We start from the raw sequence: 144,179 nt of genomic DNA, 5'->3' as shown, positions 1-144,179 counted from the left end.
AAATCACATTGTCTGTTTTTTTTACATTTTATTTGCATATTATGGTGGAAAATAAGTATTTGGTCAGAAACAAAATTTCATCTCAATACTTTGTAATATATCCTTTGTTGGCAATGACAGAGGTCAAACGTTTTCTGTAAGTCTTCACAAGGTTGCCACACACTGTTGTTGGTATGTTGGCCCATTCCTCCATGCAGATCTCCTCTAGAGCAGTGATGTTTTTGGCTTTTCGCTTGGCAACACAGACTTTCAACTCCCTCCAAAGGTTTTCTATAGGGTTGAGATCTGGAGACTGGCTAGGCCACTCCAGGACCTTGAAATGCTTCTTACGAAGCCACTCCTTCGTTGCCCTAGCGGTGTGCTTTGGATCATTGTCATGTTCAAAGACCCAGCCACGTTTCATCTTCAATGCCCTTGCTGATGGAAGGAGGTTTGCACTCAAAATCTCACGATACATGGCCCCATTCATTCTTTCATGTACCCGGATCAGTCGTCCTGGCCCCTTTGCAGAGAAACAGCCCCAAAGTATGATGTTTCCACCACCATGCTTTACAGTAGGTATGGTGTTTGATGGATGCAACTCAGTATTCTTTTTCCTCCAAACACGACAAGTTGTGTTTCTACCAAACAGTTCCAGTTTGATTTCATCAGACCATATGACATTCTCCCAAAACTCCTCTGGATCATCCAAATGCTCTCTAGCAAACTTCAGACGGGCCCGGACATGTACTGGCTTAAGCATTGGGACACGTCTGGCACTGCAGGATCTGAGTCCATGGTGGCGTAGTATGTTACTTATGGTAGGCCTTGTTACATTGGTCCCAGCTCTCTGCAGTTCATTCACTAGGTCCCCCCGCGTGGTTTTGGGATTTTTGCTCACCGTTCTTGTGATCATTCTGACCCCACGGGGTGGGATTTTGCGTGGAGCCCCAGATCGAGGGAGATTATCAGTGGTCTTGTATGTCTTCCATTTTCTAATTATTGCTCCCACTGTTGATTTCTTCACTCCAAGCTGGTTGGCTATTGCAGATTCAGTCTTCCCAGCCTGGTGCAGGGCTACAATTTTGTTTCTGGTGTCCTTTGACAGCTCTTTGGTCTTCACCATAGTGGAGTTTGGAGTCAGACTGTTTGAGGGTGTGCACAGGTGTCTTTTTATACTGATAACAAGTTTAAACAGGTGCCATTACTACAGGTAATGAGTGGAGGAAAGAGGAGCCTCTTAAAGAAGAAGTTACAGGTCTGTGAGAGCCAGAAATCTTGATTGTTTGCTTCTGACCAAATACTTATTTTCCACCATAATATGCAAATAAATTGTTAAAAAAACAGACAATGTGATTTTCTGGATTTTGTTTTCTCAGTTTGTCTCCCATAGTTGAGGTCTACCTATGATGTAAATTACAGACGCCTCTCATCTTTTTAAGTGGTGGAACTTGCACTATTGCTGACTGACTAAATACTTTTTTGCCCCACTGTATATAGCACAGGCTACATACTATATTGCACAGTGACGTAGTATATAGCAGAGCCACGTAGTATATAACATAGCCACGTAGTATATTGTAGAGGCACATAGTATATTGCATAGCTACGTAGTATATTGCACAGCCACGTAGTATATAACAGAGCCACGTAGTATATTGCACAGTCGACTTAGTATATAACAGAACCAACACAGCCACATAGTATATTGCACAGCTACGTAGTATATAACAGAGCACGTAGTATATTGCACAGCCACGTAGTATATTGGACAGTCACAGGCACGTTGTATATTGCCCAGCTACATAGTATATAGCACAGAGATGTAGTATATAACAGAGCCCACGCAGTATGTAACACAGCCCACGTAGTGTATAGCAATGTGGGCACTATATGCGTGTTTAAAAAAGACTTAGAATAAAAAATAAACATATACTCACCTTCCGAAGGCCCCTTGCCGGTGCACGCGGCAGCTTCCGGTCCCAGGGTTGGTATGAGCGCAGGACCTGTGATGACGTCGCGGTCACATGACCGTGACATCATGGCAGGTCCTTCTCGCATAGCATCCTTGGCATCGGAACCTGCCGCTTGCACTGCCGAGGACAGCGCGCCACGTCGGAAGGTGAGAATAACCTTTTTTTTATTATTATTTGTAACAGATCTTTTTACTATTGATGCTACATACGCAGGGTTAATAGCTGCGTTAACGGAGTGCGTTACACCGTGTTCCGTTAACGCTGGCATTAACCCTGTGTGAGCGCTCAGCGCTGACTGCAGGGCAGGAAAGCAGCGGCTATTTCGCTGTCAGACTTTGGCCGTCGCTGATTGGTCGTGGCAATGGTCGTGGGCGTTTTGCCACGACCAATCAGCGATTTGGATTTCCATGACAGAGAGGGGTGGCGACCAATGAATATCCGTGACAGACAGACAGACGGAAGTGACCCGTAGACAATTATATAGTAGATTAACCATTGGGTTACGTATTTGTCTTCTGCTTCAGTGGATTCTTCTCCAATATTTCAATTTTTTCAGTCCAATGCTGATCCACCAAGTTCACTAGTGGTGCACACCTTTACACCACTTTACCTGTGACTTCAGAACTTACAGAACACGAGGTCACATCTCATATAGGAAACTACTGACACAACTCAATAACACCATTTATAAATGATTTATTTACTGGCAAGAACTTTCTCATTCACATCACATACATGTTTATTCATTATTTTAGGTGACCACTTCATTCACTTTTTAATATAATTAATGTGTGTGAATGTTTTTTTCATGAACCATAATTATTTTTATTTGACGGACTTTCTCATGAACTCTGACATATCGTGCTCTGGCTTTTTTTCCCAAAAAGACTGCATATAAAACATTCCAAGCTTGACATGTTCATCCGCTATCAGGTTTGTCCTGAGGAAGAGGTCCTGCGTGACTTTGAAAAGCGTTGACTTTACAAACCTATTTGAATAAACGTTTTTAAGGAAATCTCCATATCTGATAGTCTTCATCAGCAGTGCAGGTACAGACACGTTATACCTGGATCAGCTATTCTGCTCGGTCTTTGGCCCCGTGTCCTGCAGCAGCTGATTTATGTATTGAACATGTTGCTGAGGTGCCACTCTATCAGGTGAGTGTAATACTCTATTTTCATTATATCTTGTTAGGCTAGGTTCACATTGCGTTAGGGCAATCCGTTAAGCGCATAGCGCTAGCGGATTGCGCAAACGCAATGTTTCTTTAGGGTCGGCGTTCGCCGTTCCCGCTAGCGCAGATCCCCGATCTGCGCTAGCGAGGAACGGGCCTCGGACGCACCTCGGACGCTGCAAGCAGAGTCCAAGGTCCGTCACAAAAGAACGGCACATCGCTAGCGCATGCCGAAAATGGCAAGCGCTAGCAATGCGCTACAGGCACAAATCACATTGCTGTCAATGGGTGCGCTAACGGACCCGTTGACCGGCGTTAATTGCGACATTTTCGCCGTGCAACGCAGTCCGTTAGCGTTAACCCATTAACGCAATGTGAACCTAGCCATATCAGATAAGACCCTATATTTCGCTTGTTTGTTCCTCAGTATCTCGACTACAAGAAATCTCTGTAACGCTTTCAGGTTACTTGGTTAGAAGCCATCAAGGACTGCTTGGACCTTAACGGGGTCCATCTGAAAGCCCAATGCAGAAGACAAATGTCCTGAGAACTGGACCTGCTGTACCACAAATTGCTATTTCTCCAGGTTAGCAAATAAATAGTTCTCACGTAGAACCTGGAGAACCTGTCTGACATGCTCACCATGCTCATCCAGAGTACGTGAGTAACTCAATATATCACCCAGGAAAATTACCACAAATCTACCAATCAGTGAGAAAAAATATAATTAATGACATTTTCAAAGACTGGCGGAGCATCGGTGAACCCGAATGGCAGCATCATATGTTCAATCTGCCCCTCAGGTGTAATGTGTGCGATCTTCCATCCGTCACCATGGCGATACGTATAAGGTTATATGCCCCTCTCACATTAAGTTTGTAAAACCATTTATCTCCAGGTAATTGGCTAAACAGGTCAGGTGTAAGGCTAAGTTCACATTGCGTCAAGTACATGGCGTTAAACGGATCCGTTAAACGCATGTACAGAAAAGGAGCCAATTTGTCTTAAAAATCGGCGTCACGTTAACGCATGTGACCACGTTTTTCTCATTTGGATGTCCGTTAGCGAAGTATCCGTTTGTTTGCGTTTGTCACTGTCAATAAAGTTGTTCGTTTTTTTTTTTTTTCCTTTTGTCAGCGTCGGGTGTGGGTGCATACACATTCTCCATTTTGAAAGCATTGAATGAACTTCTGCTAGCAAGATGTTTGTGTCTGAGCTCGTTAGATTTCGCTTGATGCGGTTGAGACTTCGGCAGAGAAAGCGTAGTTCGCAAAGGAGATATTGGATCCACGAAGTGAATTTCTTGCGGAATACATATGGTGCCTTTCACACCCTGTATGTTCAGCTTTGGGATCATCCCTTCAAATTCCAACGCTATCTACGGATGTCCATTGAGACCTTTGATGTTCTGCTCTCACATGTGAAGGATGAGATACATCATCATCGCAGCACTTTCCGTGCAGGCATCTGTGCGGAGCAACATTTAGTAGTGACTGCGAGGCAATTATACATTTTTTTTATCATTCTATTGACAAAGACTAGATCTCGGTATTGTGGGGCATAATGTTCATTTAGCAATTGTATATTCTATTGTAACTAGCCTTTTAGTTGACCTTTAAAATTCTAAACAAATATATATATTTTTTTCTTTTTGAATGCCGACAGGTATCTGGCTACCGGAGAATCTTTTGCGTCACTGCATTATCAATTTAGACTTGGGAAGTCAACAATTTGCCAACTGGTTCGGGAAACATGTGATGCCATTTGGAACAACTTGCAACCACTTGTGCTACCAACGCCGACATCAGAAATGTGGCTAGCAATTTCCCAACAGTTCGAGGATGTGGCTAATTTCCCCAATTGTATTGGTGCCGTGGACGGCAAGCACATTCGGATTCAGAAACCAGCGCATAGTGGGTCACTATACTACAACTATAAAAAATACTTTTCTATTGTTTTGATGGCTATTGCGGATGCAAGGTACCGCTTTGCTGCTGTGGATATTGGTGCTTATGACCGGACTAACGATTCCAGAGTCTTCAGAGACTCCAACATGGGGCGATGTTTGTACAGCAACAATTTTAACATACCCTCATCACGACCTCTACCGGGGACCGAAGACCCAAGTTTGCCCTTTGTTTTAGTTGGTGATGAGGCATTCCAACTCGGACAAAATCTCCTCAAGCCGTGGTCTAAACTCCACCAGGCGCATTTTTAATTATCGCTTGAGCCGGGCAAGACGTTATGTGGAGTGTGCCTTTGAGATTTTGACATTAAAATGGCGGATTTTACTAACTTGCATGCAACTGCAACCTGAAAATGTGGACCGTGTAGTGAAGGCATGCATCTGTCTGCACAATTTTGTTGCCAGACATGAACCCCAGGTGGTTGACCTCGATGAATGTGAGTCGAACCTCATTAGCATTGAATCGACTGCTGTTCGGTCTACAGCTCAAATAATGAGGATTCGTGATCAATTTGCACATTATTTCACGCATGAAGGCCATGTTCCATGGCAAGACAGAAATGTGTGAAAATAATTTTAAAGGCCCCTTCACATTTAGCGACGCTGCAGCGATACCGACAACGATCCGGATCGCTGCAGCGTCGCTGTTTGGTCGCTGGAGAGCTGTCACACAGACCGCTCTCCAGCGACCAACGATCCCGAAGTCCCCGGGTAACCAGGGTAAACATCGGGTAACTAAGCGCAGGGCCGCGCTTAGTAACCCGATGTTTACCCTGGTTACCAGCGTAAAAGTAAAAAAAAACAAACACTACATACTTACCTACCGCTGTCTGTCCTCGGCGCTCTGCTTCTCTGGTCTGGCTGTGAGCACAGCGGCCGGAAAGCAGAGCGGTGACGTCACCGCTCTGCTTTCCGGCTGACCGACGCTCACAGCCAGTACAGGAGGAGTGCAGAGCACAGTGCCGGGGACAGACAGCGGTAGGTAAGTATGTAATGTTTGTTTTTTTTTACTTTTACGCTGGTAACCAGGGTAAACATCGGGTTACTAAGCGCGGCCCTGCGCTTAGTTAACCGATGTTTACCCTGGTTACCAGTGAAGACATCGCTGGATCGGTGTCACACACGCCGATCCAGCGATGTCCACGGGAGATCCAGCGACGAAATAAAGTTCTGGACTTTGTTCAGCGACCAACGATCTCCCAGCAGGGGCCTGATCGTTGGTCGCTGTCACACATAACGATTTCCTTAACGATATCGTTGCTACGTCACAAAAAGCAACGATATCGTTAACGATATCGTTATGTGTGAAGGTACCTTAAGTCTGAAGTTGTATCATGATGTTTTGCTGTAATGTGTGGGGCTTTTTTTGTTAGTTTTATGTTGTGTAAAAAGTTACCTTCATGTTATTATGTTGTGTTAAAAGTTAAAGTCATACAAGAATCTTAAATTTTAAACAGTTTACTAAATGTTTAGGAATTTTTTCCAACAAACTGTTGCTAGACATGTTTAACATATGATATCACATAGGGATGTAAAAAAAAAAAATTAACCAACAAAACTTGAAACGCAGTAATTGCACCTGGCTGGGGACAGTGAACAGAACTATAGACTTTGGTACTGCGCGGGCATATTGTCTGCCTAACTGTATGATGGACTGCTTCATTGTCTATGATGTTCCATGCTCGTTTCACCCCGGCCTCTATATTGAGCGTTGTAGGCTGGCATGTCCATTCTTCTTGTTCCCGATAGAGCGGGTTCCTGGGGGCCCACAAATTCATCAAGAAGGTCGTTCAGTCTTTGCCTAAACATAAGGTTTCTATGTGCTGGGATATTTTGAGCTGTAGGCACATAGGATAAAAAAAGTAGCTTCCACTCATTAGCAGAATATACAGACTCGCGGGATTGCAGGTCGGTAATTTCCTGCCTCAGGTCTTTGAGTTCACCGCGACACATGTCCTCTACCCGTTGGAGTCCATCGACGATAATGGCATCAGCTTCATCTTGTTGTGATGCTCGCTTGCGTCCACGCTATGATTGCAACCGGGCACTCACACCAGCAGCAACAGTGCTTCTCTCCACAGATCGTGGCTCGCTGATGCCAGACACATCTTCAGGTTGGGTTGGTTCCACTGGAGATGGCTCCAGTTCCTCTGCCGGTACTGCATATCGTGCTGTAACCCCAAAAAACAAAAATTAATTTTTTTCCTTTAAACAATTTGTCTCGCACACAGACCTATTTGTACTTACGAGCGCTGAGACAATGTTTTTTGCAGAAAGAGCAATTGCTCGTAATGCAAATACGGGGTCACCCGTTTGCCACCTGATCCGCTTGGTGCATTTTGACTGTTGCGGTAGTCACGGACAAAGCGATCTCGTATGGATTTCCAAAGGGTTTGGACAGCATCGGCTTTAAATTTTAAAAAAAGGAAAAAAAAAGTTATATAAATAGTAGATAGATAGTTCGTAGATATATTGATAGTAGAAAAATTGTAGATAGATAGTTAAGATAGTTGGTATATAGATGGTAGATAGATAGTTGTTAGATAGTAGTTATTAGATAGATGATATAGAAATAGTTTAGAAATAGAGTATAGATAGTTGAGAGTTGAGAGAAAGATAGTAGACAACAATTGGATAGGTAGATATTAGATAGGAGAGAAAAACATTTTTTGTAGATTTTTTTTTTTTTTAATTTTAGCATTTTTTTTTTTTTTAAAAAAAGGTGTTTGTTTGCATTCTTAACATTTTGCAATTTAACGTCACCAATATTTACCAATTTTTTTCTTTGAGGTTGTCGACTTCTCCATGTATCGGGGATTGAAGTGACATATAATTTGATCCCACAACTTGCGGTTCTTCACGATGTCATGGTGGGAGCTGTCGCTTTGGTCCCATATGGAGGGGTTGGCTTCCACAAGGTTGATCAGTGTCTCGTTGTGAATGGTCAATGGCTCTTCGTCAACCACAATCCTTTTTTTTTTTTGGTCGCTGACTTGGACTATGTAAACACAAAACGTTATGTTGAAAGGTTCAATTTCACTTGATGGCCAGACTCATAGATAGATAGATAGACAGATAGATAGATAGATAGATACATAGATAGATAGATACATTGATAGATAGATACATAGATATAGAGAGATAGATACATTATAGCGATAGATAGTGGATAGTTTATAGATATAGTAGATAGAAAGTGAATAGATAGATTGTTGATAAATATTGGATAGAAAATTTCTGGTTTTATATTTACCACTGGCAGTTGTGGTGACGACAGACAGCGAGGAACCTTCTTTCTCTTGTGTCCTCCGTGTGTCACAACCTATCATATATTTAAAATGAAAAAAAAAATTACTTTTATTGGATCAATAAATTTATGCCTGAAAAACTAAAAATGTGTGCCATGTACCTTTGTAGGTTTTGCCTGTTCTTTTGGGGGGGGGGGGGCTAGCAGCCTCGGGCTCCGAAGACTCCTATTTGCAATAAAAACATGATTTTTATAACGTGCTTAGCTCAATAGAATGGAGTTTCACACAGCATTATTGTGGTTTTTTAAAGTGCAAGCCTACCGATTGCGATGAAAACACCGCAGACACGCTGCTGCTGCTGACATCAGTATCCGACATCTGCAACAAAGCAATACTTTTTTAGTACACACACATATGACGGACAATACAGACTCCCATGATGTATACAGAGATATATAATATATAGAAATGTACTTGCATTTCCTGTGATCTCTTGCAAGACACTTTCTCTGTCATGTGCAGCAGGCCTCAGGAGAAATGTGTGGGTGGGATATTCCTCCTTTAACATAGTAACATAGTTAGCAAGGCCGAAAAAAGACATTTGCCATCCAGTTCAGCCTATATTCCATCATAATAAATCCCCAGATCTACGTCCTTCTACAGAACCTAATAATTGTATGATACAATATTGTTCTGCTCCAGGAAGACATCCAGGCCTCTCTTGAACCCCTCGACTGAGTTCGCCATCACCACCTCCTCAGGCAAGCAATTCCAGATTCTCACTGCCCTAACAGTAAAGAATCCTCTTCTATGTTGGTGGAAAAACCTTCTCTCCTCCAGACGCAAAGAATGCCCCCTTGTGCCCGTCACCTTCCTTGGTATAAACAGATCCTTAGCGAGATATTTGTATTGTCCCCTTATATACTTATACATGGTTATTAGATCGCCCCTCAGTGGTCTTTTTTCTAGACTAAATAATCCTAATTTCGCTAATCTATCTGGGTATTGTAGTTCTCCCATCCCCTTTATTAATTTTGTTGCCCTCCTTTGTACTCTCTCTAGTTCCATTATATCCTTCCTGAGCACCGGTGCCCAAAACTGGACACAGTACTCCATGTGCGGTCTAACTAGGGATTTGTACAGAGGCAGTATAATGCTCTCATCATGTGTATCCAGACCTCTTTTAATGCACCCCATGATCCTGTTTGCCTTGGCAGCTGCTGCCTGGCACTGGCTGCTCCAGGTAAGTTTATCATTAACTAGGATCCCCAAGTCCTTCTCCCTGTCAGATTTACCCAGTGGTTTCCCATTCAGTGTGTAATGGTGATATTGATTCCTTCTTCCCATGTGTATAACCTTACATTTATCATTGTTAAACCTCATCTGCCACCTTTCAGCCCAAGTTTCCAACTTATCCAGATCCATCTGTAGCAGAATACTATCTTCTCTTGTATTAACTGATTTACATAGTTTTGTATCATCTGCAAATATCGATATTTTACTGTGTAAACCTTCTACCAGATCATTAATGAATATGTTGAAGAGAACAGGTCCCAATACTGACCCCTGCGGTACCCCACTGGTCACAGCGACCCAGTTAGAGACTATACCATTTATAACCACCCTCTGCTTTCTATCACTAAGCCAGTTACTAACCCATTTACACACATTTTCCCCCAGACCAAGCATTCTCATTTTGTGTACCAACCTCTTGTGCGGCACGGTATCAAACGCTTTGGAAAAATCGAGATAGATTACGTCCAATGACTCACCGTGGTCCAGCCTATAGCTTACCTCTTCATAAAAACTGATTAGATTGGTTTGACAGGAGCGATTTCTCATAAACCCATGCTGATATGGAGTTAAACAGTTATTCTCATTGAGATAATCCAGAATAACATCCCTCAGAAACCCTTCAAATATTTTACCAACAATAGAGGTTAGACTTACTGGCCTATAATTTCCAGGTTCACTTTTAGAGCCCTTTTTGAATATTGGCACCACATTTGCTATGCGCCAGTCCTGCGGAACAGACCCTGTCGCTATAGAGTCCCTAAAAATAAGAAATAATGGTTTATCTATTACGTTACTTAGTTCTCTTAGTACTCGTGGGTGTATGCCATCCGGACCCGGAGATTTATCTATTTTAATCTTATTTAGCCGGTTTCGCACCTCTTCTTGGGTTAGATTGGTGACCCTTAATATAGGGTTTTCATTGTTTCTTGGGATTTCACCTAGCATTTCATTTTCCACCGTGAATACCGTGGAGAAGAAGGTGTTTAATATGTTAGCTTTTTCCTCGTCATCTACAACCATTCTTTCCTCACTATTTTTTAAGGGGCCTACATTTTCAGTTTTTATTCTTTTACTATTGATATAGTTGAAGAACAGTTTGGGATTAGTTATACTCTCCTTAGCAATGTGCTTCTCTGTTTCCTTTTTAACCCCTTTCTGACCTCGGACGGGATAGTACGTCCGAGGTCAGAAGCCCCTCTTTCATGCAAGGCTCCGGCGGTGAGCCCGCATCAAAGCTGGGACATGTCAGCTGTTTTGAACAGCTGACATGTGCCAGTAATAGGCACGGGCAGAATCGCGATCTGCCCGCACCTATTAACTAGTTAAATGCCGCTGTCAAACGCAGACAGCGGCATTTAACCACCGCATCCGGCCGGGCGGCCGGAAATGACGGCATCGCCGACCCCTGTCACATGATCGGAGGTCGGCGATGCGTCTCCATTGTAACCATAGAGGTCCTTGAGACCTCTAAGGTTACTGATCGCCGGCAGCTGTGAGCGCCACCCTGTGGCCGACGCTCACAGCACACCTGATTTTCAGCTTCATAGCAGCGAACATAAGATCGCTGCTATGTAGCAGAGGCGATCGTGCTGTGCCTGCTTCTAGCCTCCCATGGAGGCTATTGAAGCATGGCAAAAGTAAAAAAAAAATGTGAAAAAAAAATGTGAAAAAAATAAAAAAAATATAAAAGTTTAAATCACCCCCCTTTCGCCCCAATCAAAATAAATCAATAAAAAAAAAATCAAATCTACACATATTTGGTATCACCGCGTTCAGAATCGCCCTATCTATCAATTAAAAAAAAGCATTAACCTGTTCGCTAAACGGCGTAGCGAGAAAAAAATTCGAAACGCCAGAATTACGTTTTTTTGGTCGCCGCGACATTGCATTAAAATACAATAACGGGCGATTAAAAGAACGTATCTGCACCAAAATGCTATCATTAAAAACGTCATCTCGGCACGCAAAAAATAAGCCCTCAACCGACCCCAGATCATGAAAAATGGAGATGTTACGAGTATGGGAAAATGGCGCAATTTGTTTTTTTTTAGCAAAGTTTGGAATTTTTTTTTCACCACTTAGGTAAAAAATAACCTAGTCATGTCTATGAACTCGTACTGACCTGGAGAATCATAATCGCAGGTCAGTTTTAGCATTTAGTGAACCTAGCAAAAAAGCCAAACAAAAAACAACTGTGGGACTGCACTTTTTTTGCAATTTCACCGCACTTGGAATTCTTTTCCCGTTTTCTAGTACACGACATGGTAAAACTAATGATGTCGTTCAAAAGTACAACTCGTCTTGCAAACAATAAGCCCTCAAATGGCCAAATTGACGGAAAAATAAAAAAGTTATGGCTCTGGGAAGAGGGGAGTGAAAAACGAACACGGAAAAACGAAAAATCCCAAGGTCATGAAGGGGTTAATGGCCGAAATCATATTTCCTGTCACATGACCACATGGACCACCCTCAAACGCTATTAAAACGTATGGTTCTATTTGGAAATTTTTCATGATTTGCGTCTGGCTGCGTTTGCCATAGCCTTCTATGGCAGAATGAACGCTTCCGTTAGTATTGCGTTAGCTTGGCCGGACCCGAAAATGCTGCAAGCCGCGTTCCAAGGTCCGTCAGAAAAAAACGTTATGTGACAAACGATGCGTCAGACAATGCAAGTCTATGGGCGCGTTAGTATGTGCGTTATATTGCGTTTTCAGTACTTAAAAACGTGTCCGTTAGACGGACTCACCTAGCGCAATGTGAACCTAGCCTAAGGGGTAAAGGACAGGGAAGGTGAGCTGAAGTCCAAGCATGGACGCCGCCCTCCATCCTATTACCAAAACCCTACAGCGACTGGAGAGGAGCATGGCCGTATATGACCCTTAGGGCTCATCTCCACTTGTGTGAGAAAAAAACGGTCCGATCTACGGACCGAAAAAACTGATGTAACGTCTGCGAGTGCCATGCGAGTGCCATGCGAGTGCCATGCGAGTGTCATGCGATTTTTTTATCGCAACATCCGTATGACATCCGTATTGCTGTTTTTACGCACGGGTCTCCTTTGAAAAGCCGGTAATTCAGCGCAGAGTACAGTAAAATCACAGTGACAGGTTAGATGAGAGTAGATATATACACATAGAATAGGTATATATACATATATATATGTCAGGGAGACACCTATATATATATATATTTATATTTAATACAGCGCTAGATAGCTTAAAAGCTGGTAATTCAATTACCGGCTTTTGCTTTCTCCTTCCTAAACCCGACATGATATGAGACCTGGTTTACATACAGTAAACCATCTCATATCACCATTTTTTTTGCATATTCCACACTACTAATGTCAGTAGTGTGTATATGCAAAATTTGGGTGTTCTAGCTATTATATTTAACCCCTTCCCGACCCATGACGCCACGTAGGCGTCATGAAAGTTGGTGCCAATCCGACCCATGACGCCTATGTGGCCTCATGGAAAGATCGCGTCCCTGCAGATCGGGTGAAAGGGTTAACTCCCATTTCACCCGATCTGCAGGGACAGGGGGAGTGGTAGTTTAGCCCAGGGGGGGTGGCTTCACCCCCTCATGGCTACGATCGCTCTGATTGGCTGTTGAAAGTGAAACTGCCAATCAGAGCGATTTGTAATATTTCACCTATTATAACGGGTGAAATATTACAATCCAGCCATGGCCGATGCTGAAATATCATCGGCCATGGCTGGAAATACTAATGTGCCCCCACCCCACCCCACCGATCGCCCCCCCAGCACCCCGATCTGGCAGGTACACTGCTCCGGCTCCCCTCCGTCCAGTACTCCGCTCCCCCCCGTGCTCTTGTCTGCTCCCCCCGTGCTCCAATCACCCCCCCGTGCTCCAATCACCCCCCCTGCACTCCGATCCACCCCCCCCCCGGTGCTCCGTTCCACCCCCCCGTGCTCCATTCCAGCCCCCCCGTGCTCCGTTCCACGCCCCCCGTGCTCCGTTCCACCCCTCCCGCGCTCCGATTCCCCCCCCCCGTGCTCCGATCCCCCCCACCCCATCATACTTACCGATCCAGCCGGGGTCCCGTCCGTCTTCTCCCTGGGCGCCGCCATCTTCCAAAATGGCGGGCGCATGCGCAGTGCGCCCGCCGAATCTGCCGGCCGGCAGATTCGTTCCAAAGTGCATTTTGATCACTGAGATAGATTATATCTCAGTGATCAAAATAAAAATAATAAATGACCCCCTACCTTTGTCACCCCCATAGGTAGGGACAATAAAAAAATAAAGAATTTTTTTTTTTCCACTAATGTTAGAATAGGGGTAAGGGTAGGGGTAGGGTTAGGGGTAGGGGTAGGGTTAGGGGTAGAGTTAGGGTTAGGGGTAGAGTTAGGGGTAGGGTTAGGGCTAGGGGTAGGGTTAGGGGTAGGGTTTCGGTATGTGCACACGTATTCTGGTCCTCTGCGGATTTTTCCGCTGCGGATTTCATAAATCCGCAGTGCTAAACCGCTGCGGATTTATGGCGGATTTACCGCGTTTTTTTCTGCGCATTTCACTGCGGTTTTACAACTGCGATTTTCTATTGGAGCAGTTGTAAAACCGCTGCGGAATCCGCACAAAGAAGTGACATGCTGCGGAATGTAAACCGCTGCGTTTCCATGCAGTTTTTCCGCAGCATGTGTACAGCGATTTTTGTTTCCCGTAGGTTTACATTGAACTGTAAACTCATGGGAAACTGCTGCGGATCCGCAGCGTTTTCCGCAGCGTGTGCACATACCTTTAGAATTAGGCTATGTGCACACTGTGCGGATTTGGCTGCGGATTGGCCGCTGCGGATTCGCAGCAGTGTTCCATCAGGTTTACAGTACCATGTAAACATATGAAAAACCAAATCCGCTGTGCCCATGGTGCGGAAAATACCGCGCGGAAACGCTGCGTTGTATTTTCCGCAGCATGTCAATTCTTTGTGCGGATTCCGCAGCGTTTTACACCTGTTCCTCAATAGGAATCCGCAGGTGAAATCCGCACAAAAAACACTGGAAATCCGCGGAAAATCCGCAGGTAAAACGCAGTGCCTTTTACCCGCGGATTTTTCAAAAATGGTGCGGAAATATCTCACACGAATCCGCAACGTGGGCACATAGCCTTAGGGTTAGGGTTGGAATTAGGGTTGTGGTTAGGGTTGTGATTAGGGTTATGGCTACAGTTGGGATTAGGGTTAGGGGTGTGGGGGGGTTAGTGTTGGAGTTAGAATTGAGGGGTTACCACTGTTTAGGCACATCAGGGGTCTCCAAACGCAACATGGCGCCACCATTGATTCCAGCCAATCTCGTATTCAAAAAGTCAAATGGTGCTCCCTCACTTCCGAGCCCTGACGTGTGCCCAAACAGTGGTTTACCCCCACATATGGGGTACCAGCATACTCAGGACAAACTGCGCAACAATTACTGAGGTCCAATTTCTCCTGTTACCCTTGTGAATCTAAAAAAATGCTTGCTAAAACATAATTTTTGAGGAAAGAAAAATTATTTTTTATTTTCACGGCTCTGCGTTGTAAACGTCTGTGAAGCACTTGGGGGTTCAAAGTGCTCACCACATATCTAGATAAGTTCCTTGGGGGGTCTAGTTTCTAAAATGGGGTCACTTGTGGGGGTTTCTACTGTGTAGGCACACCAGGGGCTCTGCAAACGCAACGTGACACCCGCAGACCATTCCATCAAAGTCTGCATTTCAAAAGACACTACTTCCATTCTGAGCCCCGACGTGTGCCCAAACAGTGGTTTACCCCCACTCATGGGGAATCAGCGTACTCAGGAGAAACTGGACAACAACTTTTGGGGTCCAATTTCTCCTGTAACCCTTGGGAAAATAAAAAATTCTGGGCTAAATAATTATTTTTGAGGAAAGAAAACGTATTTATTATTTTCACGGCTCTGCATTATAAACTTCTATGAAGCACTTGGGGGTTCAAAGTGCTCACCACACATCTAGATAAGTTCCTTTCGGGGTCTAGTTTCCAAAATGGGGTCACTTGTGGGGGGTTTCTACTGTTTAGGCACATCAGGAGCTCTGCAAACGCAACGTGACGCCCGCAGAGCATTCCATCAAAGTCTGCATTTCAAAACGTCACTACTTCAATTCCAAGCCCCGGCATGTGCCCAAACAGTAGTTTACCCCCACATATGGGATATCACCGTACTCAGGAGAAACTGGACAACAAATATTGGGGTCAAATTTCTCCTGTTACCCTTGGGAAAATTAAAAAATTCTGGGCTAAATAATTATTTTTGAGGAAAGAAAACGTATTTATTATTTTCACGGCTCTGCATTATAAACTTCTATGAAGCACTTGGGGGTTCAAAGTGCTCTCCACACATCTAGATAAGTTCCTTTGGTGGTCTAGTTTCCAAAATGGGGTCACTTGTGGGGGGTTTCTACTGTTAAGCCACATCAGGGGCTCTGCAAACGCAACATGACGCCCACAGAGCATTCCATCAAAGTCTGCATTTCAAAACGTCACTACTTCACTTCCGAGCCCCGGCATGTGCCCAAACAGTGATTTACCCCCACATATGGGGTATCAGCATACTCAGGAGAAACTGGACAACAACTTTTGGGGTCAAATTTCTCCTGTTACCCTTGGGAAAATAAAAAATTGCAGGCTAAAAGATCATTTTTGAGAAAATAATTTTTTATTTTTATTTTCATGGCTCTGCGTTATAAACTTCTGTGAAGCACTTGGGGGTTCAAAGTCCTCACCACACATCTAGATTAGTTCCTTTGGGGGTCTAGTTTCCAAAATGGTGTCATTTCTGGGGGATCTCCAATGTTTAGGCACACAACGGCTCTCCAAACGTGACATGGTGTCCGCTAATGATTGGAGCTAATTTTCCATTTAAAAAGCCAAATGGCGTGCCATCCCTTCCGAGCCCTGCCGTGCGCCCAAACAGTGGTTTACCCCCACATATGGGGTATCAGCGTACTCAGGACAAACTGGACAACAATATTTGTGGTCCAATTTCTCCTATAATCCTTGGCAAAATAGGAAATTCCAGGCTAAAAAATCATTTTTGAGGAAAGAAAAATTATTTTTTATTTTCATGGCTCTGCGTTATAAACTTCTGTGAAGCACCTGGGGGTTTAAAGTGCTCAATATGCATCTAGATAAGTTCCTTGGGGGGTCTAGTTTCCAAAATGGGGTCACTTGTGGGGGAGCTCCAATGTTTAGGCACACAGGGGCTCTCCAAACGCGACATGTTGTCCGCTAACAATTGGAGCTAATTTTCCATTCAAAAAGTCAAATGGCACGCCTTCCCTTCCGAGCCCTGCCGAGTGCCCAAACAGTGGTTTACCCCCACATATGAGGTATCGACGTACTCGGGAGAAATTGCCCAACAAATTTTATGATCCATTTTATCCTACTGCCCATGTGAAAATGAAAAAATTGAGGCGAAAAGAATTTTTTTGTGAAAAAAAAGTACTTTTTCATTTTTACAGATCAATTTGTGAAGCACCTGAGGGTTTAAAGTGCTCACTAGGCATCTAAATAAGTTCCTTGGGGGGTCCAGTTTCCAAAATGGGGTCACTTGTGGGGGAGCGCCAATGTTTAGGCACACAGGAGCTATCCAAACGCGACATGGTGTCCGCTAACGATGGAAATAATTTTTCATTCAAAAAGTCAAATGGCGCTCCTTCCCTTCCGAGCCTTACCATGTGCCCAAACAGTGGTTTACCCCCACATGTGAGGTATTGGTGTACTCAGGAGAAATTGCCCAATACATTTTAGGATCCATTTTATCCTGTTTCCCATGTGAAAATGAAAAAATTGAGGCTAAAAGAATTTTTTTGTGAAAAAAAAGTACTTTTTCATTTTTACAGATCAATTTGTGAAGCACCTGGGGGTTCAAAGTGCTCACTATGCATCTAGATAAGTTCCTTGGGGCGTCTAGTTTCCAAAATGGGGTCACTTGTGGGGGAGCTCCAATTTTTAGGCACACGGGGGCTCTCCAAACGTGACATGGTGTCTGCTAAAGAGTGGAGCCAATTTTTGATTCAAAAAGTCAAATGGCGCTCCTTCCCTTCCAAGCCCTGCCGTGCGCCCAAACAGTGGTTTACCCCCACATATGAGGTATCAGCGTACTCAGGACAAATTGGACAACAAATTTCGTGGTTCAGTTTCTCCTTTTACCATTGGGAAAATAAAAACATTGTTGCTAAAAGATAATTTTTGTGACTAAAAAGTTAAATGTTCATTTTTTCCTTCCATGTTGCTTCTGCTGCTGTGAAGCACCTGAAGGGTTAATAAACTTCTTGAATGTGGTTTTGAGTACCTTGAGGGGTGCAGTTTTTAGAATGGTGTCACTTTTGGGTATTTTCAGCCATATAGACCCCTCAAACTGACTTCAAATGTGAGGTGGTCCCTAAAAAAATGGCTTTGTAAATTTCGTTGTAAAAATGACAAATCGCTGGTCAAATTTTAACCCTTATAACTTCCTAACAAAAAAAAATTTTGTTTCCAAAATTGTGCTGATGTAAAGTAAACATGTGGGAAATGTTATTTATTAACTATTTTGTGTCACATATCTCTCTGGTTTAACAGAATAAAAATTCAAAATGTGAAAATTGCGCAGATAAACGCAGAATTTATTGACCTAAATTTACCACTAACATGAAGCCCAATATGTCACGAAAAAACAATCTCAGAACCGCTAGGATCCGTTGAAGCGTTCCTGAGTTATTACCTCATAAAGGGACACTGGTCAGAATTGCAAAAAACGGCAAGGTCTTTAAGGTCAAAATAGGCTGGGTCATGAAGGGGTTAAGGGTTAAATGGCGGAAAAAATTGGCGTGGGCTCCCGCGCAATTTTCTCCGCCAGAGTAGTAAAGCCAGTGACTGGGGGCAGATATTAATAGCCTGGAGAGGGTCCACGGTTATTGGCCCCCCCCCCCCGGCTAAAAACTCCTGCCCCCAGCCACCCCAGAAAAGGCACATCTGGAAGATGCGCCTATTCTGGCACTTGGCCACTCTCTTCCCATTCCCGTGTAGCGGTGGGATATGGGGTAATGAAGGGTTAATGCCACCTTGCTATTGTAAGGTGACATTAAGCCTAATTAATAATGGAGAGGCGTCAATTATGACACCTATCCATATTTAATCCAATTGAATGAAAGGGTTAAAAAAAACACACACACATTATTAAAAATTATTTTAATGAAATAAAATCAAAGGTTGTTGTAATATTTTATTTAACGCCCAATCCAATCACTGAAGACCCTCGTTCTGTAAAAGAAAAAACATAATAAACCAACAATATACTTACCTTCCGCAGATCTGTAAAGTCCAACGATGTAAATCCTTCTGAAGGGGTTAAAACATTTTGCAGCCATTTAACCCTTTATTTTAAGAGCTAGAACGGCCAAATTTTGCAGATACACACTACTAACATTAGTAGTGTGGATTATGCAAAAAAAATGGTGATATGAGATGGTTTACTGTATGTAAACCATGTCTCATATCATGTCGGGTTTTAGGAAGGAGAAAGCAAAAGCCGGTAATTGAATTACCGGCTTTTTGCTATATCGCGGCTGTATGAAGAGAGTGGGAAGAGAGTGGCCAAGTGCCAGAATAGGCGCATCTTCCAGATGTGCCTTTTCTGGGGTGGCTGGGGGCAGGAGTTTTTAGCCAGAGGGGGGGGGCAATAACCATGGACCCTCTCCAGGCTATTAATATCTGCCCCCAGTCACTGGCTTTACTACTCTGGCGGAGAAAATTGCGTGGGAGCCCACGCCAATTTTTTCCGCCATTTAACCCTTAAATATAATAGCTAGAACGCCCAAATTTTGCATATACACACTACTGACATTAGTAGTGTGGAATATGCAAAAAAAATGGTGATATGAGATGGTTTACTGTATGTAAACCAGGTCTCATATCATGTCGGGTTTAGGAAGGAGAAAGCAAAAGCCGGCAATTGAATTACCAGCTTTTAAGCTGTCTCGCGCTGCATTAAATATAAATATATATATATAGGTGTCTCCCTGACATATATATATGTATATATACCTATTCTATGTGTATATATCTACTCTCATCTCACCTGTCAATGTGATTTTACTGTACTCTGCACTGAATTGCCGGCTTTTCTAAGGACACGGGTGCGTAAAAATCGGACAGCACTCGCTTGGTGCGAGTGCTGTGCGTTTTTTCTCTCGCACCCATTGACTTGCATTGGCGAGTCTCGTCCAAGAATCTCAGCAATACGCAGCATGCTGCGATTTTTTTCTCAGCCGACACAGATTTTTCTCAGTCCGATTTCGGCTGGGAAAAAAATCGCTAATGGATTGTCACCTATTGAAAAACATTGGTCCGAGTGCAATCCGATTTTTTATCGGATTGCACTCGTCCGTTTTCCTCACAAGTGGAGATGAGCCCTTAGCCGGACACTGGAAGGGGTTAAATAAGCGAGATTTCGGCATTTTAGCTCCTGGTGTGGAGGCGATAGCACAATCATATGCCGCCATATACTAGAGATCCGGTAACCGGTAATAATTCCCTCATGTGTGGGGTCTATTTGTCTCCAGAGAAATCACACGTTACATTCCACACAGAACATTGTGTAGAAAAGGCGGCGCAAGGTAATTGTGCCAGTAGTGAGGGCGAATAATGGCGGAAATGTCACTGACTGAGGAGAAGTCTCCATGTAGCGTCTTCACTGCAGATCACGTGACCCCTGACTCCTCCCCCCTGTGACCTCATCACAGGTCCTGTGCGCACAGAGCAGCCATATATGTGGAGTGCGGCTCTGCAGGTGGAGGTATGTGGAGATTCCCCATTACTGAGCGCGGGGACATTAACCCCTTCTGCACGGAGACTCTTTATAAGAATCATAACGTTGTTGTTCTGTTTCCTGTAATAGATACATACGAGCCAACTATGGAGGACAGGAAGTGAGGGAGCGGATTGTTCTCCTAGTACAGGGCCCCTTTCTTGGCCCCACACAGTGTAATGCCCCATTATGCCCTGTAAGCAGGGTTCTGCCCCACACCCAGCTGCCTCCGGCACTTTACCATGAGCTGGTACCTCAGATTCTTCCCCGCACCCCTTTCCTTTGTTGGCGCCAATTATGTTCTGCCTTTGGGGCTCCGGCCTTTATAATATCAGTAACTGCGTCATCAAGGTCTCCTGACCAGGTGCACCCTCTAGACTCTTCCCTCCGGAAACCCTCCCTCTTCCCATTGATGTCACATGGTCCCGTCTGGACGGCAGATAGCAGTCTGTACAAATGCAGCACAGCCCTGAGGAGTCTTTTTTATGACTCTCCTTTTTACACCCCTTATGTAATATATATGATGGCGCTCACACAGTATAATGTTTCCACAGTACTGGCCTCTCTCGTAAAAAACGTATTTTCACACTACCGCCATACCCCCCCACACAGTATAATGTTCTCATAGTACCGTCATACCCCGACACACAGTATAATGTTCTCATAGTACCGCCATACCCCCACACATAGTATAATCTTCTCATAGTACCACCATACCCCCACACAGTATAATGTTCTCATAGTCAGGGGTGTCAAACTGCATTCCTCGAGGGCTGCAAACAGGTCATGTTTTCAGGATTTCCTTGTACTGCACAGGTGATAATTTAATCACCTACACACATAATAATTGCAGCACCTTGTGCAATGCTAAGGAAATCTTGAAAACATGCATGGTTTGCGGCCCTTGAGGAATGCAGTTTGACACCCCTGCTCATAGTACCGCCATCCCACCACACACAGTATAATGTTCTCATAGTACCACCATACCCCCACACACAGTATAATGTTCCTACAGTACCACCATACCCCCACACACAGTATAATGTTCCTACAGTACCGCCATACCCCCACACACAGTATAATGTTCCTACAGTACCGCCATACCCCCACACACAGTATAATGTTCTTACAGTACCGCTATACCCCCACACACAGTATAATGTTCCTACAGTACCGCCATACCCCCACACATAGTATAATATTCTCACAGTACCTCCATCCCACCGCACACAGTATAATGTTCCTACAGTCCTGCCATACCCCCACACACAGTATAATCTCCCAGTACTGCCATACCCCCACACACAGTATAATGTTCCTACAGTTCCGCCATACCCCCACACACAGTATAATGTTCCTACAGTACCTCCATCCCACCTCACACAGTATAATGTTCCTACAGTACCGCCATACCCCCACACACAGTATAAAGTTCCCACAATAGTGGCTTCCCACAGACACAGGATAATGTTTCCACAGGACTGGCATCCCCCTCACACACAGTATAATGTCTCCACAGTACTGCCATCCCCCCACTTTTTAATGTTCCCACAGTACTGCCCCCTACATGCACAATATGGTACTATCCACCCAGGGGAGCACCTATCATGATGCAATTTGAGTCTGTTGGCTCAGGCTGCGCCACCTGCTGATAAAAAGGGGGTCGGCATCTGCGGGGGTCCATAACACTATGCTGCCTACCTCAATAAACGAGAGTGTCAAGAGCAAAGCGAGTCATGCCAGCTCGGACGTTGCCTGGATTAACAAGGTCCGCGTCCGATGTTGAGGAACCACGACAATCTGATGATAAAAGGGCTACTGGACCAAACCAGACATGGACAAGGCAAGATAACCTGGATCTGATGAAATGCTACAGTAACAGCAGATGAAATGGGAGAGGATATATGAAGCGCATGAGGAAACTGGATGGAAGCAAGATCTGCATGTCCACTAACTGAGAAACAACCAGTCACCCAACATTTCAATATCATAAACAGAAAGCTATTATCACAACTTGAGATGGATCAACTGCACTGCAGATCCACCCCACATGAAGACCTGGAAGAACAACATGTGCAACCCCCTAAAGATCCTGATCCAACCTTGCAACTAGAGAGCGCTGCAGCTGGTCTAAAAACAGAAGATCTTAGATAAACTAAATACCATCAATAATGGTATTTGCTAATGCTAATCCCACTCAGGACAACATCTGCAAAGAGTTTGTATGTTCTCTCCGTGTTTGCGTGGGTTTCCTCCGGGCACTCCGGTTTCCTCCCACATTCCAAAGACATACTGATAGGGAATTTAGATTGTGAGCCCCATCGGGGACAGTGATAATAATGTGTGCAAACTGTAAAGCGCTGCGGAATATGTTAGCGCTATATAAAAATAAAGAATAATAATAAATAATAATAATATATCAATATCAGAGATCGACTGCCAAGGCTCAGCAAAGAAACACCACCATACAGTATGCTTGAGGATGCCAATAGAACAGCTCTTGCATCAATACCTACCACCACCATAACTCAAACTAATAATCTGATCTGTGCTACTGCCTCAGCAATCATGGAAATGCTTGGCTATACAACCAGCAAGAACAACAGAAGTACGTGCTCCCCTTGGAAAAGAAGACTGTACACAAAGATCAAGGTGCCACGAAGGGAAGTCAGCCAACTATCAGAAATACAGGAGTGTGTAAAGGTCAAGAATAAGACCAAGCTGGACAAGTACAAAGCCTGACCCCAACTGAAGAGACTGCAAAACAAAGGCTCACAAAACTTGCTGCAAGACTAGGGAGATACATTGCAGAAACTGAGGCCAAGAAGATAAATGCCCTGTTCTCCAAAGAACCATCCAAAGTGTAAAAAAGCACAACACCAGTGCAATATCTGAGAATGAAACATAGCAACCACCTAGAGCAGGAAACAGTCACCATTACAGTAGCAGACATCCAACAACGGGTCAAGGACATGAAGAGCGGGACAGCACAGTCATGATCCTCACCTACTGGTTAAATAAATTCACAGCGGTACATGAATGCATGGTAAAGCAGATGAACCAACTGCTGGAAGCAGGCCACCACCCAGCTTGGCTAACACAAGGAAGAACAGTGCTGAACATGAAGGATTCTCACAAAGGAACAGTTCCATCCAACTACCGCCCAATAACTTGCCTTACAACAACATGGAAACGTCTGTCAGGCATCATAGCCACCAAGCTACAGAACCATATGAACCAGTGCATGAATCCAGCTCAGAAAGGCATTGGGACTGACACTAGAGGCTCTAAACACCAGCTCCTAGTAGATAGAGCAGTCACTCAAGATCCAGACAGACCAATCTCAGCACAGCCTGAATTGACTACAGGATAGCCTATGACTCAATGCCACACACATGAATCTGTGAATGCTTGGCTCTGTACAATGTCAACAGGAAAGTTAGAACCTTCCTCAGAAATTCAATAGGGCTATGGAGAACAACATTGGAAGTCAACTCAAGACAACTAGCACAAGTGACTATCAAATATAGCATATACCAAGGTGGTGCACTGTCCCCATTGCTGTTCTGCATAGGCTTGAACCCCCTCAGTCAGATAATTACAGAGTCTGGCTATGGATACAAGTTAAAGAGTGGAAGCCCCATCAGCCACCTCCTCTAAATGGATGACATCAAGCTGTATGCGAAAAATGAACGAGGCATCAATTCACTGATCCACCTGACAAGGATCTACAGTGAAGACATCAGGACGTACTTCAGACTGCAGAAGTGCGACTGGTTGGTAATAAAGAGGCAAGGTAGTCAAGACTAATTGAGTGGAATTACCAGCAGGGCAGATAGCAGATGTACAGACATACTACAAGTACCTCAGCATCTTACAGGGATACGGTAACACACACACACACACACACATATTCAGCTTTATATACAACCCCTGGGAAAAATTATAAAATCACCGGCCTTGAAGGATGTCCATTCAGGTGTTTGATTTTGAACTTTCTGGTTTTAAGGAACACTAAAAGAAATCAAGAACAAAAAATTTTGTAGTCGGTAATGGTTACTTTTTTAACCAAACATAGAGGAAAAATTATGGAGTCACTCAATTCTGAGGAAAAAATTATGGAATCATGAAAAACAAATAAAAAAAACCCTCCAACACATCACTAGTATTTTGTTGCACCACCTCTGGCTTTTATTACAGCTTGCAGTCTCTGAGGCATGGACTTAATGAGTATAAACAGGATTTTTCATCAATCTGGCTCCAACTTTCTCTGATTGCTGTTGCCATATCAGCTTTGCAGGTTGGAGCCTTGTCATGGACCATTTTCTTCAACTTCTACCAAAGATTTTCAATTGGATTGAGATGCGGACTATTTGCAGGCCATGACATTGACCTTATGTGTCTTTTTTTTCAAGGAATGTTTTCACAGTTTTTGCTCTATGGCAGGATGCATTATCATCTTGAAAAATGATTTCATCATCCCCAAACATCCTTTCAATTGATGGGATAAGAAAAGTGTCCAAAATATCAACATAAACTTGTGCATTTATTGAAGACTAGATGGTGGCCCGATTCTAACGCATCGGGTATTCTAGAATATGTATGTAGTTTATTTATGAAGTTTTCAGAATAATGCAATTTATACACAGGATTCGGCCGGCCGGGCGCGACCAATTAGTGAAGCGTGGTTCAAATTCCGTGCCAATTCGCGGCCGGACTGCGCCTGTCGCTGATTGGTCAAGCTCAGCCGGCCGCGAACAATCAGTGAAGCCAGGGCCAGCTCCAGGTTTTTGAGGGCCCAGGGCGAAAAAGTCTCAGTTGACCCCCCTCTTTAACACATACCACGATTCATGATGCACAGATACAGCAGGGAAATATACCACAGCCAAGTAGCATATAACACAGCCAAGTAGCATATAACACAGCCACGTAGCATATAGCACAGCCTTGTAGCATATAGCACAGGCCACGTAGTATATAGCACAGCCCATTTAGCATATAGCACAGCCACATAGCATATAGCATAGCCACGTAGTATATAGCACAGCCCACGTACCATAAAGCACAGGCCACATAGCATATAGCACAGCCACGTAGTATATAGCACAGCCCAGCCCACTTAGTATATAGCACAGCCCACGTAATATATATAACATCCCACACAGTGTATAGCACAGCCCACGCAGTGTATAACACAGCCCACGTAGAATATAGCACAGCCCACGCAGTGTATAGCACAGCCCATGCAGTGTATAACACAGCCCACGCAGTATATAGCACAGCCCACGTAGTATAACACAGGCCACATAGTATATAACACAGCCCACGTAGTATATAACACAGAAACGTAGTATATTGCCCAGCCATGTATATTGAACAGCTACGTAGTATATAGCCCAGCTCACGTAGTATATAACAGCCACGTAGTATATAGCACAGCTCACGTAGTATATAGCACAGCTCACGCAGTATATAACAGCCACGTAGTATAATGCCCAGCCAAGTAATATATTGCACAGCTACGTAGTATATAGCACAGCTCACGTAGTATATAGCACAGCTCACGTAGTATATAGCACAGCTCATGCAGTATATAGCACAGCTGCATAGCATACTGCCCAGCCATGTAATATATTGCACAGCCCATGTAGTATATAGCACATAGACGCAGTATATAACACAGCTCACGCAGTATATAACACACCCCACATAGTATATAGCACAGCGTTGTAGTATATAGCACAGCCCACGTAGTATATAGCACAGAGACATAGTACAGTGGGGCAAAAAACTATTTAGTCAGTTAGCAATAGTGCAAGTTCCACCACTTAAAAAGATGAGAGGCGTCTGTAATTTACATCATAGGTAGACCTCAACAATGGGAGACAAACTGAGAAAAAAAATCCAGAAAATCACATTGTCTGTTTTTTTAACATTTTATTTGCATATTATGGTGGAAAATAAGTATTTGGTCAGAAACAAAATTTCATCTCAATACTTTGTAATATATCCTTTGTTGGCAATGACAGAGGTCAAACGTTTTCTGTAAGTCTTCACAAGGTTGCCACACACTGTTGTTGGTATGTTGGCCCATTCCTCCATGCAGATCTCCTCTAGAGCAGTGATGTTTTTGGCTTTTCGCTTGGCAACACGGACTTTCAACTCCCTCCAAAGGTTTTCTATAGGGTTGAGATCTGGAGACTGGCTAGGCCACTCCAGGACCTTGAAATGCTTCTTACGAAGCCACTCCTTCGTTGCCCTGGCGGTGTGCTTTGGATCATTGTCATGTTGAAAGACCCAGCCACGTTTCATCTTCAATGCCCTTGCTGATGGAAGGAGGTTTGCACTCAAAATCTCACGATACATGGCCCCATTCATTCTTTCATGTACCCGGATCAGTCGTCCTGGCCCCTTTGCAGAGAGACAGCCCCAAAGCATGATGTTTCCACCACCATGCTTTACAGTAGGTATGGTGTTTGATGGATGCAACTCAGTATTCTTTTTCCTCCAAACACGACAAGTTGTGTTTCTACCAAACAGTTCCAGTTTGGTTTCATTAGACCATAGGACATTCTCCCAAAACTCCTCTGGATCATCCAAATGCTCTCTAGCAAACTTCAGACGGGCCCGGACATGTACTGGCTTAAGCAGTGGGACACGTCTGGCACTGCAGGATCTGAGTCCATGGTGGCGTAGTGTGTTACTTATGGTAGGCCTTGTTACATTGGTCCCAGCTCTCTGCAGTTCATTCACTAGGTCCCCCCGCGTGGTTCTGGGATTTTTGCTCACCGTTCTTGTGATCATTCTGACCCCACGGGGTGGGATTTTGCGTGGAGCCCCAGATCGAGGGAGACTATCAGTGGTCTTGTATGTCTTGCATTTTCTAATTATTGCTCCCACTGTTGATTTCTTCACTCCAAGCTGGTTGGCTATTGCAGATTCAGTCTTCCCAGCCTGGTGCAGGGCTACAATTTTGTTTCTGGTGTCCTTTGACAGCTCTTTGGTCTTCACCATAGTGGAGTTTGGAGTCAGACTGTTTGAGGGTGTGCACAGGTGTCTTTTTATACTGATAACAAGTTTAAACAGGTGCCATTACTACAGGTAATGAGTGGAGGAAAGAGGAGACTCTTAAAGAAGAAGTTACAGGTCTGTGAGAGCCAGAAATCTTGACTGTTTGTTTCTGACCAAATACTTATTTTCCACCATAATATGCAAATAAAATGATAAAAAAACAGACAATGTGATTTTCTGGATTTTTTTTTCTCAGTTTGTCTCCCATAGTTGAGGTCTACCTATGATGTAAATTACAGACGCCTCTCATCTTTTTAAGTGGTGGAACTTGCACTATTGCTGACTGACTAAATACTTTTTTGCCCCACTGTATATAACACAGCCCACGCAGTATATAACACAGCCTACATAGTATATAACACAGCCCACGTAGTATATAGCAATGTGGGTACCATATCCCTGTTAGAATTAAAATAAAAAATAGTTATATACTCACCTTCCGGCGGCCCCCGGATCCAGGCGAAGCATTTAGCGATACTCCTCGCAACGCTCCGGGCCCAAGAATGCATTGCCACTACGTCATCTTCTCGCGAGACCGCAATGCATGGCCCGGAGTGTCGCGAGGAGCGGGAAAGGCACAGGAAGGTGAGTATATAATGATTTTTTATTTTTTTAATTATTTTTAACATTAGATCTTTTTACTATTGATGCTGCATAGGCAGCTTTTTAGATGCAGAGTAACGAGCAGATCTAATTTGATGCAGGAGTTATTTTTGGTTATGAAAATTTACAGGGTGATTCCATAATTTTTTCCTCAGAATTGAGTGATTCCATAATTTTTCCCCTATGTTTGGTTAATTTTTGCCAGGGGTTGTGGATAGATAGATAGATTTTTTTTCTCTTTACGTTGGAGGGCTCAATTCCAACTATTTCTGTCGGACCTGTGATTTCTATCTACTCCACTGTGTACAGGATAATAGAGTATAATAAAGTAGTTATGGACGAGACTTAACTAACATTGTGCAGTGACTCTGCTTTCCATATAGTGACAGATATTTCTTCTTGTTAAAACAATGATTTTTTTTTTTCACTTTAAACCTTTGTTAAACACCTCTGATCAGTGCCATCATATAACATACAAGCCTCTGATGGCTCCGGTGATGCCCTGTACTACTGTAGTGCCATGTAATTACTGCCTGTCAGTGTAATACTAATGGCCCCATACCATGCCCCCCAATCGTTCCAGATCCAGCGGGGCAGTCCTGATTTTGTCAGTCTACCCGCTGTCATAGACGGGATCTCACTGTTTCCAGCACTGCAATGTGAGCCTCAGCCTCATCCCTCCACTCGCAGTGCAGCACACCACATATATGGCTGCTCTGTGCACACAGGACCTGTGATGAGGTCACATGAGGGGAGGAGTCAGGGGTCACATGATTGAGGCCTCCGTGTATGCATGCAGTACTCTGCTGGGTGTCATGGTGCCGGATGAGGGTAAGTTTCTGTGTAGGGTCAGGAGGTGTTTACAGTGCGGATGTAGCAGAGCCGTGTGTGTACAAGGTGTATGTAGCAGAGCCACGTGTGAACGGCGCAGAGCAGTGGTGTCTGGAGGCGGAGCCATGTGTGTATGAAGTGTACGGTGCGGAGCCACGTGTGCAAGGTATATGGAGCGGAGACGTTTTTGTGTACGGTGCGGAGCCGCAGGTGCACGAGGTGTACGGAGCGGAGCCGCGTGTGTACGAGGTGTACGGAGTGGAAACGCTTGTGTGCGAGGTGTACGGTGCGGAGTTGTGTGTGTGTGTGTACGAAGCAGAGCTGCGTGTGTACGAGGTGTACGCAGCAGATGCTAGCTGTGTCGGATCGGAGCAGATATTGCTCCTCGCTCTGACACTGACTGGCACAGGAGACACTGGGAGGTTTTATCAGTGGCGTAACGGAGCTGCAGCGAAGTGAGCAGTCAGTGGTTCGGTGTGGCTGGATGATATTCAGCACCGCGGGAGTGGAAGCTGTCGGCTGCTGCTAGGGAGCACGTTGAAAGGTGTGTGTGTAGTGATGGAGAAGGCAATAATGAGGGTGGGATAACCATGTGTGGCCATCATATTGTGTGCAGTTTCATGTGGGCCATTATACTGTAAGCAGCATCATGTGTGGCCATTATACAGTATGGAGCATCATGTGGGGCCATTATACGTTATGGAGCATCATGTGTGGCCCTTATACAGTATGGAGCACTATGTGGGGCCATTATACAGTATGGAGAACTATGTGGGGCCATTATACAGTATGGAGCATCATGTGTGGCCATTATACTGTTCCCAGCATCATGTGTGGCCATGGAGCACTGTGTGGCCATATTTTTTTGTTTATAATTATTGTTTATGAAACAGTGTGATCAGCAGTGATAAATGGGTGTGTTGGGGTGTCGATATGGGTGTGAGTAGTTGTGAAATGGGTGTGGTTAGAGGCGTGGCCTAAAATTAGCAGCTGCGCGTGCCGCAAACTTTGTCCCTCTTTCCTTTCTTCCAAAGTTGAGAGGTATGCCATACATATGAGATAAGAGTTGGCTGAACGGTCATTTGGCAGACGGCCATCTCTCCCGACTCCCCCATACACACAAATATTCCAGCTTTCCTGGGGTCTGTATGAGAGAGTCGCCTCCAGACTCCTCTAGCGGAGGATTATCTACAGGAAGAACAAATGGATTATCCTCTGAAATTCAGGATGTCAGATCCTTCTCTGCCCTGACGTCATCTGTCGGGAGACCCCCAGATACATTATAGAGTCGCCCAAACCCCCGAAATCAGTGATTTCATGGAACTTTAGTCTAATGTGTATGGGGGCGGTGAAAGGTAACTTATTGGACGCTGCCTCTGGCCTAATAGACCTTCATACATTGCAGTCCAGACCCCATTATTAGGCATGTAAGTACCGTAATAACTAGGCCGCCCCCATACTATCGAGTACTTGGGGGCGGGGGGCATTCAGCCAAACTCTGTCACCTTCTTAGATGCCATGTTTGCTTTTCACAGCAGCAAGTGGTTAAACTGCCAGGGTTTTAGTTGAAGCCTCATCTGTGCCGCCCCTGCGGTGCACATCTATGTTCTGGGGCACAAAAAGATTAATTTATTTTTAATAAATGTTTAACATGTTAAAATTTATAAAATGTGTCTTCTCCCTTTTCCATGTTTTTTTTTCTTTTTACAAGAATTGTCGGAGCCAATTTTCTTTAGAAACATTTCAATATCTGTTTTTTTTCTGGTGTTTTACCTGTAATATAGGAAAGCCTAAGGCCAGAAATAAACCCAATAAATCTCTGTACATGGAGACTTTGGGATCAGATCGTTTCTGTCCTCGTTGATTGTGGAAACAAAAAAGGTTTTCTAAAAACCTCAAACTTCTGTGTGTGAATCAGAGCTGAGATCTAACGTGATAGAAGATTATAGTGCGGGGAAGACGGGAAACCTTCATATAGAGGCCGGTGGTGATGGAGTCAGTGACCGACTCTGGCCATATATGTTTCTAGAGCCGTAGTAGTAGATGAAGATGTCGTCTTCATCATGAAGTACCGTATTTTTCGCTTTGTAAGACGCTCCGGATTATAAGACGCACCCAAAATTTTGAGGAGAAAAATAGGAAAAAACTTTTTGTAATAAATTGGTGGGGCATCTTATAATCCATGCGTCTTATTACTTACCAGGGGTTGTGGCTGTAGCGGATCAGGGTCCCAGGGTCGTTGCTGGAGGCAGGAGTGGAGCATTGCTGCAGGCTGGGATGAGGGGGTCTGCAGGGGGCTCCTGTGCTGCGGGGGGCTCCTGTGCTGCAAGCTGGGATGAGGGGTCTGCAGGGGGCTCCTGTGCTGCAGGGCTGTCTCCGATGCTGCAGGGCTGTCTCCGGTGCTGCGGGGGGCTCTAGCGACATTTTGTGAAAGGCCAGAGCAGTTCGTCCATGCGTTCCTGTATGACTGACTCCAGGAAAATGGCCGCCGGAATCTCGAGAGATGAGATCTCAGCGCTGAAATCTCATATCCCGATATTCCGGCGGCCATTTTCCCGGAATTAGTCATACTGGAACGCAAGGACGAACTGCCGGGGGCTCTGATCTTTCACAAAATGTCGCAAGAGCCCCCCGCAGCACCGGAGCCTCCAGCATCACCCGGGGCAGCAGCGGACAACCCCGGCAGCGGCGTCGGACGACAGCGGCGGCGGGCAGTAGCGGCGGCGGACACCCCCTCATCCCAGCCTGTAATAGTAAGCGGTATATTCACTTTGTTAGACGCACCCACATTTCCCCCCCAAATTTGGGGGAAATAAAGTGCGTCTTACAAAGCAGAAAATACGGTAGTTATTTCTCATGTCGCGTGTAATGAATATCTCCTGCAGTACTGCTAATGCCGATTCCAGGGTCGGTAAATGAGACGAGAATTAGCGTTATGGAAGATGAGTCTATGAGAAACGTATTGAGCTGCCGACTCCGAGGAGGAAACTGCTTGTTGTCTGTGGCCTAAATATATAGGATTTATTAGTAGATGTAAAGAAGGAAACTAAATACTGTAAAATAATAAATCTCCTCATATGTTTCCCTCATTATCTCCAGTAATTGTATTATTACACAGGATTCTTATAATGTTACATCGGCTCATCTTCTCATTCAGGTCTCTACAATATCGGATCCTCTCAGTGAAGATCTTCTACAAAAGAAAATTTTCCTGATTTACCCATCAAAGATGGATATGGACAGAGACAAGATGGCGGAGAGGATATTGCACCTCACCCTAGAGATCCTCTTCCGGCTTACTGGAGAGGTGAGAGATTCTGATGACGTCACATTACATCATTCTTATCTATGGCAATAACAGATGGACAGAACTGGAGAGGTGAGGACTCTGGAGATGTCTGTAGTGAGATTTATTAATGTGTCTCTCCATTACCAGGATTACACAGTGGTGAAGAAGACCTCTAGTGATCGCTGTCAGGACCCTGTGTCTGAGGGATGGGGAAGACCCCTGAGCCCAATCACGGGGCTTCCACCTCACCCCCTGATCCATGAGGACATCAATGACCAGAAGATCCTAGAACTCATCTACAAGATGATTGAGCTGCTGACTGGAGAGGTGACACTGCTGGGAATGCTGGGACATTATAAAGTAACACTATGAAGGGATCGGGGGATGACGGTATCATTGTATGTGTCAGGTTCCTATAAGGTGTCAGGATGTCGCTGTCTATTTCTCCATGGAGGAGTGGGAGTATTTAGAAGGACACAGAGATCTGTACAAGAACGTCATAATGGAGGTTCCCCAGCCCCTCACATTTCCAGGTAATAGACAGGACTAAATACACACGGCCTATATTATCTGTATGTAAAGAATTAATTCAGTCCCTGTATGTGTTTCCTCCAGATCTATCCAGTAAGAGGACAACACCAGAGAGATGTCCCCATCCTCTTCTTCCACAGGACTGCAAGCAAGAAGATCCCAATGCTCCTCAGGATCATCAGGTAGATGGAGAGAAGGTGTCAGGAGATCTCCCCCTATGATGTGTAGACGTCGGTGAAGGTCTTGTGCTCAGTCTTGTTTTATCCGCCAGTATTATATGTTTTATACTTGTGTAATGAGAACGGTGGAGATGGCAGGATTAGAGCTGATCATAGATGTGACTTCTCCATCTGTCGGTGACTTTTATAATATTTGTTTCAGGGTGAAGATCTGACCCTTATTAATACTACAGAGACATATGTGAGGGGGGATGAGTGGTGTAAAGAGGAGATTCCTACATATGGCTACCCAGGTGAGTAGTGACCACTAAATGTGGAGAGGTCACAGATTCTTCTCAGTCACCGGCTGTGGCTGCTTTATCAGTGGTGTAGTGCGGCCGTATTACCATGATTGCCATGGATTCTGGCTGATGAATTGGGACACACATAAATTTGTTTATAGGATAATATGCTCTAGCAAGCTATCTGTCAAACAAATTAAAAAAAATTGATTGGTCCAAAATTTTCCACCTCCACATTTATACCAGGAATGGCAATAAAATTAGGGATGAATGGAGTAGCCGAATCCGAATCCTCCCATCTGGGAAATGCTACATCAAGAGGCAAAAAGTACCTTCACACATAACGATTTCGTTAACGATATTGTTGCTTTTTGCGACGTAGCAACGATATCGTTAACGAAATCGTTATGCGTGACAGCGACCAACGATCAGGCCCCTGCTGGGAGATCGTTGGTTGCTGGGAATGATCAGGACCTTTTTTTTGGTCGCTGATCACCCGCTGTCATCGCTGAATCAGCGTGTGTGACGCCGATCCAGTGATGTGTTCACTGGTAACAAGGGTAAATATCGGATTACTAAGCGCGGCCCTGTGCTTAGTAACCTGATGTTTACCCTATTTACCCAGGGACTTCGGCATCGTTGGTCGCTGGAGAGCTGTCTGTGTGACAGCTCTCCAGCGACCACACAACGACCTAAACAGCGATGCTGCAGCGACCGGCATCATTGTCTATATCGCTGCAGCGTCGCTAAATGTGACGGTACCTAAAGCCCTTTGGACATTGGTGTGCGCCAATTCACGAGCACTAGGGACAGCGCTAGTACTGGGCATTGTTCCCTGAGTTGGAGACATTTCTCCAGAAGCGCTATTTGTCCTTCTTGTTGTACTGGTCCTTGTGTGTGAGGATGGACCAGGATCACTGCTCATTTCTGAGCTATCACTGTTGCTGCTACTAAAGCCCTCGAAATCCACATCCCCATCCGGCGCTGCGCTATCTTCGCTGTCAGAACATAAAAGTGCATAAGCCTCCTGTGCACTATAATACTGATGGGCCATTTTATATGTTTTTTTGTTTTTTTCGGAAATAGAAAACACTGACATGACCAAATTATTGGGGAGACAATTGAAAAAAGGTTAATTCTTTAGCCTAACCCTAACTTCAGAATAAACCCTAACTTTAGCCCCAACACTAACCCTAACTATAGCACTAACCCTAACCTGCCATCTGTTTTTTTACTTTATAACAAGATCGCTGACTGACTCAGCTGTTACCAGCAGCACTTGTAACACTGTTTCTCCTCTAATCTCTCACTGACAGGAGATCTGAGGAGAAACAGCGTTTTTATGAGGCAGATCGCCCAGGAAAGTTAATTGCTACAACACACTTTTTTAGTGATTTGTCTCATTGGCTGGTGTGACGCTGACGTCATCAGAACCTGAACCAATCAAGTCTCAATGAGGTCAGGGGTCGCAGTAAGTGTTGTGCGCCTGAATCCCCGCGTTATAAGGTACGTGGGGGACCTGATGAGCACAAAACCGCCGACCGTAGACAAACGGTAGATAACGTCGACGCTAGCAGGGATTTGTGCAGAGCTGACGTTTATCTACCGTTGGCGGTCACAAAGCAGTTAAGTTAAGAGTATTATCATTTCTGTCCAGGCCTATTTCATGAGTTTTATTTTTTTTTAATTCTGTGGAAGCATGGTTGAAAAGCAATGTCTGACTTTTATTTGTTCATTTTCATAGATTTTTGATTCCTTACTTTTGTCAGATTCAAGTTATTTCTGTGACCATTGTGGGTTTTTCTGTCATTAAACGAGGGGTACCAACAATTTTGACCACGTGTGTAGGAGGAGTGAATATTTTGAATCCACATCCACTTTATGGAAATTAGCACGAAGTGGATGTCAAAATTACACATTTGCCATTTTATTACCCAGCACACAGTGCCCAGATTGTGCTCCAGGAGACACACACCGCAGAGTAAGTGAATTCTTCTCACTATAATTTTGCTAAATACAGGGATCCTAAATGTTGTTTGAGCACAATGCAAGACTCAGAAGTGAGAGCGGATTTTCCTGGATTGGATTATAGAAACTCTGTTACTTTTCAACAGCCTTTGAGCCACTAATAGTGTGGGAACCTGTTTTTCAAAGCTAGCAAAAGTGTGAGATGGGTCACACCTATAGAATACCCTCAGGCATATCAGTAGAATATAACAAGGAGAGTCTCCCAATAATTGAAACGTAACTTTTCGTAAATCGGCCTGTAGGACATTATTGCAAGAGAGCTTGGCTGAGTAGATTACACAAGAAGGAAAACACACAGCAAGTCAGCAGGATCTAGGAGCAACATGGCAGATGTGACAACCTACATGGTGAGCTGCAGCATGTGCTACATGTTCACAGATCGACCAGAAGAAGAATCCAATTTCACCTGTCAGAAGTGTAGACTAGTGGCCCTTTTAGAAGAAAAGGTGCGGGGTCTGGAAGAAAGAATAGCAACTTTGAAACTCATCAAAGAGAATGAAGACTTTCTAGACAGAACAGAAGCATCTCTACTGGTCACAGAAGGTGCAAAAAGTGTCAGAGAACCTCCAAAAGCAGATGAGTGGAAGCATGTGACCAAAAGAAGCAAGAAGACCATGGAGAAATCACCAACCACACAACTGAAGAACCGATATCAAATCTTTGTAGAGGATGAAGATGGCACACCTAAGAATGAAGCAATACCAGCAAGCAAAAAAGAAAAGGGCACACAGCAACAAGTGACAGCAAAAAGTACAGCCAAGAAGCAACGAAGAGTGGTGGTGGTGGGAGACTCACTACTGAGAGGCACCGAAGCAGCCATCTGCAGACCGGACATAACTGCAAGAGAAGTATGCTGCCTTCCAGGTGCGATGATCAAGGATGTGACCGATAGGATACCAAAGCTCTTCAGCTCCAAGGACGTCCACCCATTTCTTCTGATACATGTTGGCACCAATGACACGGCAAGGAAGGACCTACCGACAATCTGCAAGGACTTTGAAGAGTTGGGGAAGAAAGTAAAGGAACTGGATGCACAGGTAGTTTTTTCTTCTATCCTTCCAGTAGACGGGCATGGCACCAGGAGATGGAACAGGATCCTTGATGCAAACAACTGGCTAAGACGATGGTGCAGACAACAAGGATTTGGATTCCTGGACCACGGTGTGAATTACTGGTATGATGGACTCCTCGCCAGAGACGGACTACACCTCAACAAACCTGGGAAACACACATTCGCCAGAAGACTCGCTACACTCATCAGGAGGGCGTTAAACTAGAAGAAGAGGGGACGGGAAGAAAAACATTAGACTCGAACAAAGACGACCCAGGAAAACATACTCAGAAGGGAGGTAAGAACATTTCTAAAACAATCCACAGTGAGGAGATTGGAACAAAACAAAATCCTCTAAACTGCATGCTCGCAAACGCCAGAAGCCTGACAAACAAGATGGAAGAACTAGAAGCAGAAATATCTACAGGTAACTTTGACATAGTGGGAATAACCGAGACATGGTTAGATGAAAGCTATGACTGGGCAGTTAACTTACAGGGTTACAGTCTGTTTAGAAAGGATCGTAAAAATCGGAGAGGAGGAGGGGTTTGTCTCTATGTAAAGTCTTGTCTAAAGTCCACTTTAAGGGAGGATATTAGCGAAGGGAATGAGGATGTCGAGTCCATATGGGTTGAAATTCATGGAGGGAAAAATGGTAACAAAATTCTCATTGGGGTCTGTTACAAACCCCCAAATATAACAGAAAGCATGGAAAGTCTACTTCTAAAGCAGATAGATGAAGCTGCAACCCATAATGAGGTCCTGGTTATGGGGGACTTTAACTACCCGGATATTAACTGGGAAACAGAAACCTGTGAAACCCATAAAGGCAACAGGTTTCTGCTAATAACCAAGAAAAATTATCTTTCACAATTGGTGCAGAATCCAACCAGAGGAGCAGCACTTTTAGACCTAATACTATCTAATAGACCTGACAGAATAACAAATCTGCAGGTGGTTGGGCATTTAGGAAATAGCGACCACAATATTGTGCAGTTTCACCTGTCTTTCACTAGGGGGACTTGTCAGGGAGTCACAAAAACATTGAACTTTAGGAAGGCAAAGTTTGACCAGCTTAGAGATGCCCTTAATCTGGTAGACTGGGACAATATCCTCAGAAATGAGAATACAGATAATAAATGGGAAATGTTTAAGAACATCCTAAATAGGCAGTGTAAGCGGTTTATACCTTGTGGGAATAAAAGGACTAGAAATAGGAAAAACCCAATGTGGCTAAACAAAGAAGCAAGACAGGCAATTAACAGTAAAAAGAAAGCATTTGCACTACTAAAGCAGGATGGCACCATTGAAGCTCTAAAAAACTATAGGGAGAAAAATACTTTATCTAAAAAACTAATTAAAGCTGCCAAAAAGGAAACAGAGAAGCACATTGCTAAGGAGAGTAAAACTAATCCCAAACTGTTCTTCAACTATATCAATAGTAAAAGAATAAAAACTGAAAATGTAGGCCCCTTAAAAAATAGTGAGGAAAGAATGGTTGTAGATGACGAGGAAAAAGCTAACATATTAAACACCTTCTTCTCCACGGTATTCACGGTGGAAAATGAAATGCTAGGTGAAATCCCAAGAAACAATGAAAACCCTATATTAAGGGTCACCAATCTAACCCAAGAAGAGGTGCGAAACCGGCTAAATAAGATTAAAATAGATAAATCTCCGGGTCCGGATGGCATACACCCACGAGTACTAAGAGAACTAAGTAATGTAATAGATAAACCATTATTTCTTATTTTTAGTGACTCTATAGCGACAGGGTCTGTTCCGCAGGACTGGCGCATAGCAAATGTGGTGCCAATATTCAAAAAGGGCTCTAAAAGTGAACCTGGAAATTATAGGCCAGTAAGTCTAACCTCTATTGTTGGTAAAATATTTGAAGGGTTTCTGAGGGATGTTATTCTGGATTATCTCAATGAGAATAACTGTTTAACTCCATATCAGCATGGGTTTATGAGAAATCGCTCCTGTCAAACCAATCTAATCAGTTTTTATGAAGAGGTAAGCTATAGACTGGACCACGGTGAGTCATTGGACGTGGTATATCTCGATTTTTCCAAAGCGTTTGATACCGTGCCGCACAAGAGGTTGGTACACAAAATGAGAATGCTTGGTCTGGGGGAAAATGTGTGTAAATGGGTTAGTAACTGGCTTAGTGATAGAAAGCAGAGGGTGGTTATAAATGGTATAGTCTCTAACTGGGTCGCTGTGACCAGTGGGGTACCGCAGGGGTCAGTATTGGGACCTGTTCTCTTCAACATATTCATTAATGATCTGGTAGAAGGTTTACACAGTAAAATATCGATATTTGCAGATGATACAAAACTATGTAAAGCAGTTAATACAAGAGAAGATAGTATTCTGCTACAGATGGATCTGGATAAGTTGGAAACTTGGGCTGAAAGGTGGCAGATGAGGTTTAACAATGATAAATGTAAGGTTATACACATGGGAAGAGGGAATCAATATCACCATTACACACTGAACGGGAAACCACTGGGTAAATCTGACAGGGAGAAGGACTTGGGGATCCTAGTTAATGATAAACTTACCTGGAGCAGCCAGTGCCAGGCAGCAGCTGCCAAGGCAAACAGGATCATGGGGTGCATTAAAAGAGGTCTGGATACACATGATGAGAGCATTATACTGCCTCTGTACAAATCCCTAGTTAGACCGCACATGGAGTACTGTGTCCAGTTTTGGGCACCGGTGCTCAGGAAGGATATAATGGAACTAGAGAGAGTACAAAGGAGGGCAACAAAATTAATAAAGGGGATGGGAGAACTACAATACCCAGATAGATTAGCGAAATTAGGATTATTTAGTCTAGAAAAAAGACGACTGAGGGGCGATCTAATAACCATGTATAAGTATATAAGGGGACAATACAAATATCTCGCTGAGGATCTGTTTATACCAAGGAAGGTGACGGGCACAAGGGGGCATTCTTTGCGTCTGGAGGAGAGAAGGTTTTTCCACCAACATAGAAGAGGATTCTTTACTGTTAGGGCAGTGAGAATCTGGAATTGCTTGCCTGAGGAGGTGGTGATGGCGAACTCAGTCGAGGGGTTCAAGAGAGGCCTGGATGTCTTCCTGGAGCAGAACAATATTGTATCATACAATTATTAGGTTCTGTAGAAGGACGTAGATCTGGGTATTTATTATGATGGAATATAGGCTGAACTGGATGGACAAATGTCTTTTTTCGGCCTTACTAACTATGTTAACTATGTTAACTATGTATGTAAATCAAGTTTATTGAATTGCATGTGAATAACATAGTTGCAATCAGATGTTCAAATGCAGTTGTAGGCACATACAGGATTGTAAGAGTAATACAAAAATAAACAGCTGTATACTAAAAGTTTCAACACTTAAACATTGATCAACAAATCAATAAAGTTGTAACTTTGTGAACAAATTACCTCTGACCTGACTTAATCAGAGGTCTAATAATTAGAAAAGATTGCTTATGATGTATACATCAGATGCTCCCACTATTCAGCCAACGACCAGCTCCAGATGGGGCCAAGCCGCCGGATGAAAGTAAGAGTGCCTAGGCTCGTCCGAGCACTCAATGTCAGTTATGGAATCTACATGAGGCCAGGCCAAGCGAAGAGAAGGTAGAAAAGAGAGGTGGAGAGAAAAGGAGGAGAAGAAGAGAAGGGAAAGAAGAAGAAGAAGAGGAGAGAGAGAAAAAAAAAAAGGGGAGGGAGGAGAGGTGAGGAGGAGGGAGGGTGGGGTAAGGATAGGAAGAATCTGGTCTTCGGTCCCAACCAAATTAAGACTTTTATTCTTTTATACTAAGGTATGGCTGTTAATGTAATATTTGCTGTCTAGGGGAGTTATGATTATGGGCCGCAAGGGGACCAATAAGATCAATCAATGTAGCCAAGTGTTCAGTTCCTCTGATTCTCTAAAAGCAATCCAGGGAGACCAGGTGTTAAACACTTTATCTGCTGTTCTAGTATCCTGGCCAACCAATTGCTCCATCCTGTAAATGTGGTTAGTCCAACCCAAAAGTCAGCACGTGAGGGGGATATTGACTGTTTCCAGAAACGAGGGATCACGTTACGTGCGGCTGTTAGAAAATGTCGTAATAGACCTTTCTTGAATTTGGCGATGTAGAGGTCACATACAGACAACAAGGCCAGTTCCATGGTGGGCTGCACTCTATGGAGAGATAATTTGTTATAAAGTGCAAGGATGCTCACCCAGAAGTTGTAAATATGCGGGCAGGACCACCAGATGTGGGGGTAGGTACCTCTGTCGCTCTAGCACCTCCAGCAAGTATCGGGGGTGGTGGCGAACATAATGTGAACACTAGACGGACATCTGTACCATCTGGCCAGGAGTTTATAGCTTCTTTCTTGGTAATCTGAGCAAAGTGAAGATCTGAAGGTAAATAGCAGACTCTTGAGGCGTTCCTCCGGAGTCAGTTGCATGCTTAGTTCATTGTCCCATTTTAAGAACTATGTAGGAGGATCAAGTGAAGCTGGCTGATAGCCCTGGAACATTTTATATAGCAATGATATTGTGTGGGACAGGGGGCCCCCACCCAGGCACACGGACTCAAAAGAAGTAAGCTGTCTAAAGATGTCAGCCCGCCTAGATAACACTGTGAGATGGCTTTTGATTTGCTCATAGAAGAACCATGAGCCTGGCGGCGGCTCTCCATCAGCAAAGATAGCCCCCAAGGTCTTACTTGAGGTTTGATCTACGTAGTCATGGACCACCAGACAACTGTCTCTATGTTTGTGTAGGAACATGATCCTGTCCTGGCCTGCTGGAAAGTCTGGATTTTCAAAAATTGGTGTCAGGGGGCCTGGTATAGAAGAGAAGTTTAGTTTCTGGATGCCATGCTTAACGAACTGAGTTTGGTGTCTGGTAACGAAAGGCTGGTCATCTCGGATTCCCCCAGTGCCCTCTCTCCAGAAGGGCGCCGCCGAGCTATGTCCCGAGAGCTTCATTTCCAGGCCTACCCATTTCTTACTTGACTTGTGATGGAACAGGTCGAGAACGCAAGTTCCAAGAGAGGCACAGCTATAGAGCAAGAAATCTGGGAGGCCCAGTCCTCCGGACTGTTTATTCCTGCACAGGAGGTGATATGCCAGCCGTGGACGTTTACCGGACCATACAAATCTTATTATCGCAGATTTGAGCCTGGAGAAGAAGGAGGCTGGAAGGTACAAAGGGATGGTCTGGAAGAAATAAAGGAGGCGTAGCAAGAGATCCATTTTGATTGCATTAATTCTTCCAAGCCAAGATAAGTGCAGTTTGTTCCACTTCTCCAGGTCAAGCTCCGCGTTGTGTAATGCTATTTTATGGTTAGCATCATATAGATGTGAGGACTTAGGGGTTAAGTGTATACCTAAATAGGCAAGGGAGTCTGATCGCCATCTAAATGGGGAACGAGGAGCATAACTGTGAAACTAAGGGGGGCGGTAACGAAATATTTAGCATTTCAGATTTATGCGTGTTAATTTTAAAATTACTTAGTGCTCCATAGCTGTTTAATTCTGATAAAATATTAGGTAGGCTAGTGATAGGGGAAGTGACGTACATGAGTATGTCGTCAGCGAATAATGCTAATTTGTGGTCTTCTGATTGGAACTTCATTCCTGCTATGGAAGGGTTATTGCGAATTGCGACTGCCAAGTGCTCCATGGTTAACACGTAGAGTAAGGGAACAAAAGAAAGGAGCCACTTATATGAATGCACACCACAAACAAATAGAATAATGATACTCAAATATAAAAACAGGAATTTTTATTGACAAGCCACATCTTCCCCTGATGAAGCTCTTTCTATAGAGCGACACGCGTTGGGTTGTGTCTGTTGGTCCGGTTCACCTGCACACGGGGACGGCGTTTCCTCCTCTCTTCCTCATGTGGGTAACTCCATGCTTCCTCCGCCTCATTATGGGTGCTTGCTCTATTTAGATTACTAATCATGCTGGTATTTTTACCCATGAGTGTCGAGTCTGTGTGCTATTTAGTGCATACAGATGCTATAGGGTTTTGGGCCTCACTTATTTCTGTGCCTTTATTCCCATGAGTCAGAGGGTTGGCTGTTCATTATAAATAAGGTTGTGCAGGTCTGTATTTGTATATCATTTGTAACATTTACATACGGATCAATTGTTTCATGCAGCATTGGTTTTAATTATGTTTTATGTGCTTTTTTTGAAGTTGTGGCTTGTCAATAAAAATTCATGTTTTTATATTTGAGTATCATTATTCTATTTGTTCGTGGTGTGCATTCATATAAGTGGCTCCTTTCTTTTGTTCCGTTTCATGATACTGGCTACTTTCTCCTTCGCCTCATTGGGGGACACAGACCGTGGGTGTATGCTGCTGCCAATAGGAGGCTGACACTAAGTGATACAAAAAAAAAAAGTTAGCTCCTCCCCTGCAGTATTCACCCTCCTGCTGGCTCTCGGCTCCTCCCCTGCAGTATACACCCTCCTGCTGGCTCTCAGCTCCTCCCCTGCAGTATACACCCTCCTGCTGGCTCTCAGCTCCTCGCCTGCAGTATACACCCTCCTGCTGGCTCTCAGCTTCTCCCCTGCAGTATACACCCTCCTGCCGACTCTCGGCTCCTCCCCTGCAGTATACACCCTCCTGCCGGCTCTCAGCTCCTCCCCTGCAGTATACACCCTCCTGCTGGCTCTCAGCTCCTCCCCTGCAGTATACACCCTCCTGCTGGCTCTCAGCTTCTCCCCTGCAGTATACACCCTCCTGCCGACTCTCGGCTCCTCCCCTGCAGTATACACCCTCCTGCTGGCTCTCAGCTCCTCCCCTGCAGTATACACCCTCCTGCCGGCTCTCAGCTCCTCCCCTGCAGTATACACCCTCCTGCCGGCTCTCAGCTCCTCCCCTGCAGTATACACCCTCCTGCCGGCGCTCAGCTCCTCCCCTGCAGTATACACCCTCCTGCTGGCTCTCGGCTCCTCCCCTGCAGTATACACCCTCCTGCCGGCTCTCAGCTCCTCCCCTGCAGTATACACCCTCCTGCCGGCTCTCAGCTCCTCCCCTGCAGTATACACCCTCCTGCCGGCTCTCAGCTCCTCCCCTGCAGTATACACCCTCCTGCTGGCTCTCAGCTCCTCCCCTGCAGTATACACCCTCCTGCTCGCTCTCAGCTCCTCCCCTGCAGTATACACCCTCCTGCTGGCTCTCAGCTCCTCCCCTGCAGTATACACCCTCCTGCCGGCTCTCAGCTCCTCCCCTGCAGTATACACCCTCCTGCCGGCTCTCAGCTCCTCCCCTGCAGTATACACCCTCCTGCCGGCTCTCAGCTCCTCCCCTGCAGTATACACCCTCCTGCTGGCTCTCAGCTCCTCCCCTGCAGTATACACCCTCCTGCTGGCTCTCAGCTCCTCCCCTGCAGTATACACCCTCCTGCCGGCTCTCGGCTCCTCCCCTGCAGTATACACCCTCCTGCTGGCTCTCAGCTAACCAGTTCTTGCTTAGTGTCTGTAGGAGGCACATGGGTCTGTTTCAGACCCCAACGTTTTTATTTTATTGTTTACTTTTCTGTAAATTTTTATTTTTTAATTAACGGAGTGAAGGGGGCGACGGTTCCTTTCAAGGTTCCGATCTCCCCAGAACCATCAACAGGCGAGCACGGTGAGTATACCTCCCCGTACCCTCTCCTGCGACATGGGAAGCCATGCCTGAGCTCACTTCAGGGGCGACGGTTCCTTCATGGTCCCGATCTCCCCACACCAGCAGCAGGCGACCACATGGAGTGTCGCCTCCATGTATCCTCTCCTGGAGCCAGGCCTAATGCCGGACAACTGGCCCTGTCCACCCGGACTGAACTCCGTGGATGTACAGAGGCCCCTCTATGGCGTCCGAGCAGCCTCCACTGTCCCACCACTGTGAAAGCGGATGGCACAAGGAGGCGGACGATTCCTCTCCACCTCCCTAACAAAGGGATGATGGATTGAGGCTTATCCCTGCACCGTCCACGCTGCACAGAACAGCGCCAATCTTAAAGGTGCATGACCAGTATTCCCTGGTCTTAAAGGCGCATGACCAGTATTCTCTGGTCTTAAAGGTGCATGACCAGTATTCTCTGGTCTTAAAGGTGCATGGCTAGTATTCCCCGATCTTAAAGGCGCATGACCAGTATTCCCTGGTCTTAAAGGCGCATGACCAGTATTCTCTGTTCTTAAAGGCGCATGACCAGTATTCTCTGTTCTTAAAGGCGCATGACCAGTATTTCCTGGTCTTAAAGGTGCATGACCAGTATTCCCTGGTCTTAAAGGCGCATGACCAGTATTCTCTGGTCTTAAAGGCGCATGACCAGTATTTCCTGGTCTTAAAGGCGTATAACCAGTATTTCCTGGTCTTAAAGGTGCATGACCAGTATTCTCTGGTCTTAAAGGTGCATGACCAGTATTCTCTGGTCTTAAAGGTGCATGACCAGTATTCTCTGGTCTTAAAGGTGCATGGCCAGTATTCCCCGATCTTAAAGGTGCATGACCAGTATTCCCTGGTCTTAAAGGCGCATGACCAGTATTCTCTGGTCTTAAAGGTGCATGACCAGTATTCTCTGGTCTTAAAGGTGCATGACCAGTATTATCTGGTCTTAAAGGTGCATGGCCAGTATTCCCCGATCTTAAAGGCGCATGACCAGTATTCCCTGGTCTTAAAGGCGCATGACCAGTATTCTCTGTTCTTAAAGGCGCATGACCAGTATTCCCTGGTCTTAAAGGCGTATAACCAGTATTTCCTGGTCTTAAAGGTGCATGACCAGTATTCCCTGGTCTTAAAGGCGCTTGATCAGTCCAAGGAGCCCTCCGCCGCCGACTCCAGCTTTATCCTCTAGTTCCCCTCAGTGGACTTCTTCACTGACCAATCCATGGTTCTCTGACCAAGAGATTGAATCCCTCTGTGTACCCTCTGTGTTTGGAGTGCTCGCAGGACCAATATAAATGGTCCCTATCCTACATGGGAGCCGTCGGCTAGCAGGGGCCGCAAGTTCTAGAAACGTGCAGGTGTCTAGAAAACGGAAGTTTTTCGTTTCCTGCTCCCTCGCCAATGATTTGATGACAACAAGGCTCTGGATATGGATTGGATATTTAAACATATAACCCAGACCCATTACCACAGACTAGGGATGGGTAAACACTCAACTAAGTCACTGAAACATACTGATTCCCTAAGCAGATGAAGACTGCATGCTGAACCAAAGAGTGCTTTATAAAAAGTTATAATTTTATTAACACCAAACAATACAAACGATAAAACAATGCCTCAAAACCATGTAAGTAAATGATGTTACTAGCAGACAGGCGTGAGTAAAATTCTCATAGTTACGAGAAAGCACCAGGTAATAAACACATTTATAGGTTTATAAAATTAAATACTAGAGCATGCTGAGAAAATACCTCTACTAGATTTTCATGTGAAAATCCCAATATTCAATATAGGTATAGTATAACACACTTAGGTAAATAAATAATGACCACTTTAATTAGTCAGGATACCATAGATAACAGTATAGTCTAATTACACTATTAAAGAACCAACTGCTACAAGTTATAATATCAATTAGTGCCGCAGTGGCTATAAAGATGATAATATATTCGTTGCGCCATTATAGACCCACCTGTTCAAAATCAAAATTCTAATTAGTGCCGCAGCCGCTATAACTATTCAGTACTATTTGTTTAAACTTTGTACTATACAGAATAAATATTCAAACAATATCTGTTAACCAATTTAAGCAACATGGCATACGGAAATATTCTGTGGAATTAATCCAGCCATCAAAGTACCGACCAGTCACTCCATAAAGCCGACATGCATAACTGCTACAATAATTTACTAAGCACAATAAATGGTATCCATGTCCAGACTCCATACAGTAAATGGTAAATACAACCTTTACCCGGACCCTATATGGTGCTACAATAACAACAACGCACAATAATTATACCTGCGAATGCATCCCAAGTTGCTCATACCTATACATATATGCGGGAATGGTATGCACCCAAAGATTAGTCTACAGCAAGCTCAACTAATATATAGACAATTGTCCACATACTGCTATATGTGCCTAAACACTAAGTGAATAGAAACCCATAAATATACGTGTTACCTGAATCGTGAGGTGCTCCCGATACCAGCCACACATGGCACGCCACTGTCCGCAAAACCCCGACGCGCGTTTCGCGACAGCTTCCTGCTAGTAACATCATTTACTTACATGGTTTTGAGGCATTGTTTTATCGTTTGTATTGTTTGGTGTTAATAAAATTATAACTTTTTATAAAGCACTCTTTGGTTCAGCATGCAGTCTTCATCTGCTTAGGGAATCAGTATGTTTCAATGGATTGGATATTGCCTGAGCTTGCCAGGGCTTCAGAGACTAAACTCCCTCGAGAGCATTTGCCATTCAATTCGGATAAGTGATTCACTGGACAGAAGCCTCTACGTGGGATGCCATGCCTGGCCTGTTTTTTAAGGGCGACGGGTCCTTTAAAGGGCACCGATCTCCCCACACCATCAACAGACGAGCACACAGAGTGTCATCTCCATGTTTCCTCTTCTGCATCCAGGCCTAACGCCAGACAACCTGTCCTGTCCACCTGGAGACCTGTACTCTGTGGACATATAGAGGCACCTTTTTTTGGCGTACGAGCTCCCCCCTCTGCATAACCACTATTTTGTGGATGATGCAAGAAGGCAGACAATTCCTCTCCACTTCCCTGTTAAGAGGTTGATGGATCGAGGGTTCCTAATTTTTATCTCTGCACCGTGAAAAGAGGAGATGGCAAGAGACTATGACCTGCTGGATGCAGCCGCACATTCTGCCATGGGGCAGATTAACCGGGTAGAATCTCCTGTGGTATACCTACCAGTATCCCTACCTGATGGGTCATCAATTAAAAATACCACGGACTGTCAGATAGCAAATCTGGTTCGTTCCGTCTTGCGGCTTCGGGTCCAGCGCTCTATCCTCCCTAGCGGCCGCATGGATTGCTAGAGCAATGGTCTCCTGGCTGGAGACCTTAACTACCTTGATTCACACCAGCAACAACTAGCCAATCAAATCCTTTGAGCGGGAGACTGACAAAGGATTGTTTAAGGATTGTCCAGCACAGTCTAGATCTAAGGGATCTTGGTTCCAAACAGGGGAACGAAAAGTAAGATCGACCCTGGACCTCAAACTTCTAACAACCTTTGACATGGTCCTCCTTCTTTGGATGGAGTTCCTCCGCTCAGCCATTACTTCAACAGAAAAAGGTGCAGTTTCCGGCATCCATCGACATTCGGGTTGCTTGCCCTCTGCAAAAATTCCTTCGCCTTTCCATTCGTCAGCAGCATTTTCAAGTCACAACCTTGTCCTTCGGCCTTGCTTCCGCACCCAGAGTGTTCGCTCGTGTCATGGCGGATGTCATGTTTCTCTTGCACTCTACAGGCGTGCTCGTCCTGCCCTGTTTGGTCTGTCTAGCCGCCCTTCCAGGACTACACTGAGTCGTCTATATCTCTTGCGATACCCTCTCTCCTGGGCTGGCAGCTACACTTAGACAAGTTCTCATTTCCAGCCCAGCAGATATCCTTATTGAGGATGATCCTGCACACTTCTAGAAGGATGGTAACTCTTCCTCGAGACAAGGTCATGGCCCTTCAACAGGGAGCTCGCGCAAGGAGAGTTCTGAGGACTTGATTACTCACCCCCTCATTTCATTCGATTTGCTAAGAGAGTTCTGAGGAAAAATGGTGATGACAATGGAAGCGGTTTCCTTCGCTCCGCTCGTTTTCAGCAAGTCAAACAGACTTTCAGACAATAGTCTCTGAGCTCCTTCTTCATCCAGGGCCTTTCTCCCGGTTCAAGGGTTATTAGTAACTACCAATGCCAGTCTTCTTCTCCCCATCATTGTTCTGGAGATCCGAACGGTAGTCTTACAGCAGGTCCACTGCATTCTGGCGGGTCACCCTATCCGAATTCAATTGGATAATGCCACGGCGGTGCCTTATGTCAGTCATCTAGCAGGTACCCACGGTCAGGCGCCATGACCGAGGTACCTCACTTTCTCTGATGGGCCGAAGTCTATTATTCGGTGATCTCGGCAGTATTTATCCCAGAAGTGGAACTCTGAACGGCAAACAAATTCAGCCGTCAGGGATCCGCCTCAAGTCAGTGGTAACTACACCCCGAAGTCTTCCATCAGATCTGTCCTTACTGGAGCTCTCCAGTTGTAGGTGGGATGACATCCAGACTGAAGGCCAATGTACTCGAGTTCGTGGTTCGGCCTTGAGATCCAAGAGCCATCGCTCTCCATGCTCTGGTTCTGCCATGGTACCAGTTTCCATAACTCCCCTTCCACTGCTTCCGAAAGCCTTTCGGAAGCAGAAAGGGGCCCCAGTGATCCTCAGAGATCCACACTGACCACGTCCGTTTTTTGTTTGCGGAGCTAGTATCTTCTCGCCTTATCGCAGCACAACTGCAAATAGGGACTTTCTCACAGGGAGTTTTCACACGTAGTTCTTCCCTATCGCTTACCGTTAGATCATTGGGACCTTATCATTCCTAGGAGCCTTACAGTAGGCTCCTTTTTCATCCGGGCAGACTTTACTATCAGGGAAAGTCGTCCCATTCTCCTCTGCGATATTCTCACTCTGACGAGTCTTCGGAGCTAGCTTCTCTGCTCTTTCAGACTTTTTTCCCTTATTACCTTCAAGGCAAGGTTGTCCTCAGGCCATCTCCATCCCTTGTTACCAAGGTGGTACTGTATTACCACTGTTATGAGGGCTTGGTTCTTCCCTCATCTTTTTTGGCTCCAGTCCACAAAATGGAATAAGATCCCCCATATTCTGGACGAAGTGAGTTCTCTGAGTAGGTACGTCTTGAGGAAGGCGTCCTTCTGAAGGTTGGACGTTTTATTTGGGCTTCCTGACGGTAGAGGAAGGCTTCCTGACATTTTCAGGAAGGGTTTAGCCATTTCATCGACCATGATAACATGGTGAATTCTTTTCACCATCCAGGAGTCCTTCTGTGCTAGATGTCAGCCTATCTCACTGTCTATCAAGGGTCCTAGGCACCAGGCGTCAGCAAGGCACGCCTGCAAGCTTGCGGATTCGTCCAGTCTGCATGCATTCTTGAAGCACTAGAATTCCCACACGTCCACAGTTGTGAGTCTGGGCAGGCGGACTCTGCAGGCCGCGGTGGCGCACTTGTAAGTAGCAGTTACACAGGGCCTGATCTATTGTTGTCCCCACCCAGGGACTGCTTTGGGACGTCCCACGGTCTGTGTCCCCCAATGAGGCGAAGGAGAAATAGGGATTTTTGTGTACTCACCGTAAAATCCTTTTCTCCGAGCCATTCATTGGGGGACACAGCTCCCACCCTGTTATTAGCTTATGCTTGTTTTTTAGAATATGACATGCTATACGCTTATATATTGTTATTGATCTCCTACTGCTTTTGCACCGAACTGGTTAGCTGAGAGCCAGCAGGAGGGTGTATACTGCAGGGGAGGAGCTAACTTTTTTTTTTTTGTATCACTTAGTGTCAGCCTCCTATTGGCAGCAGCATACATCCACGGTCTGTGTCCCCCAATGAATGGCTCGGAGAAAAGGATTTTACGGTGAGTACAGAAAAATCCCTATTTTTTGCACCCCGACCAGGATTTAGTATTATAAATTATTGGTAGTGCGCTCTTTTTTTCCATTTGGTCTAACACATAGAGTAAGGGGGACAGCGGACACCCCTGTCTCGTGCCGTTCCGTATGCAGAAAGAGTTGGACAATGAGCCTTTTACCCTGACACGGGCGGAAGGGGACTCGTAGAGGGCTTTTATACTCCACAATGCTTTTTTTGTAATCCAATGCCTTTGAGCGTTTGGCACATGAATTCCCAATCCACTCTATCGAATGCTTTTTCAGCATCTATCGATAATAAACACAGAGGATCGCCTTTTTTGTTGGCTCTGTCGATCAGGGAGATAGATATAAACACGTAAGGAGACTTACATATTATATGTAGTGGATGGTTGTTGTCTCTTGCAGGGTATATTTGGGGCCTGTCCTTGTTAGGACAGGAGCAATACAAGGGGCACGACAGGGAGTTTAGTAAAGCCCTATACCCCCTCCCTCTTTCCTCTCCTCCTATCTAGACAAGGCAACAGGAGGAATCTGCTGTGGACGTTTGTCATTCCTATTGGTGAGACCAAACCAATTTTTATCTTGAGCACAGGTTTGCATGTGCACCTTATTCACATGTGTTAATTTTGTCATGTTAGTTTGTCCACTTTATCTTAGTGATTAAAAGTTGTTTTAATTATTGGGAGACTCTCCGTGCTATATTCTAACATCTGTTTATCCATTGATCCATGATGGACCTGACAGGGGACTTGTTTTTTTATGTGAGATGAGAATTGGTATTAGTTTTGCCTACATAACATTGATTGATTCTTTTTATTCAAAATTTGGGAGGCAGAATGAACAGTTGAACACCACACACTACTGGTTCATCCAACAAGGTTTTCTATTAGGCCGGGATCACACATACGCGAGATACGTCCGAGTCTCGCAGGTGAAAACCTAGCTCTGGCGCCGGTACTCCAGAGCGGAGCGTGCGGCTCCATGTGTTGCTCTGCAGCTGCACGCTCCACTCCGGAGTGCCGGCGCCAGAGCTGGGATTTCACCTGCGAGACTCGGACGTATCTTGCGTATGTGTGATCCCGGCCTTAGACTGTGAACAGTTATTGTTTGGTAAATAATTAAAGTTTTTACACAGCTTGCCATTTTTATGGATGGTTTAAGTTGAAATGTTCAAAAATATAAAACTCAAGGATATTTGATTAAAAAAATGTTTTTTTTTTATCTTAGCAGATGACTGTACCAGGAGATCAGAGGGACAGTTGACATCTTCAATTTTTAAATCTGATAATCTTGAGATCCTGCAAGATACAACTGAAGGGAATGCCATTACTCCAGATATATCGTCATCCATTCACAGCAAAGATCTGTCATCTGGTCCAATGAAACAGGTCCCATCTTCTGATTCATTGCTAACTACTAAGGAAAATCAAAGTCATAAACGAGGCATTAAAAGACAATCTGCTTCTAAAGCAAATAAGTCTTTTTACTGTTCAGAATGTGGGAAATGTTTTAACCAGAAATCAGATTTGGTTAATCACCATAAAACTCACACAGGGGAGAAGCCTTTTTCCTGTTCAGAATGTGGGAAATGTTTTAAATGGAAAATAAATCTTGATAGCCATCAAAGAATCCACACAGGGGAGAATCCTTTTACCTGTTCAGAATGTGGGAAAGGTTTTAACCAGAAATGGCATCTTGTTAGTCACCAGAGAACCCACACAGGGGAGAAGCCTTTTTTATATTCAGAATATGGGAAATGTTTTAAATGGAAAATAGATTTGGTTAATCACCATAGAACTCACACAGGGGAGAAGCCTTTTTCCTGTTCAGAATGTGGGAAATGTTTTATCCATAAATCAGATTTGGTTAGGCACCATATAATTCACACAGGGGAGAAGTCTTTTTCCTGTTCAGAATGTGGGAAATGTTTTAACCTGAAATCAGATTTGGTTAGGCACCATAGAACTCACACAGGGGAGAAGCCTTTTTCCTGTTCAGAATGTGGGAAATGTTTTAACCTGAAATCAGATTTGGTTAGGCACCATAGAACTCACACAGGGGAGAAGCCTTTTTCCTGTTCAGAATGTGGGAAATGTTTTAACCAGAAATGGCATCTTGTTAGACATCAGAGCAGTCACAAAGAGGAGAAGCCTTTTTCCTGTTCAGAATGTGGGAAATGTTTTATCCATAAATCAGATTTGGTTAGGCACCATATAATTCACACAGGGGAGAAGTCTTTTTCCTGTTCAGAATGTGGGAAATGTTTTACACGTAAATCACTACTTGTTACTCACCATAGAATTCACACAGGGGAGAAGCCTTTTTCCTGTTCAGAATGTGGGAAATGTTTTAACCTGAAATCAGATTTGGTTAGGCACCATAGAACTCACACAGGGGAGAAGCCTTTTTCCTGTTCAGAATGTGGGAAATGTTTTAACCTGAAATCAGATTTGGTTAGGCACCATAGAACTCACACAGGGGAGAAGCCTTTTTCCTGTTCAGAATGTGGGAAATATTTTAACCAGAAATGGAATCTTGTTAGTCACCAGAGAACTCACAAAGAGGAGAAGCCTTTTTCCTGTTCAGAATGTGGGAAATGTTTTATCCATAAATCAGATTTGGTTGGGCACCATAGAACTCACACAGGGGAGAAGCCTTTTTCCTGTTCAGAATGTGGGAAATGTTTTAACCTGAAATCAGATTTGGTTAGGCACCATAGAACTCACACAGGGGAGAAGCCTTTTTCCTGTTCACAATGTGGGAAATGTTTTAACCTGAAATCAGATTTGGTTAGGCACCATAGAACTCACACAGGGGAGAAGCCTTTTTCCTGTTCAGAATGTGGGATATGTTTTAACAGGAAAGCGCTTCTTGTTAGGCATCAGAGCAGTCACACAGAGGAGAAGCCTTTTTCATTTTCTTAATGTGGCAAATACTTTACTTGGAAATCAACTGTTAATAAACATCAGAGACATCACATAGGGGAGAAGCCTTTTTTATGTTCATAATGTTGGCATAGGTTTAACCAAAATTGAATCTTCTTAAATGGGTTGTCTCTTGTCATTCCTCATGTTTGCTGACAAAAGGATAAAACTACACTTTATTAATTCCAAATGTAAAACTATACCCATAATTTACCCCCCTGAAGGTTAGTCAGTAGGTGACTAATAGAAAAAACATGTACCCCACATTTCATTATATAGGGTGAGGTGATGTATACACACTCACTCTCCAAGCCTCTCATTTCTATGGGTTTCATCGTCCTCACCAAAAGCAACTCATCAGGAGACTATTTAATATTGACCTATATTTAAGGAATACTAGACAAAAAAACTAAAACCATGTATCATGTTATCCGAAACAGTCAGAAAACCAGCCACATATTGGCAGATCCCAGACCTCAAACTATATACTTTATAAGTTTATAATTATAAGCCACTCCAGTGTCAGGAATAGATAGTATGTGAAAAATACAGTATAATTCTTGTGTTTTTCTCCTATAGTGACTGCCCTAGTTTGGTATTGTAACAGCTGTTAATTAGTAGGCAAGCTGTCCTAGGCTAAACTCCGTTTTCAGATGGCCCAATATGTACCACACAGGGAAACCTTAAGCTGGGTTCACATTGCATTAATGGCAATGCTCTGACGGCATGCGTTACATAGCTGCACTAACGCTATGTAACGGATGCGTTAGCGAACCCATTTACTGCCATTATGTAGCGCATCGCTAACTCATGTCATAATCGGCATGCGTTAACGATGTGCCGTCATTCTGTGACGGACCCTCGGACGCAGTCTGCAGCATTTTCGGGTCTGTCACCACTAGCACAGATAGAGCATCTGCGCTAGCGCGATTGCATGAACGCGATCTTTTTCGGCACTTGCGTTAACGCAGTCCGTTTAACATATGCGTTGAACGACCTGCACTAACGCAATGTGAACCTAGCCTTACCTGCTCTAAAGATCAATAGCAGCTTCTAATGGCCATGCTGCGGTCTGTCAAGGAATGAGTGCAATATTCTTATAAAGAATAGGGATGTGTGCAATCATAATGTATGGAGGATCTGTGCCATTATTTAGTATGAAAATGTTACGGAGTGACTGGCCCAGTGTAACACGACCCAGCAACATACAGCATTGTATCTTAATTAACCAGAAAACTATTTTTAGCAAATGAAGAATAATAGAATGTTATCTGTATGTTGGTTTTCAAATTTAAAGTGTTGATTTCTGGTTGGTCAAGAAAACAGACTTTTGTTAGTGTAAAAGCCTGGAATATTGGCTTTTATTGTGGCTTATCCTTAATCACTAGTGATTTTTGCTGTTATGCTAATTATGCATTGTTTTATTGAGCCAGTTTGTTAACTTCTAAAGCAGAGAGGGAAATATCTCAAAAGGACCAGAGAAAGGACAGCAGCCATTTTACATCATGGCTCCATTACGAGGGACACGGAGCTATCATTCTATAGGTAACAACCTAGGGGTTTTCAACCTCAGTTGGAAGAATACAGATCTGTTCCATAGACCATCGCTGAACCATGGATACGTTTGGAGAAGCCAGGTTGTGATCCTCAGATCAACCGGCCTTGTATCTTGTATGGACTCAGTGGACTGTCATCTTCCTACGCTTGTTGTTACTTCCTCTCTGTGCATGCCACAGGTGGGGTAGCGACCCTGGAAGATCTGCAGTCACAGGTGCTATTGTCCCAGCGAGTCAGCGGAAGGGCGATACTCTAATGTGCACCATCTTGGGATGTTTGCTGGGACTGTTCTATGTGTTATCTGCCTGTTTTGTGGTACAATAAAGCATTGCCACACTGTTTTACCCTCACCCTGTGTTGCCTGAGTAGCTTTTTGCCCATGTTAAAAGGAGAGCGGGTGTTCGGCGAGACGATCCCGGGTGCATGCGTTTTCGGCTAGCTCATAGCAATCCGGCAGTTACAACCATAGATTTCTGCTGGAGACCTCTGATTGTCATGCCAACCCATCGGTGAGCCACGATCATGTGACGGGATCACTGATGAGCGGGATTTTTGGCGCGCTTGCTGACGTGCCAGAAAAGATGTGGCTCAGAGTTGGAGCCCACATCAAAGGGAGGGAGTCTGACATTGGCGTACATTTACAGCTGGTGTTGTAAAGGGGTTAAAGGGGATTTTTTTTACACAGACAGAAGTGGTAATCAATCATGTATACATAAATATATGTATGTGTGTATGAAGCCCCGCCCATTCCACATAGCTCCTCCCACTCCACATAGCCACACACACTCCACACGCAAAGCCCCGTATAATATCTAATATATTTCACAGGTACATCTTCTTGACCACAATAGCTTACACTGCCTGTGTTGCTCATAGCAACCAATCACTAAGCATCTTTCATTTCACCAGAGCTGTTTAGAAGATGAAAGCTGAGCTGTGAATGGCTGCTATGAGCAACAGTTTTCCTTGTAGAGAGTTGTGGTAACTGAGGCCTATTATTCTTCTCATTTCTATGGTGTTATCGTCCTTCTGTAAAGCTGGAAATAACACAATTTATTACCGTGCCGACACAGACCCCCTCTGCCACAGACTGCAGGGGCCCCAGAATCAGGAACTTCTTTATCTGGCATGAAGCATCTCATTAACTTCAACCACAAATTAAAGTAAGAAACACAAGACGGATTTCTCTAACCCAGGAACCATTTTCCTCGGTGTAACAGCGCCAACCTGACAATGCCGGGTTCACTGTATACCTATTTATACAGCTACAACTAATGCCGCTCTAAGTGACTCCTTCTTTACAATTTCTAACTAAGTGGTATTACTGACATGCTCTGTGCTGCGGGGACACCGTGTACAGACGGGAGGGACCTGGAGACGACACACAGGTATATACTATATGCAGGGGAGAGGACACACATATATACTATATACAAGGGAGATGACACAAAGGTATATACTATATACAGGAGGAGATGACACAGGTACAGTACAGACCAAAAGTTTGTACACACCTTCTCATTTAAAGATTTTTCTGTATTTTCATGACTATGAAAATTGTACATTCGCACTGAAGGCATCAAAACTATTAATTAACATATGTGGAATTATATACTTAACAAAAAAGTGTAAAACAACTGAAAATATGTCTTATATTCTAGGTTCTTCAAAGTAGCCACCTTTTGCTTTGATGACGGCTTTGCACGCTCTTGGCATTCTCTTGATGAGCTTCAAGAGGTTGTCATCGGGAATGGTCTTCCAACAATCTTGAAGGAGTTCCCAGAGATGCTTAGCACTTGTTGGCCCTTTTGCCTTCAGCTCACCCCAAACCATCTCGATTGGGTTCAGGTCTGTTGACAGTTAAGGCCAGGTCATCTGGCGTAGCACCCCATCACTCTCCTTCTTGGTCAAATAGCCCTTACACAGCCTGGAGGTGTGTTTGGGGTCATTGTCCTGTTGAAAAATAAATGATGGTCCAACTAAACGCAAACCGGATGGAATAGCATGCCGCTGCAAGATGCTGTGGTAGCCATGCTTGTTCAGTATGCCTTCAATTTTGTATAAATCCCCAACAGTGTCACCAACAAAGCACCCCCACACCATCACATCTCCTCCTCCATGCGTCACGGTGGGAACCAGGCATGTAGAGTCCATCTGTTCACCTTTTCTGTGTCAAAGACACGGTGTTTGGAACCAAAGATCTCAAATTTGGACTCATCAGACCAAAGCACAAATTTCCAATTGTCTAATGTCCATTCCTTGTGTTCTTTAACCCAAACAAGTTTCTCCTGCTTGTTGCCTGTCCTTAGCAGTGGTTTCCTAGCAGCTGTTTTTCCATGAAGGCCTGCTGCACAAAGTCTCCTCTTAACAGTTGTAGAGATGTGTCTGCTGCTAGAACTCTGTGTGGCATTGATCTGGTCTCTAATCTGAGCTGCTGTTAACCTGCGATTTCTGAGGCTGATGACTCAGATAAACTTATCCTCAGAAGCAGAGGTGACTCTTGGTCTTCTTTTCCTGGGGCAGTCCTGGTGTGAGCTAGTTTCTTTGTAGCGCTTGATGGTTTTTGCCACTGCACTAAGAGACACCTTCAAAGTTTTCCCATTTTTTTCGGACTGACTGACCTTCAATTCTAAGGCCGACGTCACACACAGCATATGCAAATACGGTCCGTATATTACGGCCGTAATACGCTGAAAAGTCCCGAAAATAGTGGTCCGTAGCTCCTCCGTAGGCAGGGTGTGTCACCGTTTTTTGCGCATGGCATCCTCCGTATGTAATCCGTATGGCAGCCGTACTGCGTGTTTTTATCGCAGGCTTGCCAAACCGACATACACCTATACAAGGGATCCATGTGTTAAAAAAAAATAAAAACATATATACTATCTATATATATATATATATATATATATATATATATATATATATATATGTCAGTAGACACATATATGTATATATATTATTACTTCATACAGCCGCGATATAGCAAAAAGCCGGTAATTCAATTACCGGCTTTTGCTTTCTCCTTCCTAAAACCCGACATGATATGAGACATGGTTTACATACAGTAAACCATCTCATATCACCATTTTTTTTGCATAATCCACACTACTAATGTTAGTAGTGTGTATCTGCAAAATTTGGCCGTTCTAGCTCTTAAAATAAAGGGTTAAATGGCGGAAAAAATTGGCGTGGGTTCCCGCGCAATTTTCTCCGCCAGAGTAGTAAAGCCAGTGACTGAGGGCAGATATTAATAGCCTGGTGAGGGTCCATGGTTATTGGCCCCCCCCTGGCTAAAAACATCTGCCCCCAGTCACCCCAGAAAAGGCACATCTGGAAGATGCGCCTATTCTGGCACTTGGCCTCTCTCTTCCCATTCCCGTGTAGAGGTGGGATATGGGGTAATGAAGGGTTAATGCCACCTTGCTATTGTAAGGTGACATTAAGCCTAATTAATAATGGAGAGGCGTCAATTATGACACCTATCCATTATTAATCCAATTGAATGAAAGGGTTAAAAAACACACACACACATAGTAACATAGTTAGTAAGGCCGAAAAAAGACATTTGTCCATCCAGTTCAGCCTATATTCCATCATAATAAATCCCCAGATCTACGTCCTTCTACAGAACCTAATTGTATGATACAATATTGTTCTGCTCCAGGAAGACATCCAGGCCTCTCTTGAACCCCTCGACTGAGTTCGCCATCACCACCTCCTCAGGCAAGCAATTCCAGATTCTCACTGCCCTAACAGTAAAGAATCCTCTTCTATGTTGGTGGAAAAACCTTCTCTCCTCCAGACGCAAAGAATGCCCCCTTGTGCCCGTCACCTTCCTTGGTATAAACAGATCCTCAGCGAGATATTTGTATTGTCCCCTTATATACTTATACATGGTTATTAGATCGCCCCTCAGTCGTCTTTTTTCTAGACTAAATAATCCTAATTTCGCTAATCTATCTGGGTATTGTAGTTCTCCCATCCCCTTTATTAATTTTGTTGCCCTCCTTTGTACTCTCTCTAGTTCCATTGTATCCTTCCTGAGCACCGGTGCCCAAAACTGGACACAGTACTCCATGTGCGGTCTAACTAGGGATTTGTACAGAGGCAGTATAATGCTCTCATCATGTGTATCCAGACCTCTTTTAATGCACCCCATGATCCTGTTTGCCTTGGCAGCTGCTGCCTGGCACTGGCTGCTCCAGGTAAGTTTATCATTAACTAGGATCCCCAAGTCCTTCTCCCTGTCAGATTTACCCAGTGGTTTCCCATTCAGTGTGTAATGGTGACATTGATTCCTTCTTCCCATGTGTATAACCTTACATTTATCATTGTTAAACCTCATCTGCCACCTTTCAGCCCAAGTTTCCAACTTATCCAGATCCATCTGTAGCAGAATACTATCTTCTCTTGTATTAACTGCTTTACATAGTTTTGTATCATCTGCAAATATCGATATTTTACTGTGTAAACCTTCTACCAGATCATTAATGAATATGTTGAAGAGAACAGGTCCCAATACTGACCCCTGCGGTACCCCACTGGTCACAGCGACCCAGTTAGAGACTATACCATTTATAACCACCCTCTGCTTTCTATCACTAAGCCAGTTACTAACCCATTTACACACATTTTCCCCCAGACCAAGCATTCTCATTTTGTGTACCAACCTCTTGTGCGGCACGGTATCAAACGCTTTGGAAAAATCGAGATATACCACGTCCAATGACAGCCTATAGCTTACCTCTTCATAAAAACTGATTAGATTGGTTTGACAGGAGCGATTTCTCATAAACCCATGCTGATATGGAGTTAAACAGTTATTCTCATTGAGATAATCCAGAATAACATCCCTCAGAAACCCTTCAAATATTTTACCAACAATAGAGGTTAGACTTACTGGCCTATAATTTCCAGGTTCACTTTTAGAGCCCTTTTTGAATATTGGCACCACATTTGCTATGCGCCAATCCTGCGGAACAGACCCTGTCGCTATAGAGTCCCTAAAAATAAGAAATAATGGTTTATCTATTACATTACTTAGTTCTCTTAGTACTCGTGGGTGTATGCCATCCGGACCCGGAGATTTATCTATTTTAATCTTATTTAGCCGGTTTCGCACCTCTTCTTGGGTTAGATTGGTGACCCTTAATATAGGGTTTTCATTGTTTCTTGGGATTTCACCTAGCATTTCATTTTCCACCGTGAATACCGTGGAGAAGAAGGTGTTTAATATGTTTGCTTTTTCCTCGTCATCTACAACCATTCTTTCCTCACTATTTTTTAAGGGGCCTACATTTTCAGTTTTTATTCTTTTACTATTGATATAGTTGAAGAACAGTTTGGGATTAGTTTTACTCTCCTTAGCAATGTGCTTCTCTGTTTCCTTTTTGGCAGCTTTAATTAGTTTTTTAGATAAAGTATTTTTCTCCCTATAGTTTTTTAGAGCTTCAATGGTGCCATCCTGCTTTAGTAGTGCAAATGCTTTCTTTTTACTGTTAATTGCCTGTCTTACTTCTTTGTTTAGCCACATTGGGTTTTTCCTATTTCTAGTCCTTTTATTCCCACAAGGTATAAACCGCTTACACTGCCTATTTAGGATGTTCTTAAACATTTCCCATTTATTATCTGTATTCTTATTTCTGAGGATATTGTCCCAGTCTACCAGATTAAGGGCATCTCTAAGCTGGTCAAACTTTGCCTTCCTAAAGTTCAGTGTTTTTGTGACTCCCTGACAAATCCCCCTAGTGAAAGACAGGTGAAACTGTACAATATTGTGGTCGCTATTTCCTAGATGCCTGACCACCTGCAGATTTGTTATTCTGTCAGGTCTATTAGATAGTATTAGGTCTAAAAGTGCTGCTCCTCTGGTTGGATTCTGCACCAATTGTGAAAGATAATTTTTCTTGGTTATTAGCAGAAACCTGTTGCCTTTATGGGTTTCACAGGTTTCTGTTTCCCAGTTAATATCCGGGTAGTTAAAGTCCCCCATAACCAGGACCTCATTATAGTAACATAGTAACATAGTTAGTAAGGCCGAAAAAAGACATTTGTCCATCCAGTTCAGCCTATATTCCATTATAATAAATACCCAGATCTACGTCCTTCTACAGAACCTAATAATTGTATGATACAATATTGTTCTGCTCCAGGAAGACATCCAGGCCTCTCTTGAACCCCTCGACTGAGTTTGCCATCACCACCTCCTCAGGCAAGCAATTCCAGATTCTCACTGCCCTAACAGTAAAGAATCCTCTTCTATGTTGGTGGAAAAACCTTCTCTCCTCCAGACGCAAAGAATGCCCCCTTGTGCCCGTCACCTTCCTTGGTATAAACAGATCCTCAGCGAGATATTTGTATTGTCCCCTTATATACTTATACATGGTTATTAGATCGCCCCTCAGTCGTCTTTTTTCTAGACTAAATAATCCTAATTTCGCTAATCTATCTGGGTATTGTAGTTCTCCCATCCCCTTTATTAATTTTGTTGCCCTCCTTTGTACTCTCTCTAGTTCCATTATATCCTTCCTGAGCACCGGTGCCCAAAACTGGACACAGTACTCCATGTGCGGTCTAACTAGGGATTTGTACAGAGGCAGTACAAATCCCTAGTTAGGGGTTGCAGCTTCATCTATCTGCTTTAGAAGTAGACTTTCCATGGTTTCTGTTATATTTGGGGGTTTGTAACAGACCCCAATGAGAATTTTGTTACCATTTTTCCCTCCATGAATTTCGACCCATATGGACTCGACATCCTCATTTCCTTCGCTAATATCCTCCCTTAAAGTGGACTTTAGACAAGACTTTACATAGAGACAAACCCCTCCTCCTCTCCGATTTTTACGATCCTTTCTAAACAGACTGTAACCCTGTAAGTTAACTGCCCAGTCATAGCTTTCATCTAACCATGTCTCGGTTATTCCCACTATGTCAAAGTTACCTGTAGATATTTCTGCTTCTAGTTCTTCCATCTTGTTTGTCAGGCTTCTGGCGTTTGCGAGCATGCAGTTTAGAGGATTTTGTTTTGTTCCAATCTCCTCGCTGTGGATTGTTTTAGAAATGTTCTTACCTCCCTTCTGAGTATGTTTTCCTGGATCTTCTTTGTTCAAGTCTAATGTTTTTCTTCCCGTCCCCTCTTCTTCTAGTTTAACGCCCTCCTGATGAGTGTAGCGAGTCTTCTGGCGAATGTGTGTTTCCCAGGTTTGTTGAGGTGTAGTCCGTCTCTGGCGAGGAGTCCATCGTACAAGTAATTCACACCGTGGTCCAGGAATCCGAATCCTTGTTGTCTGCACCATCGTCTTAGCCAGTTGTTTGCATCAAGGATCCTGTTCCATCTCCTGGTGCCATGCCCGTCTAATGGAAGGATAGAAGAAAAAACTACCTGTGCATCCAGTTCCTTTACTTTCTTCCCCAACTCTTCAAAGTCTTTGCAGATTGTCGGTAGGTCCTTCCTTGCCGTGTCATTGGTGCCAACATGTATCAGAAGAAATGGGTGGACGTCCTTGGAGTTGAAGAGCTTTGGTATCCTATCGGTCACATCCTTGACCATCGCACCTGGAAGGCAGCATACTTCTCTTGCAGTTATGTCCGGTCTGCAGATGGCTGCTTCTGTGCCTCTCAGTAGTGAGTCTCCCACCACCACCACTCTTCGTTGCTTCTTGGCTGTACTTTTTGCTGTCACTTGTTGCTGTGTGCCCTTTTCTTTTTTGCTTGCTGGTATTGCTTCATCCTTAGTTGTGCCATCTTCATCCTCTACAAAGATTTGATATCGGTTCTTCAGTTGTGTGGTTGGTGATTTCTCCATGGTGATTCTTCATTAAAAATTTTTTAATGAAATAAAACCAAAGGTAGTTGTAATATTTTATTTAACGCCCAATCCAATCACTGAAGACCCTCGTTCTGTGAAAGAAAAAACATAATAAACCAACAATATACTTACCTTCCGCAGATCTGTAAAGTCCAACGATGTAAATCCTTCTGAAGTGGTTAAAACATTTTGCAGCAAGGAGTTCCGCTAATGCAGGCTGCTCCTTGCTGCAAAACCCCGGGGAATGAGGCTAAATATAGGTCACTGATCTATATTTAGCTTCATTTGCGGTGAGGCGCCCTCTGCTGGCTGTTCATAGATCGTGGGAACTTACCTAGAAAGCTCCCAGGCTTTCTGGGAAAGTTCCCACGATCTATGAACAGCCAGCAGAGGGCGCCTCACTGCAAATGAAGCTAAATATACATCAGTGACCTATATTTAGCCTCATTCCCCGGGGTTTTGCAGCAAGGAGCAGCCTGCATTAGCGGAACTCCTTGCTGCAAAATGTTTTAACCCCTTCAGAAGGATTTACATCGTTGGACTTTACAGATCTGCGGAAGGTAAGTATATTGTTGGTTTATTATGTTTTTTCTTTCACAGAACGAGGGTCTTCAGTGATTGGATTGGGCGTTAAATAAAATATTACAACTACCTTTGGTTTTATTTCATTAAAAAATTTTTTAATAATGTGTGTGTGTTTTTTTTTTTAACCCTTTCATTCAATTGGATTAATAATGGATAGGTGTCATAATTGACGCCTCTCCATTATTAATTAGGCTTAATGTCACCTTACAATAGCAAGGTGGCATTAACCCTTCATTACCCCATATCCCACAGCTACACGGGAATGGGAAGAGAGTGGCCAAGTGCCAGAATAGCCGCATCTTCCAGATGTGCCTTTTCTGGGGTGGCTGGGGGCAGATGTTTTTAGCCGGGGGGGGCCAATAACCATGGACCCTCTCCAGGCTATTAATATCTGCCCTCAGTCACTGGCTTTACTACTCTGGCGGAGAAAATTGCGCGGGAGCCCACGTCAATTTTTTCCGCCATTTTATTATTATTATTTTATTATTATTTATTATTATAGCGCCATTTATTCCATGGCGCTTTACATGTGAGGAGGGGTATACATAATAAAACAAGTACAATAATCTTGAAAAATACAAGTCACAACTGGTACAGGAGGAGAGAGGACCCTGCCCGCGAGGGCTCACAATCTACAATTTAACCCTTTATTTTAAGAGCTAGAACGGCCAAATTTTGCAGATACACACTACTAACATTAGTAGTGTGGATTATGCAAAAAAAATGGTGATATGAGATGGTTTACTGTATGTAAACCATGTCTCATATCATGTCGGGTTTTAGGAAGGAGAAAGCAAAAGCCGGTAATTGAATTACCGGCTTTTTGCTATATCGCGGCTGTATGAAGTAAGAATATATATACATATATGTGTCTCACTGACATATATATATATATATATATATATATATATATATACATATATACATATATATATATATATACCTATTCTATGTGTACATATTTATTCTACCTATTCTACTGTAAGCTGTCAGTGTGATTTTACTGTACACCACACTGAATTACCGGCTTTTCTCTGTAACAGCGCTGCGTATTTCTCGCAAGTCACACTGCTGGTCCGTGTGTAATCCGTATTTTTGGGGCTTCCATAGACTTTCATTGGCGTTTTATTTGCGCAATACGGTGACAAACGCAGCATGCTGCGATTTTCTACGGCCGTAGAAAGCCGTATAATACTGATCAGTAAAATACGGCAGATAGGAGCAGGGGCATAGAGAATAATTGTGCCGTATTTTTTGCGAGTTTTACGGACGTAGTTTCTGCGCTCTTACGTCCGTAAAACTCGCAAGTGTGACGCCGGCCTTATAGTAATGATGGCCACTCGTTTTTCTTTACTTAGCTGCTTTTTTTTGTCATAATACAAATTCTAACAGTCTATTCGGTAGGACAATCAGCTGTATATCCGCCAATCACTGTAATGCCACAACCAACATGGCTACGGCATTAGGCTATGTGCACAAGTTGCGGATTGGGGTGCAGAATTTTCTGCACAAAATCCGCATCTCCTGGCAGAAAACGCAGATGTGGATTTGAAACTTTTTATGTCGATTTTGTGCGTTTTTGTTGCGGATTTTCTGCGTTTTTTACCTCTGCGGATTTCTATAATGGAAGGGTTCAGAAATGTTGCAGTTCCAAACAAACGAAGTGACATGCTACTTATTTTGATCCGCAGCGGTTTTCATGCAGATATTTCCACACCATTAGCACAGCATTTTCAATTGATTTACATTGTATTGTATATCACTTTGCGGAACTGCAGCATTTCTGCGCGGAAAAAAACGCTGCAGATCCGCACTAAATCCGCATTGTGTGCACACAACCTTACAGTGTGTGGCAGACAATCCCTGCATGTTTATTGGCTCTCTAAAGAGCACCAAACGTGCATCGTGGGGACCCGAACACCCGCCGAGCAAACCCGGAAATGCTCGGTGCTCGCCGAGTACAGCGATCCTCGGGCTAGTAACCATCATTACCGAGTATGCTCGCTCATCACTAGTGTAGTTCGCTCCCCCAGTTTTTTCGTTGTCTCTGGCATCCAGAGTGCTCCTCCAATGGATCCTCCATTCTATAGCCTGAGTGATCAGCCAACGCTCTTTGTATCGCATTATTCACATCATCAACAACACCTCCCTCATTTTCCCTTACTCCCATTCACTACACATTCTATCAGCTTCCACCATAGTAGCTTGACCCCGATACATGCTCACTAGGTTTATGTCTCCTGTTACCAGAACAGCCGCGGTCAGGAACCAACACGAGCTCTTCGAATAGACAGCCGATACATACAAGATTCAATTACATTCTTGTTTTGTCAGCACTTCCATTTCTCACTATAACACCCCAGGCTGACATTCATTCTTATTACTTACTAGATGGTGGCCCGATTCTAACGTATCGGGTATTCTAGATGTAGGTAGTATATAGCACAGGCTACATACTATATTGCACAGTGACGTAGTATATAGCAGAGCCACGTAGTATATAGCAGAGCCACGTAGTATATAACATAGCCACGTAGTATATTGTAGAGGCACATAGTATATTGCATAGCTACGTAGTATATTGCACAGCCACGTAGTATATAACAGAGCCACGTAGTATATTGCACAGTCGACTTAGTATATAACAGAACCAACACAGCCACATAGTATATTGCACAGCTACGTAGTATATAACAGAGCATGTAGTATATTGCACAGCCATGTAGTATATTGGACAGTCACAGTCACGTTGTATATTGCCCAGCTACATAGTATATAGCACAGAGATGTAGTATATAACAGCCCACGCAGTATGTAACACAGCCCACGTAGTATATAGCAATGTGGGCGCTATATGCGTGTTTCAAAAAGACTTAAAATAAAAAATAAACATATACTCACCTTCCGAAGGTCCCTTGAAGTCCTGGCGCCTGTGTGCGGTGCACGCGGCAGCTTCCTGTCCCAGGGTTGGTATGAGAGCAGTACCTGTGATAACGTCGCGGTCACATGACCGTGACATCATGGCAGGTCCTTCTCGCATAGCATCCTTAGTATCGGAACCTGCCGCTTGCACTGCCGAGGACAGTGTGCCACGTCGGAGGGTGAGAATAACCTTTTTTATTATTATTCTTTGTAACATTAGATCTTTTTACTATTGATGCTGCATACGCAGCATGATTAGTAAAAAGTTGTTCAAACAGGGTTAATAGCTGCGTTAACGGAGTGCGTTACGCCGTGTTCCGTTAACACTGGCATTAACCCTGTGTGAGCGCTCAGCGCTGACTGCAGGACAGTAAAGCAGCGGCTATTTCGCTGTCAGACTATGGCCGTCGCTGATTGGTCGTGGCAATGGTCGTGGGCGTTTTGCCACGACCAATCAGCGACTTGGATTTCCATGACAGAGAGGGGCGGCGACCGATGAATATCTGTGACAGACAGACAGACGGAAGTGACCTTTAGACAATTATATAGTAGATTAACCATTGGGTTACATATTTGTCTTCTGCTTCAGTGGATTCTTCTCCAATATTTCAATTTTTTCAGTCCAATGCTGATCCATCAAGTTCACTAGTGGTGCCCAGCTTTACACCACTATACCTGTGACTTCAGAACCTTACAAAACACCAGGTCGCATCTTATATAGGAAACTACTGACACAACTCAATAACACCATTTATAAATGATTTATTTACTGGCCAGAACTTTCTCATTTACTTCACATACATGTTTATTCATTCTTTTAGGTGACCACTTCATTCACTTTTTAATATAATTAATGTGTGTGAATGTTTTATGTTTTTTTCATGAACCATAATTATTTTTATTTGACGGACTTTCTCATGAACTCTGACATATCGTGCTCTGGCTTTCTTTTCCAAAAAGACTGCATATAAAACATTCCAAGCTTGACATGTTCATCCGCTATCAGGTTTCGTCGTGACTTTTTGAAAAGCGTTGACTTTAAAAACCTATTTGAATAAACGTTTTTAAGGAAATCTACATATCTGATAGACTTCATCAGCAGTGCAGGTACAGACACATTATACCCGGATCAGCTATTCTGCTCGGTCTTTGGCCCTGTGTCCTGCAGGAGCTTATTTATGCATTGAACATGTTGCTGAGGTGCCACTCTATCAGGTGAGTGTAATACTCTATTTTCATTATATCTTGTTAGGCTAGGTTCACATTGCGTTAGGGCAATCCGTTAAGCGCATAGCGCTAGCAATGTTTCTTTAGTGTCGGCATTCGCCGTTCCCGCTAGCGCAGATCCCCGATCTGCGCTAGCGAGAAACGGGCCTCGGACGCACCTCGGACGCTGCAAGCAGCATCCGAGGTCCGTCACAAAAGAACGGCACATCGCTAGCGCATGCCGAAAATGGCAAGCGCTAGCAATGCGCTACAGGCACAAATCACATTGCTGTCAATGGGTGCGCTAACGGACCCGTTGACCGGCGTTAATTGCGACATTTTTGCCGTGCAACGCAGTCCGTTAGCGTTAACCCATTAACGCAATGTGAACCTAGCCATATCAGATAAGACCCTATATTTCGCTTGTTTGTTCCTCAGTATCTCGACTACAAGAAATCTCTGTAACGCTTTCAGGTTACTTGGTTAAAAGCAATCAAGGACTCCTTGGACCTTAACGGGGTCCATCTGAAAGCCCAATGCAGAAGCCAAATGTCCTGAGAACTGGACCTGCTGTACCACAAATTGCCATTTCTCCAGGTTAGCAAATAAATAGGAACACATGGGCTACTTGCACAGTGAACAAGTCTGTATGATCATGTTCACACACCACCAAGAAACCTGAAGACACAAAAAAGAATAGTAAAACCAAAAACACTCAGTTTGAAAAAATGTTGCAGTAATCCGCAAGTGCTAGTAAAAGATGTAAAAAACAGGGTATTTGATTGATACGTTTTTTGCAAAAAATGTATACTAAGCTGCTCTACCAATCTTCACGGTATACCCTTATCAGAGCAGTCCTAACTAATGTATGCAATCCCTATCTGATGTATTTAAAAACCTGATCATCTGTATATAACCTGTGTGAACAGGGTTCAGAGGGGAAAAATCCATGTGTGCATACAGGGTAGAACAGCTTTTGTGCAGATAGCCCAAGAGGAGTGGTGGAACTCCCCAGTCTTGTAGACACAAGAGAACAATTATGGAAACAGGAACACATGGGCTACTTGCACAGTGAACAAGTCTGTATGATCATGTTCACACACCACCAAGAAACCTGAAGACACAAAAGAGAATAGTAAAACCAAAAACACTCAGTTTGAAAAAATGTTGCAGTAATCCGCAAGTGCTAGTAAAAGATGTAAAAAACAGGGTATTTGGTTGATACGTTTTTTGCAAAAAATGTATACTAAGCTGCTCTACCAATCTTCACGGTATACCCTTATCAGAGCAGTCCTAACTAATGTATGCAATCCCTACATACAGGACTGCTCTGATAAGGGTATACCGTGAAGATTGGTAGAGCAGCTTAGTATACATTTTTTGCAAAAAACGTATCAACCAAATACCCTGTTTTTTACATCTTTTACTAGCACTTGCGGATTACTGCAACATTTTTTCAAACTGAGTGTTTTTGGTTTTACTATTCTCTTTTGTGTCTTCAGGTTTCTTGGTGGTGTGTGAACATGATAATACAGACTTGTTCACTGTGCAAGTAGCCCATGTGTTCCTGTTTCCATAATTGTTCTCTTGTGTCTACAAGACTGGGGAGTTCCACCACTCCTCTTGGGCTATCTGCACAAAAGCTGTTCTACCCTGTATGCACACATGGATTTTTCCTCTCTGAACCCTGTTCACACAGGTTATATACAGATGATCAGGTTTTTAAATACATCAGATAGGGATTGCATACATTAGTTAGGACTGCTCTGATAAGGGTATACCGTGAAGATTGGTAGAGCAGCTTAGTATACATTTTTTGCAAAAAACGTATCAACCAAATACCCTGTTTTTTACATCTTTTACTAGCACTTGCGGATTACTGCAACATTTTTTCAAACTGAGTGTTTTTGGTTTTACTATTCTCTTTTGTGTCTTCAGGTTTCTTGGTGGTGTGTGAACATGATCATACAGACTTGTTCACTGTGCAAGTAGCCCATGTGTTCCTGTTTCCATAATTGTTCTCTTGTGTCTACAAGACTGGGGAGTTCCACCACTCCTCTTGGGCTATCTGCACAAAAGCTGTTCTACCCTGTATGCACACATGGATTTTTCCTCTCTGAACCCTGTTCACACAGGTTATATACAGATGATCAGGTTTTTAAATACATCAGATAGGGATTGCATACATTAGTTAGGACTGCTCTGATAAGGGTATACCGTGAAGATTGGTAGAGCAGCTTAGTATACATTTTTTGCAAAAAACGTATCAACCAAATACCCTGTTTTTTACATCTTTTACTAGCACTTGCGGATTACTGCAACATTTTTTCAAACTGAGTGTTTTTGGTTTTACTATTCTCTTTTGTGTCTTTAGCAAATAAATAGTTGTCACATAGAACCTGGAGAACCTGTCTGACATGCTCACCATGCTCCTCCAGAATACGTGAGTAAAGGTACCTTCACACATAACGATATTGTTAACGATATCGTTGCTATTTGTGACGTAGCAACGATATCGTTAATGAAATCGTTATGTGTGACAGCGACCAACGATCAGGCCCCTGCTGGGAGATCGTTGGTCGCTGAATAAAGTCCAGAACTTTATTTCGTCGCTGGACTCCCTGCTGACATCGCTGGATCGGCGTGTGTGACACCGATCCAGCGATGTCTTCACTGGTAACCAGGGTAAACATCGGGTAACTAAGCGCAGGGCCGCGCTTAGTAACCCGATGTTTACCCTGGTTACCATGCTAAAAGTAAAAAAAAAAACAAACGCTACATACTTACCTACTGCTGTCTGTCCTCCAGCGCTGCGCTCTGCTCTCCTCCTGTACTGGCTGTGAGCCGGAAAGCAGAGCGGTGACGTCACCGCTCTGCTTTCCGGCTCCCAGACAGTACAGGAGGAGAGCAGAGAAGCAGAGCGCAGCGCTGGAGGACAGACAGCGGTAGGTAAGTATGTAGCGTTTGTTTTTTTTTACTTTTAGCATGGTAACCAGGGTAAACATCGGGTTACTAAGCGCGGCCCTGCGCTTAGTTACCCGATGTTTACCCTGGTTACCGGCATCGTTGGTCGCTGGAGAGCGGTCTGTGTGACAGCTCTCCAGCGACCAAACAGCGACGCTGCAGCGATCCGGATCGTTGTCGGTATCGCTGCAGCGTCGCTAAATGTGAAGGGGCCTTAACTCAATATATCACCCAGGAAAATTACCACAAATCTACCAATCAGTGAGAAAAAATATAATTAATGACATTTTCAAAGACTGGCGGAGCATCGGTGAACCCGAATGGCAGCATCATATGTTCAATCTGCCCCTCAGGTGTAATGTGTGCGATCTTCCATCCGTCACCATGGCGATACGTATAAGGTTATATGCCCCTCTCACATTAAGTTTGTAAAACCATTTATCTCCAGGTAATTGGCTAAACAGGTCAGGTGTAAGGCTAGGTTCACATTGCGTCAAGTACATGGCGTTAAACGGATCCATTAAACGCATGTACAGAAAAGGAGCCAATTTGTCTTAAAAATCGGCGTCACGCGTTTTTCTAATTTGGATGTCCGTTAGCGAAGTATCCCTTTGTTTGCGTTTGTCACTGTCAATAAAGTTGTTCTTTTTTTTTTTTCCTTTTGTCAGCGTCGGGTGTGGGTGCATACACATTCTCCATTTTGAAAGCATTGAGTGAACTTCTGCTAGCAAGATGTTTGTGTCTGAGCTCGTTAGATTTCGCTTGATGCGGTTGCGACTTCAGCAGAGAAAGCATAGTTCGCAAAGGAGATATTGGATCCACGAAGTGAATTTCTTGCGGAATACATATGATGCCTTTCACACCCTGTATGTTCAGCTTCGGGATCATCCCTTCAAATTCCAACGCTATCTACAGATGTCCATTGAGACCTTTGATGTTCTGCTCTCACATGTGAAGGATGAGATACATCATCATCGCAGCACTTTCCGTGAAAGCATCTGTGCGGAGCAACGTTTAGTAGTGACTGTGAGGTAATTATACATTTTTTTATCATTCTATTGACAAAGACTAGATCTCGGTATCGTGGGGCATAATGTTCATTTAGCAATTGTATATTCTATTGTAACTAGCCTTTTAGTTGACCTTTAAAATCCTAAACAAATTTTTTTTTTTTTTTCTTTTTGAATGCCGACGGGTATCTGGCTACCGGAGAATCTTTTGCGTCACTGCATTATCAATTTAGACTTGGGAAGTTAACAATTTGCCAACTGGTTCGGGAAACTTGTGATGCCATTTGGAACAACTTGCAACCACTTGTGCTACCAACGCCGACATCAGAAATGTGGCTAGCGATTTCCCAACAGTTCGAGGATGTGGCTAATTTCCCCAATTGTATTGGTGCCGTGGACGGCAAGCACATTCGGATTCAGAAACCAGCACATATTGGGTCGCTATACTACAACTATATTGTTTTGATGGCTATTGCGGATGCAAGGACCGCTTTGTTGCTGTGGATATTGGTGCTTATAACCGGACTAACGATTCCAGAGTCTTCAGAGACTCCAACATGGGGCGATGTTTGTACAGCAACAATTTTAACATACCCTCATCACGTCCTCTACCGGGGACTGAAGACCCAAGTTTGCCCTTTGTTTTAGTTGGTGATGAGGCGTTCCAACTCGAACAAAATCTCCTCAAGCCGTGGTCTAAACTCCACCAGGCGCATTTTTAATTATCGCTTGAGCCGGGCAAGACGTTATGTGGAGTGTGCCTTTGGGATTTTGACATTAAAATGGTGGATTTTACTAACCTGCATGCAACTGCAACCTGAAAATGTGGACCGTGTAGTGAAGGCATGCATCTGTCTGCACAATTTTGTTGCCAGACATGAACCCCCATAGGGATGTAAAAAAAAAAAAAAAAAGAAATTGGGTGTTAAAAAAAAACCAACAAAACTTGCAACGCAGTAATTGCACCTGGCTGGGGACAGTGAACAGTACTATAGACTTTGGTATTGCGCGGACGTATTGTCTGCCCAACTGTATGATGGACTGCTACATTGTCCATTGTCTATGATGTTCCATGCTCGTTTCACCCCGGCCTCTATATTGAGGGTTGTAGGCCGGCATGTCCATTCTTCTTGTTCCCGATGGAGCGGGTTCCTGGGGGCCCACAAATTCCTCAAGAAGGTCGTTCAGTCTTTGCCTAAACATAAGGTTTCTATGTGCCGGGATATTTTGAGCTACAGGCACATAGGACAAAAAAAGTAGCTTCCACTCATTAGCAGAATATACAGACTCGCGGGATTGCAGGTCGGTAATTTCCCGCCTCAGGTCTTTGAGTTCACTGCGACACATGTCCTCTACCCATTGGAGTCCATCGACGATAATGGCATCATCTTCATCTTTTTGTGATGCTCGCTTGCGTCCACGCTGTGATTGCAACCAGGCACTCACACCTGCAGCAACAGTGCTTCTCTCCACAGATCGTGGCTCGCTGATGCCAGACACATCTTCAGGTTGGGATGGTTCCACTGGAGATGGCTCCAGTTCCTCTGCCGGTCTAGGCCCAGCGGTACTGCATATCGTGCTGTAACCCCAAAAAACAAAAATTAATTTTTTTCCTTTAAACAATTTGTCTCGCACACAGACCTATTTGTACTTATGAGCGCTGAGACAATGTTTTTTGTAGAAAGCAATTGCTCGTAATGCACATACGGGGTCACCCGTTTGCCACCTGATCCGCTTGGTGCATTTTGACTGTTGCGGTAGTCACGGACAAAGCGATCTCGTATGGATTTCCAACGGGTATGGACAGCATCGGCTTTAAATTAAAAAAAAAGGAAAAGTTATATAAATAGTAGATAGATAGTTCGTAGATATATTGATAGTAGTAAAATTGTAGATAGATAGTTAGTTAAGATAGTTGGTATATAGATAGTAGATAGATAGTTGTTAGTAGTTATTAGATAGATGATGATAGAGAAATAGTTTCAAAATAGTGTATAGATAGTTGAGAGTTAAGAGAAAGATAGTAGACAACAAGTGGATAGGTAGATATTAGATAGATAGGAGAGAAAAATTTACATTTTTTGTAGATATTTTTTTAAAAATTTTAGCATTTAAAAAAAAAAAAAAAAAAAGGTGTTTGACGGTTTGCATTCTTAACATTTTGCAATGTAACGTCACCAATATTTACCAATTTTTTTCTTTGAGGTTGTCGACTTCTCCATGTATCGGGGATCGAAGTGACATAATTTGATCCCACAACTTGCGGTTCTTCACAATGTCATGGTGGGAGCTGTCGCTTTGGTCCCATATGGAGGGGTTGGCTTCCACAAGGTTGATCAGTGTCTCGTTGTGAATGGTCAATGGCTCTTCATCAACCACAATCCTTTTTTTTTGGTCGCTGACTTGGACTATGTAAACACAAAACGTTATGTTGAAAGGTTCAATTTCACTTGATGGCCAGACTCATAGATAGATAGATAGATAGATAGATACATAGATACATAGATACATAGATAGATACATAGATAGATACATTGATAGATAGATACATAGATATAGAAAGATAGATACATAGATATAGCGATAGATAGATACATACATAGAGCGATAGTTTATAGATCTAGTAGATAGAAAGTGAATAGATAGATTGTTGATAAATATTGGATAGAAAATTTCTAGTTTTATATTTACCACTGGCAGTTGTGGCGACGACAGACGGCTAGGAACCTTCTTTCTCTTGTGTCCTCCGTGTGCCACAACCTATTGTATATTTAAAATGAAAAAAACTACTTTTATTGGATCAATAAATTTATGCCTGAAAAACTAAAAATGTGTGCCATGTACCTTTGAGGGTTTTGCCTGTTTTTTTTTTTGGGGGGGGGAACCTAGCAGCCTCAGGCTCCGAAGACTCCTATTTACAATAAAAACATGATTTTTATTCACGTGCTTAACTCAATACAATGGAGTTTCACACAACATTATTGTGGTTTTTTAAAGTGCAAGCCTACCGATTGCGATGAAAACACCGCAGACACGCTGCTGCTGACATCAGTATCCGACATCTGCGTGCAACAAAGCAATACTTTTTTAGTACACACACATCCGACGGACAATACAGACTCCCATGATGTATACAGAGATATATAATATATAGAAATGTACTTACATTTCCTGTGATCTCTTGCAAGACACTTTCTCTGTCACGTGCAGCAGGCCTCAGGAGAAATGTGTGGGTGGGATATTCCTCCTTTAATGGCCGAAATCATATTTCCTGTCACATGACCACATGGACCACCCTCAAACGCTATTAAAATGTGTGGTTCTATTTGGAAATTATTCATGATTTGCGTCTGGCTGTGTTTGCCATAGCCTTCTATGGCAGAATGAACGCTTCCTTTAGTATTGCGTTAGCTTGGCCGGACCCGAAAACGCTGCAAGCCGCGTTCCAATGTCCGTCAGAAAAAAATGTTATGTGACAAACGCATGCCAATTTTGGTATGTGTCACAATGCGTCAGACAATGCAAGTCTATGGGCGCGTTAGTATGTGCGTTATATTGCGTTTTCAATACTTAAAAACGTGTCCGTTAGACGGACTCACCTAGCGCAATGTGAACCTAGCCTAAGGGGTAAAGGACAGGGAAGGTGAGCTGCGATTTTTTTACTCTCTGAAGTCCAAGCATGGACGCCGCCCTCCATCCTATTACCAAAACCCCACAGCGACTGGAGAGGTGCGTGGCCGTATATGACCCTCAGCCGGACACTGGAAGGGGGTAAATAAGCGAGATTTCGGCATTTTAGCTCCTGGTGTGGAGGCGATAGCACAATCATATGCCGCCATATACTAGACGTCCGGTAACCGGTAATAATTCCCTCATGTGTGGGGTCTATTTGTCTCCAGAGAAATCACACGTTACATTCCACACATAACATTGTGTAGAAAAGGCGGCGCGAGGTAATTGTGCCAGTAGTGAGGGCGAATAATGGCGGAAATGTCACTGACTGAGGAGAAGTTTCCATGTAGCGTCTTCACTGCGGATCACGTGACCTCTGACTCCTCCCTCCTATGACCTCATCACAGGTCCTGTGCGCACAGAGCAGCCATATATGTGGAGTGCGGCTCTGCAGGTGGAGGTATGTGGAGATTCCCCATTACTGAGCGCGGGGACATTAACCCCTTCTGCACGGAGACTCTTTATAAGAATCATAACGTTGTTGTTCTGTTTCCTGTAATAGATACATACGAGCCAACTATGGAGGACAGGAAGTGAAGGAGCGGATTGTTCTGCTAGTACAGGGCCCCTTTCTTGGCCCCACACAGGGTAATGCCCCCATTATGCCCTGTAAGCAGGGTTCTGCCTCACACCCAGAGGCGGGCTGGGCCGGGTGGCAAAAGGGCAAGTGCCCCCCGGGCCTGTCTCCTCAGCAGCAGATGCGGGCCGCCCAGCTTCCTGCCGCCTAGAAGATGGCTTCTGGCAGTGCACTGTGCTACTTTAATCCTGTAAGTGGTGGCCGTCCGTCCCTGAATTGTAGACACGCCCACACTGCACACTGTGCGGCCGTGTGTTCTGATCTCTCACCTCGCGCGCTGGCCGGGATGCTTCCTCGTGGAGGACTGGAGAGCAGTCTGAGTCAGAAGAGATTTGCAGGGGTCAGGAGGAGATCAAGGACCCGGCCGAATCCTGCGTCTTGTGTCTGCAGTCCCTCTGAGGCACAGTGAGTGTGAGGATTTATTGCACCCATTTGAACTTTCATGCAGCACAGGTCACTATCAGTGGAGTTTTCGGCTCCAGCGTCACCCGTTCAAGCTGCAGCAATAACTCCCAGTCAGGGTCAGACACAAGTATACAGTCATCCTGACTGCTCCTGAGCCTGGCTCCAGGACACCATATATCAGATTATTCCATCCATTATAATGTGAGGTCCAGGTATAGTCAGTGCATATAACACTGTAGGCATGTGCACATACTGTAGTATCTTATATATAATTGTCTAAGGCTACTTTCACACTAGCGTTTTCTGCAATCCGTCACAATGCGTCGTTTTGCAGAAAAAACGCATCCTGCAAAAGTGCTTGCAGGATGCGTTTTTTCCCCATAGACTTGTATTGACGACGCATTTGCGATGGATTGCCACACGTTGCATCCGTCGAGCGACGGATGCGTCGTGCTTCTGCGGACCGTCGGGAGCAAAAAACGCTACATGTAACGTTTTTTGCTCCTGACGGATCGCTTTATCCGACCGCACATGCGCTGCCAGAACTCCACCCCCACCTCCCCGCACCTTACAATGGGGCAGCGGATGCGCCGGAGAAATGCATCCGCTGCCTCCATTGTGCAATGCGCTAAACGCTAGCGTCGTTAGTGTGAAAGAAGCCTAAGGGTCACTTCCGTCTGTCTGTCTGTCCTTCTGTCACGAACGTGCGCCGTTACCGCTGCTATTAACCCTGTGTGTCCCCAACTATTTACTATTGATGCTGCCTATGCAGCATCAATAGTAAAAATAGGTCATGTTAAAAATAATTTAAAAAAAAAAAAAAACCTGCTATACTCCCCCTCCGCCGCCTTTCTCGGTCATGTGACCGCGACGTCATCATAGGTCCTGCTCACACCAGCCCTGGGACGGGACCACAAGCTGCCGCTTGCAATGGAGCGGTCCCGGGAGCGGGGAGAGGAGCGAGAAAGGTGGCGGAGGGTGAGTATAGCAGGACTTCAACGGGCTATAGGTCAGTATATGTTTATTTTGGGTTTTTTTTAAGTCTCTATACTACGTGGCTCTGTGCTGGCCAATATACTACGTAACTGGGCAATATACTACGTGGCTCTGCTATATACTATGTGGCTGGGCAATATACCGTACTACGTGGGTTGTGCTATATACTATGTGGCTGGGCAATACGTGGCTGGGCAATATCCTACGTGGCTGGGCAATATACTACGTGGCTGGGCAATATACTACGTGGCTGGGCAATATACTACGTGACTGGGCAATATATTAAGTGGCTGGGCAATATACTACGTGGCTGGGCAATATACTACGTGGCTGGGCAATATACTACGTGGCTGGGCAATATACTACGTGGCTGGGCAATATACTACGTGGCTGGGCAATATACTACGTCGCTGGGCAATATACTACGTGGCTGGGCAATATACTACGTGTCTGGGCAATATACGTGACTGGGCAATATACTACGTGGACATGCATATTCTAGAATACCCGATGCGTTAGAATCCGGCCACCATCTAGTATGATATAATTATTATATTTTAATATGAATTGTAATTAATATGTTAATAATAATATTGAGCAGAATTCACTTCAGTCTTTTGGTTTGGCCTCCATGATAGTCGTGGTGTGTCATGTGGCCCCTCTGAAAAATTATTCGCCCATACTATGTGCAGAGACATATGATGGTATGTACAGGATAATACGTGGCTAATGTAATGTCTGATGTCTGTATGTCACATAGCAGTCATATATTGTCCTGTACAGTATACTTTATGTAATATACTGTGTGCATAAACATCTGATGTTATATGCTGGATAAAGTGCGAATAGTATAATATATCATGTCTGTACTCATAGTACAATATACAAGTAACATATTATCCAGCACATACCATCTGTTGCCTGTAATCCTCCTATTAACGCTTTTTCCCCTAGTTCCCATGTACATGTTAGAGCAGTGTCAGTGTGTTACTGTACTCACCTAGCGCCGTGTTCTCCGGTATCCAGCATCGCTCGGCTTCTCCTCTGAGTGACGTCTTCACTCTTCAGACCCCGGCTCCCACTATGCTTTATGTTACCTGGACGTCTCTTTACAATGTAAGTCTATGGATCCTCATTGTGAGCCTCATTCTCACGCTCCATAGACTTCTATTGTAAAAGCCACCTATGTGTCACATAGAGCCCAGCGTGACCTGGAGAGTCTGAACAGCCGTCAGGTGACGTAGAACAGGAGTGGAGCAACTCTAGACACAGGAGAAGACTGCGATTAGTGAGTATATTACCACACTGACGCTGCCATCAGTGAGTATATTACCACACTGACACGCTGCAATCAGTGAGTATATTACCACACTGACACGCTGCTATCAGTGAGTATATTACCACACTGACACGCTGCAATCAGTGAGTATATTACCACACTGACACGCTGCAATCAGTGAGTATATTACCACACTGACACGCTGCAATCACTGAGTATATTACCACACTGACACGCTGCAATCAGTGAGTATATTACCACACTGACACGCTGCAATCACTGAGTATATTACCACACTGACACGCTGCAATCAGTGAGTATATTACCATACTGACACGCTGCAATCAGTGAGTATATTACCACACTGACATCCTGCAATCAGTGAGTATATTACCACACTGACACGCTGCAGTCAGTGAGTATATTACCACACTGACACGCTGCAATCACTGAGTATATTACCACACTGACACGCTGCAATCAGTTAGTATATTACCACACTGACACGCTGCTATCAGTGAGTATATTACCACACTGACACGCTGCAGTCAGTGAGTATATTACCACACTGACACGCTGCAGTCAGTGAGTATATTACCACACTGACACGCTGCTATCAGTGAGTATATTACCACACTGACATGCTGCAATCAGTGAGTATATTACCACACTGACATGCTGCAATCACTGAGTATATTACCACACTGACACGCTGCAGTCAGTGAGTATATTACCACACTGACACGCTGCAGTCAGTGAGTATATTACCACACTGACACGCTGCAGTCAGTGAGTATATTACCACACTGACACGCTGCAATCGGTGAGTATATTACCACACTGACATCCTGCAATCACTGAGTATATTACCACACTGACACGCTGCAATCAGTGAGTATATTACCACACTGACACGCTGCAGTCAGTGAGTATATTACCACACTGACACGCTGCAATCAGTGAGTATATTACCACACTGACACGCTGCAATCAGTGAGTATATTACCACACTGACACGCTGCAGTCAGTGAGTATATTACCACACTGACACGCTGCAATCACTGAGTATATTACCACACTGACACGCTGCTATCAGTGAGTATATTACCACACTGACACGCTGCAATCACTGAGTATATTACCACACTGACACGCTGCTATCAGTGAGTATATTACCACACTGACACGCTGCTATCAGTGAGTATATTACCACACTGACACGCTGCAGTCAGTGAGTATATTACCACACTGACACGCTGCTATCAGTGAGTATATTACCACACTGACACGCTGCTATCAGTGAGAATATTACCACACTGACATCCTGCAATCAGTGAGTATATTACCACACTGACACGCTGCTATCAGTGAGTATATTACCACACTGACATCCTGCAATCAGTGAGTATATTACCACACTGACACGCTGCAATCACTGAGTATATTACCACACTGACACGCTGCAATCAGTGAGTATATTACCACACTGACACGCTGCAATCAGTGAGTATATTACCACACTGACACGCTGCTATCAGTGAGTATATTACCACACTGACATCCTGCCATCAGTGAGTATATTACCACACTGACACGCTGCAGTCAGTGAGTATATTACCACACTGACATCCTGCACTCAGTGAGTATATTACCACACTGACACGCTGCAATCAGTGAGTATATTACCACACTGACACGCTGCAATCAGTGAGTATATTACCACACTGACACGCTGCTATCAGTGAGTATATTACCACACTGACACGCTGAAATCAGTGAGTATATTACCACACTGACATCCTGCAATCACTGAGTATATTACCACACTGACATGCTGCAATCACTGAGTATATTACCACACTGACACGCTGCTATCAGTGAGTATATTACCACACTGACACACTGCAATCAGTGAGTATATTACCACACTGACACGCTGCTATCAGTGAGTATATTACCACACTGACACGCTGCAGTCAGTGAGTATATTACCACACTGACACGCTGCTATCAGTGAGTATATTACCACACTGACACGCTGCTATCAGTGAGAATATTACCACACTGACACGCTGCAATCAGTGAGTATATTACCACACTGACACGCTGCTATCAGTGAGTATATTACCACACTGACACGCTGCTATCAGTGAGTATATTACCACACTGACACGCTGCAATCAGTGAGTATATTACCACACTGACACGCTGCTATCAGTGAGTATATTACCACACTGACACGCTGCTATCAGTGAGAATATTACCACACTGACATCCTGCAATCAGTGAGTATATTACCACACTGACACGCTGCAATCAGTGAGTATATTACCACACTGACATCCTGCAATCAGTGAGTATATTACCACACTGACACGCTGCAATCACTGAGTATATTACCACACTGACACGCTGCAATCAGTGAGTATATTACCACACTGACACGCTGCAATCAGTGAGTATATTACCACACTGACACGCTGCTATCAGTGAGTATATTACCACACTGACACGCTGCTATCAGTGAGTATATTACCACACTGACACGCTGCTATCAGTGAGTATATTACCACACTGACATCCTGCCATCAGTGAGTATATTACCACACTGACATCCTGCAATCAGTGAGTATATTACCACACTGACACGCTGCAGTCAGTGAGTATATTACCACACTGACATCCTGCAATCAGTGAGTATATTACCACACTGACACGCTGCAATCAGTGAGTATATTACCACACTGACACGCTGCTATCAGTGAGTATATTACCACACTGACACGCTGCTATCAGTGAGTATATTACCACACTGACACGCTGAAATCAGTGAGTATATTACCACACTGACATCCTGCAATCAGTGAGTATATTACCACACTGACACGCTGCTATCAGTGAGTATATTACCACACTGACACGCTGAAATCAGTGAGTATATTACCACACTGACATCCTGCAATCAGTGAGTATATTACCACACTGACATCCTGCAATCAGTGAGTATATTACCACACTGACACGCTGCAATCAGTGAGTATATTACCACACTGACACGCTGCTATCAGTGAGTATATTACCACACTGACACGCTGCTATCAGTGAGTATATTACCACACTGACACGCTGAAATCAGTGAGTATATTACCACACTGACATCCTGCAATCAGTGAGTATATTACCACACTGACACGCTGCTATCAGTGAGTATATTACCACACTGACACGCTGAAATCAGTGAGTATATTACCACACTGACACGCTGCAATCAGTGAGTATATTACCACACTGACACGCTGCTATCAGTGAGTACATTACCACACTGACACGCTGCTATCAGTGAGTATATTACCACACTGACACGCTGCAGTCAGTGAGTATATTACCACACTGACACGCTGCAATCGGTGAGTATATTACCACACTGACATCCTGCAATCACTGAGTATATTACCACACTGACACGCTGCAATCAGTGAGTATATTACCACACTGACACGCTGCAGTCAGTGAGTATATTACCACACTGACACGCTGCAATCAGTGAGTATATTACCACACTGACACGCTGCAGTCAGTGAGTATATTACCACACTGACACGCTGCAATCACTGAGTATATTACCACACTGACACGCTGCTATCAGTGAGTATATTACCACACTGACACGCTGCAATCACTGAGTATATTACCACACTGACACGCTGCTATCAGTGAGTATATTACCACACTGACACGCTGCTATCAGTGAGTATATTACCACACTGACACGCTGCAGTCAGTGAGTATATTACCACACTGACACGCTGCTATCAGTGAGTATATTACCACACTGACACGCTGCTATCAGTGAGAATATTACCACACTGACATCCTGCAATCAGTGAGTATATTACCACACTGACACGCTGCTATCAGTGAGTATATTACCACACTGACATCCTGCAATCAGTGAGTATATTACCACACTGACACGCTGCAATCACTGAGTATATTACCACACTGACACGCTGCAATCACTGAGTATATTACCACACTGACACGCTGCTATCAGTGAGTATATTACCACACTGACATCCTGCAATCAGTGAGTCTATTACCACACTGACACGCTGCTATCAGTGAGTATATTACCACACTGACACGCTGCTATCAGTGAGTATATTACCACACTGACACCCTGCAATCAGTGAGTATATTACCACACTGACACGCTGCTATCAGTGAGTATATTACCACACTGACACGCTGCAATCAGTGAGTATATTACCACACTGACACGCTGCTATCAGTGAGTATATTACCACACTGACACGCTGCAATCAGTGAGTATATTACCACACTGACACGCTGCAATCAGTGAGTATATTACCACACTGACACGCTGCTATCAGTGAGTATATTACCACACTGACATCCTGCCATCAGTGAGTATATTACCACACTGACACGCTGCAGTCAGTGAGTATATTACCACACTGACATCCTGCAATCAGTGAGTATATTACCACACTGACACGCTGCAATCAGTGAGTATATTACCACACTGACACGCTGCAATCAGTGAGTATATTACCACACTGACACGCTGCTATCAGTGAGTATATTACCACACTGACACGCTGAAATCAGTGAGTATATTACCACACTGACATCCTGCAATCAGTGAGTATATTACCACACTGACACGCTGCTATCAGTGAGTATATTACCACACTGACACGCTGAAATCAGTGAGTATATTACCACACTGACATCCTGCAATCAGTGAGTATATTACCACACTGACACGCTGCTATCAGTGAGTATATTACCACACTGACACGCTGCAGTCAGTGAGTATATTACCACACTGACACGCTGCAATCGGTGAGTATATTACCACACTGACATCCTGCAATCACTGAGTATATTACCACACTGACACGCTGCAATCAGTGAGTATATTACCACACTGACACGCTGCAGTCAGTGAGTATATTACCACACTGACACGCTGCAATCAGTGAGTATATTACCACACTGACACGCTGCAGTCAGTGAGTATATTACCACACTGACACGCTGCAATCACTGAGTATATTACCACACTGACACGCTGCTATCAGTGAGTATATTACCACACTGACACGCTGCTATCAGTGAGTATATTACCACACTGACACGCTGCTATCAGTGAGTATATTACCACACTGACACGCTGCAATCACTGAGTATATTACCACACTGACACGCTGCTATCAGTGAGTATATTACCACACTGACACGCTGCTATCAGTGAGTATATTACCACACTGACACGCTGCAGTCAGTGAGTATATTACCACACTGACACGCTGCTATCAGTGAGTATATTACCACACTGACACGCTGCTATCAGTGAGAATATTACCACACTGACATCCTGCAATCAGTGAGTATATTACCACACTGACACGCTGCTATCAGTGAGTATATTACCACACTGACATCCTGCAATCAGTGAGTATATTACCACACTGACACGCTGCAATCACTGAGTATATTACCACACTGACACGCTGCAATCAGTGAGTATATTACCACACTGACATGCTGCAATCACTGAGTATATTACCACACTGACATGCTGCAATCACTGAGTATATTACCACACTGACACGCTGCTATCAGTGAGTATATTACCACACTGACACGCTGCTATCAGTGAGTATATTACCACACTGACACGCTGCTATCAGTGAGTATATTACCACACTGACACGCTGCAGTCAGTGAGTATATTACCACACTGACACGCTGCTATCAGTGAGTATATTACCACACTGACACGCTGCTATCAGTGAGAATATTACCACACTGACATCCTGCAATCAGTGAGTATATTACCACACTGACACGCTGCAATCAGTGAGTATATTACCACACTGACATCCTGCAATCAGTGAGTATATTACCACACTGACACGCTGCAATCACTGAGTATATTACCACACTGACACGCTGCAATCAGTGAGTATATTACCACACTGACACGCTGCAATCAGTGAGTATATTACCACACTGACACGCTGCTATCAGTGAGTATATTACCACACTGACACGCTGCAATCAGTGAGTATATTACCACACTGACACGCTGCAATCAGTGAGTATATTACCACACTGACATCCTGCAATCACTGAGTATATTACCACACTGACACGCTGCAATCAGTGAGTATATTACCACACTGACACGCTGCAATCAGTGAGTATATTACCACACTGACACGCTGCAATCAGTGAGTATATTACCACACTGACATCCTGCAATCACTGAGTATATTACCACACTGACACGCTGCAGTCAGTGAGTATATTACCACACTGACACGCTGCAATCAGTGAGTATATTACCACACTGACATCCTGCAATCACTGAGTATATTACCACACTGACACGCTGCAATCAGTGAGTATATTACCACACTGACATGCTGCTATCAGTGAGTATATTACCACACTGACACGCTGCAATCAGTGAGTATATTACCACACTGACACGCTGCAGTCAGTGAGTATATTACCACACTGACACGCTGCAATCAGTGAGTATATTACCACACTGACACGCTGCAGTCAGTGAGTATATTACCACACTGACACGCTGCAATCACTGAGTATATTACCACACTGACACGCTGCTATCAGTGAGTATATTACCACACTGACACGCTGCAATCACTGAGTATATTACCACACTGACACGCTGCTATCAGTGAGTATATTACCACACTGACACGCTGCTATCAGTGAGTATATTACCACACTGACACGCTGCAATCACTGAGTATATTACCACACTGACACGCTGCAATCACTGAGTATATTACCACACTGACACGCTGCTATCAGTGAGTATATTACCACACTGACACGCTGCTATCAGTGAGAATATTACCACACTGACATCCTGCAATCAGTGAGTATATTACCACACTGACACGCTGCTATCAGTGAGTATATTACCACACTGACATCCTGCAATCAGTGAGTATATTACCACACTGACACCCTGCAATCAGTGAGTATATTACCACACTGACACGCTGCTATCAGTGAGTATATTACCACACTGACACGCTGCAATCAGTGAGTATATTACCACACTGACACGCTGCTATCAGTGAGTATATTACCACACTGACACGCTGCAATCAGTGAGTATATTACCACACTGACACGCTGCAATCAGTGAGTATATTACCACACTGACACGCTGCTATCAGTGAGTATATTACCACACTGACATCCTGCCATCAGTGAGTATATTACCACACTGACACGCTGCAGTCAGTGAGTATATTACCACACTGACATCCTGCAATCAGTGAGTATATTACCACACTGACACGCTGCAATCAGTGAGTATATTACCACACTGACACGCTGCAATCAGTGAGTATATTACCACACTGACACGCTGCTATCAGTGAGTATATTACCACACTGACACGCTGAAATCAGTGAGTATATTACCACACTGACATCCTGCAATCAGTGAGTATATTACCACACTGACACGCTGCTATCAGTGAGTATATTACCACACTGACACGCTGAAATCAGTGAGTATATTACCACACTGACATCCTGCAATCAGTGAGTATATTACCACACTGACACGCTGCTATCAGTGAGTATATTACCACACTGACACGCTGCAGTCAGTGAGTATATTACCACACTGACACGCTGCAATCGGTGAGTATATTACCACACTGACATCCTGCAATCACTGAGTATATTACCACACTGACACGCTGCAATCAGTGAGTATATTACCACACTGACACGCTGCAGTCAGTGAGTATATTACCACACTGACACGCTGCAATCAGTGAGTATATTACCACACTGACACGCTGCAGTCAGTGAGTATATTACCACACTGACACGCTGCAATCACTGAGTATATTACCACACTGACACGCTGCTATCAGTGAGTATATTACCACACTGACACGCTGCTATCAGTGAGTATATTACCACACTGACACGCTGCTATCAGTGAGTATATTACCACACTGACACGCTGCAATCACTGAGTATATTACCACACTGACACGCTGCTATCAGTGAGTATATTACCACACTGACACGCTGCTATCAGTGAGTATATTACCACACTGACACGCTGCAGTCAGTGAGTATATTACCACACTGACACGCTGCTATCAGTGAGTATATTACCACACTGACACGCTGCTATCAGTGAGAATATTACCACACTGACATCCTGCAATCAGTGAGTATATTACCACACTGACACGCTGCTATCAGTGAGTATATTACCACACTGACATCCTGCAATCAGTGAGTATATTACCACACTGACACGCTGCAATCACTGAGTATATTACCACACTGACACGCTGCAATCAGTGAGTATATTACCACACTGACATGCTGCAATCACTGAGTATATTACCACACTGACATGCTGCAATCACTGAGTATATTACCACACTGACACGCTGCTATCAGTGAGTATATTACCACACTGACACGCTGCTATCAGTGAGTATATTACCACACTGACACGCTGCTATCAGTGAGTATATTACCACACTGACACGCTGCAGTCAGTGAGTATATTACCACACTGACACGCTGCTATCAGTGAGTATATTACCACACTGACACGCTGCTATCAGTGAGAATATTACCACACTGACATCCTGCAATCAGTGAGTATATTACCACACTGACACGCTGCAATCAGTGAGTATATTACCACACTGACATCCTGCAATCAGTGAGTATATTACCACACTGACACGCTGCAATCACTGAGTATATTACCACACTGACACGCTGCAATCAGTGAGTATATTACCACACTGACACGCTGCAATCAGTGAGTATATTACCACACTGACACGCTGCTATCAGTGAGTATATTACCACACTGACACGCTGCAATCAGTGAGTATATTACCACACTGACACGCTGCAATCAGTGAGTATATTACCACACTGACATCCTGCAATCACTGAGTATATTACCACACTGACACGCTGCAATCAGTGAGTATATTACCACACTGACACGCTGCAATCAGTGAGTATATTACCACACTGACACGCTGCAATCAGTGAGTATATTACCACACTGACATCCTGCAATCACTGAGTATATTACCACACTGACACGCTGCAGTCAGTGAGTATATTACCACACTGACACGCTGCAATCAGTGAGTATATTACCACACTGACATCCTGCAATCACTGAGTATATTACCACACTGACACGCTGCAATCAGTGAGTATATTACCACACTGACATGCTGCTATCAGTGAGTATATTACCACACTGACACGCTGCAATCAGTGAGTATATTACCACACTGACACGCTGCAGTCAGTGAGTATATTACCACACTGACACGCTGCAATCAGTGAGTATATTACCACACTGACACGCTGCAGTCAGTGAGTATATTACCACACTGACACGCTGCAATCACTGAGTATATTACCACACTGACACGCTGCTATCAGTGAGTATATTACCACACTGACACGCTGCAATCACTGAGTATATTACCACACTGACACGCTGCTATCAGTGAGTATATTACCACACTGACACGCTGCTATCAGTGAGTATATTACCACACTGACACGCTGCAATCACTGAGTATATTACCACACTGACACGCTGCAATCACTGAGTATATTACCACACTGACACGCTGCTATCAGTGAGTATATTACCACACTGACACGCTGCTATCAGTGAGAATATTACCACACTGACATCCTGCAATCAGTGAGTATATTACCACACTGACACGCTGCTATCAGTGAGTATATTACCACACTGACATCCTGCAATCAGTGAGTATATTACCACACTGACACGCTGCAATCACTGAGTATATTACCACACTGACACGCTGCAATCAGTGAGTATATTACCACACTGACACGCTGCAATCAGTGAGTATATTACCACACTGACACGCTGCAATCAGTGAGTATATTACCACACTGACACGCTGCTATCAGTGAGTATATTACCACACTGACATCCTGCCATCAGTGAGTATATTACCACACTGACATCCTGCAATCAGTGAGTATATTACCACACTGACATGCTGCAATCACTGAGTATATTACCACACTGACACGCTGCTATCAGTGAGTATATTACCACACTGACACGCTGCTATCAGTGAGTATATTACCACACCGACACGCTGCAATCATTGCGTATATTACCACACTGACACGCTGCTATCAGTGAGTATATTACCACACTGACACGCTGCTATCACTGAGTATATTACCACACTGACACGCTGCAATCAGTGAGTATATTACCACACTGACACGCTGCAATCAGTGAGTATATTACCACACTGACACGCTGCAATCATTGCGTATATTACCACACTGACACGCTGCTATCACTGAGTATATTACCACACTGACACGCTGCTATCAGTGAGTATATTACCACACTGACACGCTGCTATCAGTGAGTATATTACCACACTGACACCCTGCCATCAGTGAGTATATTACCACACTGACACGCTGCAATCAGTGAGTATATTACCACACTGACACGCTGCAATCATTGCGTATATTACCACACTGACACGCTGCTATCACTGAGTATATTACCACACTGACACGCTGCTATCAGTGAGTATATTACCACACTGACACCCTGCCATCACTGAGTATATTACCACACTGACACCCTGCCATCAGTGAGTATATTACCACACTGACACGCTGCAATCAGTAGTATACTAACACACTGAAACTAAACTAAACTAAACTCTACACAGGTTTGGAGAAACCAAGTTAATGGCGGCTTCTTTAGCTGGACTGTTGTCTGTTTCACAATGGAGGTGAGTATATTTGAATTAGTTCTATGAGGACAATAAGAAATTGCCAAGCCTCACACTCTTTTTTCCAACACTGATTTCTGGACTCAAGACAAATTTCTGCAGTCAGTCTGTGTGTTACGGCAGCTTACTGAATCGTGATAGAGCGCTGCGCACACACTGTCACGATTCCTCTGTGTTCCCAGCGTAGTGATTGCAAGTATGAGTTTGCATAGTTATAGTCACGTGTCAACTTGGACCAGTTTTAGACAAAGCAGGGCCCTGGGCAAAAGTTTAAAGTGGGTCCCCAAATGCTAACATATTGCACCATCAGATAGAAACATTCCAGATGTATTTACTTGCGCTCAGTTCAGGCCGCTAAACGAGTGTGATCGACAATATTGAAGTCATTCGACAATTGTTTCCCAGCCTCCTTAGGGTATGTGCACACGTTCAGTAGCTGGCTGCACTTTGGACACTGCAGATGTCCGCTCCGTCCAAAGCGCTCCTCACTATTGAATGCAGGGGAATCCACATGTGTTCATTGAACCGTGCGGAATCACAACGGCCTATACATTGCACTGGTGATATGTATCTTGCAGAGCCTCGCGTCTCCTCAAGATAAATAGACATGCTGCAGTCTCGAGAGACGCACTACATGTCGGTCTCGGCGGGTGATCCACGGGCATCTGTGCACGCATAGTGGGCATGGGACTGTGCTGTAACATCAGGACGTTGCGGATTAGACGCTGAACAACTACACAGCGTCCAACCCGCAGTTTTTACTGATCTTGGGAACATACCCTTACTTCGGCTGAGGAAGAATGATGGGTACAGATAGTCCTCGATACAGTATGATGCAGGTCCCATGTAGTAGATATAGTAGAATGCACTCTCCATGGTTCTTGATAGAGTACAATGCAGCCCCCTCACAGTATAATGCAGCCCCCTCACAGTATAATGCAGCCCCCAACACAGTATAATACAGTCCCCCCATACACAGTATAATGTAGCCCCCCACACAAACAGTATAGTGCAGTCCCCTGTCAGAGTATAATGCAGCCCCCCACATACACAGTATAGTGCAGTCCCCCCACACAGTATAGTGCAGCAGGCACACACACAGTATAATGCAGCAGACAGTAAAATGATGCACACACAATATAATGCACACACAGTATAATGCAGCAAACACACACAGTATAATGCAGCAGACACACAGTATAATGCAGCAAACACACAAACATAGTACAGTCCTCCCACACAGTATAGTGCAGTAGCCACACAGTATAGTGCAGTCCCCCCACACAGTATAGTGCAGCAGACACACACATTATAGTGCAGTCCTCCCACACACAGTATAATGCAGCAGACACACACTCCCACACTATAATGTACACACAGTATAATGCAGCAAACACACCGTATATTGCAGTCCACCCACACAGTATAGTGCAGCAGACACTCATACACACACTATAATGCACACATGCAGTATAATGCAGCAGACACACACAGCATAGTGCAGTCCCTCCACACAGTACAGTAGTGCAGCAGACACACAGTATAATGCAGTATCATGCACACACTATAATGTACACACACAGTGTAATGCTGCAAACACATTGTATAAAGCAGCAGACACACACAGTATAGTGCAGTCCCCCCTACACAGCATAGTCTAGCAGACACACACAGTATAATGCAGCAGATACACACATTATAGTGCAGTCATCCCACACACAGTACAATGGAGCAGACACACACATACTCACACACTATAATGCACACACAGTATAATGCAGCAAACACAGTATAATGCAGCAGACACACAGTATAGTGCAGTCCCCCCCACACACAGTATAGTGCAGCAGACACACACAGTATAATGCAGCAGACACTCATACACACACAATAATGCACACACAGTATAATGCAGCAGACACACAGTATTCTGCAGCAGACACACACACACTATAATGCACACACAATACAGGGCGTCTTAGCGTCTCATCAGCTCTACTGCTGGCACACTGAGTCAGAGGCAGAGGGGGAGTAATGGGAGAGGTAGTGTCACCTGACGCACTATCATCCATCACTGCTTTCAACTGTATCAGCCGATAAGTGGAAGACACTGAGCTCCTCTTACTCGGACCCCTGGAGGAGCGGGGGCCCTAGGCAGCCAACTGGTCTGCATGCCCCTAACGCCGGCCCTGGTGTCGAGTAGAGTCTCAGACATCTCTCAGAGTAGCTGACTGATAGAAGTGGATGAGAATTTAGTTGGCATTTCACCACAAGTATCCCATCATTATTCCAGCATTATCTTTTTATTACCTTGTTACCTCTACTCTCTTTATGAATAAGCCATAGGTAAACACAGTAAGGATGGGCTGCAGCCGGTAATGGGCCACTACTGTGTGCTTGCCCCCCAGGCCAAAATTTGCCAGCCAGCCCCTGCTCACACCCACCTGCCTCGGGCACTTTACCATGAGCTGGTACCTCAGATTCTTCCCCGCACCCCTTTCCTTTGTTTGGCACCAAATCTGTTCTGCCTTTGGGGCTCCAGCCTTTATAATATCAGTAACTGTGTCATCAAGGTCTCCTGACCAGGTGCACCCTCTAAACTCTTCCCTCCGGAAACCCTCCCTCTTCCCATTGATGTCACATGGTCCCGTCTGGACTGCAGATAGCAGTCTTTTTGTACAAATGCAGCACAGCCCTGAGGAGTCTTTTTTCATGGCTCTCCTTTTTACACCCCTTATGTAATATATATGATGCCGCTCATACAGTATAATGTTTCCACAGTACTGGCATCTCTCGTAAAAAAGGTATTTTCACACTACCGTCATACCCCCACACACAGTATAATGTTCTCATAGTACCGCCATACCCCCACACACAGTATAATATTCTCATAGTACCGCCATCCCACCACACACAGTATAATATTCTCATAGTAGCCCCACACACAGTATAATGTTCCTACAGTACCGCCATACCCCCACACACAGTATAATATTCCTACAGTTCCTCCATACCCCCACACATAGTATAATGTTCCTACAGTACCACCATACCCCCTCACACAGTATAATGTTCCTACAGTACCGCCATATCCCCACACATAGTATAATGTTCTCACAGTACCTCCATCCCACCACACACAGTATAATGTTCCTACAGTCCTGCCATACCCCCACACACAGTATAATCTCCCAGTACTGTCATACCCCCACACACAGTATAATGTTCCTACAGTTCCGCCATACCCCCACACACAGTATAATGTTCCTACAGTACCTCCATCCCACCTCACACAGTATAATGTTCCTACTGTACCGACATACACCCACACACAGTATAAATTTCCCACAATAGTGGCTTCCCACAGACACAGGATAATGTTTCCACAGGACTGGCATCCCCCTCACACACAGTATAATGTATCCACAGTACTGCCATCCCCCCCACTTTTTAATGTTCCCACAGTACTGCCCCCTACATGCACAATATGGTACTATCCACCCAGGGGAGCACCTATCATGATGCAATTTGAGTCTGTTGGCTCAGGCTGCGCCACCTGCTGATAAAAAGGGGGTCGGCATCTGTGGGGGTCCATAACACTATGCTGCATACCTCAATAAACGAGAGTGTCAAGAGCAAAGCGAGTCATGCCGGCTCGGACGTTGCCTGGATTAACAAGGTCCGCGTCCGATGTTGAGGAACCAGGACAATCTGATGATAAAAGGGCTACTGGACCAAACCATACATGGACAAGGCAAGAGAACCTGGATCTGATTAAATGCTACAGTAACTGCAGATGAAATGGGAGAGGATATATGAAGCGCATGAGGAAACTGGATGGAAACAAGATCTGCATGTCCACTAACTGAAAAACAACTAGTCACCCAACATTTCAATATCATAAACAGAAAGCTGTTATTACAACTTGAGATGGATCAACTGCACTGCAGATCCACCCCACATGAAGACCTGGAAGAACAACATGTGCAATCCCCTAAAGATCCTGATCCAACCCTGCAACTAGAGAGCGCTGCAGCTGGTCTGAAAACAGAAGATCTTAGATAAACTAAATACCATCAATATCAGAGATCTACTGCCGAGGCTCAGCAAAGAAACACCACCATACAGTATGCTTGAGGATGCCAATAGAACAGCTCTTGCATCAATACCTACCACCACCATAACTTAAACTAATAATCTGATCTGGACTACTGCCTCAGCAATCATGGAAATGCTTGGCTATACAACCAGCAAGAACAACAGAAGTAAGTGCTCCCCTTGGAAAAGAAGACTCTAGACAAAGATCAAGGTGCCACGAAGGGAAGTCAGCCAACTATCAGAAATACAGTAGTGTGTAAAGATCAAGAATAAGACCAAGCTGGACAAGTACAAAGCCTGACCCCAACTGAAGAGACTGCTAAACAAAGGCTCACAAAACTTGCTGCAAGACTAGGGAGATACATTGCAGAACCTGAGGCCAAGAAGATAAATGCCCTATTCTCCAAAGAACCATCCAAAGTGTAAAAAAGCACAACACCAGTGCAATATCTGAGAATGAAACACAGCAACCACCTAGAGCAGGAAGCAGTCACCATTACAGTAGCAGACATCCAACAACGGGTCAAGGACATGAAGAGCTGGACAGCACAGTCATGATCCTCACCTACTGGTTAAATAAATTCACAGCGGTACATGAATGCATGGCAATGCAGATGAACCAACTGCTGGAAGCAGGCCACCACCCAGCTTGGCTAACACAAGGAAGAACAGTGCTGAACATGAAGGATTCTCACAAAGGAACAGTTTCATCCAACTACCGCCCAATAACCTGCCTTACAACAACATGGAAACTTCTGTCAGGCATCATAGCCACCAACTCAACACAAAAGAAAAGAATATGCACACAGTGGGATCAACCTGATGTAATAAATTTTATTTTAGAATAACACCTCACCACACATAAAGGCAAAACAGGAAGGAACAAACATTTTAAAACATCTAAAAACTAGACAGACCTACCCTCAACCCCCCACATATGAAAGTAAGGGTCTATACATATACAAATTCCGCAGAGAACATGACATACAAATTGGCAGATAAAAAAACAGTACATATATATCAGTTTAATTTCTGATATAGCCAATTAGCACAATGCCCCTACATAGACAAATATATTAATAGAACCCTAGACAATAGCCCTACCTCCCAGTCCTGTCACAGGCCTGTGGCCAAAACACAATACCATTAGCCAGGTGAATACCTGGTATAGCCACAGCCTGTCCTAAGTGTAGCACCCCAAACCATACATTACCAAGCATCATAGCCACCAAGCTACAGAACCATATGAACCAGTACATGAATCCAGCTCAGAAAGGCATTGGGACTGACATCAGAGGCTTTAAGCACCAGTTCCTAGTAGATAGAGCAGTCGCTCAAAACTCAAGATCCAGACAGACCAATCTCAGCACAGCCTGAATTGACTACAGGGTAGCCTATGACTCAATGCCACACACATGGATCTGTGAATGCTTGGCTCTATACAATGTCAACAGGAAATTTAGAACCTTCCTCAGAAATTCAATAGGGCTATGGAGAACAACATTGGAAGTCAACTCAAGACAACTAGCACAAGTGAATATCAAATACAGCATATACCAAGGTGATGCACTGTCCCCATTGCTGTTCTGCATAGGCTTGAACCCCCTCAGTCAGTTAATTACAGAGTCTGGCTATGGATACAAGTTCAAGAGTGGAAGCCCCATCAGCCACCTCCTCTACATGGATGACATCAAGCTGTATGCGAAAAACGAGACATGAATTCACTGATCCACCTGACAAGGATCTACAGTGAAGACATCAGGACGTTCTTCAGACTGGAGAAGTGCGGCCGGTTGGTGATAAAGAGAGGCAAGGTAGTCAAGACTTTTTGAGTGGAATTACCAGCAAGGCAGATAGCAGATGTACAGACATACTACAAGTACCTCAGCATCCCACATGGATACGGTAACACACGCACACACACATATATTCAGCTTTATATACAACCCCTGGGAAAAATTATGGAATCACCGGCCTTGAAGGATGTCAATTCAGGTGTTTGATTTTGTAGAAAAAAAGCAGATCACAGACCTGGCACAAAACTAAAGTCATTTCAAATGGCAACTTTTTGGTTTTAAAGAACACTAAAAGAAATCAAGAACAAAAAATTTTGTAGTCGGTAATGGTTACTTTTTTAACCAAACATAGAGGAAAAATTATGGAGTCACTCAATTCTGAGGAAAAAATTATGGAATCATGAAAAACAAATAAAAAAAACCCTCCAACACATCACTAGTATTTTGTTGCACCACCTCTGGCTTTTATTACAGCTTGCAGTCTCTGAGGCATGGACTTAATGAGTATAAACAGGATTTTTCATCAATCTGACTCCAACTTTCTCTGATTGCTGTTGCCAGATCAGCTTTGCAGGTTGGAGCCTTGCCATGGACCATTTTCTTCAACTTCTACCAAAGATTTTCAATTGTATTGAGATCCGGACTATTTGCAGGCCATGACATTGACCTTATGTGTCTTTTTTTCAAGGAATGTTTTCACAGTTTTTGCTCTATGGCAGGATGCATTATCATCTTGAAAAATGATTTAATCATCCTCAAACATCCTTTCAATTGATGGGATAAGAAAAGTGTCCAAAATATCAAAATAAACTTGTGCATTTATTGAAGACTAGATGGTGGCCCGATTCTAATGTATCGGGTATTCTAGAATATGTATGTGGTTTATTTATGAAGTTTTCAGAATAATGCAATTTATACAAAGGATTTGGCCGGCCGGGCGCCACCAATTAGCGAGGCGTGGTTCAAATTCTGCGCCAATTCGCGGCCGGACTGTGCCTATCGCTGATTGTTCGTGGCCGGCCGAGCGTGACCAATCAGTGAAGCCAGGGCCGGCTCCAGGTTTTTGAGGGCCCAGGGCGAAAGTGTCTCAGTGGGCCCCCCTCTTTAACACATACCACGATTCATGATGCACAGATACAGCAGAGAAATATACCACAGCTAAGTAGCATATAACACAGCCAAGTAGTATATAGCACAGCCACATAGCATAGAGCACAATCACGTAGCATATAGCACAGCCACGTAGTATATAGCACAGCCCACGTAGTATATAGCACAGCCCACGTAGCATATAGCACAGGCCACGTAGCATATAGCACAGCCATGTAGTATATAGCACAGCCCACTTAGTATATAGCACAGGCCATGTAGTATATAGCACACCCCACTCAGTGTATAGCACAGCCCACACAGTGTATAACACAGCTCAGGTAGTATATAGCACAGCCCATGCAGTGTATAACACAGCCCACGTAGTATAAAGCACAGCCCACATAGTATATAACACAGCCCACGCAGTGTATAACAGCCCACGTAGTATATAGCACAGCCCACGTAGTATAACACAGGCCACATAGTATATTACACAGCCCACGTAGTATATAACGCAGACACGTAGTATATTGCCCAGCCATGTATATTAAACAGCTACATAGTATATAGCCCAGCTCACGTAGTATATAACACAGCCACGTAGTATATAGCACAGCTCACGCAGTATATTGCCCAGCCACGTAATATATTGCACAGCTACGTAGTATATAGCACAGCTCATGCAGTATATAGCACAGCTGCATAGCATACTGCCCAGCCACGTAATATATTGCACAGCCCACGTAGTATATAGCACACAGACGCAGTATATAACACAGCTCTCGCAGTATATAACACACCCCACGTAGTATATAGCACAGAGAAGTAGTATATAACACAGCCCATGCAGTATATAACACAGCCCACGTAGTATATAGCAATGTGTGCACCATATCCCTGTTAGAATTAAAATAAAAAATAGTTATATACTCACCTTACGGTGGCCCCCGGATCCAGGCGAAGCATTTAGCGATGCTTCTCGCGACACTCTGGTCCCAAGAATGCATTGCGGTCTCGTGAGATGATGACGTAGCGGTCTCGCGAGACCGCTACGTCATCATCTTGCGAGATCGCAATGCATGGCCCGGAGTGTCGCGAGGAGCGGGAAAGGCGCAGGAAGGTGAGTATATAATGATTTTTTATGTTTTTAATTATTTTTAACATTAGATCTTTTTAGTATTGATGCTGCATAGGCAGCATCAATGGTCAAAAGTTGGTCACACAGGGTTAATAGCGTTAACGGAGTGCGTTACACCGCAGCATAACACGGTGTAACGCAGCCATTAACCCTGTGTGAGTGCTGACTGGAGGGGAGTATGGAGGGGGCACTGACAGAGAGTAGGAAGGGGTGAATTCGTGGCCGGACTGTGCCTGTCGCTGATTGGTCACTGCCAGCAATTAGCAACGCGGGATTTCCGTTACAGACAAACAAATAGACAGACAGACAAACAGACGGAAGTGCTCCTTAAAGGATTATATATATAGATGTAATGACAGCCATCTCCCCAGTGCCTTTACCTGACATGCAGCCCCATATCATCAATGTCTCTGGAAATTTGCATGTTCCCTTCAGGCAGTCATCTTTATAAATCTCATTGGAACGGCACCAAACCAAAGTTCAAGCATCATCACCTTGCCCAATGCAGATTTGTGATTCATCACTGAATATGACTTTCATCCAGTCATCCACAGTCCACGATTGCTTTTCCTTAGCCCAATGTAACCTTGTTTTTTCTGTTTAGGTGTTAATGATGGCTTTCGTTTAGCTTTTCTCTATGTAAATCCCATTTCCTTTAGGCGGTTTATTACAGTTCGGTCACAGATGTTGATTCCAGTTTCCACCCATTCGCTCCTCATTTGTTTTGTTGTGCATTTCCTGTTTTGGAGATGATTTACCCTCTTTAAAGAGTTTGATAATCCTCTCCTTTGTTTCAATTGACATCTCTTGTGTTGTTGGAGCCATGATTCATGTCAGTCCACTTGGTGTAACAGCTCTCCAAAGTGTTATCACTATTTTTTAGATGCAGATTAACAAGCAGATCTAATTTGATGCAGGTGTTATTTTGGGTTATGAAAATTTACAGGGTGATTCCATATTTTTTTCCTCAGAATTGAGTGATTCCATAATTTTCCCCTATGCTTGGTTAATTTTTGCCAGGGGTTGTGGATAGATAGATAGATAGATAGATAGATAGATAGATAGATAGATAGATAGATAGATAGATAGATAGAAGATTTTTTTTTTCTTTACGTTCTGATTTTGACAGTCTACCCTGCTGTGCCAGACGGGATCTCACTTTTCCCGCACTGCAATGTGAGCATCAGCCTCATCCCTCCACCCGCAGAGCAGCACACCACATATATGGCTGCTCTGTGTGCACAGGACCTGTGATGAGGTCACAGGAGGGGAGGAGTGTTATGACCTGGTGGTAAGGACAATAATGGACCTGGTGGTTTAAGAGCACACGGAATGACCTGATAGTTACAAATAATATAGGACGAGCTCTGAGACGTGGGAACTCTGCTGACCGCAATCCCTAATCCTATCACACACACTAGAAATAGCCGTGGATTGCTCCTAACGCTCCCTATGCAACTCGACACAGCCTAAGGAACTAGCTAGCCCTGAAGATAGAAAAATAAGCCTACCTTGCCTCAGAGAAATTCCCCAAAGGAAAAGGCAGCCCCCCCACATATAATGACTGTGAGTAAAGATGAAAATACAAACACAGAGATTAAATAGATTTAGCAAAGTGAGGCCCAACTTACTGAACAGACCGAGGATAGGAACGGTAACTTTGCGGTCAGCACAAAAAACTACAAAAAGACCACGCAGAGGGCGCAAAAGACCCTCCGCACCGACTCACGGTGCGAAGGCGCTCCCTCTGCGTCCCAGAGCTTCCAGCAAGCAAGACAAAAATCAAAATAGCAAGCTGGACAGAAAAATAGCAAACTAAAGAAAAACAAACAGGAACTTAGCTCCTGCTGGGAAGACAGGTCACAAGAACGATCCAGGAGTGAACTAGACCAATACTGGAACATTGACAGGTGGCATGGTGCAATGATCTAAGTGGAATTAAATAGAGCAGCCAGCTAACGAATTAACCTTGTCACCTGTGGAAGGAAACTCAGAAGCAGCAGCCCCACTCACACCCAACAGAGGAAGCCCATGGACAGAACCAGCCGAAGTACCATTCATGGCCACAGGAGGGAGCTTGACAACAGAATTCACAACAGAGGAGTCAGGGGTCACATGATTGAGGCCTCCGTGTATACATGCAGTACTCTGCTTGGTGTCATGGTGCTGGATTAGGGTAAGTTTATGTGCAGGGTCAGGTGTTTACAGTGTGGATGTAGCAGAGCCATGTGTGTACAAGGTGTATGTAGCGGAGCCGCGTGTGAATGGCGCAGAGCAGTGGTGTCTGGAGGGGGAGCCATGTGTGTATGAAGTGTACGGAGCGGAGCCACATGTGCAAGGTATATGGAGCGGAGACGATTATCTGTACGGAGCAGAGCCGCATGTGTACGAGGTGTATGGAGCGGAGCCACATGTGTATGAGGTGTACGGAGCGGAGCTGTGTGTGTACGAGGTATACGGAGCTGAGCCGCGTGTGTGCGAGGTGTACGGAGCGGAGCTGCGTGTGTGCGAGGTGTACTGAGTGGAGTCGTGTGTGTGTGTGTGTGTACGAAGCAGAGCTGCGTGTATACGAGGTGTACGCAGCAGGCGCTGTTGCGGATCGGAGCAGATATTGCTCCTCGCTCTGACACTGACTAGCACAGGAAACACGGAGAGGTCTTTATCAGTGGCGTACCGGAGCTGCAGCGAAGTGAACAGTCAGCGGCGCAGTGTGGCTGGATGATATCATTGAGCACCGCGGGAGTGGAAGTTGCCGGCTGCTGCTAGGGAGCGCGTTGAAAGGTGTGTTTGTGTGTGTGTGTAGTAATGGAGAAGGCAATAATGAGGGTGGGGTAAACGTGTGGCCATCATACTGTACGCAGTATCATGTGGGGCCACTATACTGTACCCAGCATCATGTGGGGCCATTATACAGTATGGAGCATCATGTGGGGCCATTATACAGTATGGAGCATCATGTGTGGCCATTATACAGTATGGATCACTGTGTGGCCATTATACAGTATGGAGCACTGTGTGGCCATTATACAGTATGGAGCACTATTTGGGACCATTATACAGTATGGAGCACTGTGTGGCCATTATACAGTATGGAGCACTATGTGGGGCCATTATACAGTATGGAGCACTATGTGGGGCCATTATACAGTATGGAGCATCATGTGGGGCCATTATACTGTTCCCAGCATCATGTGTGGCCATTATACAGTATGGAGCATTGTGTGGCCATATTTTTTTTGTTTATAATTATTGTTTATGAAACCGTGTGATCAGCAGTGATAAATGGGTGTGTTGGGGTGTGGATGTGAGTGTGACTAGTTGTGAAATGGGTGTGATCACAGGCGTGGCCTAAAATTTGCCGCTGCGCGTGCCACAAACTTTGTCCCTCTTTCCTTTCTTCCAAAGTTGAGAGGTATGCAATACATATGAGATAAGAGTTGGCTGAACGGTCATTTGGCAGACGGCCATCTCTCCCGACTCCCCCATACACACAAATATTCCAGCTTTCCTGGGGTCTGTATGAGAGTCGCCTCCAGACTCCTCTAGTGGAGGATTATCTGCAGGAAGAACAAACGGATTATCCTCTGAAATTCAGGATGTCAGATCCTTCTCTGCCCTGACATCATCTGTCGGGAGGCCCCAAATACATTATATAGTCGCCCAAACCCCCAAAATCAGTGATTTCATGGAACTTTAGTCTAATGTGTATGGGGGGGGCGGTAAAAGGTAACTTATTGGACGCTGCCTCTGGCCCGGCCTAATAGACCTTCATACATTGCAGCCCAGACCCCATTATTAGGCATGTACCGTATTTTTCGCTTTATAAGACGCACCTGATTATAAGACTCACCTAGGTTTTAGAGGAGGAAAATAAGGAAAAAAATATTTTGAGCCAAATAGTGTGCAAAAACCTTTAATTAAATAACAAAATATTTTAACATAGTAGACTCAACAGCAGTCAACAGCAGCATTGTGGGTAACATGTAAGAACAGTCCCATGTACCGTAAGTAACGACAAAAGCCATGTTCTGGCTAACAAGTGAGGAGAAACTTTAATCCTCAGGCACCACAATGTTCTAGTCAGTGAATCCCAGAAATTCCTCATCACTGCTGTCAGAGTTTAGGAAGCTCAGGTCCACACAGTCATTAGTGTCACTTTCTTCACTGTCCTCATATAGCATACCATCTTCAGTGCCATCCAAGGCATTACTAATCCCACATTTTTTGAATGAACGTATAATTGTTTCGTCCTTTACTGACTGCCATGATGTCTTCACCCACTCACAAACTTGAGTGATAGTGGGCCTCTTCATGCGTCCAGTTGGTGTCAGGTCATGATTGCCAGCAGCCATCCATTTATTCCACTCTTCTCGCATGTAGACTTTAAATGGCTTGTTTATAGAAACATCGAGAGGTTGCAGCTGGCTGGTAAGCCCCCCTGGAATTACCGCAAGATGGGTCTTGACTTCTTTAAACACTTTTTTTGTGTTTTCACTAATATGTGCCCTGAACTGGTCTAGCACTAACAGGGCTGTTTTTTTCAGAAGTCCTCCAGGACGTTTGGACCACACTTTATCAACCCACAATCTCATTCCATTCTCGTCCATCCATCCTTTCTCGTGAACGTGCACAACAACTCCTCGTGGGATAGCTTCTTTGGGCATGTTCTTTCTTTTAAAAATTAACATTGGTGGCAGTTTCGTGCCATCGGCACCGCAGGACAACACAACTGTGTAGTGGGTTTTTTCATGTCCTGCAGTTTTTACCGTTACGGTTTTTGAACCCTTTGCCTCAACAGTTCTGTTGGATGGCACGTCAAAGGTTAGAGGGACTTCATCCATATTCCCAATCTGGCCTAATTCATATCCATTTTTCTTTCTGCTGTCAATTACAAACTTGTGGAAAGACAGTATCTTAGCTTCATATTCTTGTGGCATTTTTTGCGCAATTCTTGTTTTTGTGCGCATAGCAAGGCCACATCTCTTCATAAATCTGAAGCACCATGATGGTGATCCAGTGAAGTCATTGATGCCTTTCTCAGCAGCAATCCACTTGGCTTCGAATATGATCATTTTCGTTGAGACCGAAAGGCCATTATTTCTGTGGCCTATGATCCAGTCTTTTACGTCCACATCTAACTCTGGCCACTTTGCACCACGCCTACGAAGACCAGATCTGCTTTTTCCCGCTTTCTGCAGCTCATCCTCCTGTTTCCTCCACTCTCTTATCATTTTTTCAGTTGGAGGCGGTCCAAAATGTCTCTCTGCTGCTCTGTTCCCATGCTCTTCAGCGTATTTTATCACCTCCAGTTTAAAGGGAATTTTATATGCATGCCTTTTCTGCTTTGACATTCTTGAAAAATGCGCAATATGCAGCAGCTAACTGTACGGTATTGTTCTGCAACAAAATACAGTAGTGAAACAACTGTCAGCTCTGTCCTTCATAGTAATGGGGGCATTGCAATTGAGAGCATGAATGAATACGGTACTATTGCTGTAGAAAATACATGGGCTGCACATCCAAAAATCACAAGTTGATCTAGTGGTGTTAGGCAAAAATGTACTGTATTCAACTGAACAAGAAGTTTTTACTTTAACATTATGATCAGACTTGTAAAGCCTTGTGCCAAGCCACGGCAAATCTCAGTGTGCCAATAACGTTAAATACCGTACTGTAGTCTTAAAGGGAACCTGTCACCCCGAAAATCGCTGGTGAGGTAAGCCCACCGGCATCGGGGGCTTATCTACAGCATTCTGGAATGCTGTAGATAAGCCCCCGATGTATCCTAAAAGATGAGAAAAAGATGTTAGATTATACTCACCCAGGGGCGTTCCCGCTGTTAGTCCGGGTCCTCCCATCTTCATCAGATGACGTCCTCTTCTGGTCTTCATGCTGCGGCTCCAGCGCAGGCGTACTTTGCTCCACCGTGTTGAGGGCAGAGCAAAGTACTGCAGTGCGCAGGCACCGGGAAAGGTCAGAGAGGCTCGGCGCCTGTGCACTGCAGTACTTTGCTCTGCCCTCAACAGGGCAGACAAAGTATGCCTGCGCTGGAGCCGCAACATGAAGACCAGAAGAGGACGTCATCTGATGAAGATGGGAGGCGCCGGACCCGGACAAACAGCGGGAACGCCCCTGGGTGAGTATAATCTAACGTCTTTTTCTCATCTTTTAGGATACATCGGGGGCTCTTCTACAGCATTCCAGAATGCTGTAGATAAGCCCCCGATGCCGGTGGGCTTACCTCACCCACGATTTTCGGGGTGACAGGTTCCCTTTAAATGTGCGGAGTAATGTGCCAACCACCACCACAGTGACAATGAACCAGCAGGGTGGGTACCTGGTGCCTCACAGTACTCATGCTGCAAGGCTGGAGACTGTAAGAGGGGTTCCGCAAATTTTTGCTCACTAAGGTTTGCCGTCATGTGCTAGCGGCTTCATATAGTCTAATCAGATTGTTAAACTAAGAACTTCATGTTCAGTTTCATTTTGCCTAGATCAACTTATGATTTTAGATGTGTAGCCCATGTCTTTTTCTACACCTATGATGAATGAAAAACATTGTTATGGGGGATCTGTGGTGATGCACTGTTATGGGGGATCTGCGGACGACACACTATTATGGGGGATCTGTGGTGACGCACTGGTATGGGGAATCCGCAGGGTACACACTTATTGAGAGATCTGCGGATGACTCACTGTTATGGGGATCTGTGGTGACGCACTGGTATGGGGAATCCGCAGGGTACACACTTATTGAGAGATCTGCGGATGACTCACTGTTATGGGGATCTGTGGTGACGCACTGGTATGGGGGATCTGTGGTGATGCACTGTTATGGGATCTGCAGGGTACACACTTATTGGGGGGAATCTGCGGATGATGCACTGTTATGGGGATCTGTGGTGACGCACTGGTATGGGGGATATGCAGGGTACACACTTATTGGGGGGAATATGTGGATGATGCACTGTTATGGGGATCTGTGGTGACGCACTGGTATGGGGGATATGCAGGGTACACAATTATTGGGGGAATCTGCGGATGACGCACTGTTATGGGGATCTGTGGTGACGTACTTTTATGGGGGATCTGTGGTGACGCACTGTTATGGGGATCTGCGGATGACACACTTATGGGGTATCTGTGGTGACACTGTTATGGGGATCTGCGGATGACACTGTTATGGGGGATCTGTGGTGACACTGTTATGGGGATCTGCAGATGACACACTGTTATGGGGGATCTGTGGTGACACTGTTATGGGGATCTGCGGATGACACACTGTTATGGGGATCTGCGGATGACACACTGTTATGGGGATCTGCGGATGACGCACTGTTATGGGGATCTTTGGTTACGCACTGTTATGGGGATCTGCGGATGACACTCTGTTATGGGGATCTGCAGATGACACACTGTTATGGGGATGTGTGGTGACACTGTTATGGGGATCTTTGGTTACGCACTGTTATGGGGATCTGCGGATGACACACTGTTATGGGGATCTGTGGTGACACACTGTTATGGGGATCTGCAGATGACGCACTGTTATGGGGGATCTGTGGTGACACTGCTATGGGAATCTGTGGATGACACACTGTTATGGGGGATCTGTGGTGACACTGTTATGGGGATCTGTGGTGACGCACTGTTATGGGGATCTGCAAGGTACTGGGGGGGATCTGCTGATGATGCACTGTTGTGGGGATCTGTTACGCTACATATGGCTGCAACCCCCATCATCCATCAAAATACACCCATTGTTACAGTATATTCTGAAGGATGATGGGGGTTGTGCTTTATAAACTTCAATGTGTGCTCACCTCTCCCACGGATCTCGGACTAGTGTAAATAACAAGTGTTACACTATACATTGTGCAGGGATAAGATATCTGATTGGTGGAGACAGCTCAGCAACAGTTCCCTCCACCAATCAATATCTCTCCCTGCAAAGGAGGAGGAGAATCATGCTTCTCTCCCTCCTCTGCTTTAGGGCTCCGTGTGCAGCGGAGCCCAGAATTTTCCCTGCTGCCAGCTACCTGTATTAGCTGGTTTACTTCAGCGCAGGCGCAGATCGGAGCTCAGTAACAGCGAGCTTTATCTGCGCATGCGCTGATTCGGCTGCCATTTTCTTGAAGTCCTGTGTAGTAGACACAGGCACAGGATTCAAGAAACCGGAAACTCCGGATTCCAATTCCGGAAGTGCAATGGCGCCGGCCAGCATTATGCCGCCCGCGCACAGCCGAACACGGGGGATGGCAGCGACAAACACCGGAGATGACCGCGCCGCCACCCCCAGCTCCAGGCCTGCTCCATTGCCCCACCGCAGCTTACAACCAGTCTGCTCCACAGCCACCGCCAGCCCCTCAGTAAGAAATATTTACTACTTTTCCCCTATTTTATTCACTATTCCGATTGTAAGACGCACCCCCATTTCTCCCCCAATTTGGGGGAAATAAAAGTGCGTCTTACAAAGCGGAAAATACGGTAAGTATGTAATAACTAGGCCGCCCCATACTATCGAGTACTTGGGGGCGGGGGGGCGTTCAGCCGAACTCTGTCACCTTCTTAGATGCCATGTTTGCTTTTCACAGCAGCAAGTGGTTAAACTGCCAGGGTTTTTGTTGAAGCCTCATCTGTCCGTCACTGCGGTGCACATCTATGTTCTGTGCACAAAAAGATTAATTTATTTTTAATAAATGTTTAACTTGTTAAAAATTATAAAATGTGTCTTCTGCTTTTTCCATGTTTTTTTTTTTTTCAAGAATTGTTGGAGCCAATTTTCTTTAGAAACATTTTAAGATCTGTTTTTCTGGTGTTTTTCCTGTAATATCGGAAAGTCTAAGGCCAGAAATAAACCCCATAAATCACTGTACATGGAGACTTTGGGATCAGATCATTTCTGTCCGCGTTGATTGTGGAAACAAAAAATCTTTTCTAAAAACCTCAAACTTCTGTGTGTGAATCAGAGCTGAGATCTAACGTGATCAGGGCCGCCATCAGGGCATGACGGCCGTGACTGGCGTTTGGGGCCTGGTGGGCAGAGGGGGCCCGCATCGGGCCCCGTCTCATCTGCTCACCGGGCCCCTACTGGCAGCCGCAGGCTAACCGGGCCCTTTGCGCTGACGCTGCAGCTATTTAAAGCTATTGACGTGCGGGCACGGGCCCGCACGTCAATAGTTAACATCCGCCATCCAATCTGAGGCTGGCAGCTGACGTCAGCCGCAGCGTGCATGTCGCCAGCGTCTGACATCATTGTCAGTCGCCGGCGAGTGCACGCTGCAGCTGCGTGGAGACAGAGAACTTCGCCCGCCGCAGGAGCACGGCCAGGTAAGAAGAACTTTTTTTTTTTTTCCTTGAGAGCGGCGATCCGGGGGGCCCAGGGAAGAACGCTGGACACAGGGGCAAAACGCTGGACACAGATGGGGCAGAGTGCTGGACACAGATGGGGCAGAGTGCTGGACACAGATGGGGCAGAGTGCTGGACACAGATGGGGCAGAGTGCTGGACACAGATGGGGCAGGATTGGAAACAGATGGGGCAGAGTGCTGGACACAGATGGGGCAGGATTGGAAACAGATGGGGCAGAGTGCTGGACACAGATGGGGCAGGATTAGAAACAGATGGGGCAGAGTGCTGGACACAGATGGGGCAGGATTGGATACAGATGGGGCAGAGTGCTGGACACAGATGGGGCAGAGTGCTGGACACAGATGGGGCAGGATTGGAAACAGATGGGGCAGAGTGCTGGACACAGATGGGGCAGGATTGGAAACAGATGGGGCAGAGTGCTGGACACAGATGGGGCAGGATTGGACACAGATGGGGCAGGATTGGAAACAGATGGGGAAGAGTGCTGGACACAGATGGGGCAGGATTGGAAACAGATGGGGCAGAGAGCTGGACACAGATGGGGCAGAGTGCTGGACACAGATGGGGCAGAGTGCTGGACACAGATGGGGCAGGATTGGAAACAGATGGGGCAGAGTGCTGGACACAGATGGGGCAGGATTGGAAACAGATGGGGCAGAGTGCTGGACACAGATGGGGCAGAGTGCTGGACACAGATGGGGCAGAGTGCTGGACACAGATGGGGCAGGATTGGACACAGATGGGGCAGAGTGCTGGACACAGATGGGGCAGGATTGGACACAGATGGGGCAGAGTGCTGGACACAGATGGGGCAGGATTGGAAACAGATGGGGCAGAGTGCTGGACACAGATGGGGCAGGATTGGAATCAGATGGGGCAGAGTGCTTGTTCTGTCTTCCTCCGTAGGATGCTGTGTGGATTCCAACATACGGCTAAACCTTCATCCACATCCCAGTAAACAGACTGTGTTGATGCTTAAGTCTTATTTATTAGGGTGATGATAACCAAAACTATAACGTTGAACAACAATGGTGGACAGTATTCATAGTAGATGATCGAATAGTGAATGATGTTGATGTACAAAGTGGATGTTCAGTGAATAATCATAGTGGATGACTGATCATAGTGGATGACTGGTGAAAAACTGTAAAGAATAACAGCATTTCAGTATATGCACATACAGGGTGCAATCACATAAATAACTGGGACATAACAGCAAGAATTATACAGAGTGCATTACACAGTAATTCTAACAGCACTGCCCTATTCTATACAAGAATGCATCTATCTAAATGCAGAGTACACATTAACCTAACTGCAAGCTGCAAAGCACATCTGCCTAACTATATCTGACTATAGGAGCTGCATAAGGCTTAAATACTAACACAAACATAAGATGCATTAAACCTTTATAAACGTACCCAGATCCGTTAGGACAGGGGTAAGAAAGTAAGTGAGACAGGAGCACGTGTGCCTCTCTGCAGATCTGAGGAAAAATGGCTACTGAAGCTTGTCTTCACAAGAAGAATGTGGGCGGAACTAACCCATAAGACATTGCTCTTAGGAGGGAAAGGTTGGTAAACAACATGAAAAGTAGGCAACTGATGACCTCCAGTGGCCACAACTTGAATAACATGATAATTAACTCTCTGCACATTAAGATGGGCAGAACACTCCCCGCTTGGCGTCAACAGATGCCACAATTAGGTTCTTTTGGGGAAAATAATAATACAAGCTCGGTAACGGGTCTGAGGAACAGTTTGTTTTCTCTAAGCTTGCACACTCTGACCTCTACTTTCCGCACTTTCCCATCTTTACTGGGCAGGGTCTTAATGACTAGGCCGAGTGGCCACTCGTTCCGATGTGACTGACTGTCTTTGACGAGTACAACATCGCCAGATTGAATGTTTGGGCGGTCTTTCTGCCACTTTGTCCTGCTTTGCAGAGTGGAGAGATACTGTTTCCTCCATCTATTCCAGAAGACGTTGGACACGCTTTGTACTTGCCTCCATTGTCGTCTGTAGAGGTCTTTGTCATTGAATTCTCCGAGTGGAGCTTTCGGGACACAGGTTTTCTGTGTGAGCAACATTGCAGGAGTAAGGATGGATGGATCTTCAGAATCACTAGAAAGTGCTGTCTTGTAGGACTGGGTTACAAGAAATAGACACGCTATAGCTCGAACAAGTGACTTCCAGGTGGAGAACCTGCTGAACCGGTGAGATTCAAGGTGGCAGCTTGAAATCTCTGTATGTAGAGCAGACACTTGAGGTCGGATCTCTTCGTCTGCGTCTGGACTCACTAGTTCGAAAGTTTCAGGCCTGCTGATGTGGGACATCGAACGGTACAAAGAGGTAGGACCTGTGAACCATGAAGTGTCCTTCAGATGACTGGGTGCAACGGATCTAGTCGCGTGGTCCGCAGGATTGTGGTGAGTAGGTACGTAGTGCCACTGATTAGGGTCGGTGGATCTTCTTACCCGAAGTACCCGGTTGCTGACATAGACGTAGAAGCGTCGTGTCTCATTACAGATGTACCCCAGTACCACCTTGCTATCGGTGTAGAACTCTGCATCCCCGATCTTCAGGCCCATCGCATCCGAGACCAGCTCGGCCAACTCAACTGCGAGGACAGCAGCACAGAGTTCCAGTCTGGGTATCGTGTGTTCACGAAGTGGCGCCAATTTCGTCCGGCTCATAACGAACCCGATATGGCATTGTCCGCTTACGTCTGTGGATTTGAGGTACGCTACTGCTGCAATCGCTTTGACTGATGCATCACAGAAAATACAAAGTGTTTGCGTTTTGACCTCTGTGGATGGCACAGGAGCATACAGTCGTTTCACACGAAGGTTGGTCAGGGCTTCAAGAGACTTCCTCCACTCTGCCCACAGGTCAGCCTTTCCCGCTGGAAGTGGATCATCCCAATCAGTAGTGTCTTGGGTGAAGTCCCTGAGCATCAGCTTTCCTTGGATGGTTACTGGAGCTACGAACCCCAAGGGGTGTATAAACTATTCACGAAGGAAAGAACTCCTCTGCGCGTGAAGGGTTTCTCATCTTTGCTGATCTGAAAGGTGAAGGTATCTGTCTTCAGGTCCCACAGCAATCCAAGGCTCTGCTGCATAGGAAGGGGGTCGATGCTGAGGTCTAAATCCTTTAGATCGCTGGAATAGTCTTCAGAGGGAAAGGCTTCCATCAACTCTCGGCTGTTGGAAGAAATCTTGTGTAACCTTAGGTTAGACTGAGCGAGCATGTCACGAGTCCTCTTTAGTAGACTGATTGCGGCCTCACTTGTCGGTGTGGACTTCAAACAGTCATCCACGTAAAAATCCTTTTCCACAAAGGACCTGACGTCCGAGCCATACTCTTCTTCACCCTTTTTGGCAGAATGTCGGAGGCCGTAGATTGTGACCGCTGGGGAAGGACTGTTCCCAAAGATGTGTACCCGCATCCGGTACTCTGCGATGTCTTCGTCCGGGTCGTTGTCACGGTACCAGAAGAACCTCAGGTAGTTTCTGTGTTCCTCTTTGACGAGAAAACAGTGGAACATCTGTTGTATGTCGGCCATAAATGCCACCTAATCTCTACGGAAACAGAGTAATACTTCCAGAAGTCTGTTGTTGAGGTCTGGGCCCGACAGTAAGACATCATTCAATGACACGTCTTCGCATTTGGCACATGAGTCGAATACCACTCTAATTTGACCTGGCTTCTTAGGATGGTACACTCCGAAGATGGGCAGGTACCAACACTCCTCTCCGTGTCGAAGTGCAGGTGCAATCTCTGCGTGGTTGTTCTGGAATATCTTTCCCATGAAGGTAAAGAAATGTTCCTTCGTCTCAGGTGACTTCTGAAGCTTGTGTCTTAGGGAGATGAATCTGCTGTAGACCAATTCCTTGTTGTTGGGTAGGCGTCTCCTCTGAGGTCGAAATGGTAGAGGTGCGACCCAACTATTCGCCGTATCCTTGACTATTTGTTCGTCCATGATGTCCAGGAATATCTTGTCTTCTATAGACATCGCTACCTTGTTGTCTTCCTTCGTCCTGTGGAAGACTGTACATCCTATGTGGTCTTGTTCACCTTCACAGGCGTGGTCTTCGTTGATAGGAACTGAGAAAGGGCAAGGTAGGGGAGTGCTGCTCGGTAGTTCCTTTACCAGCAGACTATTGTGACACGGCTGGAAGAGAGATGGACTGAGACCGGCTTGTGTGCTCCTCCTAGACAGACATCTCCTACAATGACCCATCCAAGGTCTTGCCTCTGCGCGTATGGAGCATTCAGTGAGCCGTTGATATATTCTCTAGTCTTGTGGACTCGTAGTATATCTCTTCCCAGAAGTAAAGCTATTGGCGCTTCTGGTTCCAACTTAGGTATCAGGTGAGCTATACGCTTCAGGTGGGGGTGATACGTTGCCACCTCTGGTGAAGGTATCTCAGACCTGTTGTCAGGAATCTGGTTGCACTCCAGGATGGTCGGTAGTGACAGACAGGTCTGGCCATCCATGGACTCCACTTTGTATCCGGTTGCTTTCCTCCCCGCCGTCTCGACGGTACCTGAACATGTCCTAAGGGAGTAGGGAGAACTGGGGCCTACAATGCTGAAGTTGTCAAAGAAGATGGACCTGGCTAAAGACCTATTACTTTGGTCATCTAGGATTGCATATATCTTGAGCGCTTTGTCTCTGTGGCCTGTTGGATAGACTCGGACAAGGCAGATTTTTGAGCAGGATCTTCCTCCCTTGAGTCCCTTACAAATCTCCGTACATTGAGAGTTGACCGCAGGGGTGTCTTTGTCAGTGTTCTTCTGTTTCTCATCGTGCTCCTCTGCTTGTGACAACACTCCTGGAGGTGGTCCAGGATGCAAGGCTGTATTGTGATCCGTGCTGCTGCATTCTGCACATTTCACGCTAGCTCCACAGTTCCTGGCGAAGTGAGAGGTCGTAGCACAGCATTTGAAGCAGATGTTGTTTTCCTTGAGGAAACCTTTGCGATCCTCTAAAGTCTTCTCCCTGAAGGCTCTGCACTTTAGTAGAGGATGTGGTTTCCTGTGTAGAGGACACTGCTTACTGACATCCTGAGGTTTGCTCTCTTCCGTAGGGGGCTTAGTTGTCTTGTGTGGAGGACCTGTGGAATCAATATCAGTTTTATGGACTGCCACGGGTGTCTTACTGGGTTTGACACCAGGGGTAGTGGAACATGACAGAGTGAAATCAAAACTAGGGTCATTTCTGATCTTGGCTTGCTGGGTGACAAACTCAACAAATACAGCAAAAGGAGGGAATGGTACGTTATGAATTTGTTTATACCGTGAACCATGTATAATCCACCTTTCTTGAAGATTGTAAGGAAGTTTTTGTACTATTGGATTGACACCCCTAGCAGTGTCTAAGAATGCCAATCCAGCCAAGTGACCTTCCTTCTGGGCGACCTGTAACTCTATCAATAAATCATTCAATTCTCTAAGTCTTTGATAACCCTTGGGCCCTATCTTAGGGAAATCATAAATTCTTTTGAATAAAGCATTCTCTATTACTTCTACGGACCCATAGCATTCGTCAAGTCTTTCCCACACTTTACGTAAACCTATGTGTGGGTATTCTATGTTAATGTCTCTTAGTCTTTTAGCATGCTCGACCGATTCAGTTCCAAGCCACTTTACCAGGAGATCTAACTCCTCACTACTAGAAAGGTCCAGTCCCTGAATGGCGTTCTGGAACGAAGCTCGCCACGACCTGTAGTTTTCGGCTTTGTCAGTGAACTTTACAAGTCCTTTTGTTACCAGTTCTCGGCGGGCAAAGAACTTTGCCAAGTCTATGGTGGCTTGATCAGTGTTGGTACGAGCCGGTATGTTATAGCCATGTCTAGTGTGTGGTGCGTCACCATACCTGTGAGACGCTCTTGGCTTCGGACAGTCTGCATAGTACCTTTCTGGTGAAGAAGATGTCTCTTTAAGGTGAGGTGGGAGCTGTACCTTCTTCTCAGTGGAACGGTAGCTGTGGTCGACTCCTCTGTGTTGGACGTCTTCTTGTTTGTAGTAGTGAAGTTCGGGGTTGGATCGATGATAATCGGCGTAGGCTGATCGTTGTAGTCTGTCGAGGGTGTTGTCCATGCTGGAGTGTCGATGAACGTACTCTGCGACGCGCTGAGCTGGATCTTGCTGCTCTAGATCTGTTCCAAGAACGTTGCTGCGTCTCTCATAATCAGGATCCTTCATGGCTTCCAAGTACTCTGCCTTAGCTATTGCAGCTGCTGCCTCTTTGTCTACCATAAGTCTTTCTAGAGCCACTTGCAGGCGCGCACCTTCTGCTTCTTGCTCTGCCCGCAAACGTGCGGTTTCAGCCTGCAAACGTGCATTTTCTGCTTCATGCTCTGCCCGCAAACGTGCGGTTTCGGCTTGCAGGCGTGCAGTTTGTTCTTCCTGCAAACGTACCTTTTCTGCCTCATGCTCTGCTTGTCTCAGCTTTAGATGCATTTCTTTCTCGGCAAAGGAGGACCTCGCTTTGGCTGCTTCAGCTTCAGCACGAGCGACAGCAGCCAGCTCTGCTAATGATGACCTGTTAGAGCTTGCTCGTGACCTCGTCTTGAGTGAGGATGTGCTGTTTCGAGACATTGTGCGCTTAGCTGCGTACTGCTGAGTGTTTTGGCGGGAAACTGAGTCTAGGTGCGGTGAGCTTCCGCGTGGCGGGAATGATGTAGCTCCTCTTGGCGGGCTGCAGTATAGTCCCGCGGCTGTATGGCGGCTGCTGTGATACCCGAATGCGGAGCAGTGTGGGTGTTAGCGGTTCCGTACAGTCTGAACAACTACAGCCTGCGACCGGCTATCAGTTTCACTGAAGGCAGCTAATCTGTTCTTACTTTACAATCACCGCCTGCGACTGGCGGTCTCGTTTTTCACTGTTCTGTCTTCCTCCACGTAGGATGCTGTGTGGATTCCAACATACGGCTAAACCTTCATCCACATCCCAGTAAACAGACTGTGTTGATGCTTAAGTCTTATTTATTAGGGTGATGATAACCAAAACTATAACGTTGAACAACAATGGTGGACAGTATTCATAGTAGATGATCGAATAGTGAATGATGTTGATGTACAAAGTGGATGTTCAGTGAATAATCATAGTGGATGACTGATCATAGTGGATGACTGGTGAAAAACTGTAAAGAATAACAGCATTTCAGTATATGCACATACAGGGTGCAATCACATAAATAACTGGGACATAACAGCAAGAATTATACAGAGTGCATTACACAGTAATTCTAACAGCACTGCCCTATTCTATACAAGAATGCATCTATCTAAATGCAGAGTACACATTAACCTAACTGCAAGCTGCAAAGCACATCTGCCTAACTATATCTGACTATAGGAGCTGCATAAGGCTTAAATACTAACACAAACATAAGATGCATTAAACCTTTATAAACGTACCCAGATCCGTTAGGACAGGGGTAAGAAAGTAAGTGAGACAGGAGCACGTGTGCCTCTCTGCAGATCTGAGGAAAAATGGCTACTGAAGCTTGTCTTCACAAGAAGAATGTGGGCGGAACTAACCCATAAGACATTGCTCTTAGGAGGGAAAGGTTGGTAAACAACATGAAAAGTAGGCAACTGATGACCTCCAGTGGCCACAACTTGAATAACATGATAATTAACTCTCTGCACATTAAGATGGGCAGAACACTCCCCGCTTGGCGTCAACAGATGCCACAATTAGGTTCTTTTGGGGAAAATAATAATACAAGCTCGGTAACGGGTCTGAGGAACAGTTTGTTTTCTCTAAGCTTGCACACTCTGACCTCTACTTTCCGCACTTTCCCATCTTTACTGGGCAGGGTCTTAATGACTAGGCCGAGTGGCCACTCGTTCCGATGTGACTGACTGTCTTTGACGAGTACAACATCGCCAGATTGAATGTTTGGGCGGTCTTTCTGCCACTTTGTCCTGCTTTGCAGAGTGGAGAGATACTGTTTCCTCCATCTATTCCAGAAGACGTTGGACACGCTTTGTACTTGCCTCCATTGTCGTCTGTAGAGGTCTTTGTCATTGAATTCTCCGAGTGGAGCTTTCGGGACACAGGTTTTCTGTGTGAGCAACATTGCAGGAGTAAGGATGGATGGATCTTCAGAATCACTAGAAAGTGCTGTCTTGTAGGACTGGGTTACAAGAAATAGACACGCTATAGCTCGAACAAGTGACTTCCAGGTGGAGAACCTGCTGAACCGGTGAGATTCAAGGTGGCAGCTTGAAATCTCTGTATGTAGAGCAGACACTTGAGGTCGGATCTCTTCGTCTGCGTCTGGACTCACTAGTTCGAAAGTTTCAGGCCTGCTGATGTGGGACATCGAACGGTACAAAGAGGTAGGACCTGTGAACCATGAAGTGTCCTTCAGATGACTGGGTGCAACGGATCTAGTCGCGTGGTCCGCAGGATTGTGGTGAGTAGGTACGTAGTGCCACTGATTAGGGTCGGTGGATCTTCTTACCCGAAGTACCCGGTTGCTGACATAGACGTAGAAGCGTCGTGTCTCATTACAGATGTACCCCAGTACCACCTTGCTATCGGTGTAGAACTCTGCATCCCCGATCTTCAGGCCCATCGCATCCGAGACCAGCTCGGCCAACTCAACTGCGAGGACAGCAGCACAGAGTTCCAGTCTGGGTATCGTGTGTTCACGAAGTGGCGCCAATTTCGTCCGGCTCATAACGAACCCGATATGGCATTGTCCGCTTACGTCTGTGGATTTGAGGTACGCTACTGCTGCAATCGCTTTGACTGATGCATCACAGAAAATACAAAGTGTTTGCGTTTTGACCTCTGTGGATGGCACAGGAGCATACAGTCGTTTCACACGAAGGTTGGTCAGGGCTTCAAGAGACTTCCTCCACTCTGCCCACAGGTCAGCCTTTCCCGCTGGAAGTGGATCATCCCAATCAGTAGTGTCTTGGGTGAAGTCCCTGAGCATCAGCTTTCCTTGGATGGTTACTGGAGCTACGAACCCCAAGGGGTGTATAAACTATTCACGAAGGAAAGAACTCCTCTGCGCGTGAAGGGTTTCTCATCTTTGCTGATCTGAAAGGTGAAGGTATCTGTCTTCAGGTCCCACAGCAATCCAAGGCTCTGCTGCATAGGAAGGGGGTCGATGCTGAGGTCTAAATCCTTTAGATCGCTGGAATAGTCTTCAGAGGGAAAGGCTTCCATCAACTCTCGGCTGTTGGAAGAAATCTTGTGTAACCTTAGGTTAGACTGAGCGAGCATGTCACGAGTCCTCTTTAGTAGACTGATTGCGGCCTCACTTGTCGGTGTGGACTTCAAACAGTCATCCACGTAAAAATCCTTTTCCACAAAGGACCTGACGTCCGAGCCATACTCTTCTTCACCCTTTTTGGCAGAATGTCGGAGGCCGTAGATTGTGACCGCTGGGGAAGGACTGTTCCCAAAGATGTGTACCCGCATCCGGTACTCTGCGATGTCTTCGTCCGGGTCGTTGTCACGGTACCAGAAGAACCTCAGGTAGTTTCTGTGTTCCTCTTTGACGAGAAAACAGTGGAACATCTGTTGTATGTCGGCCATAAATGCCACCTAATCTCTACGGAAACAGAGTAATACTTCCAGAAGTCTGTTGTTGAGGTCTGGGCCCGACAGTAAGACATCATTCAATGACACGTCTTCGCATTTGGCACATGAGTCGAATACCACTCTAATTTGACCTGGCTTCTTAGGATGGTACACTCCGAAGATGGGCAGGTACCAACACTCCTCTCCGTGTCGAAGTGCAGGTGCAATCTCTGCGTGGTTGTTCTGGAATATCTTTCCCATGAAGGTAAAGAAATGTTCCTTCGTCTCAGGTGACTTCTGAAGCTTGTGTCTTAGGGAGATGAATCTGCTGTAGACCAATTCCTTGTTGTTGGGTAGGCGTCTCCTCTGAGGTCGAAATGGTAGAGGTGCGACCCAACTATTCGCCGTATCCTTGACTATTTGTTCGTCCATGATGTCCAGGAATATCTTGTCTTCTATAGACATCGCTACCTTGTTGTCTTCCTTCGTCCTGTGGAAGACTGTACATCCTATGTGGTCTTGTTCACCTTCACAGGCGTGGTCTTCGTTGATAGGAACTGAGAAAGGGCAAGGTAGGGGAGTGCTGCTCGGTAGTTCCTTTACCAGCAGACTATTGTGACACGGCTGGAAGAGAGATGGACTGAGACCGGCTTGTGTGCTCCTCCTAGACAGACATCTCCTACAATGACCCATCCAAGGTCTTGCCTCTGCGCGTATGGAGCATTCAGTGAGCCGTTGATATATTCTCTAGTCTTGTGGACTCGTAGTATATCTCTTCCCAGAAGTAAAGCTATTGGCGCTTCTGGTTCCAACTTAGGTATCAGGTGAGCTATACGCTTCAGGTGGGGGTGATACGTTGCCACCTCTGGTGAAGGTATCTCAGACCTGTTGTCAGGAATCTGGTTGCACTCCAGGATGGTCGGTAGTGACAGACAGGTCTGGCCATCCATGGACTCCACTTTGTATCCGGTTGCTTTCCTCCCCGCCGTCTCGACGGTACCTGAACATGTCCTAAGGGAGTAGGGAGAACTGGGGCCTACAATGCTGAAGTTGTCAAAGAAGATGGACCTGGCTAAAGACCTATTACTTTGGTCATCTAGGATTGCATATATCTTGAGCGCTTTGTCTCTGTGGCCTGTTGGATAGACTCGGACAAGGCAGATTTTTGAGCAGGATCTTCCTCCCTTGAGTCCCTTACAAATCTCCGTACATTGAGAGTTGACCGCAGGGGTGTCTTTGTCAGTGTTCTTCTGTTTCTCATCGTGCTCCTCTGCTTGTGACAACACTCCTGGAGGTGGTCCAGGATGCAAGGCTGTATTGTGATCCGTGCTGCTGCATTCTGCACATTTCACGCTAGCTCCACAGTTCCTGGCGAAGTGAGAGGTCGTAGCACAGCATTTGAAGCAGATGTTGTTTTCCTTGAGGAAACCTTTGCGATCCTCTAAAGTCTTCTCCCTGAAGGCTCTGCACTTTAGTAGAGGATGTGGTTTCCTGTGTAGAGGACACTGCTTACTGACATCCTGAGGTTTGCTCTCTTCCGTAGGGGGCTTAGTTGTCTTGTGTGGAGGACCTGTGGAATCAATATCAGTTTTATGGACTGCCACGGGTGTCTTACTGGGTTTGACACCAGGGGTAGTGGAACATGACAGAGTGAAATCAAAACTAGGGTCATTTCTGATCTTGGCTTGCTGGGTGACAAACTCAACAAATACAGCAAAAGGAGGGAATGGTACGTTATGAATTTGTTTATACCGTGAACCATGTATAATCCACCTTTCTTGAAGATTGTAAGGAAGTTTTTGTACTATTGGATTGACACCCCTAGCAGTGTCTAAGAATGCCAATCCAGCCAAGTGACCTTCCTTCTGGGCGACCTGTAACTCTATCAATAAATCATTCAATTCTCTAAGTCTTTGATAACCCTTGGGCCCTATCTTAGGGAAATCATAAATTCTTTTGAATAAAGCATTCTCTATTACTTCTACGGACCCATAGCATTCGTCAAGTCTTTCCCACACTTTACGTAAACCTATGTGTGGGTATTCTATGTTAATGTCTCTTAGTCTTTTAGCATGCTCGACCGATTCAGTTCCAAGCCACTTTACCAGGAGATCTAACTCCTCACTACTAGAAAGGTCCAGTCCCTGAATGGCGTTCTGGAACGAAGCTCGCCACGACCTGTAGTTTTCGGCTTTGTCAGTGAACTTTACAAGTCCTTTTGTTACCAGTTCTCGGCGGGCAAAGAACTTTGCCAAGTCTATGGTGGCTTGATCAGTGTTGGTACGAGCCGGTATGTTATAGCCATGTCTAGTGTGTGGTGCGTCACCATACCTGTGAGACGCTCTTGGCTTCGGACAGTCTGCATAGTACCTTTCTGGTGAAGAAGATGTCTCTTTAAGGTGAGGTGGGAGCTGTACCTTCTTCTCAGTGGAACGGTAGCTGTGGTCGACTCCTCTGTGTTGGACGTCTTCTTGTTTGTAGTAGTGAAGTTCGGGGTTGGATCGATGATAATCGGCGTAGGCTGATCGTTGTAGTCTGTCGAGGGTGTTGTCCATGCTGGAGTGTCGATGAACGTACTCTGCGACGCGCTGAGCTGGATCTTGCTGCTCTAGATCTGTTCCAAGAACGTTGCTGCGTCTCTCATAATCAGGATCCTTCATGGCTTCCAAGTACTCTGCCTTAGCTATTGCAGCTGCTGCCTCTTTGTCTACCATAAGTCTTTCTAGAGCCACTTGCAGGCGCGCACCTTCTGCTTCTTGCTCTGCCCGCAAACGTGCGGTTTCAGCCTGCAAACGTGCATTTTCTGCTTCATGCTCTGCCCGCAAACGTGCGGTTTCGGCTTGCAGGCGTGCAGTTTGTTCTTCCTGCAAACGTACCTTTTCTGCCTCATGCTCTGCTTGTCTCAGCTTTAGATGCATTTCTTTCTCGGCAAAGGAGGACCTCGCTTTGGCTGCTTCAGCTTCAGCACGAGCGACAGCAGCCAGCTCTGCTAATGATGACCTGTTAGAGCTTGCTCGTGACCTCGTCTTGAGTGAGGATGTGCTGTTTCGAGACATTGTGCGCTTAGCTGCGTACTGCTGAGTGTTTTGGCGGGAAACTGAGTCTAGGTGCGGTGAGCTTCCGCGTGGCGGGAATGATGTAGCTCCTCTTGGCGGGCTGCAGTATAGTCCCGCGGCTGTATGGCGGCTGCTGTGATACCCGAATGCGGAGCAGTGTGGGTGTTAGCGGTTCCGTACAGTCTGAACAACTACAGCCTGCGACCGGCTATCAGTTTCACTGAAGGCAGCTAATCTGTTCTTACTTTACAATCACCGCCTGCGACTGGCGGTCTCGTTTTTCACTGTTCTGTCTTCCTCCACGTAGGATGCTGTGTGGATTCCAACATACGGCTAAACCTTCATCCACATCCCAGTAAACAGACTGTGTTGATGCTTAAGTCTTATTTATTAGGGTGATGATAACCAAAACTATAACGTTGAACAACAATGGTGGACAGTATTCATAGTAGATGATCGAATAGTGAATGATGTTGATGTACAAAGTGGATGTTCAGTGAATAATCATAGTGGATGACTGATCATAGTGGATGACTGGTGAAAAACTGTAAAGAATAACAGCATTTCAGTATATGCACATACAGGGTGCAATCACATAAATAACTGGGACATAACAGCAAGAATTATACAGAGTGCATTACACAGTAATTCTAACAGCACTGCCCTATTCTATACAAGAATGCATCTATCTAAATGCAGAGTACACATTAACCTAACTGCAAGCTGCAAAGCACATCTGCCTAACTATATCTGACTATAGGAGCTGCATAAGGCTTAAATACTAACACAAACATAAGATGCATTAAACCTTTATAAACGTACCCAGATCCGTTAGGACAGGGGTAAGGCTACGTTCAGACTAGCGTTGCGCGCCGCTGCGTCGGCGACGCAACTCACGACGCACACAAAAACGCGGCAAAACGCACGCAAAAACGCTGCGTTTTGCGACGCGTGCGTCGTTTTTTGCCGAAAATCGGACGCAAGAAAAATGCAACTTGTTGCGTTTTCTTGGTCCGACGCTAGCGGCAAAAAAGACGCAAGTGTTGCAAAACGCAACACACAAAAACGCATGCGTCCCCCATGTTAAACATAGGGGCGCATGACGCGTGCGTCGCCGCTGCGTCGCCCGACGCTAAGGCGATGCACACTAGCAGAACGCTAGTGTGAACGTAGCCTAAGAAAGTAAGCGAGACAGGAGCACGTGTGCCTCTCTGCAGATCTGAGGAAAAATGGCTACTGAAGCTTGTCTTCACAAGAAGAATGTGGGCGGAACTAACCCATAAGACATTGCTCTTAGGAGGGAAAGGTTGGTAAACAACATGAAAAGTAGGCAACTGATGACCTCCAGTGGCCACAACTTGAATAACATGATAATTAACTCTCTGCACATTAAGATGGGCAGAACAGTGCTGGACACAGATGGGGCAGAGTGCTGGACACAGATGGGGCAGAGTGCTGGACACAGATGGGGCAGGATTGGAAACAGATGGGGCAGAGTGCTGGACACAGATGGGGCAGGATTGGAAACAGATGGGGCAGAGTGCTGGACACAGATGGGGCAGGATTGGACACAGATGGGGCAGAGTGCTGGACACAGATGGGGCAGAGTGCTAGACACAGATGGGGCAGGATTGGAAACAGATGGGGCAGATTGCTGGACACAGATGGGGCAGGATTGGAAACAGATGGGGCAGAGTGCTGGTCACAGATGGGACAGAGTGCTGGACACAGATGGGGCAGAGTGCTGGACACAGATGGGGCAGGATTGGAAACAGATGGGGCAGAATGGAGACAGATGGGGCAGGATTGGAGACAGATGGGGCAGGATGGATACGATGGAGACAGATGGGGCAGGATGGGGAGATCATATGGGGCAGAATGGATACTCATGATGGCAGGATGGGAAAACATATGGGTGGAGCCTGGAATGAGACACACAGGGGCCAGGATGGTGAATATTACCATAGGGGCTAATTAAGGGATATTATTATTGCAGTGATGTATTTATTTTATTTTTTGAGTATACTGTTTTAAATGGGGGGCGGTCCTGTTACTGTGTAGAGTGATACTATGTCGCCTTCTTCATGTGGTGTAATGTAGAGGCTGGGAAAATTAAGTAATGTGTTCTACAAGCGGAACTTGAGATAACTGTGTTATTTCCTGCAGAGACGAGTCCTGGCTGGATGAAGTGATGGCGGTCTGTGCTGGATGAAAGATGAAGGACTTCACCTAGAGACGTCACTGGTGAGTCAGTGTTACCTATACACTGACACTATACACTGTATACTATATACAGAGGTCCTGTGTACAATGTCACCAGTGATCACTGTATTACCTATACATTATATACAGAGATCCTGTGTGTAATGTCACCGGTGATCACTGTATTACCTGTACACAGACACTGCTTACTAATTACAGATCTCCTGTGTATAATGGCACTGATGGTGATAGCATTGTGGGGTTTTTTTTTATTACTGATCAGTATTGTAGTATTCAGTCATTGGTGGTAATATGCGGTCTGGTCATGGTGTAGCGGTATTTGTTCCTTGTATTTTATATTATTCAATCACTGTGGTAGTAATATGTCATCTGGTCATAGTGCTGTGGTATTTGTTCCTTGTATGTAGTATTATAGGTCATTTTAAAAATTGAAAAATAAATAAAAATATACCTAAATTGTATTGCATATTTTAACAAATATTTAATAGGTTACAGCAGAGTAGGGCCTGGCCAAAAGTGTCTACCGTCTTATGGTGGCGGCTTAAAAAATCTTTTGGCCAAAACAAAAGCTGCCGTCTATATGTGTGATCTGGTGATGGGAACTGTCAATGTGTGATAGGTGAGAAGTGGAGATTTTCCAAGAGAGAGCGGTGAGACTGTGGACAGTTCAAGGGGTGGAGCCTGGAGGCGAGGCAGGGGTGGAGCCTGGGCGGAGTTTCAAGGGGGCCCCGAAAATTTTGCCAGTATGGGGCCCCAAAATTTCTAGTGGCAGCCCTGAACATGATAGAAGATTACAGAGCGGGGAAGACGGGAAACCTTCATATAGACGGCCGGTGGTGATGGAGTCAGTGACTGACTCTGGACAAATCTGTCTCTAGAGCCGTAGTAGAAGATGAAGATGTCGTCCTCATCATGAAGTAGTTATTTCTCATGTCGCGTGTAATGAATATCTCCTGCAGTATTGCTAATGCCGATTCCAAGGTCGGTAAATGAGACGAGAATTAGCGTTATGGAAGATGAGTCTATGAGGAACGTATTCAGCTGCCGACTCCGAGGAGGAAACTGCTTGTTGTCTGTGGCCTAAATATATAGGATTTATTAGTAGATGTAAAGAAGGAAACTAAATACTGTAAAATAATAAATCTCCTCATATGTTTCCCTTATTATCTCCAGTAATTGTATTATTACACAGGATTCTTATGATGTTACATCGGCTCAAATTTTCCTGATTTTCCCATCAAAGATGGATATGGACAGAGACAAGATGGCGGAGAGGATATTGCACCTCACCCTAGAGATCCTCTTCCGGCTTACTGGAGAGGTGAGAGATTCTGGTTGACATCACATTACATCATTCTTATCTATGGGAATAACAGATGGACAGAAACGGAGAGGTGAGGACTCTGGAAATGTCTGTAGTGAGATTTATTAATGTGTCTCTCCATTACCAGGATTACACAGTGGTGAAGAAGACCTCTAGTGATCGCTGTCAGGACCCTGTGTCTGATGGATGGGGAAGACCCCTGAGCCCAATCACGGGGCCTCCACCTCACCCCCTGATCCATGAGGACATCAATGACCAGAAGATCCTAGAACTCCTCTACAAGATGATTGAGCTGCTGACTGGAGAGGTGACACTGCTGGGAATGCTGGGACATTATACAGTAACACTATGAAGGGATCGGGGGATGACGGTATCATTGTATGTGTCAGGTTCCTATAAGGTGTCAGGATGTCGCTGTCTATTTCTCCATGGAGGAGTGGGAGTATTTAGAAGGACACAGAGATCTGTACAAGAACGTCATAATGGAGGTTCCCCAGCCCCTCACATCTCCAGGTAATAGACAGGACTAAATACACACAGGCTATAATTATCTGTTTGTAAAGAATGAATTCACTCCCTGTGTTTCCTCCAGATCTATCCAGTAAGAGGACAACACCAGAGAGATGTCCCCGTCCTCTTCTTCCACAGAACTGTAACCAAGCGGATCCCAATGTTCCTCAGGATCATCAGGTAGATGGAGAGAAGGTGTCAGGAGATCTCCCCTATGATGTGTAGACACCGGTGAAGGTCTTGTGCTCAGTCTTGTTTTACCCATCAGTATTATATGTTTTATACTTGTGTAATGAGAACGGTGGAGATGGCAGGATTAGAGCTGATCATAGATGGGACTTCTCCATCTGTCGGTGACTTTTACAATATTTGTTTCAGGGTGAAGATCTGACCCATATTAATACTACAGAGACATATGTGAGGGGTGATGAGTGGTATAAAGAGGAGATTCCCACATATGACTACCCAGGTGAGTAGTAACCACTAAATGCGGAGAGGTCACAGATTCTTCTCATCACCGGCTGTGGCTGCTTTATCGGTGGTGTAGTCCGGCTGTATTACCATGATTGCCATGGATTCTGGCTGATGAATTGAGACTCACATAAATTTGTTTGTAGGACAATATGCTCTAGCAAGCTATCTGTCAAACAAATTAACAAAATTGATTGGCCTCCTTTGCACTATGTCACACTGATGTGACCAAATTATTAGGGAGACAATTGAGAAAAGCTTAATTCTTTAGCCTAACCCGTAGGAGGAGTGAATATTTTGAATCCACATCCACTTTCTTGAAATTAGCACAAAGTGAATGTCAAAATTACACATTTGCCATTTTATTACCCAGCACATAGTGCCCAGATTGTGCTCCAGGAGACACACACCACAGAGTAAGTGAATTCTTCTCAATATAATATTGCTAAATACAGGGATCCTAAATGTTGTTTGAGCACACTGCAAGACTCAGAAGTGAGAGCGGATTTTGCTGGATTGGTTTATAGAAACCCTGTTGCTTTTCAACAGCCTTTGAGCCACTGATAGTGTTGGAACCTGTTTTTCAAAGCTAGCAAAAGTGTGAGATGGGTCACACCTATACAATACCCTCAGGCATATCAGTAGAATATAGCAAGGAGAGTCTCCCAATAATTAAAACGTAACTTTTAATCACTAAGATAAAATGGACAAACTAACATGACAAAATTAACACATGTGAATAAGGTGCTCATGCAAACCAGTGCTCAAGATAAAAATTGGTTTGATCTGAAATTGTGTCATGTTAGTTTGTCCATTTTATCTTAAGGTACCGTCACACTCAGCAACTTTGCAACGAGAACGACAACGATCCGTGACGTTGCAGCTTCCTGGATAGCGATCTCGTTTTGTTTGACACGCAGCAGCGATCTGGATCCCGCTGTGCCATCGCTGGTCGGAGCTAGACGTCCAGAACTTTATTTCGTCGCCAGGTCGGCGTGTATCGTCATGTTTGACATCAAAAGCAATGGTGTCAGCAACGAGCATAGGGCCCCTAGATGTGTGTCGGATCGGTACACTCGGGCTGTTTGACATGGAACTAACAACCAGCGAGAACGAGAAGTGATTCGCCGTTACGTCACTGGATCGCTCCTGCATCGTTCTGGAGTTGCTGTGTTTGACGTCTCTACAGCGACCTAAACAGCGACGCTCCAGCGATCTAGTTTAGGTCGGCTCGTTGTCTATATCGCTGCAGCGTCGCTGAGTGTGACGGTACCTTTAGTGATTAAAAGTTAAGTTTTAATTATTGGGATACTCTCCATGCTATATTCTAACCTCTGTTTATCCATTGATAGATGATGGACTTGACAGGGGACTTGTTTTTTTGTGAGATGAGAATTGGTATTATTTTTGCCTACATAACATTGATTGATTCATTTTATTCAATATTTGGGAGGCAGAATGAACAAACAGTTGAACACCACACACTAATGGTTCATCCAGCAAGGTTTTCTCTTAGACTGTGAGGAGTCATTGTTTGGTAAATAAAGTTTTTACATAACTTGCCATTTTTATGGATGGTTTAAGTTGAAATGTTCAAAAATATAAAACTCAAATATATTTTTTTAATCTTAGCAGATGACTGTACCAGGAGATCAGAGGGACAGTTGACATCTTCAGTTTTTAAATCTGATGCTCTTGAGATCCTACAAGATACAACTGAAGGGAATGCCATTACTCCAGATATATCATCATCCATTCACAGCAAAGATCTGTCATTTGGTCCTATGAAACAGGTCCCATCTTCTGATTCATTACTGACTACTAAGGAAAATCAAAGTCATAAACGAGGCATTAAAAGACAAACTGCTCCTAAAGCAAATAAGTCATTTTCCTGTTCAGAATGTGGGAAATGTTTTAACTGGAAATCAGATTTGGTTAATCACCATAGAACTCACACAGGGGAGAAGCCTTTTTCCTGTTCAGAATGTGGGAAATGTTTTATCCAGAAATCAGATTTGATTAGGCACCATAGAACTCACACAGGGGAGAAGTCTTTTTCCTGTTCAGAATGTGGGAAATATTTTAACCAGAAATGGCATCTTGTTAGACATCAGAGCAGTCACAAAGAGGAGAAGCCTTTTTCCTGTTCAGAATGTGGGAAATGTTTTATCCAGAAATCAGATTTGGTTAGGCACCATAAAACTCACACAGGGGAGAAGTCTTTTTCCTGTTTAGAATGTGGGAAATGTTTTACACGTAAATCACTGCTTGTTACTCACCATAGAACTCACACAGGGGAGAAGTCTTTTTTCTGTTCAGAATGTGGGAAATGTTTTACACGTAAATCACTGTTTGTTACTCACCATAGAACTCACACAGGGGAGAAGTCTTTTTCCTGTTCAGAATGTGGGAAATGTTTTACACGTAAATCACTGCTTATTACTCACCATAGAACTCACACAGGGGAGAAGCCTTTTTCCTGTTCAGAATGTGGGAAATGTTTTACACGTAAATCACTGCTTATTACTCACCATAGAACTCACACAGGGGAGAAGCCTTTTTCCTGTTCAGAATGTCGGAAATGTTTTAACCAGAAATCAGATTTGGTTAGGCACCATAGAACTCACACAGGGGAGAAACCTTTTTCCTGTTCAGAATGTGGGAAATGTTTTAACCTGAAATCAGATTTGGTTAGGCACCATAGAAGTCACACACGGGAGAAGCCTTTTTCCTGTTCAGAATGTGGGAAATGTTTTATCCAGAAATGGCATCTTGTTAGTCACCAGAGAACTCACAAAGAGGAGAAGCCTTATTCCAGTTCAGAATGTGGGAAATGTATTAACCTGAAATCAGATTTGGTTAGGCACCATAGAACTCACACAGGGGAGAAGCCTTTTTCCTGTTCTGAATGTGGGAAATGTTTTACACGTAAATCACAGCTTATTACTCACCATAGAACTCACACAGGGGAGAAGCCTTTTTCCTGTTCAGAATGTGGGAAATGTTTTAACCAGAAATCAGATTTGGTTAGGCACCATAGAACTCACACAGGGGAGAAACCTTTTTCCTGTTCAGAATGTGGGAAAAATTTTAACCAGAAATCAGATTTGGTTAGGCACCATAGAAGTCACACACGGGAGAAGCCTTTTTCCTGTTCAGAATGTGGGAAATGTTCTATCCAGAAATGACATCTTGTTAGTCACCAGAGAACTCACAAAGAGGAGAAGCCTTATTCCAGTTCAGAATGTGGGAAATGTATTAACCTGAAATCAGATTTGGTTAGGCACCATAGAACTCACACAGTGGAGAAGCCTTTTTCCTGTTCTGAATGTGGGATAGGTTTTAACAGGAAAGCGCTTTTTGTTATGCATCAGAGTAGTCACACAGAGGAGAAGCCTTTTTCATTTTCTTAATGTGGGAAATATTTTACTTGGAAATCAACTGTTAATAAACATCAGAGACATCACATAGAGGAGAAGCCTTTTTTATGTTCATAATGTTGGCATAGTTTTAACCAAAATTGAATCTTCTTAAATGGGTTGTCTCTTGTCATTCCTCATGTTTGCTGACAAAAGGATAAAACTAAATTTTATTAATTCCAAATGTAAAACTCTACCCATAATTTACCCCCTGAAGGTTAGTCAGTAGGTGACTAATAGAAAAAACATGTACCCCACATTTCATTATATAGGGTGAGGTGACGTATACACACTCACTCTCCAAGCCTCTCATTTCTACGGGTTTCATCGTCCTCACCAAAGGCGACTCATCAGGAGACTATTTAATATTGACCTATATTTAAGCAAAACTAGACAAAAAAGCTAAAACCATGTATCACGTTATCCGAAACAGTCAGAAAACCAGCCACATATTGGCAGATCCCAGACCTCAAACTATACTTCATAAGTTTATAATTATAAGCCACTCCAGTGTCAGGAATAGATAGTATGTGGAAAAATACAGTATAATTCTTGTGTTTTTCTCCTATAGTGACTGCCCTAGTTTGGTATTGTAACAGCTGTTGTCGGTAGGTGAACGTGAAATGCAGACATGGAATGATGTCATAATAAGGAAAGCGGACAAAGGAGGGAATCTAGTTATTTTGGATAGAGGGTACTATATCAATGAGGCATTGTCACAATTAAATGATCAGAAAACCTACTTACCCCTTGAAAATAATCCAACAGGGAAATATAAGGAAAAACTTAGAACATTATGAAAAAAAATTCGTAGAAAGGGGAATCCTGAGAAAAAGTAGAGCAGAAAAACTCTTGCCAGAATATCCCAACATTCCTCATTGGTATAGTATACCTAAGATCCATAAATGTGCTGAACGACCTCCTGGTAGCCCAATTATATCAGGAAAAAATTCCCTAACAGAACCTTTGTCCCAATTCCTCGATTGGTTATTAAAACCATTGCTGAAGAAAATTCCATCGTTCGTAAAAAAAAGACAGTGGGGATTTCTTACTAGCATTAAAAGGAATAGATTGGCAAGAGAATTTTGCTTTAGCTTCTATTGATATTGTAAATTTATATACAAGAATTCTGCAGAAACAGGGAATAGAGGCATTACAAAATATTCTACAGAAGACAGGTAAAGATTCAGGGTTTATTTCCTTTGTCCTTGAAAGTCTTGATTTCGTGCTATCCCATAATGCCTTTAAATTTATTGATAAGTGGTATCTGCAAAAAATGGGTACCGCAATGGGTACACCACTGGCATGCATTTTCGCAAATCTTTTTTTTAGCCACGTTTGAAGAAAAATATAACACGGCCATAAAAAAACCCGTATTTAAAATTCACATACGGACTTATCTGCGTTTTGCTGATGACATTTTCATTATTTGGGATGGCACAAAGCAAGACTTCGATAATTTTGTAATCAGTTTAAACTAAACTAATAATGAGAACATGCGTTTTACTTCCTGTTTTGGAAAAAATTCCTTAGAATTCTTAGACGTAAAAATTGAGATTCTTGATGGAAAAATGAATACAAATGTCTTTAGGAAACCTACGGCAACAAATAACTTGCTACATTATGATAGCGCTCACCCATCTCACACAAAAAAGAGCATTCCTTACAGCCAACTAGTTAGGCTTAGGAAAATTAACAACAACAATGACATTTACAGTGAACAAGTTGCGGATTTAAAAACTCGTTTTATTAATAGGGGATATCCATCTGAAATTATAGAAGAGGCTGAAAATCGAGCACAAAAATTGTCGCAAAATGAACTTCTTATAAAAAGCAAACGAAAACATCAAGCAACAAATGTAAAAAATGACCAAAAATTTACATTTAGTTTTACACATAGTCCAAATGTTCTGTCTTCATACACGTTGATACGGTGTGTGATCCGACATACGGCATAAACCACTTCTGTCTCCCAAATAAGCAGACTGTTCTCTGTAGTCTAACTTGTTTACTGGTAAACATGAGCGCGGTAAAACTATAAGAATACAAATGATTTGAGTAAGTATTGGGCAAATAATAACATGACTGCAACTAACAGGAAAAGCATACAGGATAATGCAACTTCTATAATAACTACATACAGCAGGTAACCAAAAATCACATTTCCTGTGTACTGGCTGCTATACAGTTAATCACACTCTATAGAATATTACATAGCAAGAACAGGGATAATGATCTTACCAGATAAACTTAACCGGAATGGCAAGTAAGTGAGGAAGTTCCAACACAACAGAAAACACGTGTGTCCAGGAAGAACACAGAGAGAAAATGGAGTTTCCCCTTCGCATGATACCTTGGTGAATCCCAGAATGCAACACTCTAATAATTACTGAAAAACACAGGTAATAAATTTAACCGCCACTGGGTGGTGCTATAACACAGCAAAACCAAACCTATGGTATTAAACCTTTTTAAAGCTAGATACGAAACCCTGACCTTCTCTAGAATTGTCCAGAACACCAAATGATAAGCAGATTTATGCAGCAATTAGAAAAAATTGGCACATTTTGCAACAGAGATTTAGCAAAGAGGACCACACTATATCCTCAGTTTGCTTACAAGCGTACAAAAAATTTGGGGGATCTTTTAGTCCATAACCGACTCCTCCCAGTCCAAAATAATTGGTTAAAAAAAAGATTTACCAATAGGGAAGTTCAAATATGGCTACTGTAGATTTTGCCTTTTTCTTAAATTGGATAATCCCATGAGAATAGGGGCTATTAACCATAGGATTCGTGATTTCATTTCATGCAAAAGCAAATTTGTAATCTATGTCATCTTTTGCCCTTGTAATCATTTTTACATCGGCAAAACCATCCGACCCCTTGTAACAAGATTTCGTGAACACTATAATTCTACTATATCATCAGGAAAAGGTTCCATGCGACTTATAAAGCATATGCATGACAAGCATAATGGAAATCCAGAATTGATGCGATATGCCGGTCTTGAAATTGTTAAATTTCCTCACCAAGGTGGTAACAACAATAAGCTACTCTTGAGAGAGGAAGCAAAATGGATAATAAAAGCTGGAGCCCAAGGACCGACAGGTCTGAACGATAAATTAGATATGGCAATATTTTTATAGTGTTCTTTGTTTATGCAGTTAGCTTAAGTCAGTGATTTTCAACCTTTTTTGAGCCGCGGCACACTTTTTATACTTAAAAAATCCCGAGGCACACCACCAACCAAAATGGCACAAAATGGTGCGTCCAGGTTTGAGATGAAAGTCTGCAGTCATTCTATGTGACTGCAGGCTTCTGAATTCTCACAGCGCAAGCACTGCACACTTTCAGGATTCTCCCTTGCCGGTTGCCAGAGTGGACGGTCATGACAGCACAAGTATGTGATTTGGATACTTCTGGCCACATTCTAACTAGACGTGTCCGGCCTCAGTCAATTCATTTTCATTGAATGAGGCCACACATGTCTAGTCAGCACGTGACCGCATGTATGTAAATCACCAACATCAGATAATTATGATAGCAGTGTGCACTGTGAGAATTCAGAAGTCTGCAGTCACATAGTATGACTGCAGACTCATCACAACCTTGGACATCCCCTTTAATGTTCCTAACAAATAAAAATGAGAATTAGTATCACAAAAAAAACACATTTACATCCAGGTACCTGATAGATGACGTTGTTTGTGGAGTCGCCTCTTTCTTTTCATCTTCACCTTGTCCAGATGCCATGATGACTCTTCTCATCCACCGGCAGAGCTCGTTTCTGCAGACTTCCATCTTCTCCTGTCTTCTGCAGCACATCCCGACACAACACCCTTAAAGATAGCAGTGTTATTATAATGCTCCGGAATAACAATATCTGCCCTAGGCTGAGCCCCTGAGTAAATAATTGCCCCTCACTTTATTCCCAGCACATAATATGACCCTCACTGTCCCTCTTATGGTACATGCCATCCACACTACCCTCTCTCTCTTTTCCATACTTCACACTGCCTTCTCATACGGTGTCCCTCATAGAGAGCCCAGTCTCTCTACTGTGCCCCTTCATTACACTCCTCCTACTTGGCATACTGTCTCCTCCTGGCTGTTACCCTCACACTACTCAGTATCTATTATGTGTCCACTCACACTTTCATCCCCCCATACTGTCTGCACACATTTCTAATAGCCTCTTCCTGTACATCCCCCCCCCTGCTAACATACCCCTTTGCTCTCTCCATATTTCCTCCTCACACATTCCCCCCTCACACATTCCCCCGACTCCCCATACTGTCCTCACACATCCCATCACCGTTGCTCCCAGTACTGTCAGCACACATATTTCCCCTCGCTACTGTGTCCACCCCCATCTCCCCACTCACCCCCACAGAATATATCCACTGCCCTTCCGATAGAATAAATCCATCCCCTTCCACAGAATAAATGCACCCTGCCCCACACATGCTAAATAAATTCCAGCCCCCCCCCACGTACACACTGAATAAATCCCCCCCACACACTGAATAAATCCCCCCCACACACTGAATAAATCCCCCCCACACACTGAATAAATCCCCCCCACACACTGAATAAATCCCCCCCACACACTGAATAAATCCCCCCCACACACTGAATAAATCCCCCCACTCACTGAATAAATCCCCCCCACTCACTGAATAAATCCCCCCCACTCACTGAATAAATCCCCCCCACTCACTGAATAAATCCCCCCCACGCACTGAATAAATCCCCCCCACGCACTGAATAAATCCCCCCCACGCACTGAATAAATCCCCCCACGCACTGAATAAATCCCCCCACACACTGAATAAATCCTCCCACACACTGAATAAATCCCCCCCACACACTGAATAAATCCCCCCACACACTGAATAAATCCCCCCCCACACTTAATAAATCCCCCCAGACACTTAATAAATCCCCCCACACACTGAATAAATCCCCCCACTCACTGAATAAATCCCCCCACACACTGAATAAATCCCCCCCACACACTGAATAAATCCCCCCACACACTTAATAAATCCCCCCACACACTGAATAAATCCCCCCACACACTGAATAAATCCCCCCCACACACTGAATAAATCCCCCCACACACTTAATAAATCCCCCCACACACTTAATAAATCCCCCCACATACTCCCCATAAACCCACCCCACGCTGAATCTTCGGTGTCTTCAGCTCCACAGTACAGGAGCACTTACCACCAAGTGTCTTCTGTCTCCTGCGCGCCGGATAGTGACGTCAGCAGCGTGATCACATGACTTGATCACGCTGCTGGCGTCGCTCTGACCCAGCGGTCAGAGCCTCAATTGTACTCGCAGCTGGTAGATGTCTGCGAGTACAATTGATCTCCGGGAGCCGGCGCGCTGCAGCTTCTCTGTGCCGGCTGTCAGCTTGACAGTCGGCACAGAGAACAGCTGACTCCCGTTCCCGGCGGCACACCCGACCATCCCTGACGAAGCCTGGTCTGCCAGGCGATACGCGTGGGGACATCGTACCACCAGGTTGTATTATTATGGGGGGTTTCCTCCTATTTATGCTTTAAATATCTAGTGATATTATTGTATATTGGTGGCTTCTCAGCCCTTTCTTTGGCTCATATCTTGCCTATTTTTATTGTTATAGATTGTTATAGATTAAATCTTTGTGCCTTATTTTCACTATTTTTTTAAATGGTTCTTTAGGGACCTATATGGCACGATTTTTTGATTTTTTTCTAGGCATTACTAGCGCATATACCCCATGAGCCAATTGGTCTGTGTTTAGTCGCCTTATTACATCTAGGTATGGTCTTTATCACCTGTGTTGTTGTGATGTTGACTACTTGTTTTTAATTGTGTTTTTATCGTTTTGTAGTGTGTTTTTTTGATCTGTTAATAAAATCAGTCTATTTATCTTATTTATTTTGTTTGTATTCTTTGATGGAGTGCGTATTTTTGCAGTAATGCTTTTCTTTTTTGTTACATACACCCGACCATGTGTCGCGGCACACTAGTGGGCCGCGGCACACTGGTTGAAAAACACTGGCTTAAGTGATATAATATGCTGACATTTATTGTAAATTGTATGTTTTACAAAATGTAACAATGATGTTAGTAACCTGGTGTAAGTCCACTCCCCTTAGAAAGGAAGTGATTTAATTTTTATTTCACATGGACCCGTGGAAGCGCTGATTGCGCGAAACTGCCGTCGTCCAGCTCACCCTCCCCGCACCCTCGTTGCTCCCTCTTGTGTTTTATGAAAAGTCTGTAACTGGATTGAAGACACATTAAAGACATTCCGCATTTTTCTATTTTTGTGCATAGTAGTGCAAACCGTCCTAGGCTAAACTCCGTTTTCAGATGGCCCAATATGTACCACTCGGGGAAAACTTACCTACTGCAAAGATCAATAGCATCTTCTAATGGCCATGCTGCGGTCTGTCAAGGAATGAGTGCAATATCATTATAAAGACTAGGGATGTGTGCAATCATAATGTCTGGAAGATCTGTGCCATTATTTAGCATGAAAATGTCACGGAGTGACTGGCCCAGTGTGACACGACCCAGCAACATACAGCATTGTATCTTAATTAACCAGAAAACTATTTTTAGCAAATGAAGAATAATAGAATGTTATCTGTATGTTGGTTTTCAAATTTAAAGTGTTGATATCTGGTTGGTCAAGAAAACAGACTTTTGTTAGTGTAAAGGTACCGTCACATTAAGCGACGCTGCAGCGATATAGACAACGATGCCGATCTCTGCAGCATCGCTGTTTCGTCATTGTGTGGTCGCTGGAGAGCTGTCACACAGACAGCTCTCCAGTGACCAACGATCCCGAAGTCCCCGAGTAACCAGGGTAAACATCGGGTTACTAAGCGCAGGGCCGCGCTTATTACCCCGATGTTTACCCTGGTTACAATTGTAAATGTAAAAAAAACCCACTACATACTCACATTCCGGTGTCTGTCGCGTCCCCCGGTGTCAGCTTCCCGCACTCACTGTGTCAGCGCCGGCCGTAAAGCAGAGCGGTGACGTCACCGCTGTGCTCTGCTTTACGGCCGGCCGGCGCTGACACAGTGCAGGGAAGCTGAAGGCGGGGGACGCGACAGACACCGGAATGTAAGTATGTAGTGGTTTTTTTTTTTTACATTTACAATGGTAACCAGGGTAAATATCGGGTTACTAAGCGTGGCCCTGCGCTTAGTAACCCGATGTTTACCCTGGTTACAAGTGAAGACATCTCTGGATCGGCATCACACACGCCGATTCAGCGATGTCAGCGGGTGATCCAGCGACGAAATAAGGTGCTGGCCTTCTAGCTCCGACCAGCGATGTCACAGCAGGATCCTGATCGCTGTTGCGTGTCAAACACAACGCTATCGCTATCCAGGACGCTGCAATGTCACGGATCGCTATCATTATCGTTGTTAAGTTGTTCAGTGTGAAGCTCCTTAAGCCTGGAATATTGACTTTTATTGTGGCTTATCCTTGATCACTAGTGATGTTTGCTGTTATGCTAATTATGCATTGTTTTATTGAGCCAGTTTGTTGACTTCTAAAGCACAGAGGGAAAAGCTATGCAGATTGTTTAAATAATCAAGTAATGCTATTTGATATCATCTGCATTCTTACCCTTTATGTAAATACTGAATGAGGGACACTTGTTAAGCTTAAAAATAGGTTACATGCCTCTGTATTAAGATACTGAGAGAAACAGCCAGAGCGATTCTGCCAAGACATCCATATATCTCAAAAGGACCAGAGAAAGGACAGCAGCCATTTTACATCATGGCTCCATTACGAGGGACACGGAGCTATCATTATATAGGTAAAAACCTAGGGGTTTTCAGCCTCAGTTGGAAGAATACAGATCTGTTCCATAGACCATCGCTGAACCATGGATACATTTGGAGAAGCCAGGTTATGATCCTCAGATCAACTGGCCTTGTACCTTGTACGGACTCGGTGGACTGTCATCTTCCTACACTTGTTGTTACCTCCTCTCTGTGTGCGTGCCACAGGTGGAGTAACCGACCCTGGAATATGAAGCCAGGTTGTGATCCTCAGATCAACTGGCCTTGTAGCTTGTATGGACTCAGTGGACTGTCATCTTCCTACGCTTGTAGTTACCTCCTCTCTGTACATGCCACAGGTGGGGTAGCGACCCTGGAAGATCTGCAGTCATAGCTGCTATTATCCCGGCGAGTCAGCGGAAGGGCGAGACTCTAATGTGCACCATCTTGGGATGTTTGCTGGGACTGTTCTATGTGTTATCTGCCTGTTTTGTGGTACAGTAAAGCATTGCCACACTGTTTTACCCTCACCCTGTGTTGCCTGAGTAGCGTTTTGCCCATGTTAAAAGGAAAGCGGGAGTTCAGCGAGACGATCCCTGGTGCATGCGTTTATTTGGCTAGCGGGCAGCGCTCATAGCAATCCGGCAGTGACAACCATAGACTTATGCTGGAGACCTCTGGTTGTCATGCCAACCCATCGGTGAGCCGCGATCATGTGACAGGATCACTGATGTGCGGGATTTCTGGCACGCTTGCTGACATGTGCCAGAAAGATGTGGCTCAGCGCTGGAGCCCACATCAAAGGGAGGGAGTCTGACATCGGCGTACATTTACGGCTGGTGTCGTAAAGGGGTTAAAGGGGATTGTTTTTACAGAGACAGAAGTTGTAATCAATGATGTATACATACATATACAGTGGGGCAAAAAAGTATTTAGTCAGTCAGCAATAGTGCAAGTTCCACCACTTAAAAAGATGAGAGGCGTCTGTAATTTACATCATAGGTAGACCTCAACTATGGGAGACAAACTGAGAAAAAAAATCCAGAAAATCACATTGTCTGTTTTTTTAACAATTGATTTGCATATTATGGTGGAAAATAAGTATTTGGTCAGAAACAAACAATCAAGATTTCTGGCTCTCACAGACCTGTAACTTCTTCTTTAAGAGTCTCCTCTTTCCTCCACTCATTACCTGTAGTAATGGCACCTGTTTAAACTTGTTATCAGTATAAAAAGACACCTGTGCACACCCTCAAACAGTCTGACTCCAAACGCCACTATGGTGAAGACCAAAGAGCTGTCAAAGGACACCAGAAACAAAATTGTAGTCCTGCACCAGGCTGGGAAGACTGAATCTGCAATAGCCAACCAGCTTGGAGTGAAGAAATCAACAGTGGGAGCAATAATTAGAAAATGGAAGACATACAAGACCACTGATAATCTCCCTCGATCTGGGGCTCCACGCAAAATCCCACCCAGTGGGGTCAGAATGATCACAAGAACGGTGAGCAAAAATCCCAGAACCACGCGGGGGGACCTAGTGAATGAACTGCAGAGAGCTGGGACCAATGTAAGAAGGCCTACCATAAGTAATACACTACGCCACCATGGACTCAGATCCTGCAGTGCCAGACGTGTCCCACTGCTTAAGCCAGTACATGTCCGGGCCCGTCTGAAGTTTGCTAGAGAGCATTTGGATGATCCAGAGGAGTTTTGGGAGAATGTCCTATGGTCTGATGAAACCAAACTGGAACTGTTTGGTAGAAACACAACTTGTCGTGTTTGGAGGAAAAAGAATACTGAGTTGCATCCATCAAACACCATACCTACTGTAAAGCATGGTGGTGGAAACATCATGCTTTGGGGCTGTTTCTCTGCAAAGGGGCCAGGACGACTGATTCGGGTACATGAAAGAATGAATGGGGCCATGTATCGTGAGATTTTGAGTGCAAACCTCCTTCCATCAGCAAGGGCATTGAAGATGAAACGTGGCTGGGTCTTTCAACATGACAATGATCCAAAGCACACCGCCAGGGCAACGAAGGAGTGGCTTCGTAAGAAGCATTTCAAGGTCCTGGAGTGGCCTAGCCAGTCTTCAGATCTCAACCCTATAGAAAACCTTTGGAGGGAGTTGAAAGTCCGTGTTGCCAAGTGAAAAGCCAAAAACATCACTGCTCTAGAGGAGATCTGCATGGAGGAATGGGCCAACATACCAACAACAGTGTGTGGCAACCTTGTGAAGACTTACAGAAAACGTTTGACCTCTGTCATTGCCAACAAAGGATATATTACAAAGTATTGAGATGAAATTTTGTTTCTGACCAAATACTTATTTTCCACCATAATATGCAAATAAAATGTTAAAAAAACAGACAATGTGATTTTCTGGATTTTTTTTTTCTCAGTTTGTCTCCCATAGTTGAGGTCTACCTATGATGTAAATTACAGACGCCTCTCATCTTTTTAAGTGGTGGAACTTGCACTATTGCTGACTGACTAAATACTTTTTTGCCCCACTGTATGTATGTGTGCATGAAGCCATGCCCACTCCACATAGCCCCACCCACTCCACACGCAAAGCCCCGTATAATATCTAATATATCTATTTCATAGGCACATCTTCTTGACCACAATAGCTTACACTGCCTGTGTTGCCCATAGCAACCAATCACTAAGCATCTTTCATTTCATCAGAGCTGCTTAGAAGATGAAAGCTGAGCTGTGATTGGCTGCTATGAGCAACAGTTTTCCTTGTAGACAGTTGTGGTAACTGAGGCCTATTATTCTTCTCATTTCTAAGGTGTTATCGTCCTTCTGTAAAGCTGGAAATAACACAATTTATTACCGTGCCGACATAGACCCCCCTCTGCCACAGACTGCAGGGGGCCCAGAATCAGGAACTTCTTTGTCTGGCATGAAGCATCTCATTAACTTCAACCACAGATTAAAGAAAGAAACACAAGACGGATTTCTCCAACCCAGGAACCATTTTACTCGGTGTAACAGCTCCACCCTGACAATGCCGGGTTCACTGTATACCTATTTATACAGCCACAACTAATGCCACTCTAAATGTCTCCTCCTATACAATGTCTAACTAAATGGTATTACTGAAATGCTCTGTGCTGCAGGGACACTCGCCTCCACAGTGTACAGACAAGGGGCAACCTGGAGACGACACACAGGTATATACTGTTTACAGGGGAGAAGACACACAGGTATATACTATATACAGGGGAGAGGACACACATATATACTATTTACAGGGGAGAAGACACAAAGGTATATTCTATATACAGGAGGAGATGGTACAGTACAGACCAAAAGTTTGGACACACCTCATTTAAAGATTTTTCTGTATTTTCATGACTATGAAAATTGTACATTCACACTGAAGGCATCAAAACTATGAATTAACACTTGTGGAATTATATACTTAACAAAAAAGTGTGAAACAACTGAAAATATGTCTTATATTCTAGGTTCTTCAAAGTGGCCTCCTTTTGCTTTGATGACTGCTTTGCACACTCTTGGCATTCTCTTGATGAGCTTCAAGAGGTAGTCACCGGGAATGGTCTTCCAACAATCTTGAAGGAGTTCCCAGAGATGCTTTGCACTTGTTGGCCCTTTTGTCTTCACCCTGCAGACCAGCTCACCCCAAACCATCTCGATTGGGTTCAGGTCTGGTTACTGTTGAGGCCAGGTCATCTGGCGTAGCACCCCATCACTCTCCTTCTTGGTCAAATAGCCCTTACACAGCCTGGAGGTGTGTTTGGGGCCATATATATTTAGTCTGACTGGGATAGCACGTGCGCGGGGTCGCGTGTGCAACAGATATCAAGTGCAACAGTATAAAGTGCTTGGCAGTTAGACAATGGCATTGAAGCTGATGTTCCTCTCTTCTTCACACAGGTAATTTATCCATGATCCATTTCTGTGCTGACTGCAAGTATGAACAGAACCATATCTAGCAAGCTTTGCTCATGGTAATTTATCCATCATCCATTTGTGTGCTAACTGCAAGTGTGAACAGAACCATATCTAGCAAGCTTTGCTCATGGTAATTTATCCATCATCCATTTATGTGCTGACTGCAAGTGTGAACAAAACCATATCTAGCAAGCTTTGCTCATGGTAATTTATCCATCATTCCTGTGTTGCTTTTTTTCCCCTCTGTTTTTGGTTTCTGATTTAGGCTGCTGTCACACTAGCAGTATTTTGTCAGTATTTGTCAGTATCAGTATTTGTAAGCCAAAACCAGGAGTGAAACAAATAGAGGAAAAGTATAATAGAAACATATGCACCACTTCTGCATTTATCACCCACTCCTGGTTTTGGCTTGCAAATGCTGATGTAAAATACTGACCAAATACTGCTAGTGTGATGGCAGCCTTAAAGTGTTCAAAGCTTTTTTTTTTCCTTTTTTCCCACTGTTTTATGGCCTTGTTCAGCATTGGTTGTTTACCCTGCATAGTAATGCCTGCTCTGGCCTTATGCTAATTGGTTAATTGCTGATTGTGGCCATTTGGTTCCTGATGCTAGCAGTCATTTCATATATATTTAGTCTGGCTGGGATAGCACGCGCACGGGGTCGTGTGTGCAACAGTATAAAGTGCTTGGCAGTTAGACAATGGCAGTTGGGCAGGAGACAGTTTTTCAAAAAATCATGCTTCTTGGTCAGTCATACTACATTATGCATTGATCATATCAATCTGCTTCTTATTTGGTTTTACTTCTGCTTTCTCACAACTCGCCCGCCCTTTAACACATTCTGTGCACTTTCTCTATATCCACCCCTCCCTTCTCCCCTCTCCATTGTATAACTCAGAGGCTCTACTGACATTTCTTACCCACTCCAAACCAGCCACTACCTCCATGCAGCACTCAAAACGTTCATACAAATCATCCCACCACCTGCTCTTTCTGTTTTTTTTCTCCTTCTACTAGTTGCAGGAGACATCTCCCCCAATCCTGGGCCTCCCTCCACGAGCATACATTACTCTCCTCCAGCTGCATATAGAAACCCTGCTAATCTTATTAACATTCAGGTCATGCCTTCTCCTATCACTTTTCACTGTGCTCTCTGGAATGCACGGTCTGTGTGTAACAAACAAACTAACTTACATTCATGATCTTTTCCTCTCTAATTACCTTAACCTTACAGAAACCTGGATCCAGCACTCAGACACCACCGCCGCTGCCGCCCTCTCGTTTGATGGGCTGAAATTTTCACATACCACCAAACCTGAGAACAGACGGGGTGTAGATGTTGGTTTGCTCCTTTCATCACAATGTGCTTTCCAGGCCATCCCCCCGGTTCCCTGACTTACATTTCCTTCCTTTAAAGTCCACGCCATCAGACTCTTTAAGCTCTTCTCCTTGCGAGAGGCGGTTGTTTATCGCCCTCCAGGCTCCTCCCGCCTGTTTCTAGACCACTTTGCCACCTGGCTTACTTACTTTCTATCCTGTGACATCCCCACCCTCATCATGGGAGACTTTAACATCCCCATCAATGATCCCTGTTACGTGTTACGGAACCACTCAGCACTCAGAATATGTTGTGCAGTTATATGTATGCATAATAGGTTCCATGTGAGCTGCATCAGCCCACAGGCTGCGCCCCTGGGCAGAGCGGACAAGATATCCCCCTTCTGTCCTCCCCCCACCTTATCGGCAGGCTCCGGCCCCCTGCGGCTATTGTAATGTATGTCTGGCCTGCTGCTTTTCTATTGGCCTGCCCCCTGTATCTGTGTGATATCTTCTGTGTCCTGTGAATAAAGCATGTCAGACTGGAAATAGGTGGAGAAGCAGTGATATTTTATATGCTCCCAGGTAATCAAGGAATTCCAGCCAGTGTCCTTCATTCAGACTCCAGACAAAGTAGAGTGGACCTCCTGAAACACGGGGTGGTACTGAATGAGGTACCCCAGCTTGGTAAACCCCGTTACACTGGTGGCAGACAGCGAGATATGATACCCCTTCTACAGGAGGAAAGGAATGAATGGAAAACAACTAACAGACATTAACGAGGACTACATTAAAAAATTTGGTGGAAGCCCGAGGGTTGATCGCCAGCAACAAAACAAAAGTGGATTTGATAGCAGCCATCATGGAACACGACAGTGCAGCGCCCCCCAATGTGAACGTGGAGGAGACTGAATTCCAGAGGGAGGTAAAGAACAGACTGGCGTTCTATGGCCCAAACCCTGCAGTAGAGATCATAAGCGAGGTGATGGCTGATGTGCGTACTGATCTGAAGAAAAAGATGGCCGAGCGGACCAGGATAGAGCTAGCCAAGATGGAAATGGCCAAGTGGAGAGAGGAGAGTCAGCGAGCAGTGGGAGCTTTGACCTCTGACCAGGTACCTTCAACAGTAAGCCACAAAAATATCCAGTATAATGCATTCCGACAGTTGGGGGAGGCAGAGCAAGACATTGATGGTTTTCTGCAGGACTTTGAGCGGCAGTGTACCCTTCATCAAGTGAAGCCGGAGGAACGGGTTCAGATTCTGGCCAACAAGCTAACAGGCCGGGCAGCGGACGCCTATCACACGGTACCTGATGAGGACTGTATGGACTATGAGCGGATCAAAGAAGTGATCTTGGCCCGGTATCCGCTGACACCAGAGGCATACCGCCAAAAGTTCCGCGGACTTATAAAACGAGTAATCGATACCCACGCTGAATGGGCCTGTAAATTACGGCGGTCACAGCTACAGTGGGTACAAGGGAGCCAAGCAACCACTAAGGAGGACGTCCTCCAGCTCGTCTTGTTAGAACGATTCTTTAATGGACTATCCCCCGAGACACAGGAATGGCTTCGGGACAGGCGGCCAACGACTCTTGAGGAAGCCGCTCGTCTGGCCGATGAACATCATGATGCCAGGAGGCCTCAGTTGTCCGGATCAAAGATGGTCACTAGGGGTCCGCCCATGGACCTGGAGGGTCCCAAACCACCGACGATTGTAGGGGGACCAGCTAGAAACCCGGACTACCACAGTTCCCCTGGGGCGCGATGCCACACCTGCCGTCAGCTGGGCCACCTGCAAAGACAATGTCGCAACCGGACTCAGCATGCCCAGTGGCCAAAGGTGGGAACAGCTGCCTTCAGCCCGACCACTGTACACTGCTACCAAGGTCAAGCTGACCCGACATTGGGGGCTATGACTAACCAAGGGGTGGAAGAGATGGAGGAAGTGCTGCATGAAGTGGACCCCGTGCACGCAGCCCAGGCAGATAATCGACAACAGCATCGACAGGTCATGGGGGTTAATGGGAAACGCATGCAGGGACTAAGAGATTCAGAGGCAACTTTGACCCTTGTGAAGCCTCATCTCGTCCAGGACCAAGAGAAGGCGGACCGGACAGTGGCAGTCCGTGTAGCAGGGGGAGCCATACATCGACTGCCCACTGCCAGGATTCACCTGAACTGGGAAGTCGGGGATGGCCTTGTTGAGGTCGGCTTGATGGAGGATTTGCCCACAGACGTCTTGCTGGGAAATAACTTGGGGCCCATGTTGTCTGCCTTCTCGGTTGCCCTTCTGGCTGAGACATATCCTGTGACCACACAGAGACAAGCTCGAGCTGTGGAGGCAGAATCACACTCAGAGGAGGCCCAGGTAAGACATCCCAGCCCTACACGAATTCCCATAGCCAGGCACATTTCTTGGGCCACCCCAGATGAATTTAAGAGGGAGTTACTTGAGGATCCTTCATTGGAGGGATATCGTGGGAAGGCACAAGAGGGGAGAGGGGTGTACTGGAAGAGGAACAGTTTATATGGAAGCAGGGACTTTTTACCATCTCACAGAGCAGCACCACACAGGGATGAGCCCCACTATAAAACGACAGCTGTTAGTTCCCAAGAAGTATAGGCAGGAGTTACTGCGAATCTCTCATGACACACCCTTGGCCGGGCACTTCGGCGTCAGTCGCACCAAGCATCGTCTGACACAAAACGTCTTTTGGCCGGGGGTAACCTATGATGTTCGTGTAACAACTCTGCTGGCATCACGGCATGGCCTCTCATTTCTCACACTATCTTACCCACTACTCCAGGCCATGATGTGGTTTCTGTTTCATGCCAGCTGCATATTCTGTCTCTCTGCTCTCTGCATGCTTCCTGGCTGTGTGCATAGGGGGCCGGCGCCTGAACTCTCTGGTTCTTGTAGGAATCAGGTAAATCTGTCTAATCTGTTCCTGACCAATTACCAAGAGGCCTCCAGTATATAGTGCAGCTCCACCCAGTGGTCTGGGCCTGTGCAATGTGTTAGCTCAGTTTGTGTTTTGCTTCTGAGTTTGCCAGGCCTTGCTCTGAGTTACTCCCTCTCTGGAGGCTTTTCCCTGTCTTATTGCCTTGATCTTGTTGTCCGCCCTCCAGGAGGCAGAATATCCTGATACCTGTGTCTTTGTCTTTTGTCTTGTTCCATTTCCTTGTCTGAACTTAGTCTTATCTCGGTCTCCTTGTCTGTGGCTTCCTTTCCTGCTGTGTCTTTCCTCGTGTTCTCAGTCTGCTTACACTCCGCAATCTTGCGGCTCTGCCTGCTCTGTACCTTTGTGGCTTTACCTCTGCTCCACACTCCTCCGGTTCTGCTCCTTTCTACTCTGCTTAGCTTCTGCAGCTGCAGTAATCTCTTGCTGCAGCTCCTCTCCACACACCTTGTGGCTCCTCTCTGCTTAGATTCTGCAGCTGCAGTAATTTCTTGCTGCAGCTCCTCTCCACATTCCTTGTGGCTCCGCTCTGCTTAACTTCTGCAGCTGCAGTAATCTCTTGCTGCAGCTCCTCTCCACATTCCTTGTGGCTCCGCTCTGCTTAACTTCTGCAGCTGCAGTAATCTCTTGCTGCAGCTCCTCTCCACATTCCTTGGGGCTCCACTCTGCTTAACTTCTGCAGCTGCAGTAATCTCTTGCTGCAGCTCCTCTCCACATTCCTTGTGGCTCTGCTCTGCTTGGCTTTTATTGCTGTGCTATCTCTTGCTGCTCTACCGCTCCTATTCGCAGCCTTGCAGTTCTCTTCCAGTCTGAACAGGTCCCAACCTGTTCCTTCTTTCTCCTTTCTTTCTGGCTTGTTTCCGTACCTGCATCTCCTGTGTGAACAGGTCCCAACCTGTTCCTTCATACCTCATTCCTTTCTGCTTGTTTCCTTTCCTGCACCTCCTGTGTGAACAGGTCCCTACCTGTTCCTCCATACTTCATATCCGTTCCTGCACCACCTGTGTGAACAGGTCTCTTCCTGTTCCTTCATACACCACATCAACCAGCCCTGTGTTCTCTGTCGTGCCTCTGCCAGCCCTGTGTTCTCTGCCGTGCCTCTGCCAGCCCTATGTTCTCTGCCGTGCCTCTGCCAGCCCTGTGTTCTCTGCCGTGCCTCTGCCAGCCCTGTGTTCTCTGCCGTGCCTCTGCCAGCCCTGTGTTCTCTGCCGTGCCTTTGCCAGCCCTGTGTTCTCTGCCGTGCCTCTGCCAGCCCTGTGTTCTCTGCTGTGTCTCTGCCAGCCCTGTGTTCTCTGCCG

At 44.8% G+C, this 144,179-nt stretch overlaps 1 protein-coding gene across 1 annotated transcript; it reads left to right on the top strand.

The window, feature by feature from the left end:
- Positions 1-32,123: 32,123 nt before the first annotated feature.
- On the top strand, positions 32,124-126,910 carry LOC138666379 (zinc finger protein 850-like). The gene is made up of 13 exons (XM_069754607.1): positions 32,124-32,256; positions 32,386-32,565; positions 32,648-32,771; positions 32,854-32,951; positions 33,151-33,241; positions 51,176-52,866; positions 75,384-75,637; positions 122,311-122,458; positions 122,589-122,768; positions 122,851-122,974; positions 123,054-123,151; positions 123,350-123,440; positions 125,075-126,910. Exons 1-13 carry the CDS (start codon positions 32,179-32,181, stop codon positions 126,628-126,630), a joined length of 4,713 nt encoding a protein of 1,570 aa, XP_069610708.1. The 5' UTR covers positions 32,124-32,178; the 3' UTR covers positions 126,631-126,910.
- The last annotated feature ends 17,269 nt before the right edge of the window (positions 126,911-144,179 follow it).

Source organism: Ranitomeya imitator, chromosome 2, assembly GCF_032444005.1.
Source record: "Ranitomeya imitator isolate aRanImi1 chromosome 2, aRanImi1.pri, whole genome shotgun sequence".
NCBI classification, from domain to species: domain Eukaryota; kingdom Metazoa; phylum Chordata; class Amphibia; order Anura; family Dendrobatidae; genus Ranitomeya; species Ranitomeya imitator.
This window is presented reverse-complemented; position numbering and strand designations above follow the sequence as displayed.

Coding starts and splice junctions, on each gene's coding strand:
- LOC138666379 (XM_069754607.1), top strand. CDS start 32,179: ATGGATATGGACAGAGACAAGATGGCGGAGAGGATATTGCACCTCACC. Junction 122,459..122,588: donor TCTTCCGGCTTACTGGAGAG/GTGAGAGATTCT, acceptor CTCCATTACCAG/GATTACACAGTGGTGAAGAA. Junction 123,441..125,074: donor TCCCACATATGACTACCCAG/GTGAGTAGTAAC, acceptor TTTTAATCTTAG/CAGATGACTGTACCAGGAGA.